Consider the following 128,101-nt stretch of genomic DNA (forward strand, 5'->3'; position numbering starts at 1 on the left):
AACGCGTTAATAATGTGTTGAAATTTGTTTTAACGCCACTAGTTTTGTTAATGCATTAACGCAATAGATATTTCAGAGGTTGTAGCGGGCTCGGATCCATATAGAGACCAATATCATGCATATAGACCTGGTAGTTGTGGAGATATTCTTGATTTATTTTGGGTATGTCTGTCTAGGAGAACCACACCTTCCAGCATCCTATGGCTTAAGAGGTTAACAAAAGAAAACTTCTTGTAATATCGTTAAACGGACATTTGATTGATTTCTATGGTAAAACTCTGGTGACAGCAAAATTTTGGATCTGATGTCTTTGTTGGGGAAGAAGTAATAGAAACACAAAGGTTTGATTAGTTTTGTGCGAATATCTCGCATGTAAATTTGAACTTTGTGTGGGAAAACTGTAACAGTAGGGCTGTCAAAGTTAACACTATAATAACGTGTCAACGCAAATTTAATTTTAACGCCACAAATTTCTTTAACGCATTAATGCAACCTGTGATTTTTAGGCTGTAGCGGCTCAGTTTTAAAGCTAGAGTGAAGATACTGGTATCATATGAAACTAGAAAATATAAGGAATTTATTGGTACTGTATCTGTATGTCTATTTATAGCTCTGATTCTCCAATATGCTGATGACATCCGCCTAATTTTGGCAGAAAAAAAATACCTAAACCGAAAGAATCCATCGGTACCAACCATGTCATACTAGCTTGTCATGAAGGAGGTTAAATAACGCTCCAAACTTATGCAAAATTTTGGCGAGGAAAAACTGTCATGGCCATTTTCAAAGGCGTCCTTTGGCCTCTGATAGATAAAGATAAAAAAAAGTGTGATTAATTTGTGATTTTTCACGATTAAATATTTTAACTGATTGACAGCCCTATTTTAACAAAAAAATCTATGATGAATAACAGTCTGCTCAGTGTCCTCCTCTCCCCCACAACTTTAAAAGTGTCTGGTTTGCAGCCAGTTACGGAGCGGAGCCACCATTATTGTTATTAATAACACCTGTGCTTTCCCTGCTATGACAAGTCAAAATGTCTGCTGGTAAGTGGCATGCTGGGACAGGTGACCCTGAACAGGATGAATGGATTGAAGAACAAATAAGTTAATGTTCAACACTGTTTCAAAATCATTGTTTACTTATCTGTAAGGCAGGCGGACTTCTGGGTTTTCCTACTTGTACACACAAACCACAAACATGACCCAACACTCCAGCTACACACACGATCAATAAGATTAATCAATACGAGGTGCAGACTGTGAGTGTGTTTGTGCGTCCACACCATCGAGACAAAGCAGTGACTGACTGATGATATTGTTAGTTTATTTGTTTATTCAGAGGAGACAATGCAACATGTACTATAAAATATGAATAACAGTGAATAATGGTCTACTTTTTAATGAACCAGGTGACAACAGTACTTTCTTAGTTACAGCATTACATAATATTTTATTAACTTTACATTAATAAATCTACACACAACTGAAAATGTTTTTTTTTGCTTTGTACAGCAACAAATGTATAAAACATTTTTAAAAAGTTAGAATTGTCAATCAGTACACAGCTGTAGCCAATGTGAAATATGAATGTAATCCTTCTGGAGTTGGTTGTTTGAGTATTATTGGGAGTTGAACCTCGTCACAGCAGGCCACCCTGTATGAAATCTGATCCACTCAAAGTAATGAGCGACCTGAAAGAGAGAACGAGCGATTAATCGCATGATTGTCCATAGTTAATCACAATTAAGCGCAAACTAATCACACATTTTTCATCTGTTCAAAATGTACCTTAAAGGGAGATTTGTCAAGTGTTTAATACTCTTATCATCATGGGAGTGGGCTAATATGCTTGTTTTATGTAAATGTATGTATATATTTATTATTGTAAATCAATTAACAACACAGATCAATGACTAATATTGTCCAGAAACCCTCACAGGTACTGCATTTAGCATAAAACAATATGCTCCAATCATAACATGGCAAACTGCACATGACGTGGACAAATATACAAATATATGTATGTAGTTATTATTGAAATGACAAATATTGTACAGAAACCCTCACATCCTCACATTAACACTCCCTTTTTTGTTTATTTTTTTCTGTCAAAATTGGGGTAATGTCTTCAGCGTATTGGCGAATCAGAGATATAAATAGACACACAGATACAGTGTGAAGTACATATATTGCTAGTATATATAACTAGTAGGACATGGTTGGTACCGATGGATTCATCAGGTTTTTCTAGTTTCATATGATACCAGTATCTTCACTCTAGCTTTAAAACTGAGCCCGCTACAACCTAAAAATCACAAGTTGTGTTAATGCGTTTTAGTTGCGTTAAAACAAATTTGCGTTAACGCGTTATTATCGCAGTAACTTTGACAGCACTAAGATCCAGGCATCAAAATAGTCTCTTCAGAGGACACCAGTAGTCAGAGTCATATCATCATATTATAAATGTCACCAGCATTTCAACCGCAGCAGAAACAAGTAACTTGATAGTAAATATTTTACCTGCGTATAAACTCCTGGAGATCTCGGCCGGCCACATCCCCGCCCCCAGCTGACGATGCCCCACAGGTAAGAAACACCCAGTTCATCCTCACACACCAGAGGACCTCCATTATCCCCCTCACAGGCGTCCACTCTCCCGTTCAGATCACCTGCACACACACAAACAAACCTCAAACGGACTCATTTCATTAACACAATAAACACCCAAAATATGAGCACACCTACCTGCACAGATCATGCCGGGTTTAATGCTGTCATTATGGAATCTCTGACAGTCTTCAATGAGGGACACGCTGGCCCACTGTAGGACCCGGGACAGTCTACCACCTACAGAGAAGTTAGTCATCAGTATCAGGACCACTGTTCAATATAATGTATATGTTTTCACAGCATTAACAACAGAGACAACAAACATTTATCATGACAACATGGACGAAGTGAAAAATGATTAGAAAAAGGAAAACACTTTTTCACTTGTTCTTAAGTCGTAAATACAGGAGATAAAACAATTTAGATCAGACTTAGAAAAAGAAACACCAGAATTTTTTCTCAAGGCTTCCGTATAACACACAAAATGCACAGATGCCACAGATGATGTTAGTCCCCATAGAAGACATTTCATTGACCTCACTGTATAAAATGACCTGTGGTGACATCTAGGATAATCACAGCCTCATGAAACTTTACAGCCACAAACTTGAGACCTAGAGCATTCAGAGGATGGATGGATCAAACTAGAGACCTAGAGCATTCAGAGGATGGATGGATCAAACTAGAGACCTAGAGCATTCAGAGGATGGATGGCTTTCCTAGCTAAATTGACAATAAGGGGGTTTCTGAGCAGTTTACACAACATAAGTGCTCGCCATCCAATCACCGAAAAATGCAATTCTTGCAGAAATCTATAAAAGATTTTGATACCAAATCACAGCATGGGTTTTTCTCTGGTGTTCCTCAAGGTCTTGGTGTCTTAATGTGGTATTTTGGAGGATTATTGATCATTTTTATCAATTCTCCAATGGTAAAACAAATGGTTAAATTTAGCACCAAATCTGTGTAACAAATGGTATTAACCCAAAAACTTATGAGACATAATAGAGCATGGGGATGGCCATCATATATATCCATGTAATGTTCTAAGCCCTAATATATTTTCAGAATTTATTTTAATTAATTGTTTATTATTACATGTTTATCTCTGATTTAGGTTCCCATCTTTCAGATGATGTACACCACTTCTACGTGACATCTACTGTTGACCTGCTATCTGCCCCTAAAGACCCCCTGTACCCCCCCTAAAAAGACTAAAACGGCTCTATTGAGGGTCTCAGAGGGTTAATCTGGCAAATAAAATAAAAATGGTCGCTGCCATGATGCCTTTCCAGAGTTGTAAAATCCTGTCAGTAGCTGAGTACTGTATAATAAACCGTTGTGACGTCTGTTAAACCTTCAGACTCATTGATCTGTTACTCAAACTGGCCCTCCTGGATCGTATTTAATGTGTCATGGTATCTTAAACAAAAGGCACCACCAGCGCAGCCCTTTGTATTTCTTAATGCTGGGCAGTTTTCTGGGATAAAACATACTGTACATTAGCAAAAAGCTGCCTGAGAGATTTCATGTTCTTGAATGTGCCATATTATGAGCTCCATGTATAATCTTGACCACCTTACAGGTCAGATTTTGGCTAAAAATGAAAAAATGTCAACAACAGTTGCTGTTGTTATACCTGCATCCTGCCCCCATCCAGAGATGGTGCAGGTGTGGTTGGGATGGAAGAGCCTGGTGGTCCAGGGAACGCAGACAGGACTGATGGTCGGGCTGTCCTCAAAACATTTGTCGTTGAACGGAAGCTTCTCCAGCTGCACCAGAGCGATGTCATTCTTATGGGTGTTGGGGTTGTACCTTTATTTTTGTATAAAAGAATGCTTATTACCAGTGTGATTGCATTGTGTACATGGCTACAGATTATTGCTCTCATCTTTACCTGAAGCAATGCTTTGCAATATTTAGATTTTGAGCAGTATTTTATCCATTACTTTAAAAGGAACACTGCATCATATTTCTCTTTATGCTGACGATATTTGACTTTACTTATCTGATGTCTCCTCTCCGTCTTGTACTTTAGAGTTGGGCTCTTTTGCCATTTACTGTATAATAACTGGTAGAAATATGTATCCTCATACTTCATAGCTTGACAACCGCCCTCACTTCCACCAAATATTGATCCAAGTAAAATTAACCGAAACAAGTATTCTGCTCTGAATCAGCTTCCTTTTTTTCAATGCTTTCCAACAATACTTGCTAGCCAGTGTTAACTAACGTGTTCAGAAAATTATCCTGCCTCCACTTAACGCTCCGCCCACTATATACCTCATCATGGTTACTAACACCCTGGTGTGCCATATAGCCTAAGACGTATATGTTAATCTAATAAATGGTCATGAAAACGTGTATGCATACTTAGGGTGGATGTGGACATCGTGAACAGGAACAATATCTGTAGAGGCCTGATGCATGACCTTCTTCCAGAGAGATAACTTCACAAACAATTTAGCGAGGTTAGGCCTGCAGGAGAGAGGGAGAGAAACATTTAAGAAACAAATCAAGATAAACTTTTGAGTTCCCCATATAGAAAATTAGACGGATAATTACTTTTGGTTGGTGTCTCTCTCTTGACCAGAAACTCCGTCTTCGGTGATCGAGAGAGAAGGTTTTGTCCTGCAAGAGAGAGAGAACTACTTGTGAGAGGAAATAAGTTGTATTTGTTCATTCAAAACTTATAGTCTTTTTTTAATTAAACTAGATTTTACTAGGATATGTCATCCAGAATTAAAGCCACATGTCTTCTTGACCTCTTCTGTCATATTTCTTATTTTTTATCCGGATTTTATGAAGGTTTATCTGTGCAAATAGATAAACATAAACATAGTACTGCCACCGTTGTTATCCAAATTCAAGCACAGAATAATACTCTAACCAAATAAGGGCTGCAACTAACAATCATTTTATTTGTCGATTAATCTGACGATTGTGTTCAAAACCTAAAGATATTCAGATTGCATTAATATAAAAACAGAGAAAAACACCAAATCCTCACACACACATTATAATAATTCCTGTTTTTTAATTTTCTGTTGATCAACAAATTGAATAACCTAACTGTGCAATACTGTCATTTATACTGTACATTTATATTCTTATTTATGCCATTCTGGCATTTATATTTAACACACTTCATAGATCTCACTTCTCAGTATTTTGTATTTACTTATATGCACTATGGTTATTTGTTATACATTGCACGTCTTAACCCTACTACCCCACTAGAGCACTGCGCTCACAGAATGCAGGGTTACTTGAGGTTCCTAGAGTCTCCAAAAGTAGAATGGGAGCAAGAGCCTTCAGCTATCAAGCTCCTCTTCTCTGGAACCAGCTCCCAGTTTCAGTCCGGGAGGCAGACACCATCTCTACATTTAAGAGTAGGCTAAAGCCTTTCCTCTTTGATAACGCTTATACTTAAGCTGCTATAGGCATAGACTGCCGGGGGACTTCCTATGACACACTGTCATAAGGAACTTCCTATGACACACTGAGCTCCCCTCTCCTTCTGTATATACTCATGTCCCATGTCCATGTTGTTACTAACTTCATTCCTTCCCGGGAGTCCTTGTGCCTCCTTGTCTCGCAGCTAACCGTGGAGCGGGGTCACACCTGGAGCGAGGTCATACCCGGAGCGGGATCACACCGGGAGCGAGGTTATACCTGGAGCATGGGTACACTTGGAGTCGGGTTTCACCTGGATCTTGATGGTCTCCGGTATTGTGGCTGCATCTGCTGCCGCGTCGGTGCCTGCTTGACACCAACTGCTACCATCCCTAATTAACTACGTCTGTACGAGGGACTACCAATGCTAACGAGGGATTTCCAACACCTAGTGACAATGTGGCAGCCTGGAGAATAACACTTCTCAATCACTGCCAAAGACATCAAGAGCTCCCAGCAAGCATGCTGATGCTGCAGGAACCAACGCACGGGCATCAATTGCAGGGACGTCCCACACCAATACACATGGACGTACTGAGGAGAGATGCTGGACAGTGCTGGCTTTCCGATAGTTGTATTATCACTCTTTCCATCCACCACTATTGGTTTTGTGTTATCAGTCCTACTTGTATTAGCTATTACAGCTGCTAGACTGCTATTGTGGCTGCTTCTCTATCTCTCTCTCTCTCTCTCTCTCTCTATCTATCTATCCCCCCAGCCGGTCTCGGCAGATGGCCGCCCGCCCTGCGCCCGGTTCTGCTCCAGGTTTCTTCCCAGTAATCGGGGAGTTTTTCCTGGCCACAGTGCACTTGGTGGATCCTGTTGGGTCTCTAAACTATGGTGTACGGTCATAGACCTGCTCTATATATAAAGCGTCTTGAGATAACTGCAAATAAATGCAAATATTTGTACATGTTTCATATTTCTTATATTCTCATTTTCTTATTTTAATTTTAGAACTTATATTTATTTACATATATTGTGTTTATATTGTAGCATTGTGTGCATAATTTACATTTTACTCCTTTATTTCTATTTTCTTACATTTCTTCATGCTTGTAGGAGAGCAACTGTAACGCCCTGGGGATCAAAAATGTTTTTCTGATTCTGTTTATATTGCCTGACTCTACGACTACAACTTTTTCTCCCGTCATGTGCACCATTACAATAAGTACTAGTAGTACTTCATGCGTCCTACCCGAGGCAGTGAGCAGCAGTGATTACCCAGCAGTCTCCGATATAAGCTCCTCCACATTGAATCCTTCTGTTCATCTGTAGAGCGACCTGCCACTGGATCTGAGTCTGCACACAGACAAGAAATGTACAGTTTATTGGTCAGTAGATAACAGCTGCACCACACTCTCTGCTGGTCTAGTCATTAGTGGTTTATGTGTTAATAAAGATAATGGAATCACATTATTGTGTAACTGACCGGTTGTGTTGGCTGTCCTCCTACCACTCTCTTGAAGCGGCCTCCTCCTCCTCGCTCCTCTTGGTCCACGCTGCTTGTTTGAGGAATCCCACAGTTCAACTTGGACTCCAGATGCACTCTGTTGGCCCTAGTTTCTACACAAATCACAAGTGTTAATGCATTAAAGAAATTAGTGGCGTTAAAATGAATTTGTGTTAACACGTTATTATCGTGTTAAATTTGACAGCCCTAATTATAACAAGTCAGTTTTACTATAATGTCATCCACAATAACAAATACATTAATTAACACTCCTCTACTCATACATTATAGTGTGTTGAAATCCATTCATTAACTATTTAAATACTTATTATAAATGTTAAATAAGGGGGTGTACTCTAACTACTGCTACTGATTACTAACACTAAACATACTATTATTTAAGCTACATACCGTTTTTTGGAGAGATGTACTCTGAAAAACAACAACAGAAAATATGTATGATCATCTTCATCGTCACTAAAGCAACATCAAGTCATTACAGTGAGTGGGTTACCGTGGTTACCTGTGTTCGTGAGAAGAGGAAGTGGCTCTGTGAGGAATAGAATAATATATTTATAAGGGAATACCTCACAAAATGCTGCTCTATTCAGGTCTGTGAAATGAAAAGAATTGACTGGTGAGATGTGACTGTGGTCCGTACTAGTGTGTTTCTTTGATTCGTCCTCGCCATCCAGACAGTCGATCTGTCCGTCACCAACTGCTTCTTTATGCAAACAAACACCTGTGCTGCAGCGGAAAGCTCCGTTTCTGCATTCTGGCAGAAACACAATAAATCACATTGTACAAGATGACATAGAAGTTAATAAGTACATTTACTACTATTAACTACTGTACTGAGGACTTACTCTCGCAGCACATCTCGTCACTGCGGTCGCCGCAGTCGTCGACTCCGTCACACGTCTGACTGAGAGACACACACTTCCTGTTCACACACCTGAATTCACACTCCTCACCTGAAACACACACACACGTCACACGTCTAATCAAATTAAATAGAGCACAATAGAGTTTGCGGTTACTGACCTGATGGCTGGACGCAGGTTGCCGTAGCGACATCCCTGTTGTCAATGACGGTCTTGTCGTAGATCACACATTCTGCCAGTGAGTTCTCGTAACCCTGGCAACGGACGCTCACACATTTGACCGGCAACTGCTGGTCGTCATGGTAGCTCGTCAGGGAAACGTATGACACGGTACCGGAGAACGCGGCACCACTGGACACACACATACACACACACGTCTTTATTAAAATTTTGGACATCTGTCGACCAATCAAAGGTTGCGGTGTTAAAGCTTATGGTTTCCACTTACTTCCTATATGCATACTGTGTATGTGCATTATGAAATGTTAAATATATCTTCTCTCACAGTGGGTGTCCGTCCTCCTTGCAGGCCACGTTAGCAGCAGCCATGTCCCACAGCTCCGGACACACCAGTAACTCCTCGCCACCTCCTTCAGTGCTCCCAGTGCCGGGAACAAAGAGCCTGACCACTTCTGTGCCTTGCTCTATTGAACCTCTGAACTTTGGTTGATCGGCTGAAGTGAGAGAAAGATGGAGGTCAATATACCAGTGAATCACCATTAGATGAAGATCAAGAAAACACCATAAATTAAGAAAACAATTCAAGTTTGAGCACAAACCTCTGCAGGTTTCCCCAAAATGGGACATGAAGGGTCTCTTGGTCTGACAGGAAACAGCCATTGCCTTCAAACAAATAGGAAAACTTGAAACCGTGAGTTATTTTTCAGTGTTAAAAGCTAAGTCTCTTCATTCATACATATTTATGTTCAAAAACATTCAGTATGACTTGGTGGTCGATGGTTTTCTGTATTTTACCATGTTCTGAAATCACCGCTTAGCTTTTGTCTCACGTAGGGCAGTCAATCGATTAAAATATTCAATTAATCGCGTGATTGTCCAAGAAAGATTTGTCAAGTATTTAATACTATTATTATTATGTTATTTAGCATCCCTCTCAACAAGCTAGTATACAGGTTATTGAGACAGTTAGTGAGGGCATCCTCATATTACCACTCCCTTTTTTGTTAATTTTTTCTGCTAAAATTAGGGGTATGTCATCAGCATATTTGCGAATCAGAGCTATAAATAGACACACAGATACATACTGCTAGTATATATTGCTAGTATCAAATGTCCGTTTCACGACATTATGAGAAGTTTTCTTTTGTTAACCTTTTAAGCCCTATAGGGTGCTGGAAGGTGTGGTTCTCCTAGACAGACATACACAAAATAAATCAAGAATAATAGGATAGATAAGACCTCAGAGAATTCATCCCCAGTGTCAGTAACATTGTGACTGTTACTATGCCTGAGTAAACTGTGAGGAACCAAAGGAAAAATCTTTACATTTTTATCCTCGCCTATAATGTTGTCTAGATTAGACAGTGGATAACACCATTATAGCTATTATGCCATGCATAGAGATGACACTGAATTCATTCAGCAACTCCTTGACTACAACTGAGCCAAAGCAGATATAAATAACACAAAGCACATAGATTCTACAAAGGTTTTAGTCAGGATAGGACCAGGAGGACTCTCTATTTGGCACACTTGGATACCCAACGTGTGCCAAATAGGGTTTTCTACCTCTTGAAAGGGAATCTGGCTCTAAAATACTACTGATATCCACTACAGGAGGTGATGTGCACACAATGGAGCCTTTGGCCATGACGTTTACCCTGTGCATCATCACATTCTACCATTGTGCATCATCACATTCTACCATTGTGCACAGTATAACATCAATAAAAACTGTATAATTTTGACTCCAAATGGAGTAGTTTTATTATAATAATGAAATATGATCAAGTAGATAATAACAAATAAGATCAATAACAATGTAAATAAGATAACTCCCCCTCCCCTGTGCTTCCAGCTCTCTCCTGGCTGATTGCTGCTGAGCTGATTCACCTGTTACAAGCTGCACACCTGGAACTCATCTACTCATCAGCGCTGCAGTATATCAACCTTGGTTCTTCACTCAAGCTTCATTTAGATCATTGTTTCATCTCTAGTAGTAGATACCTGTGGTCAGGACAGGTGAGATTTCCTAGTGTAACTTAATCTTGCCGTGTGTATGTGCCTTGTCTTTCACCTTTTTCTCCTGTGCTGAGGATCACCTGCCTCACACCTACATCACCTGCCTGCTCACCAACAACCCTCCTTACCCTTTCAAAAAAGAAGTATACTTGAAGTTTAATTTATGAAGTAAACTTAAGGATACCTCGACTCTGGCTGGCGGTGTTAGTGCCTCGCTCAGTGGCCAAACATGTTGTTACCTGGCAATACGACAGGAGCTGCCTGTTGGCACGGCTACAGACCGGGGCCACGCCCTCGCTGGGACACAGATAGGCCGGTTTGCAGGTGCATCGTCCGTCTATGCAATACTGCCACGGACTGCAAAACACCAGGTCACATGACTCACGAGTAAAGCTAAGAAAAAAAGAAATAGAGATCGAATTAACATGATATCTGATAAATAGAAGAACAAGCAAACAATCCAGCCAATCAGAGAGCAGAGCACTTACTTCCTTTCAAGACACTCGATCGGTCCCAGAAACTCGTCAGTGTTTGGGGTGGAGCTTTGTGTCGAGAGCTGCAAGGAGGTGGTTGAATACAATTAAACGGTACGACAACAAGGGAGAGCTACATTAAATTAATAAATATATAAACAAAGTTCAGTAAACGTTTTAGAAAGCTGACATCTGCTGGTGGACGCTGGTAGGAGTTTAGTTTTTAAATCCTTTAAACTCAGTAATTTATTTATGAATTGCATGTAAGTTCATTCTTGAACAGCGTGTTGGACGACCCCTTATTATCACATTATCGCAGTAAGTAATCAATAAATAATACTGTTAAATCATCTAAATGGTGTGTAAAAAGAAGAGTCCCTTAACCTCCAATCCAGCCTCACGGCGAAGAGTGTAATAGATATTAAAACACAGTAAAATAAGGCTTTAATGCCTGTAGAGTTTAATGACAGAGTTAACTCACCATGAGGTAGTGAGAGATGAGAAACAACAGCAGGAGAGGAGAAAGTCCAGCCGATGTCATCCTGACAAACACAAACATGGTTTCCTCTGAAGTTCTGCTTTATACAGAAATGTTTTATATCCAACCGCCCGGACGAAATGTCTTCTGAGAGACAAGATAGTGAAAAGTTTGTCCTGAAGCAACAGACAGCTATTGTCTTTATAGAGCGGTGTTTAGACTGACACACGGTGATGTCACCAATCAATCATTTGCTTGTCTTGTCAATATTGACACACACAGTGTCCGGACATATTAATCTGTCAATACATTTGAATTAATTTGACCTAGAACCATCTACGAATAAATAAATAAATTTAAAATAAATGCAAAAATAAATAAATAGTTAAACATTCCTAAAATGAATACATAAATAAATAAAAGGAAAGATTTAATTGGAAAGTAAATAAATAGGGGAATTAATACAAATAAATAAAGAGGCAGAAATATCAATTCATGTCACATTTTATCAATTAATAAATGCCTACATTAATATTTAATATTATCTTTAGTAAATTTAATGGCATATTAATTCATTTATTGAGTGATTTATTTATTTTTGGTTTTGACAGCTTCCATCCTCCAAATAAAAATGGTCCACAATAATGTAAATAATGTTTTTATTTTTTTATTTTGGCAGCTTCCGTGCTCCTTATCAAAAATGGTCCGCAATAATGTAAAATATAGAACATTTTTGTACAAAGAGCTTAAACATGCAAATCTACTGGGAATCCAAACACCCGATTCCAGAAAGCTAAAATAAAAGTAACACATTTCATCACACTGTTGAGCAACGACAGAATTCCCAAAATAATGAAATAAGGACATTGTAGAACACGTTCCTGATCGATTGATGAGTCAGAGTCGTACGTCTCTTTGCACCGGAAGCATTAGTCGTGCACATTTTGTTTGACAGGACAAATTTATTCATACATAACATCTTATCAATAAGAAGAACCTAATGGAGGAAGGAAGAAGCTATATTATGTCTGAGTGTATAAAGGCAACTAGCAAAAATAATTATGGCTTTCAAAATGTATTGCAGACATTTAACACGTAAAGTAATTTTGGACAATATATTTACTCATAAATTATATTGCAGGTATATTATACATTAACTAATAAATAATGCACACAACAAATAACCTTTTTGTCCACCAACGTCAGTGATTCCTGAAATCTACGGGGCTATTTTATTATGTTAGACGTTGAGTCGATGTTTGCAGTTGCACATAAAATACATTAGGATGTTGTTCTGCATTTATCAAAACGGTAACCACTTCTTTTGTGCTCATTAAAATAAAAATGCAAAGCTGGCCAGATAGTACAGGTAAAAATGTCAGTAATCAACTGGGAAAGTTTCATGATGATATCTATTAGTAATTTCTTTTTCACCCCATTCACCACCAGTGTCTTCAAAATGTATGACATTTTTAAAGTTTTTTTCTCAGAAATCTCCACTTCAGCAGCACTTACATCCACCAAACTTTCCAGTTTCAGTTCTCTTTATATTCTGAAGATTTTTACAGAGGGGTTTGTTCATATATTATTCATAGCCTGATTTATACAACATTTTATTCCTAAAAACATGGTGAAACTTGATTTTTGTTATGGCTGTCAGCAGTATTTTCGGAAATTTCTGGAAATGTATGCAAATTAGCACATATATAATAAGATAATGCATCATTTGCATATTCAAACATAACATTTCAGAAACTTTGTAATACAAAAAATAATTGTGTTAATCTAAGTAATCAACTGGGGAAGTTTCATGGTGATATCTATTAGTGTTTTTTTTTTTTTAATAAAGGTTAAAGACTGACACACATTAATGTAGAAACAGCGGTAATTAAAGAAAAAAGACCATATCACTGACAATGAACAATTATTCTTCTGTTTTCATTTTATTGCATCGCGTGGATCATCATCTATAACCGTAAATATTTGGTCATATCGCTTCCTGCCGTGAAGCACATACAGCAATGTCCTTATATTAGAAAAAAAAGATAATATATAATGAATAACATGCAATGCAAATCCTATAGAAAACCCTAATTACAGTCTGAGACACACAGAGGCACTGACATGAACAACCGAACCAAAGATTTCTATAAAGAAAGGTTGTGACAATGAAATGTGGCGAACCGTTTTTAAAAGGACCAAAAACATAATTTTAATTCTTTATAGTGACATTACCAAAAAAACTTTAACCTGGGTCGGTGACGTCTGGTTGAAAGACAAATCCCAGAAGGTCATTTAACAAAATGTACAGACTTGTGGATTATCTGGATCAAGAAAGATTCCATCCACTGCACGGTAAAAAAGTTTCTTAAATTACGACTCTACGACTTAATCCAAGTTAAATTACGATTTTACGACTTAATCCAAGTTAAATTACGACTTTACGTCTTAATCCAAGTTAAATTACGACTCTACGTCTTAATCCAAGTTAAATTATAACTCTGTGTCTTAATCCAAGTTAAATTCTGACTCTTAGTCTTAATCCAAGTTAAATTACGACTCTATGTTGTAATCCAAGTTAAATTACAAAACTGCGTCTTAATCCAATTTAAATTACGACTCTACGTTTTAATCCAAACAAAGATGATAGCCAGAAATGGAAAAATCTCGACGTTGCCTGATTTATGTGAATGAAAGCATATATTCCTTTATTTCGTACACAATAACGTGTTTACATGACTTTATGGTGTTGATTGATTGTTAAGATTTCCAGCTGCCATCTTTGTTTGGATACGGAAACAGGTAAATAATGTCTTTTATCGCGCAGTGAGCAGAAGTTTTCGAGGATTCTGGAAATACCATCAAAACTGTGTTACGTATTATCAAAAGAAAGATCGGCAAAGATTTGTCCTTCAGAAAAACAGATGGTTGTAACGATAATTCATGAGTATACACTATATGTTGAGTGATAATACTAACATGTTAGAATATTCTATGCTGGTAGGCACAATATATTAGCCTATTATGATAACAGGCAACATGCTAATACTGTAGCATAAGCTAGGAGTGTGATGCTAAAACACCACACTTTGATAAATCAATTACGCAATAGCAAACTGATAACATTAACAATTGGTGCATTAACTATAATATTCACTGAGTTAAATTTTGTTCTTCCGGAGAAATCCTTGTTTGAAAACCTTGTTAGCCACTGGCAGTTATCGAGCATTAGCAGTTGATCCTCCGGTAGCGGGCAGTCACTATATTTATTGCCACAACTCTTTTAGATAGACGACTCAAACGTGAAGAAAATCACACCCAAATAGGCACAAAATACACAACAAAAGACAGCAAGACACACGTATAATTTGGTCTTTTTGGTAGATACATTCATTACAGGGAGAAGGTTAATTATTACAACTCATTTAGTCCAGTTGGACTCCGGGTTTCACTCCGATGTCAATTATGTACTGATTTATCTGATGTATTGAATCTAATATTGGAGGAAAGCTGCCCCAAATCCACCTGGTAGAAAACCAGCGTACCCTTTGAGTTTGATATATCATAAATATTCATTGTGTTAATATATAGTATACGTAATAGTAAATAGTATCAAACTACTTGAAGCCAAATGAGAACAGGACGTGAATAAAAAGTTTATGCTCTCATGTCTCTTTGTTTTTATTTACGGTGGTGATTGATCATAGATTGTGCTTTTTATAAAATGTATATATAAATAGATACTAAACTAACTTCATGTATGTCGTTGATCTATATAATTTACGGTATATAATAGAATACAACTTAATATAATAAAGGTAAAAACAGGCCATCTCTCCCAAACGTCTGAAACAGTCGGGACGCTAGTCTGGTTCAGTAAACGTGGAGCGAGTGTCGTTTTTTGTGTTTTCTCACAGGCAGAGAAATAAATATCTTTTAGCCAATAAATAATGACATTTGTTTGGCCAAGTGATGTTTAACTGAAGCTCTTTGCGTGAAGTAGAAGCAGATCAGAAAAAGAAGTGGATGCTTCTATGCCATGTTAATTTTTTTTGTCCACAACCTGAAGGCCAGAAAACCAAAAGTATGAGCAAAAAAAGATTAAAGGCCACGAAAGCCTTTAAAGTAGTTTAATATAGATGAATCTATTAATTTCAGTGGATTTACTCGTGGAGACGAACTGAATCAGCACTAATTTTTCATCTATAAATAGTTAATTTATAGTTAATTAAACTTAGTAAATAGTTATTTTACTGTTAACAAATGATGAGATATAGGATGTATTAATAATGTTTACTAATTATTAGTAATGTTATATGTTATTTGAACAGCTTATTATTGTAACATTCTTTGTTAACAGTAAAATACCTATTAACTAAGTTTAATTAACTATCAATTTACCATTTATAAATGATGGTTATTATAAAGTTCACACACATACACTAAAGGCTGGACAGAGATAATTACTGCACTAAATAATAAAATAATAAAAGAAGTGCAACTACAGTTAAAACACGCCGACTGACAGCACAAAGTTATTTTATATTGCTGCTAAATGTGTGTGTTTACAGCCGTCGTGTGTTTCTCTGTTTAGTGTGCGTATTGCCCAGTAGCTTGGAATGAGTGTGTGTGTGTGTGTGTGTGTGTGTGTTTAAGCCACGGTTGGTGAGAAGGCTGTGATTGCGTGTGCACGTTTGTGAGCTTCGTGCACATGTGGCATGACGTATTATTATTAGGAAATGAAAAAAAGGCAAGAAAATATGAAGCATAAATACTGAATATTCCAACACATACACCGCTCCCTGCTGCTCACATGAATGCACTTTATCAGTTTAACCTGAAATACCTCAGTATTTATGATTCCATCCCCAAAAATATAGAAAATAAAAAGCAGTTTAAGGCCATGATCTGTTTGGTTGTAGGAGACGTCAGTTTGATTTTAGGGCCCGTTCAGACAGAAGATGTGAAGCAAACTGCAAGAGGTGAAAAGAGATCAATGAAAACATCTGTTGGGAATACATCAGACCGTCAGCACGTCATGGCTCCAAGCTATAGACCAGACCAGCATGACTTTATGGCTCCAAGCTATAGACCAGACCAGCATGACTTTATGGCTCCTAGCTATAGACCAGACCAGCATGGCGTCATGGCTCCAAGCTATAGACCAGCCCAGCATGGCGTCATGGCTCCAAGCTATAGACCAGCCCAGCATGGCGTCATGGCTCCAAGCTATAGACCAGACCAGCATGGTGTCATGGCTCCAAGCTATACCCAGACCAGCAGCGTCGCCAAAGAGTGTAGAAGCGAAGCGACGAAACTCTGATGTTTTTTTGACAATGGTTGCCGCCATTTTGGACTGAAACACTTATTATATCTAAAATATTTTATTATTCAACACAGGCCAATTCGGTAGAATATGACAATAGAATAGAAATTATTTTGTTTTACTTTTGTACGGCACTTTTTAGGCAGTCTGGTAGTCGCTTTCAGTCCAAAATGGCGGAATCGTAGATCTGCTGCTGGACGCTGATGTTGCAATGGAACGAACTTTCACTTCTTTAAATATACGTTCTTTGGCATGGCGTCATCTCCGAGGCTGCAATCCCATTTTGGGGGAAAGAAACTCGCCTTCACAGGAGAGCAAATGATGAAAAGCTGTTGTGAAGCGGGTTTACCGAGACTTTCACACTTAAGATATCGCCAACACTCAGGTTCAGGCAAGGTCGCTAAATAATTATTAGACGTGTGAATAAAACAAACGTTTGTATAACAAGAGATGAATGAATATAAACTTGTCAAAATAACAATCCAAACATACGTCAGATTGTATTGAAGTCTATGGGATCTTCTGTTTTCTGTCCCCCTGAAGGGGGCGTGGCCTTGACTTTTTGCGATGTGCCGGTCTGATGTATACTGACTAGTTTTCCCAGATCTCTCGTCACGTATTGGCGTCCCCTTGTGGTTTGAAAGCTAAACCCTTTCGTACCTTGTGCTTATATATAACAAGTTGTTTCCTGTTCAAAGCGTCTGAGTGAACGAGAGTGAAACTCCGATAAAGGAGCCATCGTTAACTATTCGTAAGCTGATTAAACCTGACATTTGGCATTGAACCGTGGCGCTGCATCTACCGATAAACTCCCAGTATTAGCTTACACAACGCTGATGGGAAGCCCGAGCCTGTTTAAATAATCTCATCTGTCAACAAAATTTAAAAAAAATAAATAAGGAAACATAACATACAATATGAGGTTGCAAGCAATGAAGAATAAGAGAGTCCTGATGGATATCGAACCCCCGACACGCTCCTTCGTTAAGGGGGAAATCCCTGGATTTGTGATTCCTACGCTGTTGTTTCCAGCTGCAGTCCGAGTTGTTTTCCAGTATTATGGGGTGCCAACGGGTGATCCTTTGAGGCTGTTGAGGGCCGCGTGGATCCTGAAGTGCAGTCTGGACTCCATTGAGTAGTCCTTGTAGTTCGTCCTGATGAAGAACACAACCAATCTCAACTAAATAAATAAATAAATAAATAGAAATGTTTGTACTAGCTTCTTTTCCCTCAAACATCTGAACGAGGTTCCTTTAGGCAGGAACTCACCTGGTGTACAGTACAGAGATGTATAAAGTATATGAAAGTGTATAGGGGTGAATAATGGTACATGGAGATGTATGAAGGTATAATACAGAGGTGTATAAAGAAGGGCTCTCAAAGTTAACGCGATAATAACGCATTCACGTGACGTTCGATTCTTAATTAACCTCTTAAAAATCTGACGAGCCGCCGATCTTTCAGAGGTTGTAGTGGGCTCTGTTTGAAAGCTAGAGTGAAGATACTGGTATCATATTAAACTAGAAAACCTATTGAATCCATCGGTACCAACCATGTAATACTAGCTATATATACAAGCAGTATATGTACTTCATACTGTATCTGTGTGTCTATTTATATCTCTGATTCGCCAATATGCTGATGACATCCGCCTATTTTTGGCAGAAAAGAATAAACAAATAAAGGAGTGTTAATGTGAGGATGTGAGGGTTTCTGGACAATATTTGTCATTTCAATAATAACTACATACATATATTTGTATACTTGTCCACTCCCATGTTGATAAGAGTATTACATACTTGACAGATCTCCCTTTAAGGTACATTTTGAACAGATACATATTGTGTGACTCATTTGCGATTAATCGTGATTAACTATGGACAATCATGCAATTAATCTTGATTAACTATTTTAATCGATTGACAGCCCTAATAGAGATGTATGAAGGTATACTATATATGCGTATAAAGGTAATTTAAGGTATAGAGAGGTATACAAAGAAGGTATATGAAAGTAAACAGGTGTATAAGTTATATTAAAGTGTATAGAGGCGTGTGAAGGCATGTGTATGTAAACAGGTGTATGGAGCTATATAGACATATATTAGGTATATTATGAGGTACAGTTTAGCAGTAACGAGAACTTACTTGGCGTTTTCAATGTACGTGGTGGCCTTGGTGAAGTCTCCCTGTTGTTTATACAGCAGACCCAACTCATAGAGAGTGAAGGGAACCAAGTAGTGATCATATCTGATACGACTCTCACTGAAAGTACACAAATACACAGAGTTCATCTCATCTCTCACCTTTCAGGAGGTAGACAGCGACAGTCTGCATGTGTGTGTTTGTGTGTGTGTGTGTGTGTGTGTGTACCTGGATAGGACCTGCGTGAAGCACAGCTCGGCCTGCAATAACCTGCCCAGGTGCTTCAGACAGAGTCCCTTCAACATCTGGACCAGGCAGCTGTCATCTGGATGAAACTCTGACGGGTCTGAACGGGACACACAAGTTATGTTGTTTGGTTGGATGTCAGCAACACAGCGCGGTAAAAGACAAGGCTGATCTCCACTGTTAAAGATAAGATATTTAACTACAGAGACTTCTTTAATATGCTGTCCATTAATCTCTAAATTTAACTTATTAAGAAAAGCAAACTGGCAGCTTTCTTACTGTTGAGTGTAAAGGCCTTTACACAGCCAGAGTGTGATGAATAAACAACATCAAAACCATTCAAACAGCAGCGATGTGGATTTACGGAAAAATGGAAATTTAAGGAAAAATGCCAACATTTGTTCTGATTGACTTGAAATTTGGTACGGATATACTTTGACCAAGTATCTAACAGTACAACTTTGAAATGTTTAGACCACATGAAAAATCACACTTTTATTAATAGTCAAATTCAGGATCTTTGAGAAATTAGGAAAAAACCACTAACATTGTGTTTATTAAATGTTTTCCATAGGAAGTATATTTTTTTAAACCGTATATGTGTGCATATCTTTGATATTAAACTTGTTATGAGTTCATAGAGACCAAATACTTGATTGTGCTCCTTGTAGTTTCTGAGATACAGACATTTTCTTATCATACTATATTTAGACGTTGGGCATATGACACTACTGTTTTTCCTAAAATATAATGGAGTCTATTGCAAAAACAGTCATATATCTATATAGATATAGATATATATATATATATATAGATAGATATTCAAATTCACTTTTTAGTTCACTTTTCACGGTTTGACCAATTTTGAAAATTTATCAAATTTGTGCTGAGGCAAGCTCAGAGAGCACTTCCACCAAAGGAAATTCAAAAATTCAGTTGCGGGCACAAATGGGTTAATCGCACAAGTGTGTAAAGGATTTAAGACATCAGTTTTCAAACCATGCTGCTATAATTGTCAATTGACAACATAAATAACACTAACAGATAAATATATAACAGCATTGTCTGCATAAAGAAAAAACTGCTGCATGACACGATTCTGGTCATTTCTATACAGTATAAACAGAAGAAAAGTGGGCCAAGTACAGAACCCTGAGGAACCCCTAGTTCTCTCTCTAAGAATAGTATTAAGTCTCGTTTCCAACGCGGGAACTTTCCCCCGGAACTACGAACCTAATGAGGAACTCATTGAGTTTCGACCGCAAGGACCAGGGTCTAAATTAAGTTCTGGGGACATTTTATGGGGCCTCTTTACCCCCCAAAAAGAAAAACCACGTCATGTTGCTTTTTCATACATCAGCGGACTAATTTGCCTAAAAACGCAGACAACAGAAGGCTGAAGTAACCTTTTAGTTCCTGGAAAAGTAGCTCCAGGTGGAAACCCGGCTTTAGTAGTAAAACGTGGCCGTGGTATTATTTTGGACCTACTGGGATCGTTGCGAAGCTGCTCCTCGGCTGTCTCTATGGTAACCAGCAGGGCCTCGGTACTGTCGGCTCTCTTCCCGACGATGGTGAAACCGTTCCAAACGTACATCATCTCCTACAGAGAGATAAAACGTCACTTTAAACTATTAAACTACAGCGAATCAAAGCTTTCTGAGTTCCTTCTCCACATCCTAGACTTTAATACTCTAGTATAACTGTAGTATACCAGAGCGGGGATGACCAGGCGGATGGGGTTAGCAGCTTTGTAGCGTCTCGACTTCCTCACTGCAAACTTCTCCGTCGGGATCGACTTCCCTGCCAGCCGCTGTTTCAGCCCCTCCACCTGCCTGCACACACAAATACACAAATAAATACACTTTGTGTTGTACTTGTATACTTGAACTCACACTGTACTGTGAAACAACGGATCGGGAACATTTCCTAACTTCCCAAAAAATGTCTTCCCATTCATTTTTACGTGTATTTCCCTCAGAGATTTGATGATACCGTGGTTGCATTATTCATGTTTTAATGAGGCAGACTGACTTAAAGAGCTCCATGATGTCCTCCCCCGTCTTCTGCACCTCCTCCTCTGACATCATACTGAGGATGGCCGCCTTCTGGTACACATAGATAGCCTGGAGAGGGTAAAAAGCCATCAGTACCAACCATGTCATACTAGCTTATCGTGAAGAAGGTTAAATAACGCTCCAAACTTAAGCAAAATTGTGGCGAGGAAAAACTAGCATGGCCATTTTCAATAATATTTAATATCGTTTACAATAATAAATATATACATACATTAACATAAAGCAGCATATTTGTCCACTCCCATGTCGATAAGAGTATTAAATACTTGACTAATCTCCCTTTAAGGTACATTTTGATAAAAAAAAATGTGCGAATATAAGTTAACTTTTCTATAAATAAGCATAATTTTCTTTGTTTTCAGATATTTATGCTCAAACGAGGAACACCTGGAGGTTAGGGTTAAATAAATGTTGACTATCGATGTGTTCTTCTGCATATGAAATGATACCGTGTGTGTGTTCACCTTGGACCAGCGGCTCTCCTTGCACAGCAGGTCAGCGTAGCGGTACGCCTGCTGCCACTCCTGCTGGTAGGAGTGAGTCCACATCAGCTCCCAGTAACACAGGTGGTGGATCTGCTTCCACTCCTGCTGGCTGCTGATACACTCCTCGTACCGCGCCCGGGCCTGAGACACACAGCACACGTTTTATACATCAGCACTGAGATTATAGTAATCTACACATAATATAGGAGATATATAAGGCATGTTAGGAAGATGAAGGTTCTCATGTCTTTAAAGGGCTGTTTGAGGGTTCAGACTTGGTTTTAAGGTTAATGTTTAATTAGGTTTAGAAGTGAAAATGTTTCAGACCTTCTCGAAGTTTCCTCTCAGCGTGGAGATGCGAGCAGAGTAGAAGAGAATAATGGATCCCTGAAAGAAACAGGATGTAGTTTTATTGCGTTGTACTTCATCTTTTATTTTCTAACTAGGAGTATTTTTTACAACACGTTCTCACTCCCAACGCCGCTTGGTCAGCGCCCCTCGGCATCAGGAGAACGACGCACGGCGTACCCCTCTAGCGTTACTTTGGGACGGACCGGGAATGACGTGTCAATATACGCTGTCCTTTCAAAATAAACTTCACAGGAAGTTAGGTTCAGGCAACACAAAAAGTCACGTGACAAAATAAGTTAACGTTACTTTTAGTTTCACACGGGACACTTTTCTACAATTTCTACATTAAATGTTTCCACATTTCGGTGAACTATTTTCGTGAAATAAGAGAAGAAAGTTTCCAAACGAGCCTCCATGTTGGTTCTGGTTTGAAAGCTGGGAGCAGCAGCCCACGATGGAAAGAGTTCGTCCAATCAGGTGTCTAGTGGCAACACATCGAGTGTCTAACGCTGGGAAGAGAGGCGATAAAACACGCCCCTGTGGACACGTACCATCACGCTATTAATACTACGTCACTGCTCCGACCGTCAAATAAAGCCATAGTTGAAAGCCCGGTTCATCACATACTGTCCCTAAAGGGCGCCTCCGTGCGTCGGTCTGCGATGCCGAGGGATGCTGACCAAACGGTGGTATTTGACGAGTTGGGAGTGAGAACGGGTTATTTTTTTTACAGTTGTAATTAAAACATAGACTGAATCGAGTGTAGTTGAGCGTGTGGTCGGCGTACTTTGGGGTATTTTTGCTGGTACGGCTCCAGCAGAGCTTCAGCCTCCACCAGGTTCCCCTCTCCGGTTCCTGATCAAACACAACATCCACATGTCAACAAACTACCTAAAGACCAGCGGTTTACACTTAATCCTTCACACAGTTGTACCTGTGCTCCAGACGCAGCTGTGAAGCCGAGCTACTGTGGTGCACTTAAAGCGTGCCGTATCTATGGAAACATGAAACGTTGTATTTGTGTGTTCCTACCAAGTATCAGTGAAACGTATGTGTTGTAGAAGAGGAGAGTCAGAGCGCAGAGGATCGACCGCAGACTCTGACTGGAGGCGCCCTCTCTCAGCTGAGACAGACCGAACCCCTGCAGACAGACAGACAGGATTATTATTATTAACTGTTAGATTATCTTATTTTACAAAACAAGAGATTTTCACAGCAACCATTCCATTATAAGCGGTTGTACTGACCCTGTTTCCTGAGAATCCAATGAACTCCAACAACCTCAAAATCCTCTGAGGGAGGAGAGACAACATCTGAAAGAGACAGGCAGAAAATACTATGAAACCATGAAAGTAACTATTAAATAGGCCTGTCAAAGTTAACGCTGTAATAATGTGGGGTTTTTAGGTTGTAGCGGCTCAGTTGTAAAGCTGAAGATACCGGTATCATATGAAACTAAAAACCTGATGAATCCATTGGTACCAACCATCTCATACTAGCTATATATACTAGTACTTTTTTCTTTTAAAAGTCCGAAAAATGTTTTAAAAAAAGTCCGAAAATTATCCAAAAAAGTGTCTTAAAAAAAGTCCTAAAAATGTCTGAAAAAATGTCAGAAAAATATTTTTTTAAAAAGTCAGAAAAATTTTCAAAAAAGTCAGAAAATTTTCCAAAAAGTCTCTGAAAAGAAATTCTGAAAAAGTCAGAATAATAAAAAAAAAAAAAAAAATCCGACAAATTTGAAAAAATTGTCTGTTTAGAATCTCTGATTCTCCAATATGCTGATGACATACCGCTAATTTTGGCAGAAAATATAAACAAAGAAGGGAGTGTTAATGTGAGGATGTCCTCACAAACTGACTCAATAACCTGTATTTTTTACACATCTGGAGGTCAGTTTAGTCAACTCTGATGTGACTGAACATTTACTGCAGTTAAGCTCCTCCCGTCTGGGACTACAGGTGGAACAAAACAAACCGACAGCTTATTAAAACCCACCAGGTTGAAGGATCCGATGCCCAGCTTGACTCCGCCCTCAAACTGTTTGAACGCATCAGACTGGCCGGCCAGGTCCTGAGTGACATTCAGCCCATTCTGACAATCCCTGTTGGACACAACCAGGATCTTATTCACAGTAAAACACAAGCTCCAATTAAAACACAGTGTCACAGCCTCCTTTGAGTCAAGTAAACGATGATGTTTTACAGTCGCCGGTGGTCTGAAACAGTCACTCACTTGTAGATTTGGTAGCTTGTTCGTATCTTGATGCCTCCTTTGATAAAACTGATCATGTTCTCATCCTGGAAGAGAGGCAGACAGACAAAGAGGATTAAATTACATTTTATTCAATTAGTTAACAGCCTCATCAGCCTCATCATTAGTCTAGTTATCTTGTTTCTCTGGCTCTATTGTTGTTTTGTTGTTGCACTTTCTTAACTGCTGATTACACGTAATGTAATACTGCAGCTCCATTTATCTGGCTGAGTATGGGCCTTTAGGGGGTTTATTTTAAATAGTTTTACAAATATACTACATGTTTAATAACCTGACAGAAAACAAGTCAAACTTTCTGCTGTGAAAAACGCTCTTTTGATTCAGAACATCTGCATTTAAATAATAAATAAATAAATAAAAATGAAAGACAGCTTAAGGTAAATAATAATTTAAATAATAATAAATAAATTATAATATATATATATAAATAAATAAATAAAAATGAATGACAGGTAATTTAAGGTAAATAAAAATTGAAATAAATAAATTAATAAACAAATAAATATTGGAGACAGGTAATTTAAGGTAAATAATAATTTTAATAATAATAATAATAAATAAACAAATAAACAATTAAATAAATAGACTGCAGTCCTTACCTGGACAAACGTCAGCGTGGCTTTCTGCAGCAGACACTCAGCGTAGCAGATCTCTGCATGCATCTCCTCTGAAAACACACAAACACAGTCAGTGACATCCTGCACACCTCAGCTGTCAATCAAACTGTGTGTGGGGTGGGGGGCGGGACATGTGCTGACGTACCTTCCTGCAGGTTGGACTGTTTGCTGATCAGACTGGACAGAGACCCGACCACCGAGTTCTTCTTCCTGAACCTGCAGAAACACACAAAACACATTCCCGTTATCTGGTCACGTATCTATTAAAGTAATAATAAAATACCCACAGTTATTATCTGCAATGTTGTTCAACACAGACAGCGACAATCTTCCAACAGCAGCTTCAGTTTGGAGGCAGATAAAAATGTATGATTTTAATTTATGATGCTATTGAAAAATTATAATTTAAATAATAATAAATAAATAAATGAATACAAATTAAAGACAGGTAATTTAAGGTAAATACTAATTTGAATAATAATAAATAAATAATAATATAAATGAACAAATAAATAAAAATTAAACACAGCTTAAGGTAAATAATAATTTCAATAAATAAATCATAATAATGCTATACAAAAATAATAATTTAAATAATAAATAAATAAAAATGAAAGACAACTTAAGGTAAATAATAATTTCAATAACAATAATAAATAATAATATAAATAAATAAATAAATAATAAATGAACAAAAAAAATATTAAAGACATGTCATTTAAGATTAATAATAATTTGAATAATAATAAAACAATTAAAAATAAATAATAAAAAAATATTAAAGACAGGTAAAGGTGAATAATAATTTAAATAATAAATGATTAAATAAAGGTATATAATAATTTAGACATTTCTGTGTGATTTGCCTTCTGTCTGTCTCACCTCTGGCAGGTCTGTAACGCCTCCTTGATGGTCGTCATGGCAGCCTGAATGTCTCTGTGTTCGAAGGTCATCGTCGCCTGCATCACCAGGATGCTGCTGTAACCCAACGCGTGGTACATGCTGTCCTTCCACCTACACACACACGCACACGCACACGCACACGCACACACACACACACACACACAAGGGCGACAACAATCCCTTAAATTGTGCTCTTACATTATACACTAATACACCACAGTGTGTATTGCATGATGCTCGTTGCCGTGGTTACCATGGTTTGAGGAGGTCCAGGGCTTCAGAGAACTTGTCGTTGAGGACCAGATTGAGAGCACACTGAGTCTCCTGGATGGCTGTCTGCAGGTCCATGTGACTCGCCCTGCACACGCACACGCACACGCACACGCACACGCACACGCACACACAGAGTGAGGATACATCCACCAGTCAGTACAGGAAGTGAGTAAAAGTGAAAGCAACAGAAAGAAACAGGAAGCTGACAGGAAACGACTCAGACACCTCAGACTGGTGTGTGTGTGTGTGTGTGTGTGTGTGTGTGTGTGCGTGTGTGTGTGTGTGTGTGTACTCACGCAGGTATTCGGTCGTAAGCATCTTCGAAGCAGTCCTGAGAACCACAGAAACAGTCTGGTTAGAGGGTTGTTCCAGACTATATTAACCCTCTGAGACCCACAACAGAGCTGTTTTAGTCTTGTAATGTTGTCTAGATCAGACAGTGGATAACACCATTATAGCAATGATGCCGTGCACAGAGACGCCACTGAATTCATTCAGCAACTCCTCGACTACAACTGTGCCAACGCAGATATAAATAACACAAAGCACATAGATTCTATAAAGGTTTTAGTCAGGATAGGACCAGGAGGACTCTCCATCTGGACCACTGGGATACCCAAAGTGTGCCAAATGGGGTTTTCTACCTCTTGAAGGGGAATCTGGCTCTAAAATACTCCTGATATCCACTACAGGAGGCTATGGGCACACAATGGAGCCTTTGGCCATGACGGTTACCCTGAGCATCATCACATTCTACCATTGTGCATCATCACATTCTACCATTGTGTACAGAATAACAACTATTAAAAACAACTAAAGTGTATAATTTTAATTTACAGTCGGTGTTGTGGTGAACACCTCCTCGTGGCCGTTAGAGGAACTGCAGCTGCAGACAGATGTGGAGGCTGCTGATTGGTTCAGACTGATTTATATCTGATTTTGAAGGTGTTCAGCTGGAGGTCACACTGTGGCCGTTCACAGAGTTTCAGCTTCATGTGCATCATATTTCATAACCAGACACTCACAGTCCTCAGAAGAGACTATAACCCAACGCAGTTTCTATTTATGCATCGACATGAGAGCTTGAAAGTAACAGCATTGATTTCACACACGTACACACACATGTATACACACACACACACACACACACACACACACACACACACACACACACACACAGAGTCTCTGGAGCCTCAGTAGCAGCTAATAATAGCATCCCAGTGGCTGCTTACATAAGAGCGTGCAGCTGCAGTCACATTCAGAGGAGCTGTTCCAGCAGGCAGCAGCTATCGACCCGCTGTGGTCACATCCACAGAGACGACCAGGCCTCCTCCACACTGTGACCCACTTTAACTCCCTGTCCACAGAGACGACCAGGCTTCCTCCACACTGTGACCCACTTTAACTCTTAACTGTCCACCGAGGCAAACATGTGTATTCTAAACAGGATGATTTATTCCTGTATGATGTGGAGGTGAAGGTTGCCATGTTCAGACCGTGTCCACCAGGCTCCTGTTGGTCAGCGCCCTCCACAACAACACATATCAGCTATTTCTGATCCGACGCCCACCCCCCCCGATAAGATACGATAAGATACGGTACGATACAATAAGATAAGATAAGTTACAATAAGATACGAAACGATACGATACGATGCTATGAGATACAACACGATAAGATAAGATGCAAAAAGATACAACACGATAAGATAAGATACGATGCGAAAAGATAAGATACGCTAAGATAAGATAAGATAAGATAAGATGCAAAAAGATAAGATAAAATACGATGCAAAAAGATAAGATACGATACGATAAGATACAATAAGATAAGGTACGATAAGATACGAAATGATACGATGCTATGCGATACGATAAGATAAGATGCAAAAAGATACAACACGATAAGATAAGATACGATGTGAAAAGATAAGATACGCTAAGATAAGATAAGATAAGATGCAAAAAGATAAGATAAGATAAGGTGCAAAAAGATAAGTTACGATAAGATATGATGCAAAAAGATAAGATACGATAAGATAAGATGCGATGTGAAAAGATAAGATACGATGTGATACGACAAGATAAAATAAGATACAATACAATAAGATAAGATAAGATACGAAAAGATAAGATACGATACGATGCGATAAGACAATATAAGATAAGATAAGATAAGATAGATAATCCTTTATTAGTCCCACAGAGGGGACAGTTCAAACAACAAGAGGCATCAGTAAAAAAGAGTCACATCTAAACTACTGATTATCCGAAGAAGTGAGACTCAGAGTGACGCTGCGACTCACCAGATCAATAACTCTCAGAGATATGACCCAATCATTAGTGTTTAAGGAGTTCTGTTCTTTAAGAACAAGACAAAAACTGATGTAGAAAGAAAAGATGGAAAAACAAATGTGTGTGTGTGAATCCAAACAGATGCTCGCCGCTCTCACACTCGTCCTCTCTCTTCACACTGTTAACTCTCTCTCTCTCTCTCTTCTCCTGTACAAACAGATGCTCTCTCTGACATCGCCTCACACTCTCACTGGTTTTGTCGGTTTGAAACATTCACAGCTTTCTACAGAAGTAAACGTCATGAGCTCCCGCTATGTGTGTGTGTGTGTGTGTGTGTGTGTGTGTGTGTTATTATAGATAAATGCTGTTCAACCAGTCCAGCACATTAACTCACAACACAATAGACTGTTAGAAGTGGCACGACGGGTGAAGATTTGCAGCATCGACGAGTTTCACAAGATGTTTTTAATAAATTATAATAAGTAAAAATCTACCAAACGAGTGGTGGAGGAAGTACTAAAGTAAAAGTATGTAAGTATTATCGTTAAAATGTACGATACGAAACCATAACATAAGATAACATACAATATGATAAGATAAGATTCAATAACATAAGATATGATACAATAAGATACAATAAGATACAATATGATACAATACCATACAATACAATATGATATGATACAATACAATAAGATACGATACGATACGATACAATAACTTACAATACGATACGATACGATAACATAAGATACGATATGATACAATAACATACAATACGATATGATACAAAACGATACGATACAATAAGATACGACACAATACGATACAATAACATACGATACAATACGATACAATAACATAAGATACGATACAATAACATAAGAAACGATATGATACCATAAGATAGGATACGATACAATACAATAAGATACAATAGGATACAATAAGATATAAGATACGATAATCCTTTATTAGTCCCACAGAGGGGACATTTGCAGGATTACAGCAGCAAAGGGGGACAAAGCAAACAACAAGAGGCAAAAAACAAAACAAGATCTAATAAATAAGCAAGTAAACAATAAAAAACAAGATATAAAAAAATAGACTGAATGAAAAAAGTATTGAAGAAAGGACTTTATGTTTCATTTTCACATGTCTCTTCTGACTGTGAATTTAAAGTGAAATATTGTTGTGACCTGAGTTTATGACGGACTTTCTGGTGTTTTCTGGTGTTTTTCAGTGGATATAACAGGAGATGTGGAGAAAGCTACACCGCTGTATGACATTACACACAAGTAGAGGTCAACGTCAGAGAAGCTTCTCTTGTGACAGCAGCAGCTTTCTAATCAATTAGTCAAGACCTACACACTGTGTCCTATTACAGACACACTTCAACATAAACAAACCAACCAACAACTCTCAGGGAGGATCGGAAACTCCCGGAGAACCCCCAGAACGCCCTCACTGTCCTGTAAAACCCCCTTAGGGACGACAAATGCCCCTCAGGAGTAGGGCTGGGTATCGGTTCTCCACACCTTTAAGGTACCAAGTAGTATCGAACCTTCTCCGGTCAAACAATACCTGCAACCAACCCAACCAACCCTTTTTGTGCCTGTTGACTGTTTCGCTTGCAGCCAATCACAACGAGCGTTCTTCGATTTATTGTGACGTGTGATTGGCCCACTACCACAGCTGCAACAACCCACACAGCCCGGACTGCCCGCACACGGCTGCTAACATGTTAGATGTCTGAGACGGCGGCGGACGCCTGGAAAACTTTGAGTGAACTTCAAGATCCTTTAGAACCCCCTCCATAACCCGTCAAACCTTCAACAAGGTTCCACGAAAAACTCTTCAGAAGGGACCAGTGAAACCTTCTCCAAGACAAGACCCACAACACTTCCTGGTACCCACAGAAGGACCTCTAGAACACTTTCAGTTCTCACAAACACACATTTAAGACCCTTAGAACCCATTCTGGGACTTCCAACCTCCAGATGAATCTGCAGAACCACCAAATGGATTGTAAAACCCCCTCATAACAACCCAGAAACCCCTCAACGACCAATAAAACCTTTAAGGGACCCGTGGAACCCACTCTATAACATATTGAACCTCCACAGGAATCTACAGAACCCCTTCACTGACCTGTTGAACCTCCTCAAAAACCTCAAAGATTCCTAGAACACTCCAAACAAAACCTGGAAAGCCCTCAATAACTATTTTAATATATTTCAGTGATCTTATCAGGACTTCCAAGACCATAAGAAGCTGCACTACAGCCCCTAAAAGCTTTCTCAAGCACCATTTCAACACCCGTCACACAATCTGGAACCTTCTCAAAGATCACCAGAACCTTCTCAAAGATCACTAGAATCTTCTCAAAGATCACCAGAACATTCTCAAAGATCACCAGAACCTTCTCAAAGATCACTAGAACCTTCTCAAAGATCACTAGAACCTTCTTAAAGATCACCAGAACCCCCTCAAAGATCACTAGAACCCCCTCAAAGATCACTAGAACCTTCTCAAAGATCACTAGAACCTTCTCAAAGATCACTAGAACCTCCTCATAGATCACCAGAACCTTCTCAAAGATCACCAGAACCTTCTTCCTGGTCTGAGCACGTGTTCCCCAGAACCGTATCAATGACCTGTGAAACCTCCTAAAGAATCCCTGGAGCTCCCTCAACCCTCAAGAGAACCTCAACCTTTAACCGGTCCAGTGGAACTACGTTCTTCTGTGTCACTCTTTACTTGATGCCAGGGGGGTGTGGCCTTGACCTTTGACCCCGTCAGGGGAAATAGGAAGCGACGGGAGTCTTGCTGGTGAGAGGACAGACAGAGGTCTCCTTGTGTGTTCTTAATAATCACATTCTGCTAAATCAGCCGGTCACACAGCGGTCGGCATTCATCACCTGAGAGGCCGTATGTACGTATGATATGATTCTACTCATTAGCTGCTTGTGAGTTAAATAACGCAGCATTGTCCGATTCAAACTTTGCTTTCTCAGCACATCTCCAAATGGAAGTTAAAACATGACATTTACCCACAACCAGAGGCTCAGAGGTTTACACATCATGACCTTGGGATTAAAATGAGTTATGATGTGTCTCTTAATCTGTATGTTGCTGTTACGTACTTGTTGCTTCTGCAAAATTTCTACAACAAAAAGGTTGTTTTGATTTAACACAATTACATTTTGAAACTAAATGTCTAAAAATGATCCTAAAAACAGAAAAGCTTCAGGCTGTCAGAGCACTAAAACTAAGCTATTCCTCATTTCTTAAGAGTGGAAACTCATGAAGCAATCCCAAAGAATCTTTAAGAGCACTTTCACTGAGCCAACATTCAGTCCGTTTTAATGGCACTCTGGTGCGGTTCCTTTGGGCGCTTGTGAACGCAGTAATCGTACCAAAACAACCGGACCAAGACCGCCGGTCCGCCGGTATCGGTTTCCAAGCGAACCAAAACGCTGTTCTGCCCTGATTGATGTTTGATTGACATCTGGGCTGAAAAGAACATACAGATTATTATAAATAAAGTCCACAAACATAGTGACGTTCATAAAGTCACTGGAGATGAACTGGAGGAAGACGGGATCTGTGCACACAGGAGATCAAAGTCTGCCATTCCCTGCAGAGAAGTGGCAGCTCTCGGGACGAAAAAGATAAATTCTCTCCTTCGTATCCTGCACGCCCCCTCAGCTTTATTTGGTCCGCTTTAATTTGTGCACGATGAAACGAACCAACAGCATCATTTTCACTCTGATTCATTCGAGCCAAATGGACTATGAGAGCTGGTGAAAGCACTCTAAGAACCTGGATCCGGGAGCATGCCCAGAAACCCACTGAACTAAATGAAACTACTTAGAACGCTGAAATGTCCTCAGAAAACTCTGGATCCTTCCTAGAGAACCCGGATACTTCCTGAAACCAGCTCAACCATCGTCCAATATCGGTAGCTGTGAGCTGTAATCTGTATTTACACAACGACTCAGTAGTTAAATACTGAATAATGAATCCTCATAGTTAAGATGGTGAGCGGATAGATATTAATCATCATGGTGTTATTTACATTCCACTCATACCTGGAGGTTTTCAGGTCCTTGATTGACAGGACAAAAGAAAAGAGGTCAAACACTGTTGCCCACTGTGGACAGCTGACTGTGTCTCAACAGGAAGGGCTGGCCAGACGTGGTGAAACGTGTTTGTGTTATGTATTGTTGCGTTGCTGAGCAGTGAGGTCGGACGATAACCTTCCACTGTGTTTAAGTCTTTTATAAACACGGCTCGTCACACATTCCTCACAGCTCAACCCAAGTCAGCTGAATTCCTCCGTAATGGGATGAGTTAGTCTGGAGGCTGACAGAGGAGCGCCTGTGAGCTCACATCAGGAGATGAGGCTGGTGAGGTATGATGCGGGACGGCCTCGACACCCGGACCCAGACCACATCATCCACCTGGATGTTGGCAGGGGAGAAAGATACCAAGAAACACCCCCCACTCGTTATTCAGACCTTTCCTAAAGAGGTCATCTGGAACCCTGTCATGTCATCGCTTCATGCACTGGTTGAAACCCCCAGCAGGTTCTTAAAACCCCTTTAGCCCCCCAAAACAGATCCAAAGATCTCTCAGACCTCTAGAAAACATACTGATCCATTGAATCCGCTGAAGCACCTCTAGAACCCATTTACAATCTCTATAAAGACATCTGAAACATCACGGAGCTCTACAACTCTACTGTTTAGATCATCTCCATAATCTGTGGTACACACTCAGAGACACCTAAAGTCTATGAAAAGGTTTGTGGAACCTCCTGAAGACCTAGAACACCGTATTATAGTAGTAGAAAGCCCAAAGACACCAACAAAGGATCTCTGAAACCTCTTGGTTGCAAAAAAACAAGATGGTGACGACTAAAACATAAAAAATATAAAACTATATTTAAAGGCTGTGGACAGATCCACCTCCATAGAGGTCTGTGGATCTCCTTCAAGTGCCCCTGGATCCCTTTTAAAGATCAACTGAACCCAATGACCCATCTCTAGAACCCCTTTAAGATCCTCTTCTCTAGAACCCCTTTAAGATCCTCTTCTCCAGAACCCCTTTAAGATCCTCTTCTCTAGAACCCCTTTAAGATCCTCTTCTCCAGAACCCCTTTAAGATCCTCTTCTCCAGAACCCCTTTAAGATCCTCTTCTCTAGAACCCCTTTAAGATCCTCTTCTCCAGAACCCCTTTAAGATCCTCTTCTCTAGAACCCCTTTAAGATCCTCTTCTCTAGAACCCTTTTAAGATCCTCTTCTCTAGAACCCCTTTAAGATCCTCTTCTCTAGAACCCCTTTAAGATCCTCTTCTCCAGAACCCCTTTAAGATCCTCTTCTCCAGAACCCCTTTAAGATCCTCTTCTCCAGAACCCCTTTAAGATCCTCTTCTCCAGAACCCCTTTAAGATCCTCTTCTCTAGAACCCCTTTAAGATCCTCTTCTCCAGAACCCCTTTAAGATCCTCTTCTCCAGAACCCCTTTAAGATCCTCTTCTCCAGAACCCCTTTAAGATCCTCTTCTCCAGAACCACTTTAGGATCAGAACAACTACGCTGAGGTTTGAGCCTCATGTTCTGATCCAGCTTCCTGTTGGTTGTTCAGGAGGCTGCAGCTTGTTGTTGAAATCAGATCAGTCATTTACATAAAAACCCACAGAGAGAGAGAGACAGCTGATAGGATCACCTCACACTGCAGATACACGACAACAACAACCAGCTGCACCAGAACCAGAACCAGAACCAGAACCACCTACAGTCCAATAGCTCCCTGCACCAGAACCAGAACCAGAACCAGACCCACCTTACCTTACAGGTGTGAGTACTTGTTCTTATTGTCATTAGCAGTTTTATTGTTGTTGATTTATTTTATTTATTTATTGTAGTTTGCATGTTTTTATTTTTGTGTCCAATTTGTTGACTTATTTGTTTCTATTATTTTCATTAGCAGTTTTATTGTTGTTGATTTATTTATTTATTTGTTTATGTTTTAGTTGTATTTTGCTTGTTTTTATTTTTGTTCAATTTCTGACTAATTTGTTGTAATTATTGTCATTAGCAGTTTTATTGTTGTTAATTCATTGTTTCTGTTTTAAATAAATACACTGTACATGTATTATACACTGTGTGTCAGTACTGAAATACTCTGTAAATGAAACATGTGATGTCTGTAATAAACTGTAGGTGAGATCATCCAGCTCCGTGTACGTAGAATAAACAGGTTGTATAATATCATTAAAGTTGTTGATGTATAAATGCAGTACGTCCAGTGGAATATGAATAGAAGTCTCAACGTGACACAGCGGAGACACTAACTAGTAGAAGTAGGATTATATAACGATGCTCACTATAAACTTTTAAGGAAATATATATATATACTGTAATAGTCACAGATGAGCGTAGAAAGACTGTAGTACTATGGTGGTATCATAAAGTACTGTGGACAGTAGATATAAAACAACTTCGGTCAACACGGGAACACAAACACAGGAGCGTCGCCATGGAAACGCTATCACAGAATCACCACTACAGGCTGATAACATCCAGATAGACACGCTATATACTCTATATACAAATACACACTATAATACTACAGAGAATACATTAGACTATACTACTATATGTAGTTTAGGAATATTAGTATTTCAATATAGGAGTATTATAGGAGTATATATATACAGATATAAACCCTATAGGAGGTAATGATGACTATAGGAGTATTATAGGAGTATATATATACAGATATATAACCTATAGGAGGTAATGATGACTATAGGAGTATATGTATACAGATATATACCCTATAGGAGGTAATGATGACTATAGGAGTATTATAGGAGTATATATATACAGATATATAACCTATAGGAGGTAATGATGACTATAGGAGTATATGTATACAGATATATAACCTATAGGAGGTAATGATGACTATAGGAGTATATGTATACAGATATGTACCCTATAGGAGGTAATGATGACTATAGGAGTATATGTATACAGATATATAACCTATAGGAGGTAATGATGACTATAGGAGTATATGTATACAGATATGTACCCTATAGGAGGTAATGATGACTATAGGAGTATATGTATACAGATATGTACCCTATAGGAGGTAATGATGACTATAGGAGTATATGTATACAGATATATAACCTATAGGAGGTAATGATGACTATAGGAGTATTATAGGAGTATATGTAAATATGTAGAGAGATATATATACATATATATATTCTCCTATAGGAGGCAATAAGGCAGTAATGAGTCCCACCTCGTCCTCTCCGGTCGCTCCGTTGCCTACGTGGGCCATGTCGGTCTGTCGGTCTGTCTGTCCGGTGGGTGTCCTCCTTCAGGTCCGCAGCTGCTCACAGCAGTAGATCCATTCTGTGTGTCACACACCTTCCTCCTCCTCCTCCTCCTCTTCCTCCTGCTGCAACAGATGTGTCCTCGGTTCCTCTTCCTGGATCCTCCCGGTTATCTCCCGGTTATCCTCCGGTCATGTCCCGGTGCGTCCTCTGCTCTCTGTCTGTCAGTCGGTCGGTAGTTGTGGCTTCTGGACGCAGATCCTCGGTTCACCTCCTCTCTCTCTCTCTATGAAAACACACCTCCTTCTCTTTCTCCTCCTCTGCTTCCTGTTCTCCGCCCCTCCAGACATATTTATTTAAATAAATAAATAAATACATACATGACTCAATAAATAAATAAATAAATAAATACATACATGACTCGATAAATTAATAAATAAATAAATAAATACATACATGACTCGATAAATAAATAAATACATACATGACTCGATAAATTAAATAAATAAATACATACATGACTCAATAAATAAATAAATAAATAAATACATACATGAGTCGATAAATAAATAAATAAATACATACATGACTCGATAAATAAAAAAAATAAATACATACATGACTCAATAAATAAATAAATACATACATGACTCGATAAATAAAAAAAATAAATACATACATGACTCAATAAATAAATAAATACATACATGACTCGATAAAGAAATAAATAAATAAATACATGCATGAGTCGATAAATAAATAAATAAATAAATAAATAACTAATACATACATGACTCGATAAATAACTAAATACATACATGACTCGATAAATAAATAAATACATACATGACTCGATAAATAAAAAAAATAAATACATACATGAGTCGATAAATAATTAAATAAATAAATAAATACATACATGACTCGATAAATAAATGAATAAATAAATAAATACATACATGAGTCGATAAATATTAAATAAATAAATAAATACATACATGAGTCGATAAATATTAAATAAATAAATAAATACATACATGACTCGATAAATAAATGAATAACTAAATAAATACATACATGACTCGATAAATAATTAAATAAAAAAATAAATACATACATGAGTCGATAAATAAATGAATAAATAAATAAATACATACATGAGTCGATAAATAAATAAATAAATAAATACATACATGACTCGATAAATAAATGAATAAATAAATAAATACATACATGACTCGATAAATAAATAAATAAATAAATAAATACATACATACATGACTCGATAAATAAATAAATAAATGACTCGATAAATAAATGAATGACTTGATAAATAAATAACTCGATGGATAAATACATCAATAAGTGACTCAATAAATAAATAAATGACTCAATAAATAAGTACATGACTCGATAAATAAATAAATAAATATGTCATTAAATGTAGAAAAAATAGATTATAAAATAAATAATAACAATAAATAATATTAAAAATAAATGTAGCCATTAATTCATTGCTGAAATGTGACATACATTTCTGTATTAATTTGCTTCTTTATTTATTTATCTTTGTATCAATTCCCTTTTTTATTTATTTACACTTCTGTTTAATTTTCCCTTTTATTTCCAATTTTATTTATTTTTTTATTTTGCATTTGTTTAATAAAATAAATGCAAGAAGAAAGACAGAAAGAAAGAAAGAAAGAAAATATAAATGCAAAAAATAAATAAATAAATACAAAATAAATTAAAAAATCAATGTATTTAAAAATGCCTTTATTTTTGCATTTAAGTTTTGTTCATTTATTTTTTTTGCATTTATTTTCTATTTGAAACATAAATTCAAATGTATTTATTTATTTATCTATTCATCTATTTATTTATTTATGTATCTATTTATTTATTTATCTATTCATCTATTTATTTATTTATTAATCTATTTATCTATCTATCTATCTATCTATCTATGTATCTATCTATCTATCTATCTATCTATCTATCTATCTATCTATCCATCCATCCATCCATCCATCCATCCATCCATCCATCCATCCATCCATCCATCCATCCATCCATCTATCTATCTATTCATCTATTTATATATTTATTCATTCATTCATTTATTTATTTATTTATTTATTTATTTATTTATTCATTTGTACATTTATTTATTTATTTATTTTATTTATCTATCTGTGATTGTTAATAAGGGTGTGCTGTGGTGGAGGTGCAGTAGAGGGCGGTATGGTCTGTTGCCCCTGGTAACGCTGCGGTTATTCAGCGTAGAAGAAGAAAGTACGAAAACATTTTCTGTTTTAATTTGCCTCTTTATTTATTTATCTTTGTATTAATTGCCCTATTCATTTACTCTTCTGTTTAATGTTCCCTTTTATTTATTTTGTATTATTTTTTTGTATTTTGTATATATTTATTTATTTATCTATTTATTTATTTATTTATTTATTTATTCATTCATTCATTCATTCCTTTATTTATTTATTCATCTATTAATTAATTAATTAATTGATCTTTGTATTAATTGCCTTATTCATCTACTCGTCTGTTTTATGTATTTATTTATTTATTCATCTATTTATCTATTTTTTTATTTGTTTTCATTATTTTTTTTAAGTTATTTATTTATGAATTTGTTAATGTATTTATATATGTATTTACTGATGATTGTTATTAAGGCTGTGCTGCGGTGGAGCTGCAGTAGAGGGCGGTATTGTTGCCTGGTAACGCTGGTAACTCTGCCTCTTTATTCAGCGTAGAAGAAGAAGAACACAACCAGCATGGCGGAGCCCGCAGAGCACGTTGTTGACATCTCGTCCTCAGAGACACAACATCCAGAACCTCCAGAACCGGACCAACCAGGACCTTCAGAGACACCCAGAGACCCAGAGACACCAGACTCAGAGCCGGAGGACCAGGAGGAGGACCAGGAGGAGGAACCAGAGGAGCCGAAGCTCAGAGACACCCCGGAGGACATCCGCCTGGAGGCCACCGCCATGACGGTGTCCCTCCACCCGAGCAGGGACATCCTGGTGTGCGGGGACATGGACGGGGACGTGTACGCGTACTCGTACTCGTGCTTGGAGGGGGGGAACCGGGAGCTGTGGTCCTCGGGACACCACCTGAAGTCCTGCCGCCAGGTGCGCTTCTCAGAGGACGGACTGAAGCTCTACAGCGTCTCCAAGGACAAGTCTGTCCACCTGCTGGACGCAGAGCGGGGACAGCTGGTGACCCGGATCCGAGGGGCGCACGAGGCGCCCATCAACAGTCTGCTGCTGGTGGACCAGGACATCCTGGCGACCGGGGACGACGGGGGGACACTCAAGGTCTGGACAGGAAGTCTCATTCTGTCAAGATGGTCTTTTAGTGGTCCAGTGTCAGATTTGATGGGCTAAACTGGTTCCATAATGCTATAAAATGTCCTCTAATGGTCTTTATTGGTCCAGTCTTATATTTGATAGGCTAAACTTATTCCATAATGCTATAAAATGTCCTCTAATGGTCTTTAATGGTCCAGTCTTATATTTGATAGGCTAAACTTATTCCATAATGCTGTAAAATGTCCTCTAATGGTCTTTATTGGTTCAGTCTTATATTTGATAGGCTAAACTTATTCCATAATGCTGTAAAATGTCCTCTAATGGTCTTTATTGGTTCAGTCTTATATTTGATAGGCTAAACTGGTTCCATAATGCTATAAAATGTCCTCTAATGGTCCAGTTTTATATTTGATAGGCTAAACTGGTTCCATTATGCTATGAAATGTCCCTAAATGGTCTTTTATTGGTCCAGTCTTATATTTGATAGGCTAAACTTATTCCATAATGCTATAAAATGTCCTCTAATGGTCTTTAATGGTCCAGTCTTATATTTGATAGGCTAAACTTATTCCATAATGCTGTAAAATGTCCTCTAATGGTCTTTATTGGTCCAGTCTTATATTTGATAGGCTAAACTTATTCCATAATGCTGTAAAATGTCCTCTAATGGTCTTTATTGGTCCAGTCTTATATTTGATAGGCTAAACTGGTTCCATAATGCTATAAAATGTCCTCTAATGGTCCAGTTTTATATTTGATAGGCTAAACTGGTTCCATTATGCTATGAAATGTCCCCAAATGGTCTTTTATTGGTCCAGTCTTATATTTGATAGGCTAAACTATTTCCATAATGCTATAAAATGTCCTCTAATGGTCTTTATTGGTCCAGTCTTATATTTGATAGGCTAAACTTATTCCATAATGCTATAAAATGTCCTCTAATGGTCTTTTAATGGTCCAGTTTCATATTTGAATGGCTAAACTGGTTCCATAATGCTATAAAATGGCCCAAATGATCTTTTGATGGTCCAGTTTAATATTTTGATGATCCAACCTTGTGTCTTTGTACTATTAGATGGTCTGTTATGGTCCAGTTTATGGTCTGGGGTGGTCTCTCGATGGTCTAAGCTGGTCTTTGAATAGTCTAAGAGGATCTTTTGATGGTTTTAATGGTCTAAATGGTCCCTGCTGGTCTGTTGATGGTTGAGTCGTTTATGGTCATGGTTCACATTGACTTGCAGTGATGGCCCCAATGGTCCGACCCCAAGCTGTAACTTTATGTTGTTTTTCTGAAGGTGTGGGACATGAGGAAGGGGACGGCCATCATGGATATGAAACAGCACGAGGATTACATCAGTGACATCGCCGTGGACCAGGCCAAGAGGATCCTCCTCACTGCCAGGTCATTCTAACATCACAATCATGGCGGATCATTGACACAGAATGAAAATGAACCTGCAGACGGAGCCGTTAAATGTTTTTAGTACAGCGGGCGTCTTTCAAACCCTGCATGTCGGAGCATCCTGTTCCAAATGCTCCGCTCTAACCGGAGCTCTGATTTGATCTCATACAGCGGTGACGGCACCATGGGCGTCTTCAACATCAAGAGGCGGCGGTTCGAGCTGCTGTCGGAGGTCCAGAGTGGCGATCTGACCTCGGTGGCGCTGATGAAGCGCGGCAAGAAGGTGGTCTGCGGCTCCAGCGAGGGGACCATCTACATCTTCAACTGGAACGGCTTCGGAGCCACCAGCGACCGCTTCGCCCTCAAGGCCGAGTCGGTGGAGTGCATCGCCCCCATCACCGACAACATCATGTGCACCGCCTCCATGGACGGGTACATACGGTGAGTTGGGTTACCATGGCGATACTCTACGCTGGTTTCTTGATGCTCTAAAATGGTCTTCTGGTGTTCTAACCTGGTCTTCAAATGGTCCAAGCTGATGTTCCTAATAGTAAGTAGTTCTGAAAAAAAGTAAAGTTCTGTCTGTCTTCCATCAGAGCCGTCAACCTGCTCCCCAACCGGGTCATCGGCTGCATCGGGCAGCACGTCGGCGAGCCCATCGAAGAGCTCGCCAAGTCCTGGGACTCCCGCTTCCTGGTCAGCAGCGCCCACGACCAGCTCATCAAGTTCTGGGACATCTCCGGTCTACCCAGCGCGACTGTCAATGAGTACCGCAAGAGGAAGAAGAAAGACGGGCGGATGAAGTCTCTCACCAAGAAAGCCCACGGAGACAACGACTTCTTCGCAGGACTTGTAGAGGAAACGGAAAAGAAGGAGGAGGAAGAGGAGGAGGAAGAAGAAGAGGAGGATGACAGCGACAGTGGTAGCGATTAAAAAGCAGCTGTCCCTGGTTTCATGTTTGAAATGTGTTGTTACTGTGCTACAGCTCAGCCAGAGTGCCTCACAGAGTTTGGAGTATGTTCACTACGTGGAGGACATTAACAGGAACTGAACCTCTGATCTCGTTTTAAAGACGACTAAGACCAAGACACAAACCTCCATCACTCACTCTGAGTTTACAAAGAGACGCGACACAAGTATGAGGTGGGATGAAGAGTGAACGTCCCAGAAGATTAAACACTTTCCTTCAGAAATATTCATTCAGTGGACAACCTCCGGGTCGTAAAGTGAAGCCGACGCTGAAGAGCCTTAAACCTGCATTCTGTCTAGCAGCCAGCAGGGGGCGACTCCTCTGGTTCTATAGAAGTCTGATAGAAAATGAGCCTCCTTCTCTCTTGATTTATTACCTCAGTAAACATTGTAAACATGAGTTTATGGTTTCTAGATAGACCATAAAGCAGGGGATGGGTGACGTCACGGTGACTACGTCCACTTCTTATATACAGTCTATGCTTAAAACAGACGAACTCTAAGCTTTCAGAGCACTAGAAGCTATGCTTCATTTCCTAAAGGATCTTAGTGGAAACTCATTAAGGAACCCCAAAGAGCCTCCATCAATCTCTTTATGAAAACCCCCAACTCGCTGGATCCTGGAACGCGCCCTATAAATGGATGAACCTATATAGAAAAATTTGGATAACGACAAGAAAACCAACAAAAGAAAAAACTAAAACTAAAATCTACTTAAAACCACGATGGAGACGGCCGAAACCAAGATGGCGATGGGCGAAACCAAGATGGTGACGGGCGAAACCAAGATGGCGATGGGCGAAACCAAGATGGTGACGGTCGAAACCAAGATGGCGACGGCCAAAATGCCAAACTCGAGGCTTCAAAACAGCCGTCCGCAAACCAGTGGGGGACATCATGGTGACTTCATTCACTTCTTCACTTCGTAATAATAACTATGTAGTGGTATGGCAGACCAAATGTGTCCATAACCTTAAACTGTAAAGTACCAAAAGCTGTTATAAATATCTGGTCTGACTTGTAATCTTATTGATTCTTTGATCAGGTAGTTTCTGATTTATATCAACGTTTAGTTTTTTATTTAAGCAAAGTTTTTGTTCGGCTGCTGAAAACATTCAAGAACTTTTTTGGTAAATGGGGAAAAAAAAACTTTTCAAATCAATAAAAGTCTGGTATTGTATTTAAAATAATCAATAACCTGCCCCAGGCGTCTGCTGGGTACATTTGTGGAAAAACATATTTGTATTAACATTAAAATGTTTTTTTCTTAATATGTGCATCTTGTTTGAATTTATTCAACACATCATAGTTCTTAAAATGTAAAAAGGGAGTTTAAAGAAACCATGCCAGTGTTGTTTTTTTGCCTATTTAGTACAATTAACATGGTCTTTTAATTGTAAGATGTTTTATGTTTTTGTCTTGATATTTAACTTTTTGCCAGTTGTATACTCTGGTCCTGAAGACACATTTAATTCTGTATTTTTATTAACTCACAAGACATTAACTTAAAACCAGCTAATATCAAGTTAGTAAGGAAATGTATACAGTATATCAATAAACGTATTACTACTCCTTGAAGTACATTTGGCAGTAACATATGTATTATTTTTTTTGTGTACAAAATTAGTGGTATTTTACAGAGGTGGAGGAAGTATTCAGATATTTTATGTAGCAATAGCCCAGTGTAAAAATACTCTTACAAGTAAAAGTCATGCTTTCAGACTCTTCCTGAAGTAAAAGTACAGAAGTATCAGCATCAAAGTATACTTAAAGTACTAAAAGTAAAAGTACTCATATTCAGAATGATATATATATATATTATTGTTTACATCTTTTTAATGTTGATGGGCTAATTTTAGTTACTTTCTACTGCTTGGTAACCAAACATATAATATTATATATCATCATTATTTATTTGTTGATTTAATATTTTGCATTAAAATAAACAACAAAGGAATTATATATATATATATGTAAATATATGTAAATATAAATATATATATATAAAATATATATAAAAATATAAAACTTAAAAATGAATAAAAACATAAAGGAATATATATATAAATTTCTTTGTTTTTATTCATTTTTAAGTTTTATATTTTTATTTTTTTATGTTTTTCAATTTCTTGAGCATTTAATTACACTCCTGACCAGCTGGTGGCGGTAGTGCGCCATAACGTAGTTTACCAACCGCCATAAAACTCCAACGAAGAAGAAGAAACTATTATTTATTTATTTATTTAAATTGTGTAACAGACTCTTGTTATTTATTTGTTTATGTGTTGGTTTTGTTTTTTGTTTTTATTCATTATTTCCTTTCCTTACAAACTAATGGTACAGTCGGCTCTTCGTGTTGGTACAGTCCAACCACAGGCGGGAAAGCGCTGAGCGTCACGTGACACGAGCTGCTCGGTCAACATGGCGACCAGAAGAGGAAGCCTAGCATAGCTCAGTTCAGCTTAGCTCAGTAACAGAATCCTCCTGTCGACCCGAGGCGCTCAGCTCCGCGTCCAGACCTCCGCCTCTCCGTCTCCGGTGAGTACCCGCGCTGCTGTCTCCGGTAAGCTCCCGGTTACACAGAGAACACCGAGCTGAGCTAGCTGAGGTTAGCTGAGGTGCTAGCATGCCTGTATTAGTAAACAGTGAGAGGAGCTAATGCTGCTAATGCTGCTGCTGCTGCTGAGTCTGAGTCTGCTGCTGCTGCTGCAGCTGAGTCTGCTGCTGCTGAGTCTGAGTCTGCTGCTGCTGCTGCAGCTGAGTCTGCTGCTGCTGAGTCTGAGTCTGTTGCTGCTGAGTCTGAGTCTGCTGCTGCTGAGTCTGCTGCTGCTGCTGAGTCTGCTGCTGCTGCTGCTGAGTCTGAGTCTGTTGCTGCTGAGTCTGAGTCTGCTGCTGCTGAGTCTGAGTCTGCTGAGTCTGAGTCTGCTGCTGAGTCTGTTGCTGCTGAGTCTGAGTCTGCTGCTGCTGCTGAGTCTGCTGCTGAGTCTGCTGCTGCTGCTGAGTCTGCTGCTGCTGCTGCTGCTGAGTCTGCTGCTGCTGCTGCTGAGTCTGCTGCTGCTGCTGCTGAGTCTGCTGCTGAGTCTGAGTCTGCTGCTGAGTCTGAGTCTGTTGCTGCTGAGTCTGAGTCTGTTGCTGCTGAGTCTGAGTCTGTTGCTGCTGAGTCTGAGTCTGCTGCTGCTGCTGAGTCTGCTGCTGAGTCTGCTGCTGCTGAGTCCAAAGCACATACTTTTCCTTTTTACTTCTAGTGCATACTGCAGCTGTGTAGTGTTGCATGCAGTATGCATAACATTGCACCTTTAGTGCGTACTGTGCGTTCCAATACTCATACTACCACACTGTTTATTATGCCAGAGTAAGGTTTAGTATGTCCCAATGCAGTATGCCAGAGCTACCAGGATGTCCTACGCTGCACAGGGTCACATTTTGCAGTATGCAAGCCAGCATGCTTTTCTGTCTACTCTGACCCACCGTGCTCTGTGCAGGGGACACATGAGCAAGTCAAAGTTCAAGGTGCAATGTTATGAGGAAGTAGTATGCGTACTGCGTGCAACAGTAGTATGCACTTTGTAAGGGCGGCTGCAGTACGTACTAGAAGTAAAATGAAAAAGTATGCGATTTGGAACTTAGCCTCAGTGACAGTTCTCTCTTCACTAACATCACAAACAGCTCAGAGGAGGTTTTAACGACCTGCTTTCACCTTTAAGACACCAGTTGTTTATCTGAGATCACTTTACTGTGAGCTCACAGTGGTGGAAGGTAGTTGGTTAACTAACTTTAGCTAACCAAGTGCATTATTCAGGTACAAGTCGAGGTATTTTCTGCTGCTTCTACTCCACTAAGCTTTACCTCAGAGGTTAATATTGTACTTTTTATTCCACTACATTTATCTGACGGTGTATAACTACTGTATATTAACATTACTGCAGTATGTTATCAGTATTAATGCCATATAACTATAGTATAATCAACATTACTGTATTACAACTACAGTATATATCAACAGTATTACATATAACTACAGTATTTTAACACTACTGCTGTATATCAACAGTGTTACTGCAATTTATTAACACTACTGCTGTATATTATTAGTATTACTGCAATATATTAACAATATTACTGCCATATAACTACAGAATAGGGCTGGGCAATATGACAATATATATACCGTCAAAACCATATAGAAATCAATTTCAAAATAAAATAAATCCGGGTACACATGGGTGAATCCGGTCCATGAATGAAACTAACATGAATGAAACTGAACGAGGTCTGTGTTGTGTTTCAGGTTGTTTCTCTGTGGTGGAGCTCCGAGGCAGCAGGATGCCGGGGAAAACCCCCGACCCGCTCAAACAGGGAGACCTGGTGTTCGCCAAGATGAAGGGCTTCCCCCACTGGCCTGCCAGGGTGAGCACACACACACACACACACACACACACACACACACACACACACACACACACACACACTATAAACTGTAAAGTGTGTGTTTCCGTGCTGTGACAGTTAATGAAATACTTCTATGTGTGTGTTCAGGTCTGTAAGTCGGACAGCGGATACAAGAAGCGAGTCCCGGTCTACTTCTTCGGGACCCATCAGATGTACGTACGTCGGTTCACGTCGTCACCGTCGACGCTGTTGTTTGAACTGTGATGTAATTTTCGTTCCTCCTTCTTCTCCTCCCTCAGCGGCTACATCCCTCCGGAGAACGTCGTTCCTTACGTCGGTAACAAGATGAAGTACGGCAGCGGCGTCCGCATCAAAGGCTTCGACGAGGGCATGTGGGAGATCCAGAACACGCCTGGAGTCGGGAGTAAACTCAAAGTCGGTGACATCATCTCTCTTCAGCCACTAATCCACAGCGTGTCTCACAACAACACGAAGCCAACAGACACATGTTGAACATGCTGCTGCTAAATGCTTATCTGGCATTGTGTACATTGTTTTTAAGCATCTTCTTTATAACCTTTATTGTCTATATATTGTTTATTTACACTCTACATGTTGCTCTCTTTCCCACTTTGCATTGCTGTGGAGGTTAGAAGGAAGTTAGCGCTTTTATTGTTGTAGTCTGAGTAACGTGACGTCATATCCGTTCCAATGTTTTGGTTCTAATAGATCTTCTCTGTTCTGTTGTGTCCTCAGGTACCAGCACAGATCAACACACAGCCAACTTCTGCTGCAAAAGCTACACCTACAAAAGCTACACCTGTTAAAGCTACACCTGTTAAAGCTACACCTGTTAAAGCTACACCTGTTAAAGCTACACCTGCTAAACCGACTTCTGCAGATAAACCAACCACTGACAAACTCAGAAGTACCCCCACACGATCCGCTGCCAGTAAATCTGCCCCCGCGAAGCCCGACACCACACCAGATGCTCCGAGCAGAGCTCCAAGTAAAACGGAAACTGCCGCCGCTGCTGTGGCTAAAACTCCGACGAGAGCTTCGTTAAGATCTGCTGCAGAGAAAACGACCGACTCCAAACCGACTTCTTCACAGGCTTCGACTTCAGATGAGACTCCTGCCAGCACACGAAGCAGAAGGGCGGCTGCACGAGGGAGTCGTGAAAACAACGCTTCGTCAGAGAAGGAGGTAAGAGAGGGTTCGGTAATTCAGCACCTGTGAGGGTTTCGTGACAATATCTGTTTTTCTTTATGTTGTTAATGGATTTACAATAATAAATATATACATACATTTGAGCAAATTTTTGTTTTTGTTCTCGTCAGGTCGATGCCGAGCAGCAGAAGAAGAGGACCTCTGTCAGTCCCGCTGTGACTGCTCCAGGTAACTAACTCACACACCTGCTGCTAATAATCCATTATCTTCAGTATAGATTCTATAAAAGTGCACCAGTCGAGGTTTGAGTCGGTAAAACTGTCTGGTGTATTTCTTCTCAAACAGTCAAGAAACTGAAGACCACAGAACCAAAGTCTGCTCCGACACAAGTGTCCAAGAACGAGAGAGTCCGGAAAGACGAGGAGGAGACGGAGGAAGAAAAGAAGTCATCAGACAGCCATGGAGTCGAGAGAAAGAGGGATGAAGAGAAGAAGACAAACCAGGACGGCGGTGAGGGACAGAAAGAAGTGACGATGAAAGAGAAGACGACACCAGAGAGCCAAGGAACAAAAAGAAAGGAGGAGGAAGAAGAGGGGGAGAAACAGAAGCAGGATGGAGGTGTGGAGGGAAAGAAAGAAGCAACGACGAAAGAGACAACGGAAGTAAAGAAGTCATCAGAGAGCCAAGGAGTCAAGAGGAAGAGAGACGAGAAGGATGAAGAGATGCAGGAGAAAACGAGTCAGGATGACGGAAAGAAAGAAGTGAAGACAGCAGAGGGCCGAGGGATGAAGACGAGGAGAGCAGAGAATGATGGACAGAAGAAACAAGATGCTGGGGAAGGAGAGAAAGAGGAGAAGACGAGGAGAGAAACAAGGTCGGAGAGCGAAGGAGGAAGAAGAACGAGAGAAAAGGAGGAGCAGCTGAAAGCAAAGAAGGATGTTGCAGAAGTGACGGCGAAAGGAGAGGAAAGCCGAGGAGCAAAGTGGGAAGAGAAGGAGCAGCAGAAAGAAGAGATGAAGAAGAAGGGGACGGAGGAGGAGAGGACGAGTAGAGAAACGAGGTCTGAGAGCGACGGAAGGAGAAGAACGAAAGAGAAGGAGGAGGAGCTGAAAACGAAGAAGGATGTTCCAGAAGTGAGCCGAGGAGCAAAGAGGAGGAGGGAAGAGAAGGAGGTGACGGAGGAGGAGAAAACTGGAGAGAGCGAAGGGACGAAGACGAGGAGAGCAGAGAAAGAGGATCAGAAGAAGAAAAGAAAAGATGCTGCAGAGGAAGAAGAGATGGAGAAAGAGAAGGATGCAAAAGCAACAGAGAGGAAGGAGGAAGAGAAGAAAACAAAACAAGACGGCAGCGAAGGAAAGAGACAGGAGAAGACGAGGAGAGAAACGAGGTCTGAGAGCGAAGGAAGAAAACGAACGACAGAAAAGGAGGAGCAGCTGAAAACGAAGAGGGATGTTGCGAAAGGAGAGGAGGGAAAAGGAGGAAAGAGGGAAGAGAAGGAGGTGCAGAAAGAAGAGATGAAGAAGAAGGTGACGGAGGAGGAGAGGACGAGGAGAGACACGAGGTCGGAGAGCGAAGGAAGAAGAAGAACGAGAGAAAAGGAGGAGCAGCCGAAAACGAAGAGGGATGTTAGAGAACTGAGCCGAGGAACAAAGAGGAGGAGGGAGGAGAAGGAGGAACAGAGGAAGACAAAGGATGCTGGAGAGGAAGGAAAGAAAGAAGGGACGAGGAAAGAGAAGATGACGGAGGATAGGAAAGCAACAGAGAGAGAGAAGGAAGGCAGTTCTGTGGACAAGGAGGTAAAGCTTTGTTTCTACAGGTTTCTCTTCTTTCCTCACCCCTTCTTCTTCTTCTTCTTCTTCTTCTTTTTCTTTTTTTTCTGAACAAAATTACTCAAACTGACAATATCAGTCATTGTTTTGTGTTGTTAATTGATTTAAAATAATAAATATATATATACATTTCCATAAAGCAGCATGTTTGCCCTCTCCCATGTTGATAAAAGTGTTAAATACTTGACTAATCTCCCTTTAAGGTTCATTTAGAACAGATAAAATGTGAGATTAATCACGATTAACTACAGATAATCAGGAGATTAATTGCAATTAAATATTTTAATTGATTGACAGCCTTAATAATAATAATAATAATAATAATAATAATAATAATACACATTAACACTGATTGTAAGTTTCAGGATTATTCTTTTTTTAAACATATTGATTTGTTTTGTGTGCAGCGACAGTGGCGTCTGGCTGCCAAGAGGGAGAGTATGTTGAAGTCTCTGAGAGGGCTGCTGAAGGGCGGGAGAGGAGCGAAGAGGAGGGAGACGATGAAGAGCTCACAGTAAGAAACACAAACACATGTTTGGATTAAGTAAAGAGTTAAAGGAAGTTGTCACATGTTCTTTTTTAACACTTAAACCAGGAAAACCAAGAACCTGGAGGTTAAAAAGACGAGAACACAGAGGACGACGACGACGACGACGACGACTGAGATGAAGAGCGTGAAAGAATCAACCGTCGCCGAGGTGGTCGGCAGGAAGTCTGACGTCAAAGCCGTCGTCGGTAAGATCGTCAGCAGGAGAGACGCAGAGGTCAGACAGACAGGAAGTGACGAGGGGAAGACGTCCGTCCAAAAGACAACAGCGGAGAAGAAGAGGGATGAGCAGAGGACAAAGACGGAGCCGGACAAGAAGACGGACAGGAGTAAAACTACGGATGACCTGAAGACGAAGGAGAAGGAGAGCGGGCAGAAGAAGGAAGACAAGACGAAGAGTGACGGAAAGAAAGATGAGGACGTGAAGGAGAAGAAAGATGAAGAGAAGAAGGAGGAGAGGAAAATCATCGGAAAGATTGTGAAAGCAACGTCTGGACAGGGAACGAAGGTTCAGGTAAAGACGATCATGGGAGGGACGATGGCGACGACAGTGGCGACGAAGATGGCAACGACGGTGGCGGCAGCGGAGGAGGAAAAGAAGACGAAAGAGGAGAAGACGAGCAGAGAAGAAAAGGTGGAAGATAAGAAACAGAGTTCAGGAAAGGTGAAGGAGAAGAGAGGGAGCGCTGAAGAGAAGAAATGTGAAAATCGAAAGGTGGAAAAAAGTGCAGAGGTGGACAGGAAGTCCGACCGAACGAGGGCAGCGACGGACGACAAAAAGGACAAGAACGCAGCGGAGGTGGAGAAGGACAAAAAGGACAAGAACGCAGCGGAGGTGGAAAAGGACAAGAACGCAGCAGAGGTGGAGAAGGACAAAAAGGACAAGAACGCAGCGGAGGTGGAGAAGGACAAAAAGGAACGTGAGACGGCGCTGAGGCAAAACGAAGAGGAGCAAAAAGCGACGACGAAATCACAAGACAAGAAGAAGGAAACTGAGGTTGAAAAAATGTCGACGAGAGAGCAGAAGAAGAGGGAGGAGGAAACGAGCGCCAAAACCGCCGCAGAGCAGACGAAGAAAAGTAGCGGCGAGTCGGAGCGGGAGCGCACCGAAGAGCCGCAGAAGAAGAAAGGCGAGAAAACGACAACAGCGGAGTCGAGAAGCGGAGGAGGAGGAGACGTGAAGAAGACGAGCGGTGCAACGGAGGGCGGTTCGTCGGCAGGAGGAACGGCGGGGCAGAAGAAGAGTTTGACCATGACGCTGACGGACTCCACGCTGCACCGGATCCACGGAGACATCAGGATTTCTCTGAAGACGGACAACCCTGTAAGACACATTCACACAGACATATAGACATATATACGTAGACGCTGCTGCATTGGTCGCTTGAGCTGTCCTCTAACGTCTCTAATGTCTTTCAGGACATCAGTAAGTGTCTGATGGCGTTGGATCAGCTCAGCATGGTTTATGTGACGTCTAAACACGTCCAGAGACACAGCGAGCTCGTCTCCACTCTCAGAAAGGTGCAACTATAACAGAAATACTCTGCTGACGTTTGTTGATTGATCGGGTCGCTGAACTAGAATGTGTTTCGTGTCGTTTCTGAGCGTAGCTGCGCTGCTACAGAGCCAACAAGGCCATCATGGACAAGGCGTCCATGTTGTACAGCCGCTTCAAAAACGCCTTCCTGGTGGGGGAGGGCGAGGAGGTGGTGAGCGCCGCCTTCCTGCGCTCGCTGCTGGAGGAGAAGGAGAGGGAGGAGGCTCAGCGGGTGGAGAGGCAGAGGATGGAGGAGACGCTGCAGGAGGTGGAGGAGAGGAGGAGAAGTGACGGAGGAGGGGAGGAAGACGAGACGAAAACAGAAGGTAAAGAGATTAACGTGAACGTTGTTAGAAAAACTCTAAATCAGAGCGGCGCAAACGGGTACTTCAGCATTGAGAGCGTCCTCGTTTCCTCACTGACGTCCTGACGTTGAATCAGAAATGACTGTCTGGTAGAAACAACAACGTCTCTAGATGATGTCATGTTGAGTGTTGATGGAGCAGCTGCATAGCCTGAAACTGATCCATCCAGACTCCATTCAGAAAACAAGCATTCTTAACGTTGTCTGCTTGTCGTCATGGTAACAGACCTGACAAAGCATGAAATCAGACTTTTTATAAATCAACATCATTATGTAGTTTATTCGGCATCATTTTGATCTGTTTACAACGACGTCGCTGACGTATTTATGCCTTGATGACGTTACGTTTATGGAGCAGCTACATTGTCAACATATATTAATAAATACAAAAAATGAATGCAAAAATAAATTTAATTAATTAATTAAACAAATAAATAAACAAATAAATAAATAAATAAATTCAAAATGAATGCAAAAATAAAACATAACATAGCCTGACACTGATGGAGCCAGACAGAAAACAAGCATTTTAAAGTTTGTCTGCTCGTCGTCATGGTAACAGCCCAGACTAAGCATGAATTAAGACTTTTTGCTGATCGGCATTATTATGTTGTTATTTCAGCTTCATTTTTATCCTTTTTTTAATATTAAATCACATCTCAATCTGTTTATTGTTGGTTCATACCGCAGTAAAGACGTGAGGCTGCTAGATACAGTCAGTGTGATGTCACTGTATGTGAATACAGCTCGCCGCCGGGTGATGTCATGAACCCAGACACGACGGCATTTGGTTTTCTGTGTCTTAAATCTCATACCTCCAGTCAGACTGTTATTGTTTACCCCCCCCCTCACAGCTGTTCCTGAAGCAGCCCGGACTGAACCAACTCTAATCTGAGGGGTGTCACCCCCACCCACCTGGACAATGAGAACTTCCACAACCACATTTACCTCAACACACGCACGCACGCACGCCCGCATGCCCGCACACACACACACACACACACACACACACACACACACACACACACACACACACACACACACACACACACACACACACCTGTGTTGTTATTTATTTCCTGTTGTGAATAAAGGGTGTTGATATCTGAGTAGGAGTTCACCGTGTTAGAGCAGTTAATAGTGATTCATCTTTCTTCCACTAATTGGATTAACCTGAGCATTAACCCCGACATTACCCGTTCTAACCATAACCTGGACTATCTCTTTGTCTTTTGGGTGAACTGTACCTTTAAGAAGTAACCTTTAACCTACCTCTGCTAACCGCTAACTGCTAACTGACGGTGTCAACTCGTACTCTTTATATTAACTCACCCTACGCTTTCATTTGAAAGGTGCTCTGTGTTCTTCCATCACTAACTCATCTGCCAGTAACCGTAGAGACAGGACGGGGAGTGGGGGCTGATGGGTAATGTAGTTTTATTTGCTTGTGGTGTCAGATAAAGGAGATTCACAGCAGCTTTAAACCCTGAGTTAAAGTATTAAACGGCTGAAGGGCAGCGCTAAACGTACAAAGACCTGTTTTTATACGACTCTATACAGCAGCGACGTTTGATTCTGTATTTGTATTGTGATGTACTGAGATGTTTTCTATTCTTTCTTTGATGTTTTTACTCGTGTGCAGTTGTTTTTCTAGATGGCCGTCACTCTGTTGTGTAAATATATCAGTTTTTCTTACGGAAATTTTACAGTTTCACGAACGTGACAGTCTGGTTATTATTTCACTGAATAAAGAGAGTTTGAACAAGCAGGAACTGTTTACAGCGAGTTATACAGTTAATAACAATAACAATGTGTTCTTGTTCCGTTTATGATCATGCAAATCAGCAAATAATAAAAGATTCACAAATCATTTTCTTTTATTTGTCTTTCAATGGATTTTAATAAAACTTAGATTCTTTGCAGCTCAAAATATTTAGAAAACTGAGAGAAACTCCTTTTTAAAAGAAAAATAGTTTTATGAGAAAGTGACAATTTTAAAAGAAAAATAACTATTTTGAGATGCAGTCATGACTTTACAAGAAAAAGGTTTATTCTGTTCTACTTTTTGTAAAATTTCAACTTTATTCTAAAACAGATCATGAATTTCTCATTAAATTACAACTTCATTGCAAAATATTACTTTTTCTCATAAAGTTGCAACTTTATTCTCAAAATATTTCTTTTATTTATTTATTATTATTTTATTGTTTATTCATTGTAAAATTAGAACTTTACTCTCAAAATCTTTATCGTAAAAAAAAAATTATCCAATTTAATCCCCAAATATTACTTATCAGGATTTTACTTGTAAACTTGTTTTCCTTGAAAATTCTGACATTCCTCAAAATATTAAGACTTTTCTCATAAGCTTACCTCAAAACATATAACTTGCTCTTGTGAAACTACTAATTGCATTTGGGTAAATAATATTTTACCATCAGAATATAATTGTTTATAAACTACGCAAACTTTTTGTCTCGTGGAGAAATTCCAAAAGTGCCAATGAAATGTGAGGAAATACATTTATATTATTAATATATTATTAAGTTAAATAAATATATACACGTTATCATTTTTTTAAATAATGTATTTTGATTATTTTACTTCTTAACTTTTAATTGTTTGCTTTTATCAGCATTTGTATATCAGTCCACGTTCTCAGTTGTATTTTAATGATTCAATATAATGTTTTAATGAATTTGTTAATTTTTGCATTTATTTAAAAAATAAATAAATAAATAATAAAATAAATAAACAAATGAATGAATAAATGGATAAATGAATGAATTAAAGGAATGAATGACGTAACGAAATGGGCGGTAACCATTGGCCGGTTGTTCAGCCAATCAGGAGTGAATGCGGATATGACAGAAGGACGCTGAAGATGGCGTCAGATTCAAACGGACCCTGGATCCATGTCTCTGTAAGTGTTTATAAAGTTCACTAGGAGCCGTTTTCACCTGTTCTTGTTCATGTTGTAGAGTAAGCAGGTGGTGTAGACCGATTTAAAGTTGGTTTGGACCAAATAAAGCTATAAATGCTGAATATTAACCGTGAAACGGCTCTTTGTTTGGGTTGTGTATCTATGGGAACAGAACTCCATTCACCAAATGTAGAATTTAATATTTGCTTGTTGGCTGACAACGTTATAGACATGTTATACAAATACTAAAAACACTCAGAGACTTGTTACGACCTTCTTTTAAAATCGGCTCATAATAGATCCACCAAGCTGCACTTTAAATGTGTTAAATCTCAACTCTTAGTTGTTGTTGACGGCAATGAAACACCGCAACGCCCGCACCGTTATAACGTGTAAAGGTGAAATTAAGAGGAAATCAGACATTCTGAGTGTTTTTTATAGAAGCCGAATTGTAAAGTTGATCAGATTAAGTCGTGAACCGCTTTAATACTGGTTGTAAATCGTATTTAACTCCGGTGACGTCATGGTGAGTGTGAACTAGATGGATTACAGTGCGTCTGCTGGCAAGGCAACATCAGCAGCCAAGCAACCGACCCAGTGGAGGTGATGGAGAGAGGAGGAGGAGGAGAGGAGGAGAGAGAGGAGGAGAGAGAGGAGGATGGAGAAGCTGTAAAAGCTGTAAAGAGTGTAAAACAGGCAGACATGATCTTAACCATGAGATCAGATCAGATATTGCTTTATTAGTCCCTCAGTGGGGAGATGTGCAGTGTACAGCAGCAAAGAGGATATATAGTACAGAAAACAAGATGCATCAGCTAACAGTAAAACAGACCTAAACAAAGTGTAACAAAATATGAACCATTTAAATAGAAGGAAGTATAAAAATAGGAGCAGTATATACAGTATTGACAATAAACAGACTATTAACACAATTGCACAAGTGGAAAATGATATTGCACAGTGAGAATGAATGAATGAATGAATGAATGCACCAGCACCGCTCCCAGTAGACCACTTACACACCAAAAACTGACAATAACCTGATATTTTCAGGTGGAATTTCATTTCATTCTCACTGTGCAATATCATTTTCCACCTGTGCAATTTTGTTAATAGTCTGTTTATTGTCACTCCAAATAAAGAGAATAGAGATACTGAATATATGTCATAGTAATAATGTGCATGTGAAATCCATCCTCAGGGTTATTGAAGTCATCCCGGCAGCGGAGCGATGCAGACAGAAGCAGCGGAGCGGAGGAGAAGGCATGGCCGGAGCAGGAGCCGACCCAGAGCCGCCGTCAGCTCTGCCAGGAGCTCCGAGGAGGAGGTAGCAAGGTACACAGTTACTTTACCAAAAAACATTATATATACATATCTATATATATTACTACAAGTATTACATTGCTACTCCTGCAACAGAAACATAATGTATGTTTGCATGCAATCCGAGGGATTATATGGATGCACCCAATGTGAAATTGCTAATATCTGCTGATACTGATCTGTTTTAGAAACAAGTCTAGTTTCTGACGAGTCCATCCTCAAGATACAAACACAAAATACATCCTCTCAACGTGCTGTATGTATATATGTTCTGTTTCAGGCTGAACGTTATCATCACCGCCATGCAGCAGAAAGAGAAGCAGGCAGGAGAGGAGGAAGAGGAGCGAGAGGAGGGACGAGGGAAGGAGAGAAGGAGGGAGAGGGAGGTGAGGAGCGGGAGGACGGCGTCAGAAGGAGGCGAAGGAGGCGAAGGAGGCGAGCGGTCGGAGAGGCTGAGGTGGAGAGTCCATCAGCTGGAGAAAGAGAAACTGGAGCTGACGTCCAGCCACAACCAGGAGGTGAGAAACAAGGAAGTGCTTTATATCAGTGGCTAGTTTAATCTGCAGCAATGCATCATGGTCTATGAGGTCATCACCTGTCCTCTGAGAACCACGGGTCTCTAAGAAGTCAGAGAAACAGCTTTGTGGCGTGTTCTGATCTGAGAGGCTTTTTAAAGAGTTTATTCAGCTTCAGAAGGACGAAGAGGAGGATTTACTCTTCATCCTTCAGTTCATCATGAATATTCAACACATCTGGAGACACACCTGGATTCACCTGGACAGGAAGGGGATGAAATACGTCATTGTTGACTGTATTCTCTGACTTATGGGGTGATATCTTGTGATATCTATCAGTTAAATGTCTCCGTCCTCTCAGCTGTGCCGGCTGCAGGCGGCGCTGACCCGGCTCCGGTCCACGGTGGAGCGAGGAGAAGCTCAGCGGGTGGAGCTCCAGTACCAGCTGACCGCGAGCCAGAGAGACGCCGACCGAGCCGCCGAGCTCAGCCGGGACAACGAGCAGACTCTCACAGGTACGTGACTCAAACGCACCCTCACAGAGCGGCGCTGCTTTAACAGGAAGAGCAGCTGTAGTAGATGTGTGTGTGTGTGTGTTGGTTGTGTGTCAGAGCGAGCAGCAGAACTCCAGCAGACGGTCCACGAGCTGCAGAAGGTTCTGGACATCACCCGGCACGCCAGGGAGGAGGACCAGCATGCTTTGCAGCAGGACGTGAAGGAGCGCGACAGACTGATTCACAACCTGAGCTCAGAGAGCCAGCGGCTGCACCGACGGCTGCAGGTCACTCTCACTCTGAACATCAGCTGTTAGTGTTCTTCATCATATATCATGTACCTAAACGTCTGCTCCTCCTCCAGGATCAGGAGGAGGCTCTGGAAGAGGCGCAGAGGAGGATGGAGGAGGTGCAGAAGGAGAGAGAGAAGGAGGCCGAGGTGAACAGACGACAAGCCGACGAGCTGAAATACCTGGCGGAGAGAGAGGAGAGGAGCAGGAAGGAGAAAGAGGTGAGGAGAGGAGGAGGAGGGAGAAGGAGGTGAGGAGAGAGAAGGAGGTGAAGAGAGAAGGAGGTGAGGAGAGGAGGAGTGAGGAGGAGTGAGGAGGAGTAACAGCTGTGTCTCTCTCTCCAGGTGTGTGATCAGAAGAGGAGATCTCTGGAGGAGAACTTGGAGTCGGAGCGAGCCGCTCACCTGGAGTCAAAGTTCAACTCTGAGATCATCCAGGTGAATATTAATACAATATCACTCCTCTTCTCTCCTCCTCTTCACTCCTCCTCCTCTTCACTCCTCCTCCTCTTCACTTCTCTTCACTTCTCCTCTTCCTCACTCATCCTCTTCACTCCTCCTCACTCCTCCTCTTCACTCCTCTTCACTTCTTCTCTTCACTCCTCCTCCTCTTCACTCCTCCTCTTCACTCCTCCTCCTCACTCCTCCTCCTCTTCACTCCTCCTCTTCACTCCTCTTCACTTCTTCTCTTCACTCCTCCTCCTCTTCACTCCTCCTCTTCACTCCTCCTCTTCACTCCTCCTCCTCACTCCTCTTCACTTCTTCTCTTCACTCCTCCTCCTCTTCACTCCTCCTCTTCACTCCTCCTCCTCACTCCTCCTCCTCTTCACTCCTCCTCCTCACTCCTCTTCACTTCTTCTCTTCACTCCTCCTCCTCTTCACTCCTCCTCTTCACTCCTCCTCCTCACTCCTCCTCCTCACTCCTCCTCCTCTTCACTCCTCCTCCTCTTCACTCCTCCTCTTCACTCCTCCTCCTCACTCCTCCTCTTCACTCCTCCTCCTCACTCCTCCTCCTCTTCACTCCTCCTCTTCACTCCTCTTCACTTCTCCTCTTCACTCCTCCTCCTCTTCACTCCTCCTCTTCACTCCTCTTCACTCCTCTTCACTTCTCCTCTTCACTCCTCCTCCTCTTCACTCCTCCTCTTCACTCCTCTTCACTCCTCCTCTTCACTCCTCTTCACTCCTCTTCACTCCTCCTCCTCAGCTGCGTGGTCGGGACCTGGAGGCGGCGCTGGCGGCGGAGCTGTCCGTCCAGCAGGAGGCGCTGCGTGACCTGGAGCTGCTGAGGTCTCAGTTCAGAGAGGTGGAGAGAGTCTCCAGCCTGGAGAGAGAGAGGAGCAGCGGCACCGAGCGCGCTCTGCAGCGGTGAGACCGACCCAACAGAACCTTTAAACAGAATCTAGTATCTGATGGAATAAACACAATAAACACAATAAACACAGTCAGACAAGAGAAAACACCAGAACACAAGAACACGAGAACACGAGAACTGCAAAAGACAAGAATCATAAATATAAAAGAGAAATGTAAAATAATAAATCTGTAACGTGAAGAATAATAACTCAACTCTGACATCACAACAATAATAGATTAGACTTCAGTGATTTATTTATTTATTAACATATGTCTCTCTCTCTCTCTCTCTCTCTCTGTCTCTCTCTCTCTGTCTCTCTCTCTCTCTCTCTCTCTCTGTCTCTCTCTCTCTGTCTCTCTCTCTCTCTCTCTCTCTCTTATATATGACGTATAATATGTCAATAGAATTAACTTAATAAAATCGAATATGTTGCTTCAATTAATTAACATTTTCAATGAACTAATTTGTTTTTTATTTTAGTTTAATAATAAAATAATAGTTACAGTAACGTTCTAGGTTGTGTCACAATTTTTCAATATTTAATTGATTTAAATTATTTATTTAATAGAGTAGAAATATTTTTAATAGTACATTTTTTATTATATGTATTTATATATTTTATATATGTTTAGTGTCTCTGGGAGGAAGTTGTTTTAGTTTATGTATGAATATATTCATTTATACGTGTGTGTGTGTGTTCAGGCTGCAGACGGAGTACGAGCAGTGCAAGTCTGACCTGAGCGTTGCCGTGGAGACGGAGAGGACGATGACCTCTGACCTCACAGAGAGGCTGGAGGAGGAGAAGAGACGGCACGCCGACACACACACACTGCTGGAGCAGGTAACAAACACACACACGCACACACGCACACACCTTCACAACCGTCAGTGTGAATGTTAGGAACATGTTTAATTTCTTCTTCTGTGGTTAGGAGGCTCAGAGACGGCGTGATACAGAGGGATGTATGAAGGTCATCAGAGAAACACTCCAACAGCACGCCACCACAGGTAAACACACACACACACACACAGGTAAACACTCCACACACACACACACACACACACACACACACACATACACACACAGGTAAACACTCCACACACACACACAGACACACACACACACATACACAGGTAAACACTCCACACACACACACACACACACACACAGAAACACACAAACACAAACACACAGGTAAACGCTCCACACACACACCTGCTGTACACTAATGATTCCAGAGGGTAACTCTGTGTGTGTGTGTGTGTGTGTGTGTGTGTGTGTGTGTGTGCAGGCACTGGTCCTCCAACAAAGGATGATGGGAAGCGGAGTCCCTCTGCTGACGTCCTGCAGCTGCTGAAGACGACACTTGGCGCCGCCGAGTCGGCCCGCCGGCGTCTGGAAACGACTGACGGACAGGTCAGAGATCTGCTGTTTGCGTCGGAGCGGCTGCACGAGCAGAACCAGAGTCTGAGACGGCTGACCTCAGATCAGAGCCGGCAGACGGAGGTAACACGTCTGATCTCAGACCAGACCTCCCAGACCAGACCTCCCAGACCAGACCTCATCGGGAAGTTAGAGGTTTTAACTCTAAGACTCTTTTACGTGTCCTCTCTCCAGGAGTCACTGCAGGCGGCGGTCAAACTGGAGGAGGAGGTCAGTCGCCTTCGCCAGGAGAGCTTTGATTGGTCGTCTCAGAGCCGAGGTCTGCAGGCCGAGCTGGAGAAAGAGAGGGAGGAGAGGGAGAAAGAGTGGGAGGAGAGGGAGAAAGAGACGGAGGAGAGGGAGAAGGAGACGGAGGAGAGGACGGCAGAGGTCCAGAAGCTAACAGACCACTATGAGACAGAGTCAAAGGTGATTATATACACTTATTTAACTCTCTTTGTGTCTCTCTGTGTGTCTTCGTGTCCCCCACGTCGTCCCCGGGTGTTGTTGGACTACAGAGTAGCGTAACGTCGTTATGTCGGGAACATTTAATTAAACTGCTGTATGATGCTGAGTAAATCCTATGAAAGGACACCATCACACTGGGTCTCTCTGTGTGTGTCTCAGGCCCGTCTGTCCTTCGTCTACTGCGTCTACCAGCGCCTGCTGGCCGGCTGCGTCCTCCTCCATCAGCCCCAGAGCATCCTGGGTGATTTCACCTGGAACGAGCTGTGTGAGGTCATCAACGAACAGGTCGACCAGCTGACCTCTGACCTCCGCAAGGCCAACGACCAGGTGAAGAGTGAACTCACAACAAGTTGATCCTTTACACTCGTACTTCAACAGAGAACTCTTTAAAAGAGCTTCAAAGCTCACCTGTCCTGATCACCTCCCCCCCCCCCACTCTCTCTCTGTAGATCGCCCACCTGCAGGGTGTGTGTGAGAAGAAGAGTGTGTGTGTGCGTGAGCTGCAGCGCAGTCAGGAGAGCGTGTTGTCTCGTCTGGAGGAGAGCGTGAGGAGGAGGGAGGAGGCGTGGAGCAGCCAGCACACACACACTGTGGCACAGCTGCACAACGAGCTGCAGGTAACACATACACACACACACACACACACACACACAGCCGTCCCTCAGGTGTTTCTCTCCTTCTCTAAAAGTGATCTGCAGTGAGTCGTCTCTCCCTGCAGCGACAGAGACGCTCAGAGCTGAGTCAGCACAGCGATCTGATGGTGAAGATGAAGGAGGAAGTTTCCAGTCGACTGTCCCTCGTGAAGTGATGAGATACTAAAATCATCACTTCACGTCCAACTTCTCTGTCCCCAAGAGGACAGACCGTCTTCACAGCAACTGTTGTACACAAGTAGAGCAGAAGAGCTGGAAGAAAAGATAAACATAGGAACGATGAAAGAGATGAAAACACTGACTGGGATTGTTTCTTATAGCTGCAGAACTTCACGTTCCTTCAGTATCACAGTAATCCAGTGAGAGTTGTCTGAACATCCATGAGTACTCTGCAGACGGGAGCTGATCAGAGATAATCCGGCACACTTCAAATGCTGGTTCTGTTTTATTTCCAGCTCTTTTAAATCGCCATAAATGGTCCCAATCGGTCTCATTCTACCAGCTGAGGATCCATATTTTAGTGGTTTGTCTTCATCATCGTCTTCCTCTCTTTCTCTCAGGTATGTCGCTCTCAGTGCGACTCTCTCCGTGACCACGCCTCCTCTCTGGAGCTCCACGTCTCCTCGCTGACCTCCGACCTCTCCCGGCTCCGGGGCCTCCTCTCTCGCGGCCGCGGGGAGTCGGCCTCCTTCCTGTCGGCGTGCGCCCTGCTGGCCGGGACACTGAGACACACCCAGCGCCGCCTGCAGACGCTCTCCGAGCAGAAGGCGCTCCTGTCCAGACGGCTGGCGGAGAGGGAGGAGCTGGAGGAGGAGGTGAGGAGGCTGGTCGGAGCGCTGGGAGGTGAGGAAGATGGTGGTGAAGAAGAGGAGGGGAGGAGGAGGAGGGCAGTGAGGAGGTGGAGGAGGAGTGTGTGTGTGGTGTTGGCGGTGAGGAGGTGGTGTTCTCTGAGCAAACAGACAACGGTGTTGTTTCGGCTGGAGAGAGGCGGCGGCGGCGTTCTGGCTGTGTGCGTCTGTGGAGACGCGGCGGCAACGAAGGATCCAGATGCAGCGAGCTCAGGTCGGTGGTCACTTCCTCCTCAACAGGAAACAGTATTATTATTATTATTCCAGGTGAACGGTAGAAAATAGAAGAATGATTTGAGTTTGTGTTTTAGATGATGAAGATGATGAGGATGAAGATGATGAAGATGATGACGATGGAGGGGTGTGTGCTCGCTGGCTTCGCTCTAAAAGTCTCTCCTCCATCATCCTGTCCTCCACGGCCGACCTGCAGGGGGCGCTAGCACACACCGGTAACCGTATATGATATATAATGCCCTGTTCTCTGTCAGTAACCATGGTGACCTCATCACGACGTCATCCCTAAAACAGTCTCCCTCTGACTCTCTAGGCTCCGCCCCTCCAGACGTGACGTCAGCAGCTCGTTCTGCTTTGTCCCGCCTCCTGGATCACCTCCTCGACCAATCGGACGCGGCGTCCAGTGTGGGCGAGGACGTGCTGAGTGGCCGGCTGCGGCTCGGCCTGAGCAGGCTGACGCCGCCGCAGCCCAACATGAAGGTCACTCACCAACACACACACACACACACACACACACACATGATCACATGCTTCAGTCAGTGTATCTTCTCCAGCTGACCTTTGACCTCCCCTCAGGCCCTGGTGTCCAGCCTCCACCAGCACTTCCTGCTCTTCAGCCAACGGCTGCACTCGGCCGAGGTGGAGAGGCGGAGCCTGAGGCTGGAGGTGGCCAATCTGAAGAGAGGACGGCGGCAGGAGAGAGAGGTGAGGCTCAACACACACACCTGTAGTGTGTGTCTGATGAACACACACACCTGACTCTGCGTGTGTGTGTGTGTGTGTGTGTGTGTGTGTGTGTGTGTGTAGGTCCCAACGCAGCGCTTCCACAGTGTGTGTGTGGAGCTCCGTCAGGCGCTGAGCAGAGAACAGGAAACCCAGACGCTCATCCAGGAACAGACCAACCAGCTGCACACGCTGCAGCTCCGAGGCAACGCGCACGCCGCCGAGCAGACGGACACGCAGCGCACGCTGAGCCACGCCACACAGGTACATCACGCACGCGTCATTTTACAGGTCAGGTGTTTGAATCTCGTCCGCCACGGAGCCACAGAGTTGAGGTAACCTGCTGCCCTCCGCCTACATGATGAAGCATAATTCATTCATTCATTCATTTTACTACATCACCTCTCTCTAGTCTCTGTCGGAGGCTCGGCAGGACGTGAGCCGGAAGGAGCGCTCGCTGAAGATTCTGGGTAAGCACCTGTCGGGGGTGCAGAGGGAGAGGAAGCAGCTGGAGGAGAGGCTGCGGCGAGTCGAGGACGAGCTGAGGGACGCCGCCAGGTAACGCACACCTTTCCTACCTTCCTCGCTCTCGTGTCGGCGTGTTCCAGCAGGCGTTTATTCTCTCTCTCGTTGTTTCTGTCGTAGACGTAAAGAATGTCTGATCAGCAACATGAAGGCTGCAGAGAGCAGCTACAAGGAGGTCAGAGAGAGTCTCGTCCAATCACGTGGCTCCCTGTCAGCTCAGCCCCGCCCCCTGCCGTTACCCAGGGAACACCTGGAGCTGAGTGGAGCAGAGAGCATCATGGGAGCTCCTGAGGTGGCAGCGTGCCAGGTAACGGGAGACTTTTCTTCTGAAGCACAGAATCATCATCCCTCCATCATCCCTCCATCCGTTCATTCTCTCTCTCTCTCTCTCTCTCTCTCTCTCTCTCTCTCTCTCTCTCTCTCTCTCTCTCTCTGCAGAGTCTCCTCTCCTCCGTCTCTCAGCTCTATCACACCTGCAGCTCCAGGATCGACTGGCTGGAGCAGGAAGTCTCCGCCCACCGCGGTCATGTGATCGCGCTGCGCAGCGAGCTGCAGGACGCCTGTCTCCGTGACAACCTGGCCTACGTCCCGGTGAGACGTTTTCACTTTAATATGACTTTTCTGGTTTTAGAGTTCCTACGAGGAGCTTTGGTTCAGAGTCCATTCAGAAAACATCTGGTTTTACTGCAGCTGGGTCTGACAGGCTGCGCCCCCCCCCCTCAGTCCTGTTCTGGTTCTAATAATAATACAAATAATAATAATAATAATATTAATAATACAAAATAAAAATATTTATAACAATAATGATAATAACAAATATTACCATAATAACAAAATAATAAAAACAACAATAATATGTATATGTATAACAATAAAAATAACAATAATAATAATAAAAATATTATTATAACAAAAATAATAAAAAATATCAATAATGATGTATATAATTGTAACAACAAAATAAAAATAATAAAATAACTAATAATAATATTAACAATAATGATAATAATAATGATAATCTAATAATTTCATGTTGTTTACGTTTCAGGTGGCGAAGTTTCCTGAAATTTTTCCATTCGCCGACGTGGAGACCCCTCAACCCGTTCCCCTCTCTGATTTGTCGAAGGAGCCGCCGGTCAGGCTAAGCACCGCCCCCTCCCAGACAAACCCCGCCCCCTCCCAGAAAAACCCCGCCCCCTCCCAGAAAACCCCCGCCCCCTCGCCGCCGCCCCTCTCCGGACCTGTCAGGGGCCCCAGAACGAAGGAGAGGAGAGCCACGAGGAAGAACAGAGACAGAGGAGGGAGGAGGTAGAACGTTTGGGAATACCAGTCCTGGAAAAGCCTTGAACGTAGTCCTGGAAGGTCCTGGAAGGTCCTGGAAGGTCCTGGAAAGATGTGAAGTTTACCGTCCACACAATCAGAACGGACTCAGCTGTGTGTGTGTGTGTGTGTGTGTGTGTGTGTGTGTGTGTGTGTAATGTGTGTAATGTGAATAAAAGATGTTGAAACGAACTGAAGCGGGAAAAGTTTTCAACCAGAAGAAGAAAAAATACGACAAACATTTTATTTTATTTCAGTGCTGCTGAATCAGCACCACGACTCTGACACACACACACACACACACACACACACACACACACACACACACTCTCACCCTTAGGCTCTCAGAGTGTGTGTGTGTGGAGACGTCTTTTACAAAGAGACTTAATCTGCTGTCACACACACACACACACACACACACACACACAGCGTTGTGCTGATTCAGCCAAACAGAATTCTTCTATCTCTGGAGGTGTTTGTCGTTCTATCACTCCCCCTCCTCCTCCTCCTCCTCCTCTTCATCCTCCTCTTCCTCCTCCTGCGTCTTTTCTTAACGCCACACTCACACTAACAAAGATGAATCTAAAACCCGGGTTTTACATGTATATATATTTTGGTGGGGGTGTGTGAGGAGCTTTAAGACGACAGCGTGAAAGGGGACGTCTCGTCGTCCTGTCCCAGTCGGTGTTAACTGGTGTGACTGGTGGACAGTGGGAGCCATTAAAGCTCTTCATTTGTTGACTCTCCTGTCACTGGTTTTCAATGGAACGGCTAGCTTAGCTTAGCATCGCCGACAGGACGGCTGACTCCGGCGTTTCCATTGAGTCTCAGAAGTGACGGGTTTTATTCATCGGGAAGCCGGTCGGCGGCGTGGCGGTTCAGAGTTTGTCCCGCTCTCAGACGACAGATTAAGACTAATTCCTGGAGAGCTTCAGATTGTTTAATATCCTGCTGGAAAGTGACAAATGTGAAGCCGGCCGGCGAGTGATGAGGATAAAACACATAATCCCAAAACAAAGAGAGGCTTCCGGCGGCGAGCGACACGACGGGATCACACACTTCCACCGCCGCCGCGCTGCGTTTCAAATGACCAGCAGCAGCAACAGGAAGTCAAATCACACTGATCATCAGCGACCAGAACGCACCTCCAGCTCCTCACCTACCGTACACCTGTCTACCACACATATAAACTCACCGGCCACTTTATTAGGTACACCTGTCTACCACACATATAAACTCACCGGCCACTTTATTAGGTACACCTGTCTACCACACATACTGTATATATACTACTGTATGTTATAAACTACTGTATGTTATATACTACTGTATGTTATATACTACTGTATGTTATATACTACTGTATGTTATATACTACTGTATGTTATAAACTACTGTATGTTATAAACTACTGTATGTTATAAACTACTGTATGTTATATACTACTGTATGTTATATACTACTGTATGTTATAAACTACTGTATGTTATAAACTACTGTATGTTATATACTACTGTATGTTATAAACTACTGTATGTTATAAACTACTGTATGTTATAAACTACTGTATGTTATATACTACTGTATGTTATAAACTACTGTATGTTATATACTACTGTATGTTATATACTACCGTATGTTATAAACTACTGTATGTTATATACTACTGTATGTTATATACTACCGTATGTTATAAACTACTGTATGTTATATACTACTGTATGTTATAAACTACTGTATGTTATACTACTGTATGTTATAAACTACTGTATGTTATATACTACTGTATGTTATAAACTACTGTATGTTATATACTACTGTATGTTATATACTACTGTATGTTATAAACTACTGTATGTTATATACTACTGTATGTTATAAACTACTGTATGTTATAAACTACTGTATGTTATATACTACTGTATGTTATATACTACTGTATGTTATATACTACTGTATGTTATAAACTACTGTATGTTATAAACGTTATATCTGCACTTTCTACCATTTAATGTCTTCTTTTCTTTTTATATGTATTTAATGAGTGTTGATGGAGGGACATATTTTGTAATTGTTGTGCAGAATAAATAACTAAACTATGAAAGATGAAGGCGATCAAACCTACTGATAGAATAAAACCTTTTTAGCAGTCGCCATCTGGTCGTCTTTGTCTTGGTTTTTGGTCGTCTCCATCTTGTTTTTTTTTGGTGTCTTCAGATGTGGTCGTGTTTACCGTGTTTACCGTGTTCACGAGAAGCGTCCATATGAACGCCCCTCTCTCGTGATATTCACGACCTCTTGAGCGTCTCATTCTGGAGCGAAACGCTGGACTTTGACAGATAATCCCGTGTTATCCCGTCGTCACTTAGTCACGTCTCCGCTGACTGTAATCCTCTGCTCGCTCCTAAAGTCCTAACAGGATTATAAATGTGAAAGGAGCGTCCTTTCATTGAATATCAGAGCTGTGCAGAGTGGTGGACGCACAGGCCTGTGAGGATGACGATGATGATGAGGATGATGATGAGAGGAAAAGTTGTTTTCCAAGTTGAAGCTCATTAGAAAAAGAATACAAATAAAAAGACGTCCAAAGAAAACAAAAGTACAAAAAGACTTGGTAACTGAATGTCAGCGTCCTGTTTCTTGTTGTCCCGTATGAATATTCAGCCACGTTTTCATCTGTAAACTTCTTCATGTGGGCGCGTCCTCCCTGCCTGCTGTCCTAGTTGTACCTGCGACAACAACAACACACACACTTAAACACACACACACACACACACACTTAAACACACACAGTGACGGCAGCCGAGCCAAGTTGGCGTCTGTACAAAGAGAACCCCCCCCACAACACAGCAGTAATGACACAGATCTGAAGGGGGCGGATCCACACATGGACTCAGAGGGGTGGGAACAGGGACTGGAGGTTGGTGGGGGGGGGGAGGACGGTGAACACACACACTCTGACAGAGAAACCAGACGTGAGGACACACACACACTAAATGTCCTGTTAAATACGTAATATTCACCACACACACGGAGACTTTAGTGTCATGTAAAATTCACCTCCTGAAGACGACGTTTGAGGCGACAAATGACAGAAAAGTGACCGAGAGGGAAAAGATGTCAGCGAGTTGTTGAAGCACCGAGCTGCTGCTGCTCGTTATGGAAATCATGAAGGCGGCTCAGGGTTATCACAACCTGCTTTATTCACATAACCAAACCACGTCTGACTCCGGTTTGAGGTACAAAATAAACATAAACCTCTCCTCACGGTACGAAGTGGGAAAGAGTTAAAATAGAATAAAATAAAGATTATTAATAAGGTGCAAATACCAAATGTACAAAAACCATCTTGGTCGTTGGTCGTCTCCATCTCGTTTTTTGGTCGTCTCCCTCTTGGTTTTTATTTGTTTACACAAAGGTAAAAGTTGATATCACATAGACAACAACAGATGTGATGGAGAGGTGCAAAAAAAACGTCAGAGGAGCTTGATCAAAAGAGAATAAAATATAAAATGATTTAATGATTAATGTAACAAGTTATTTTATATAGATGCAGTAGGTGGTTATGTAAAGTATGTGCATGTATAAATGGGTATATACTGTATATACAGTATATAGAGTATATGCAGTATGCTTAGAGTTGTTTTTTGTTTGCAATAAGTCAAGTTTTTGAGGGATGTTTTTCTCCAGCAGAGTTTTGCTTTGTCCCGATTCAGTTTGTGTTTATTCCATAAAGAGGATCTCCCAGAGGAGCTGAGGACTGGAGAGCATCTCATCTAGTGACCCCCTATTTACCAGGGTTGTACTTCTTCATCGGACCGTGACCTGGAGTGCACACCGGGGCGGTTTGGGGGGTCGGTACCTCCAAGACTGAGGCCGATGTTGGAGTATCTTTGGGTCTGGTTTGGCATCAGAGGATGGATGTCTTTGAGAACATCGACGGTGTGGGAGTCTCCTCGTTGTGTTTCTGGTGTGAAACTAACGGCGTGACCTGGTTCAGAGAGTTTATACGGGACCAGGACGCGGCGAGGAGGTGGTACCGCCGCTGCGTTTCAAACAAGACCCCTCTGAGAGGTTCTGGTTGGGAAGTGTGTCAGCGAACGGCGGTGATCACACGCACCGACGGAGCGCTATCGTCTGATATTCTAATTAGTACGACATCAAAACAGGAAAGAGGTCCACCGGCTCCCAGCAGACAGCAGCCTGTCCAACAGCCCTACCTTCACTGTGTGTGTGTGTGTGTGTGTGTGTGTGTGTGTGTGTGTGCACGCCTCACATCGACAACATCAGAAACTTTTCAGGTCATTTCTGCTCCGGGGAGGAAAACGGTGAAGTCGTCCTTTCTTGCAGATTTCTGTCTCTTTGTTCTTTCTGACGGCAGGTTTTTCTTCTTCTTCAGGTTTTCCTCGTTGCTCAAAGACACTTCAACAGGAATATAGTGGGAGTCAAACCTGCGACAGCACGACCGCAGCAAACCTTCCTTTACTTTTGTCTGTCTTTAACCCTTCCTACTGAGCAGTGAACTACTGTGAAGACACTCAGGGTTCAATGTCTCACTCAAAGACACTTGGACATGCAGACTCGTGTCCCCACGATGTCGGTTTACCTTCAAATCATACAGATAACTGACCATCATTTAGGACTACATTAATATTGTGTTTTTTAATGATAATTTATTGTGTTTGTGTAGATTTTAAATGTAATTTTACATGAAATGTGAGGTCATATTTTACCGATTTTTTTATCTTTTGGGGTTTTCGGCCGTCTCCATTTAACCTCCTTCAGCTAGTATCACATGGTTGGTACCGATGGATTCATCAGATGTTGTAGTTGCAGATGACCCCAGTATCTTCACTCCATCTTTAAAACTGAGCTGCTAAAACCTAAAAATCACAAGTTAATGAGTTAAAGAAATTTGTGGCGTTGAAACCAACGTGTTATCGTGTTAACTTTGACAGCCCTAATAATCAGCGAAATGTACTTAAAGTTTTAAAAGTGAAAATTCTCATTATGAAGAAACAAGAAAAGAATAAGATTACACTAGAATTATGAAATATTTAATTTTAGAAAATACTTGAAAGAAGTTCATTGGCGTTAAAAACAAACTGGGATATTCTTACAGCAAATTTAATCATTTCAAAAACAACAAAATATGACACAAAGGACTCTGTATGTGTTGGACATTATCATTCCTTTAACCTTGTGTGTGTGTGTGTGTGTGTGTGTGTGTGTGTGTGTTTAACAGTGTGAGTGTGGCGGCGGGCCAGGTGCCCTACTGTCACCCTGATTCAATCTGACCCTCGGGGGGGAGGAACCTTCCTCACAGAGGGGAGCTGTTTCCCAGGGGACACGGAGGCTGATGGACACACAGAGGACAGGTACTTTTACCTGCAGCCGAGTATTTCCACACTGTGGTACTTTTACTCAAGTACTTCTTCCAGCTCTGATACTTTCCCTCCTCTTCCTCTTCTGCCTCTACCTGTGACCTCTGACCTCTGACCCCCTTATTATCATCATCATCATCATCATCATCATCCTGATTATCTGCTGAACAGAGAGGAGGAAGAGGAGGTGAAGATGGAGCATCTATCCGTCGTCCAATCACAGGAGTGGAGCGCCGTCAGAGGGAGGAGTCGACGGATGGAGAGAATAAATGAGTGAATATCTGAGAGGGAGAGTTTAATAGTGAAGAGATGGAGAGAAAGAAAGAAAGAAGATGAAACACCACTGAAGACACAGAATAAATAGAAGAAGAGAAACGAGAAGATAAAGAAGAGAGGAATATAAAGAGAAGAGAAGAGAGGTGGAGGAACGAGTGAAGGAGATTTGTGGTGAATTAAACGACAGGTCAGAATGGTTTTATATCAATAATACTAATTATATATCAATAGAATAGTTATTGTTGTTAATATTCATAATGTAAATTCTGTTTGAGAATGTGTACAAACATTTTATTATTTTAATATTCAAGCACAACGTTCAGCTTTTTAATGTAAATGACATTTAGATTTAATATATTTTCATTTCACTCATCAGCTACAAGCAAGGCAAATTATGAGATGCTCATATCTATTAACAAAAATCAATATTTCATCTGCTATTTGTTATTATTTGTTATTTCATTGTTTTAATTTTGCTTATTTATTTATTTATTTATATCTGTTTTGAAAAGTATATATAAATAAATGTATAATAATAATAATTCATAATTCATATTTTTTTTTAAAATTTTTAATTAAAATCTAAACAAGCAGAACAAAATAGCTTTATAATAAATATGATATAAAATATGCAAATAAATATAAGATTATAAAATGTATTAAAGATATTTTGAAGAATTAATAAATAGTTTCTTTGAGATATGGAATTTACTTTAAATGAACAAAATAATTAAAAATAATAAGTTAAATATTATTATTATTATTTCATCAAAGAAAATGAAAGATAAAAACGAATTGATTTTTATAATCTGGATTGGAAATATGATTTTTTTTTAAATGATTAAATTCTATTAAAACTCTTTATTAAAATCTAAACAAGCAGAACAAAATAGTTATTTAAGAAATATAATATAAAATATGTAAATTAATAGAAGAACATAAAAATATATTTTAAATAACTAATTGTTTCTTTGAGAAGGTGAGTTTATTCTAAATAAACTAAAAATTTAAAAATAATAATAAAGTAAAATCTTTTATCGCTTCATTATTTTATCTGTATACAAACAAGCATTCTAACTAATAAAATATAAAAACAATAAATACAAATATTACTGAATTTTAATAAGAGCTCAGTGACACATTAATGTAAAACTAATAAATAGATATTTATAATTATAGTCTAAATAATGTATGACAGTATTAGTAAATTATTACCTTTGTCTTTTATTCATAAGTGAAAAAAGTTTAATCACAAAGATTGAACCGTCCAATCAGAAGGAGGGTCAGTTCTATTCGACCAATCAGGAGGCTGAGCTGATGTCTGTGTTCTGACTGCAGGAGCGAGACATGAGGACGAGTCCCGACGCTGAGGAGGTACATTCAAATAAAACATTCATAACATTAATAACATGTATTCATTTATTTATTTATTTAATATATGTGTGAAATATATTAAATATATTAGATATCTAATAACTATGATAGATATTAACATATAAATAATATGAATGTTGTCTCCCGTCTCCAGCGGTCCGTCCGCTGCACGGCATCCGGCTGCAGCTGTGTGTGTTTCAAACCAGGAAGTGTCCAACTCAGGTCATGTGACCGCTGTGGACACGGCTGGGTCCCACACGGTGAGACACACACACACACACACACACACACACACACACACACACACGTGAGGACATTTATTTAGGTTTATGTCCCACAGTCTTAGATGTCCATTCAGATTTGATCTCAACAAAACAACCAACATCTTGAGACTTTTAAAATGTTAAAGCGTTCCAGTTTCTCTTCTGACTCTCTGAGCTTCATAAAGAAACTTCAGTCTGACAACGACACGATGTTGGACACACACACACACACACACACACACACACACACTGCAGATGTGTTCAGTCGCCACGGTGACATGAAGTCAGGTGTCGCTGTCATCACATCACCGGGAGCATCTGGAGAGAACATCTGCACTCTAACACACCTAGATAATGTTTTTCAGGCGGTAAACGCACATCTGTTGTATGTTTTTTATTATTTTATATTTCATATATTTGAATGTGTTTTATTTTTTTATCTTATCACAATATGATGTGAATATTTACTTTCCATATTCTGGTGTCGTATGAAGGAGGAGATGACAGTTGTGACTCTTCGTCGTCCTCTTCCTCTCCAGCCCTGGCGAAGCTCCAGTTCCAGGCCCAGCCTCCCTCCAGCTGCGGCCCAGTGGAGGTGGCCCTCCCTGGGCTGGTGTTCGACCTGAGCTCCCTGGTCCTCTACGGAGCTCAGGCCGTTCCTGTTCGTCTAAAGATCCTGCTGGACCGTCTGTACAGCATCCTCAGCCCAGAACAGGTACCTGTTAGCTACACAGCAGCGGATGGAAAGCTATACACTATGTGGTTGTGTTAGTGAAGTAATAGATTACATTTGATGTGTAACAGATTACTTTTTGTCTTCTTCAGGTCGGCCACATTCTGCACACACTGGGCTGGAGTTTGGGGGATTATGTTCGAGGCTACATGCTGCAGGTAAACACACCTTCATAATGTCAAATCAATATCTAGCGTCTGATGATGAAAGTGAACTTTACTTTGAACCTTTTCCCAACAAAATAACGCGTAAAGTTTACGAGAATAAAGTCAGAAGTTTACGAGAAAACAAGTGGTAATATTGGTGTAGGGTTAGCACCGTTGGAAGTGGATCATGTTGCATTAAATCGACCAGATGAGCAACAACTTGTCCAAACTAACTGCTTTTAAGCAGATCTCATCAAACATGTGTAACTCCATCCTGATGATGCTTCTGCAAGAATTCCAGTAAATCTGTCCTTAAGTTTGTGTCCTGTTTGACTCAGAGGACTTCTGTCTCAAACACCCGGCGTCTCAAACTGAGCATGAAATCAGGATTTACACGTTTTCACTCCTCTGTTTGAATCTTTCATGTGTTCACATCAGAGTTTATTTCTCTCCAGCATCCCAGTGGGAAGGTGTTGGACCGCTGGCTGACGGCGACGCCTGAAGAAGAGCTGCTCATCCTCAAACAGTTCCTTCGCTTTGGCGAGACGCGCCCCATCGTGGAGCTGATGACGCTCCAGTGCCTCGGCCGCCTCTCTGATCCAGAGCTGATCTCCGCCCCGAAGGGCTTCCGGTCGAACGCGTCGGGGAACGGGGGAACTCCGGGAGTGTTCAGGAACACGAGAGGAGAGTCACGTTTCGTGGCCAGCGTCTGTCGGATTAAGAGAAACAGTCCGGCTGACGGCGGCGACGCTGTCCACCATTTTGAAAACATTCCAGGTGGAGCGTCTTTACTTCTGCCTTTCCACTTCCCGAGCTCCGCCGTGCACGGTCTGGTTCCTCCCACCAAGGTGAGCACTCCTACCACCTCCCTGGTTCCACCACTAGAAACAATAGAGAGAGTTTCTTAGTGTGACGTCCTCTTCCTCCCCCTCTTCCTCCTCTTCCTCCTCCTCCTCCTCCTCCTCCTCCTCCTCCTTGTTTTTCTGTTACCAGGAGCTGGTTCCTCCCAGTAAGCTAACCCAGTGTCTACGGAGGCTCAGTGGGACCAAACTGGGAGAGAATCACCATCAGGAAGGAGGAAGAAGAGAACAAGAGAACGATCCGGGTTTAAAAATCAAAGCCGACCCAGACCAGCCGAACCCGGCCCGGTCTGTATGGCATCAGGACCTCCGGTTCCACGGCGACCAGGAGCTTGAGCTTCACAGGAGCACCTCCTCACTCTCTCCTTCCTTAAACTCCTCATTTATCCCCTCTTCTTCCTCTTCACTCCATCCCTCCATCTCCTCCCCTCCACCGAAGACTTCCCAGAGGCTGCAGAGCTCCTCTTCCTACTCTCTCAACCCTCTCCCATCCTTCTCCTCCTCCTTCCTCTGTCCTCTTCCTACCCCCTCCTTCTCGTCCTCCCTCCTCCGTCCTCTCCCATCCTCGTCTTCCTCCCTCCTCCGTCCTCTCCCGTCTTCCCTCTGCTCCCTCACTTCTCTTTCACCCGCGGGAGGTCGGAAGGGGAGGGTCTGCTGCGGCGTTTGTGGGAAAAGCTTCTATGACAAAGGTAAGAACCTTGTGGTGTCTCCAAGTCTGCTACACCGGTGTTCCACAGGGTTCGATTCAAGGTCCTCTACTTATTTTGTGTCTTGGTGTTCCACAGGGTTCGATTCAAGGTCCTCTACTTATTTTGTGTCTTGGTGTTCCACAGGGTTCGATTCAAGGTCCTCTACTTATTTTGTGTCTTGGTGTTCCACAGGGTTCGATTCAAGGTCCTCTACTTATTTTGGATCTTGGGGTTTTAAATGGTACATCTCAGCTCCTTTACTGGTCTTCAGATGTAAACAAAAGAATTTTTACTTCTTATGAGAAACGAGCCCACAATACTGTGTAGAAGCGGATCTCCTGTGTGGTCGTCATGGTGCATGTTTGGTCTGGATTTGCCCGTCCTGCTGGTTTCCAGTCCAGAAACAGAACAGCTGCCGTGTGAAGTCGATCCGTTTTAACCAGAGCTGTGTTTTCCCTTCGTGTCTGTGCAGGAACGCTGAAGATCCACTACAACGCCGTCCACTTGAAGATCAAACATCGCTGCACGGTGGCGGGCTGCACCATGGTCTTCAGCTCGCTGCGCAGCCGAAACCGCCACAGCGCCAACCCCAACCCGCGGCTACATACGGGCGCCACCCACAGAAACGCGAGCGTAGACTCTGACGCAATGATACACAAAGACAACAACGCTCACGAAGACGTGCACACACGTATGTGCGAGGAAAAAGACGTCAGCGACACACTTTGGGAAGAGGACGATGATGCACACATGCTAGTGCACGAACACGCTCTGAGAAACGGGTTAAACGCTCATACGAACCGCCAACATGGTTGCCGGGACGACACGCCACCTCCATCTAACTCCCCTCCTCCTCCTCCTCCTCCTCCTCTTCCTCCTCTTCCTCCTCTACCCCGAACTCGCCAAGACACCAACCAGATCTTCACCTTGAGTGACGGATCTGACCTGCACACCCAGCAGGCTCCTCCTCCTCTTCCTCCTCTTCCTCCTCCCCTCCTCCCCGCTCGCGGTGCTTCCTCGCTGGGCTCCCCTCAATCTCTCGTCCCCCTGGTCCTTCCTGCGCCGGAGGAAACCGAACGCCATCGACGCCTGCTCACCCTTCACGCCAACCGCCCTGCGCCGGCTCCCCTCCCCGACCCCGACCCCGTCACCACGGCGAGCTGCACCAGCCGGCCCGTGTCACGTGACTATGACGTCACGGAGGGGAAACGAGAAGAGGACCGTACGAGCCGGTGGGAGTCAGGTCACCCCGCGCCGAAGAAGAAGCCCAGGAAGTCGAGCATGCCGGTGAAAATAGAAAGAGAGACGGTGGAGGGGGGGAGAGATGAGGAAGAGGAGGAGGAGTGTTGAAGGATGACAAACATAAGGTGAAGGGTCAACATTTGTCTAAACCAGGAGTCAGCAACCTGCAGCTCTTCAGCTCCTCTCCAGCGGCTCCCTGGGGATTTATAAATATGGAAATGAATAACTGTTCTTTGTTTACGGTTTCATTTGTATTGATCATTGTTGTAGGTCTATGGTACGACGGTACGACGGAGTATTAGGACCACATTGAGGAAAAATAATACATCTGAGATTACGAGAAATAAAATCATAATATTATGAGAATAAAGTCATAGCTTTACGAGAAAAAAAGAAAACATGTAAAATTACTACTTTATAATATTACGACTATATATATATATATATATATATATATATATATATATATACACCTATATATTTGTCAGGAAGTTGTTTTGAAACACTGCATGTTCAACAAAGCTTAAAGAAGAGGAATGTCTCAGAAAACATGGACTGATAGGACATCTTATTTATGATTTCAGCAACTGTAATAAATAAAATGCTTTTGGTTTGTTCTGTTTCTCTCTGCCATGATAAATGTGTATATATCTATATCTATATATTTATATATAGATATATACTGTATATCTAACAGCATGCTCTCCCTGTGTTCGTTGTCTGTTATTGAAATAAAAACTTCATACATTTAGCTGATGATGCTTCTGTACTTTGCGCTTTTACTCAATAAAGGTTTATTTGTTTTTATTTATCTTTTCCTTTCCTGATATTATTTTTATACTGTAAGATATTTTTTATTGAGTGATTTCTGGTAATTTTGGGGATTTTAATAAGTTGCGAAGGACTTTTATTTCAACAATTACAAAGAGCTTATATATATATATATATATATAAGCTCTTTGTATATATATATCTATATATATATATATATAATAAAATAAGATCATATCTTAACAAATTTAATTCTATATATATATATATATATATATATATATATATATATTTATTTATTTATTTAATCTCTATTAAAGAAGAGGAACGTGAAGAGGAGCAGCTGGTTTCTACTCGGACGACATATAAGGTGGCACCCAAACCGGAAGCGGGTGCAGCTAGTAAACAAAGCCAGCAGGCCGTGAGTAGATGATGTCTCCATCACTCAGCTAACATCATGTCTACCGGAGAGAAAGGAGAGAAAGGAGATCTCCTCAGAGGCTTCATCGCTCAGAGACTCTCCGCAGCCTCTCAGGAGATCCTCGCGGTCGTTGACAGGATCGTATCCGGCTTCGAGGAGGAGGCGTCGGGCTTCAGAGAGCTCATCGCCCGGCAGAGCAGAGAGCTGGAGCGGCTGCAGGCTCAGCTCTCAGGTCGGCTCCGGACTCCGTTAACATATCTACACATTTAACATTCACCCTGCTGTCAACTACTCTGCGCTCATGAAGTTACACATATTATCACGTGTCTTTATTTAAGAGGACTTATTCTTTAATTCGGCATTAGTTTAATTGAGCAAAGAGCATCTATTTAAGCTTTTATTTGTTTTTATTAATATTTTCCTTTCCTTACAGTTTATTTACTGTATAATTTATATTATATTTTTATACTGTAAGATATTTTTTATTGAGTGATTTCTGGGAATTTGGGGATTTTAATGATCTGAGAAGGACTTTTATTTCAACAATTACAAAGAGATTATATATATATAATAAGATCATGTCTTAGCCTTTAAAACACATACACACACACACACACATATATCTATATATACATATATAGATATATAGATATATCTATATATGTGTATATATGTGTATATAGATATATATATATACACATATATATGTTTAATATGAATATATATACGAATAATATTAATATTAAATGTATCAAACTTTTTTTTATGAGTAGAAGTTAGTTTCAGTGAGCTAGAATAAACACATTTTTAAAATAAAGTCCCTATAATCACACACATTTAAAAAAACCCCCAAAAAACAAAACTATAATCACACAAATTATTAAAAAAACAACAACCCTATAATCACACTTTTTATTTCTTTAAATAAAACCCTATAGTCACACACATAAAAAAAGAAAAGCCCTATAATCAATCCTTTAAAAAAAAAGAAAAAAAAAAAAGTCTATAATCACACTTAAAAAAAACAAAACAACCTATAATCTCACACATTTAAAAAAAAAAAAAATAATAAAGCCCCTATAATCACACATTTAAAAAACCCCAACTATAATCACACTTTAAAAAAAAAAAACTATAATCACATACACTTTTTTTAAATAACCCCCCCACCCCCCTATAATAACACACATTTATAAAATAAAACCCTATAATCACACATTTATAAAAAAGAAACAACCTATAATCTCACATTTTTTCAGAAATGTGAAGTGGAAATAATTGATTTTTGTCTTTTGTCCAGGTGTCAAGGGCAGCAGGAGCCTCGGCCATGTTGAGGAAGAGGATGAAGATGAGGAGCATCCAGAGAACCTGGAAGACTCGACTGATCAAACTCCATCAAGGTTCCTCCATAAACAACCAGAGTTCTCACTTCAGTTTTTATTAGGAGTCAACATTTTAAATAAAATGAATTAACCTCCAGTCGATCTTCCTCTTTCAGGTCTTTTCCCCCCCGATGTTACTATAAGAGGAGGAAGTCTGGCAGACCTCAGATCAGTAAAACACAGAACCATGTAGACCTCAGGATCCGGATCCTGGAGGACTCTCAGACCGCCGTGCTCTCAAACAGCGGTGAGTTTAAAACTGTTTCTCAAGGACGTCTGGCAGTAAAAACTAAAACCTGAGAGATCGTCGTGTTTTATCGTCGTCTCTCCTCCGATCAGTTCTGAAGAAATGTCCGATGCTGAAGCTGAAGTGTCCCCGAGACCTGCGGGAGGACGACTTCCTGGACTTGCTCAGGTCCACCTTCCCCCAGCTGTCCGGGGACGACAAACCTTTCGACGTGTTGACGTCGGACAAGAGACGGAGACTCCAGCTGCTGAGAGTGAAGACGCTGACGGCGGAGGAGATCCACAGAAACATCAGCTGCTCCGGATGGAAGTCGACTGTCTACATCAGACTGAAGGTGACCTCTCTCTCTCTCTTCACGTTCAGGTTTCTAACAGTAGACGTCACTTTTATTGAAATTAAATGAGTTTTATTTTTCTAGACACAAAGGGAACGTCAGCTCAGAGAAGAAGAGGTTCATCCTCTCCAGATAAAAGACTCTGAGGACTCTGAGTCCACCGCTGCCCTGCAGACGTGTGACGGAACCAGACCTGAGACGAGGTAAGTCACAGGAAATGTCACTAAAAGGTGAAACATACACGAAGTGGCTAAAAGTATGTGGACACTTTATATAATAACTCTCTATAAGAACCCTTAAAGAATGAGAACAGGTTGGTTAACGTCCCACCTCTGATGAAAGAACAGGTTCTTCAACCTTTTCAACTGTCTCCCACCAGGACGGTAACTGTTCAGATATTCACGCTGAACTGCCACGGTACAGGTTCACGGTCCGGATACACGGTATGTAGATTGATTTCTGGACCAAAGTTCACAAGCGTGAGTTCCGCCCGCAAACCTTTACGCTTCGTCCACACTGGGAACGTCAGGAGCGCCTGGCGGCTGCGTGGCGTGGCGTGATTGAGGCGTCGGGTGTTCACACCAGCTGCGTTTCTGCTGCTGCTGTCAGCTCTTTCTTTCTACATAGTGTTTGTCTTTCATAATGTCCATTTCATTTCATTATAAATGTAATTTATATTTATTTTAGACAGAGAAAGGTTAAGAACCGTGTGGTAATTTGTAAATAATAGTAATAATCCACCATTAAAACCCCGTACTATATTCATTCATGGAGCTCTCCAAGTCACTGCATGTTCTACAACACTGTCCTGCACATATTTCAGAATAAAAGCCTCGTGTTAACAAATGAAGGAATTCTGTCAACAGAAAAAAAATGCTTGAGGGCTTTTATTTTTAAATGAAAGCAGGAAGTATTGATTTAAAAATAAGTCTTTACTTTTTTTAATCTCCGTGACATATTCTACAGATAGAGACATTGAAACTGTAGTAATGTTGCTGGTATGACGTCAATATACAGTCAATAGAATCTATGAAATCATGGCACTTTCTATCAGTAAATGTGTACTTCATACTGTATCCGTGTCTCTATTTATATCTCTGATTCTCCAATATGCTGATGACATACCCCTAATTTTGTCATGAAGGAGGTTAAATAACGCTCCAAACTTACGCTAAATTTTGACAAGGAAAAACTGTCACGACCATTTTCAAAGGGGTCCCTTGACCTCTAACCTCCAGATATATGAATGTAAACAGGTTCTATGATTACCCACGAGTCTCCCCTTTACAGACATGCCCACTTTATGATAATCACATGCAGTTTGGGGCAAGTCATAGTCAAGTCAGCACACTGACACACTGACAGCTGTTGTTGCCTGTTGGGCTGCAGTTTGCCATGTTATGATTGGAGCATATTGTTTTATGCTAAATGCAGTACCTGTGAGGGTTTCTGGACAATACTTGTCATTGTTTTGTGTTGTTCATTGATTTACAATAATAAATATATACATACATTTGCATAAAGCAGCATATTTGTCCACTCCCATGTTGATAAGAGGACTAAATACTTGACAAATCTCCCTTTAAGGTTCATTTAGAACAGATAAAAAATGTGATGAATCACGATTAACTATTTGAATCGATTGACAGCCTTATTAACTACACAATACGTAAACTAATCGGACCCCAAATGTGATGCTAACATTAGCTGTTGTAGCGAGCCCCGTTCCATGACCAACATATAACAAAAGCAAGTGCATATCAGCTTCATCATCATCTTCATCGTATCCCAGCTGCTGAGCGATCTCATGCCAGATGTTGTCCTTAATTTGGTTGTTGACCAAAAGAATTAGTCCGACTGCCTGTTACACTGCCCATCGTTCTGAAAATACACACTCTCCGTGCAACAAACAAATGGCTAATTATTATTCAGAATGACGGCGATTAGTTGGAACAAAGGATTTCATTGATCCAATCTATATATCCTATAATCCACTGAAGTCAATGTCTGTCTTTCCCCCCTGCACAAATGTCCCGCAGGGCTGTGCAAGCCTTCAGAAGAACCTACAAAATCAGTTTTTATAAATTTCTGTCCAAATTTTCGGTCGAAAATTCGTGCCGTAGGCCCTTAGCAACATTCAGCACAAGAAGCTGAGTGGAGTGTGAGTCAGGAACACTGGTGTGCGGCGGAGCTGGAAGATTCACCTGCAGGTTCCTGGTCAGCTACAACAGCAACAGAGAGAGAGTTGTGTTTTAAGACCCAGACACACCAAGCCGACATCAAAGAACTAGCGGCGATGAAGGCCGACTGTTGCGTCGCGTCTCATTTGTCTTAGACAACAAGTTACACTTGAACGCACCGCAAAGACTACAGCCGACGGCCAGTTAGCACGTATGTTCTGCGCCTGCGTGAGCGTAAATAACTCTCCACGCCAGCAGGCGGCGGCGGACGCTACAAAGTGAAAGAGTGTCAGCTCAGAGCAGCAAGAGTCAGATTTCACACACAAGACGAGAGAGAGTTGACAGACGAGACGATGGAGGATGATTTGGTGTCGAAGCGAAAACCTAAAGCACCTATTTGGCAATATTTCACATTTAAACCCAACGCTATAAGGGTACCTTAACGGCGCCGGGTGGAAACCTGCAGCCTCGCAGTGAAAGCTGGACCTGAGAAGCCAGACATACAGCATCCAACGGTAAAGATCAAACTCAGCGCTCAACAGATTTGGAGTGTCATCTTTTCTTGTTAAATGTTCGGTGTAATCTGTACCACCGGCGTTATCACGAGTTTATTAACCGGTGGGAAGATTTTGCCCACAATCACATCCCGACATCCCACTGTTTGACGATCACTTGTGTGTCGTCCAGGTCATGAACTCCCTCAGGAACAGTTGTTGCGCTGACGTTTCTGAGTATGACCCGCTCTACAGCAGTGGGGATATTCTCGGCTTTTATGCACCACCAAAAGAGACTGATTAGAAAAGATGTTCACATACTTTAGGCCGTAAAGTGTTGTATAACTTACCGCCAACATATAATCAGACAGACTTTAAACACCTGACTTCTGTGTCCATCAGCTCAGCATCACAACAACTCGACATGGAAACGGAGGAGGCTGACGATGAGGATCGGGGGATATCGGAACCGGCTGAGAGTAAAGGCGACGGTAACGATGAAAAGGAAGAAGAAAGAGAAGAAGCGCATGACAGCGATGACGATTGGAAACCAGACAAGAGCGACGAGGAGCTGAAAGAAAGTGACTCTGAACTGCAGTCTGAGACGATGACAAAGAAGGAGAAAGCCAGACGTTCTGGTGTCAGGACCGCCAAGTCAAAGACTGAGAATGATGTCCTCTCCTGCAGAGTCTGCGGAGCTCTGCACAGATCAGATGTCGAGCTCGTCAAACACGCCTGCGGTCACGTGGACGATCCGGGAAGTCTTTGCGGAGTGTGCGGAGAGCTTTCAGAGTCCGCGGAGGCGTTGAGGGATCATCTTCAGAGTCGCCACAAAACTGACGACTGTCACATCTGCGGAGAGTCTTTCCTCAGCGTCCTCAGCCTCGACGAGCACGTGGCCGCCCACTCGGGGGAGAGACCGTACAAATGCGATGTTTGCCGTGACGCATTTGCATTGAAGGCGTCCCTGGAGAACCACCAGAAACTCCATCAGGCCGGTAAACTGAACAAATGTTACACTTGCCACAAAGTGTTCGCACTGAAGGAGCAGCTAAAAGCTCACCGCAAGACTCACACCAGCAAAAAGACGCACCTCTGCGGCGTGTGCGGCAAATCCCTCAGCGACTACAGATCTTTATCCCGCCACAAGATGACCCACTCCGGGGAAAGACCTCACAGCTGTCAGATTTGCGGGAGGCGTTTCAAACTTCCGGGGACGCTGAGGCAGCACGAGAAGATTCACACGGACCGAGAGAGATCGTACCTCTGCGATGTCTGCTGCAAAATGTTCCTGACGAGCAAGCAGCTGCAGATCCACATGAGGACGCACACCAACGAGAAGCCGTACCACTGCGGCGAATGCGGTAAAGGATTCACCACCAAGGGACCGTTGACGATTCACATGCGGGTCCACACCGGAGAGACACCGTACTGCTGCCCGGACTGTGGCTGGTCCTTCAAACGCAAGATCAATCTGGATAACCACGTGACTGTCCATTCGGGCCTCAAACCGTTTGTTTGTGGGATTTGTGGGAAAGCTTGCGCTCGCAAAACCTACTTGACGGTCCACATGAGGACCCACAACGGAGAGAGACCATACAAGTGTACCATCTGTGACAAAGCCTTCACTCAGAGCCACTGTCTGAAAACACACATGAAGAGCCACCTGGTGGCCGAAGCTGCGACGTGACACTGACAACGGACCAAACTCGTATTTTAATTTTCTCCTGTGAGACTGTGAATTATTGTTTTCTTAAGTTATTGTTTTTGTACACTGAGAAGTTCACGGCATGTCGCGCTGTGCGGGATGGCTCAAATAAAATCGGTCTGTATAATCTCAGAACTGTAGTGTTGTGATATACGCAAGTAGTAAAAGAAGAGGGTAACACTTTATAATAACTCATTTATTTTTCATTATTTATTTGTATTATTATTCATTATCTAATTATTAGTAATGCTATAATTTGTTGTTTTAACAGTTTATTATTTCACACATTATAACAGTATAAAAGTATTTGTTAATGATTAAGATATTATTTGAAAACCTTAAAAAAATTGTTTATAAACCATCTATAAACATTATTTGGATCACTATTATAAAGTTGCCACTGATAATTATAATTTGTTAAATGGTTAATACATACTTTGTAAAGCATCTATAAACAATATTTAGATAGTTAATAGTTTGTAAATGGTTAATAATTGGTTTCTGGTCTATCTATGTAATGTTTATAGATGTTTTACAAATGATTTCTTTAAGGTTTACAAATCATTTGGTAATTATTAACAAATACTTAATATAGTATATCAAATGTTATATTATGTGCAACAATAAACTGATAATTAATACTTATTAGCTATGATACAATATAGAATTTATAAATTAATTATAGCATTATCAATAATTAGTAAACATCAATTATCATTTCATTATTTAACAGTGAAATAACTTAACTATCAGTTTACCATTTATAAATGATGGTTATTATAAAGTGTTACCAAAGAGAGACTAAGAATCTACAGCCACGCTAGCAGCTCTGTGAGACTGTACGTAACCACCGTGGTGCTTTGAGTTAAATGCTATCAACATGCTCACAATGATGACGTAAAATAAAATGCTGATGTTAATGTTAACAATGTTCACTGTCTTTATTTAGTATGTTAGCATGCTAACATTTGCTGAAATTAAACTCAAAATACACAAAGGTTTTTAGTCATAAACCAAAATATTGCATAAAGTCTACACGTATTGTCTGTTGGGTCGCCCCACAATAACAGAAACAGTTCACTCTGGATCAAAAAACAGATTTGATATCGTCGTAGAATCCTACTTAACAGACCACTAATCTTTCGGTTAAATGGTGTCTGTTGACAAACCGTTGTGGATGATGGTCCTGAATCCAGCCTGCTTGCATTTAGTAATGGTGTACCACAGGGATCTATTCTTGGTCCTTTGCTATTTACATAATAAATAACGTTATTATTCCAAACCAGTGCTGCAACATCCGTTTTAATGCAGATGACACAATTCTATATATCTGTGATCGTACTCCAAACTAGGTTTTTAGTCATATTCAGTCTGATTTCCTTCTTAAAAGATTGTTATGTTTTTGATAGTTTAGAATTAGCCGTTTATATCTACATATGGAGTGGGTCCTCTTCATGAAGCCGGCCACCAGAACGGACAAACCAAACACTGAAACATTTGATATCATCGTAGAATCCTATGAACAAACTACTTAATAGTGCTGCGTCCGATTTTATGCAGATGACACAATTCTATATATCTGTGATCGTACTCCAAACAAGCCTTTAGTCATATTCAGTCTGATTTCCTTCTTAAAGGAACAGTGTGTAACATTAAGGGGGATCTATTGGCAGAAATGGAATAGTATATTAATAAGTACTGACCAAATGTATCTTAAGACATATCTGTGATTAAGATGTGACGAACAGGAGAGCACAGGATTGCTTTGGGGATTTTGCAATTCATATTTAATGGTACTTTTTCACGGTAAATTACAACAGGCAAATTTATTTATCACATCATTGTGTCACTAGGGGTTCAGATCACAGGTACAGCAGCACCGCTATTTGAATATCATAACAATCATCAGTTTGTCATCTGTGCTGCGTGATCTGTAGAGAGATTGTACAACGGAAATACAATCAGAGTAAATTAATGTGACATTTATTCTTTTGTTTAAATACAGTAATGTTATACATGATTATATCACAATATCATTAAACCACATTATTTATTATGTTAATAATATTAAATACATTATACTATAACTTCACTGATTAGTGCACACATAAGTTCATCTTAAACATCTTAAACATTTCCAAAACATTAATATATATTTTCCATACAAAATGTAAATAAAAGTCCAAGAAAAACTATCTTCAAAAGCTTTAATTTACATCTGTGCCAACGATGTGTCAGTCGTTAACTACGGTTCATTTAATCAGTCCATTAAGATGAACATTTGACAGGATTCAAATGACTCCTAAACAAACAGGTGTGTATTCAAATCAAATCCTGTCATTTAGACAACACACTTGTCTCTCTGTCGGTGTGTGTGCATGGCTGTGTTTTAATCACACTTCACCCGTGACTCCAGTTTTGGACCATATTTCCTGCCAGATTTTGAACATAAAGTGCAAATATTTTGTTGTCCAGGACAATCTGAGATGACATCGCGCCGAAAATCAATGCAGAGAGGGACAAGTTCACTTTCCAGATCTTTAACATTATTAAACATACACTTTTAGCTTGAATTTGTCATTCAGTCTTATCACATATGTCTCATTAGTTGGTCTATTATTGTTTCCTTTATACATAAATAACAATATTCTTCCAAATCAGTTCTGCAACATACATTTTTATGCAGATGACACAATTTTTTATGTCGATGGTTTCACACCAAATTAATACGTGGTATTCTCTTACCGTATAAAATAAAATACATTATACTATAACTTCACTTATTAGTACACACAAGTTCATAATCTTAAACATGTTAAACTTTCCTAAACACTAATATTAATTTCCAAAACATGAACAAAAATCTATGAAAAACAGTCAACAGTGCTTAAAATCAATGCAGGGTTACTATTTCATTTTGCAGAGCTTTAACATCATTAAACATACACTTTTACTTTGAATTTGTCATATAATGGTATCTCATATGTCTCATTAGTTCAGGCTTTACCATGCAGCGTAGCTCTAGAGATGTAATCTTGAATATATCTCAGCAACTTTAAGATAGATTGCCTTGAAATTTTGTACAGATATTCGGTCCCGTCATTAAGTCAACATTTTAATTTGTCTAGTACTTTGATTCGTAAACCAATACCTGCAAGACTAATCACATTCCCATCAGCCTCAGCTGTACTTATTGGTTTGTTTTTAGTGCGTAGCAGCAAATATTAGCATGCTAACACGCTAAATGGTGCTATTATTGATGGTGTTGAATTAACACCACTTGCCATCAGTAACGGGGTGCCACAGTAGTCTCTTATTGGTCTTTTACTATTTTCTTTATACATAAATAACATTATTCTTCCAAATCTGTGCTGCAACATACATTGTTATGCAGATGACCCAATTTTATATGTCCATGGTTCCACACCAAATTAGTACGTGGTATTCTCTTACCGTATAAAATAAAATACATTATACTATAACTTCACTTATTAGTACACACAAGTTCATAATCTTAAACATGTAAAACTTTCCTAAACACCAATATTAATTTCCAAAACATGAAAAAAAAAAAAGTGAAAAACAGTCATCAACAGCTGAATATACATTGGAGATGCAGAAAGTGACTATTTCATTTTCCATCTTTAACATCATTAAACATACACTTTTAGCTTGACTTTGAAATTCAGTCATATCACATATGTCTCATTAGTTCAGGCTTTACCATGCGGCGGGGCTCTAGAGATGAAATCTTTTATATATCTCAGCAACTTTCAGATGGATTGCGTTGAAATTTTGTACAGATATTCATGGTCCTGTCATCAAGTCAATATTTTAATTTGTCCAATACTTTGATTCGTAAACCAATACCTGCAAGACTAATCACATTCCCATCAGCCTCAGTGTTTTTTTTTTTAATGCTTAGCAGCAAATATTGGCATGCTAACATGCTAAATGTTGCAGGTATTGAAGGTGCTGAATTAAGACCTTTTACCATCAGTAATGGGGTGCCACAGGGGTCTATACTTGGTCAATTACTATTTCAATAAAACAGAAATTACATTATTCTTCCAAATCTGTGCTGCAACATAATTTTTTACGCAGATGACACCATTTTATATTTCTATGGTTCCACTCCAAACCAGTATGTGGTATTCTCTACATCTACCTGCTTCTTACCATCCTGTTAGTAACACTTTAAATGGTACCCATATGACTCTTGCTGACTCACAGAAACACCTGACAGAAATATTTAAACTTGGTTTTAATTTGAGAATTTACGGTATGATGCTCTCAAATGTAATCTTACCCTCATCCTGATTCAGTGTTTTGTTTACAGCATTGTAATTTTCCTGCCCGGTGTAGAAACAGCAGAGGTAACACCAAACTGCTGGGCAGTGAGAACCACAAAGCGGACATCAACATGACACATGCTTCACTAATCACAGATGAATTGTACATCACAGTAGAAAACAGATTCCCCCCAAACTGTAACAGTAGCACTGCCATTATAGCCATGATGGTGTAGAAAGCCCTCTGCTTTGATTGGTCAACCTGCTCACGGTTCCCACCCACTTCCCCCGGCCCTGGACGCTTGAGAGCGCAGAGAACTGAAATGCTGCAAAAAGAGACAGTAATTAAAAGGAAAACGATAACACAATAATAAAAGATCAAGTTGAACTCAGAGCTGGATATATAAATTTCAGCTATCCATCCCAAGCTCAGTAACCAAACACATCCAATGCTGATGTTCCTGATCCTGACGCCGCCTGCCTGCCTCAGACCCAGGTAGGTGACGGGGTGAACAACAGCCAGGTAGCGCTCCACACAGGTCAGGAGTTGAAACAGAGCCAGTCCGAAGGAGGTGACGGACAAGACGCCGGACCCCACCAACATCATCTCTGGGAGACTGATGTAGCTGCCACAAAAGAAGAAGATGAACCCCAAGAATTCAATCAGCTGCATGGCGATGGAGTGATAGGTGAAGATGTCAGTGTGACTTGTAGCCGTGGAACCGGGGCGCTGTTTCCTCCACCGTTGGTAACCCAGGTAGAGGACGAGGATGGAGAGAGGGAAGAGGACGATGCAGGTGATGGAGAGAGCAGAGAAGACGTAGATCCTCATTCTGGAACTGAAGCATTTGCTGATGGAAGAAGAGGATGAGGAGTTGGAGAAGAAGTGAGGAGGAAGAGGGGGATCAACAAAGGAAGAGGAGTTGACTGACATGTTTGTATACATGGAGGCCTGAAGAGGAGAACAAAAGGGGGAGATGAAGAGAGACAGAATGTTAAAATCAAACGGAGACAGAGGAAATAATCTCTGTCATAAAAAGGAGTCTCACTTATCATTTCTTTCGATCGTATCGTTAATTCTTGTTTAGTCTTTTGTTTGGTCCAGACTAAAATATATCTCTGAATAACTTTGGTGATCTACTGCCATCATCCGGTCAACATTTTAATTTATCTGGTACTTTGGTTTATAAACAAACACCTGCAAAACTGATGACTTTCCCATCAACCTCAGCTGTACTTTTTTAGTGCAAATCAGCAAAAATTAGCATGCTAACACGCTAAATGGCGCTGGTATTTATGGTGCTGAATTTATCCACCTTACCATCATTAACAGGATGCCACAGGGGTCTATTCTTGTTCATTTACTATTCATATTGACACATTATTCTTCCGAATCAGTTCTGCAACATACGTTTTTATACAGATGACACTATTCTATATGTTCATGTTCCTCTGGTGGTATTCTTTACATCACAGGTTATTCAAATCAAATTAAAAAATGTCAAGTTATTACAATGTCTAAATATCCTATAGCCTAACGCTTATATGGACATCACAGTGAATTGTAACATAAACAAATTTCCCCTGTGTCAGTTTGTCATCAGTGCTGCATGAATAAATAGAGATCTGTGTACAGCCAAACCTCCGGTTACATCATGCAGCGTCGCTCTAGAGATGAAATCTAAGCCAGTCAGTCCACCACTAAACTGGTCCAGACTAAAATATATCTCAGCAACTTGTCATGAAATTTTGTATCAAAAGAGTAGATTAAATTTCATCAAAAAATATCAAAACAATTTGAATTGTGGAGTAAAGAGATTCAAGACGAGATGGTTTCCTCTCAGAGTCTCTGATGTAAGCTCAGAAACAAATCTGGTCATTCACACTATCCACTTTTAAGTCTGCTGTGATTTAACTGATTTACATGAAATAATTTCTAACAAGTTTTCAACTGTTTATTATTATTATTCTACAATTAAGTCATGGTGGATTTTAAAAAGGATCCAAAAATTACATTTTAGAAAATCCTTTTAAGAACTCACAAGTTCAGTTAAATGAATGATTTCTCAAGTTATACCAATTTAGAAATTAAAATATAAAGAACTATAAAACATAACATGAATTTTATTGTGAAAGAACCTAAAACACAAATGTATAATGACTTTGCAAAATACAAGTTATCACAATATTAAGTCATAAAACTCATCCTGGAAATAACGTTAGTAAAGATAATCAATTTCTTAACATCAATAAGACTTTTAGATTAATTCAATTTATTTTATTAAAGATCACCCACCTCAGCAGTTTCTTTCTGATCATCCTTCTCCTGTGTCTCCAAACTCTCTGACTGCTCTTCACTGGAATCTGATCCAAATATATCTTATTACGTATCTGTGATTAAGGTGTGTGAAGAACAGGTGAGAGCAGGACTGCGGGGTTTTTTTGCAATTCATATTTAATGATACTTTTTACGGTAAATTACAACAGGCAAATGTATTTTTCACATCATGGTGTCATTGGGAGGTCAGATCACAGGTACAGCCGCACCACTATTTAAATATCAAACCAATCATCATCAGTGTGCCATCTGTGCTGCGTGATTTGTAGAGAGATTGTACACTGGAAACAATCAAACACACAAAGTTATATTTATTCTTTTGTTTAAATACAGTGATGTTACACATGATTATAACACAATGTCAATATGATACTTTATAGTTTAATATAGTACACATTATTCCAGTAGCGGGCCGTGTAGACCTTCAGTGCTATCCTCTTGCAATTAAACCACCTTTGAATAACCTCACCATGACACTAGGGCTATATGCTATTGTCATTCGACGAAACTATTTATTCACAGTGATCGTAACCTTTATTGAGTGGAATAAAGTGAGAAAAGACAGATGTAAATGATTTCCAATTTTCACAACATGTTTTTACCTAACGAAATATTACGCTTCAATCCATATATGTTGGCGTTTAGCCTTTCAAAAACAACATTTTCACTGCACACTACTTAGCTCCAGCCTCTCGTATCACTTCTGGTTGCAAAAAAACAAGATAATGACGGCCAAAATGCGAACTCGATGCTTCAAAACTGTAGTTTACAAACCAATATGTGACATCACAATGACTACGTCCACTTTTTTTATACATTCTATAATTATACTACAACTTTACTGATTAATGCGCAAATAGGTTCATAATTTTCATATAAAAACTTCTGAAACACTAAAATGAATTTAAAAAATGTAAATAAAAGTCATCAACAGCTGAATTTACATTGTGCCATCAATGTAGCAGTCGTTAACTATGGTTCATAAAAGAGTAAATATAAATGTTTAGTTTGACTTTGATATTTAATGGTATCACATACGACTCATTAGTTCAGGCTTTATCATGCGGAGTAGCTCTAGAGATTTAATCTTTGCCGGTTGGTCTACTACTTTGGTCTGGACTGAAATATCTCAACACCTTTTAGATGGATGCCATGAAATTATGTATGACCGTTGTCCCCAGAGGATTTTAATTTATCCAGTACTTTGATTCATCAACAAATACCTGCAGAACTAATGACAATCCCGTCAATCTCAGCTGTGCTTTTTGTTAAGTGCAAATCAGCAAATATTATGCTAACATGCTAAATGGTGCTGGTATAGATGGTGTTGAATTAACACCTCTTCCCATCAGTAATGGGGTGCCACAGGGGTCTATCCTTGGTCAATTCATATTTACATAAATCGTAAATGACATTATTCTTCCAAATCTGTGCTGCAACATACATATTTATGCAGATGACAACATTTTATATGTCAGTGGTTCCACTCCAAACCAGTACGTGGTATTCTCTACATCTACCTGTGTCTAACCATCCTGTTGTTAAAACTTTAAATGGTACCCATATGACTCTTGATGACTCAGATAAAACCTGACAGAAATATTTAAACTTGGCTTTAATTTGAGAATTTACGGTATGATGCTCTCTCATGTAATCTTACCCTCATCCTGATTCAGTGTTTTGTTTACAGCATTGTAATTTTTCTGCCCGGTGTAGAAAAAGCAGAGGTAACACCAAACTGCTGGGCATTGAGAACCATAATGCAGACATTGTCATGAAACACGTGTCACTAATCACAGATGAATTGTACATTACAGTAGAAAACAGATTCCCCCCAAACTGTAACAGTAGCACTGCCATTATAGCCATGATGGTGTAGAAAGCCCTCTGCCTTGATTGGTCAACCCGCTCCCGGTTCCCACCCACTTCCCCCGGCCCTGGACGCTTGAGAGCGCAGAGAACTGAAATGCTGCAAAAAGAGACGGCAATTAAAAGGAAAATGATAACGCAATAATAAAAGATCAAGCCGAACTCAGGGCTGGATAGATAAGATACAGCCATCCATCCAAAGCTCAGTAACCAAACACATCCAATGCTGATGTTCCTGATCCTGACACCGCCCGCCTGCCTCAGACCCAGGTAGGTGACGGGGTAAACAACAGCCAGGTAGCGCTCCACACAGGTCAGGAGTTGAAACAGAGCCAGTCCAAAGGAGGTGACAGACAAGACGCCGGACCCCACCAACATTATCTCTGGGAGCTCTTCACTGGAATCTGATCCAAATATATCTTATTACGTATCTGTGATTAAGGTGTGTGAAGAACAGGTGAGAGCAGGACTACGGGTTTTTTTGCAATTCATATTTAATGATACTTTTTTACGGTAAATTACAACAGGCAAATTAATTTTTCACAACATTGTGTTACTGGGAGGTCAGATCACAGGTACAGCAGCACCGCTATTTGAATATCATACCAATCATCATCAGTTTGTCATCTGTGCTGCGGGATTTGTAGAGAGATTGTACAACTCAAACACAGAGTAATTTATTATAACATTTATTCTTTTGTTTAAATACAGTGATGTTATACATGATTATAACACAATGTCAATATGCTACATTATAGTTTAATATAGTACACATTATACCAGTAGCAGGCCGTGTAGGCCTTCAGTGCTATCCTCCTGCAATTAAACCACCTTTGAATAACCTCACCATGACACTAGGGCTATACGCTATTGTCATTCGACGTAACTACCTCTTATTCACAGTGATCGTAACCTTTATCGAGTGGAATAAATTGATTTATTCTCACTCCCACTGCTACCGCGATGATCAGTCCTCTAATGTAAAAACGTCAAACCATATATGTTGGCGTATAGCCTTTCAAAAACAGCATTTTCACTGCACACTTCTTAGCTCCAGCCTCTTGTGTCACTTCTGGTTGCAAAAAAACAAGATGGTGCTGGCCAACGTACGGAACTCGATACTTCAAAACCGTAGTCCGCAAACCAATGTGTGACATCAAGGCGACTACGTCCACTTCTTTTATACAGTCTATAATTATACTACAACTTTACTGATTAATGCACACATAATTTTATAATCTTCATCTAAAACTTCCTTCAACACTTAAATAAATTTCCAAAATGTAAATAAAAGTCATCAACAGCTGAATTTACATTGTGCCAACAATGTAGCAGTCGTTAACTATGGTTTGTAAATGTATAGATATAAATCTTTAGCTTGACTTTGATATTTAATGTTATCACATACGACTCATTAGTTCAGGCTTTATCATGCGGTGTAGCTCTAGAGATTTAATCTTTGCCGGTCGGTCTACTACTTTAGTCTGGACTGAAATATCTCAACAGCTTTTAGATGGATTGCCATGAAATTATGTTTAACCGTTGTCCCCAGAGGATTTTAATTTATCCAGTACTTTGATTCATCAACAAATACCTGCAGGACTAATGACAATCCCATCAACCTCAGCTGTACTTTTTGTTAAGTGCAAATCAGCAAATATTATGCTAACATGCTAAATGGTGCTGGTATAGATGGTGTTGAATTAACACCTCTTTCCATCAGTAATGGGGTGCCACAGGGACCTATCCTTGGTAAATTTATATATACATAAATCGTAAATGACATTATTCTTCCAAATCTGTGCTGCAACATACATTTTTATGCAGATGACACCATTTTATATGTCAGTGGTTCCACTCCAAACCAGTACGTGGTATTCTCTACATCTACCTGTGTCTAACCATCCTGTTGTTAAAACTTTAAATGGTACCCATATGACTCTTGCTGACTCAGATAAACACCTAACAGAAATATTTAAACTTGGCTTTAATTTGAGAATTTACGGTATGATGCTCTCACATGTAATCTTACCCTCATCCTGATTCAGTGTTTTGTTTACAGCATTGTAATTTCCCTGCCCGGTGTAGAAACAGCAGAGGTAACACCAAACTGATGGGCAGATCGAACCACAAAGAAGACATCATCATGAAACACGTGTCACCAATCACAGATGAATTGTACATCACAATAGAAAATATATTCCCCACAAACCGTAACATTAGCACTCCCATTATAGCCATGATGGTGTAGAAAGCCCTCTGCTTTGATTGGTCAACCCGCTCCCGTTTCCCACCCACTTCCCCCGGCCCTGGACGCTTGAGAGCGCAGAGAACTGAAATGCTGCCAAAAGAGATGGCAATTAAAAAGAAAACCATACTGCAATAAAAAAAGATCAAGTTTAACTCAGAGCTGGCTAGATGAGTTACAGCCATCCATACAAAGCACAGTAACCAAACACATCCAATGCTGATGTTCCTGATCCTGACGCCGCCCGCATGCCTCAGACCCAGGTAGGTGACGGGGTGAACAACAGCCAGGTAGCGCTCCACACAGGTCAGGAGTTGAAACAGAGACAGTCCGAGGACGATGACGGACCAGATCCTGATCCCCACGAACATCATCCCTGGGATATTGATGTAGCCACCACAAAAGAAGATGATGAACCCCAAGAATTTAATCAGCTGCATGGCGATGGAGTGATAGGTGAAGATGTCAGAGTGACTTGTAGCCGTGGAACCGGGGCGCTGTTTCCTCCACCGTTGGTAACCCAGGTAGAGGATGAGAATGGAGAGAGGGAGGAGGAGGATGCAGGTGATGGAGAGAGCAGAGAAGACGTAGATGCTCATTCTGGAACTGAAGCATTTGCTGATGGGAGAAGAGGATGAGGAGTTGGAGAAGAAGTGAGGAGGAAGAGGGGGATCATCAAAGGAAGAGGAGTTGACTGACATGTTTGTATACATGGAGGCCTGAAGAGGAAACAAAAGGGGGAGATGAAGAGAGACAGAATGTTAAAATCAAACGGAGGATGAGGAAATAATCTCTGTCTTAAAATAGGGTCTCAGTTATCATTTCATTCGTTCGTATCTTTACTTTTTGTTTAGTCTTTTGTTTGGTCCAGACTAAAATATATCTCTGAATAACTTTGGGGATCTACTGCCATCATCCGGTCAACATTTTAATTTGTCTGGTACTTTGGTTTATAAACAAACACCTGCAAAACTGATGACTATCCCATCAACCTCAGTTGTACTTTTTTTAGTGCGAATCAGCAGAAATTAGCATGCTAACATGCTAAATGGCGCTGTTTTTTATGGTGCTGAATTTATACCCCTTACCATCAGTAACAGGGTGCCACAGGGGTTTATTCTTGTTCATTTACTATTTATATTGCACATATTATTCTTCCGAATCAGTTCTGCAACATACGTTTTTATGCAGATGGCACTATTTTATATGTTCATGTTCCTCTCGTGGTATTCTTTACATCACGGGTTATTCAAATAAAATTCAAAGAGGTCAAGTTATTAAAATGTCTAAATATCCTATGGCTTAACGCTTATATGGACATCACAGTGAATTGTAATATGAACTAATTTTCCCTGCGTCAGTTTGTCATCAGTGCTGCATGTATAAAGAGAGATCTACAGCCAAACCTCTGGTTACATCATGCAGCGTCGCTCTAGAGATGAAATCTAAGCTAGTCAATCCACCACTAAACTGGTCCAGACTAAAATATATCTCAGCAACTTTTGGATATCATGAAATTTTGTATCAAAAGAGGAGATTAAATTTCATCAAAAAATATCAAAAACAATTTGGACTGTGGAGTAAAGAGATTCAAGATGAGATGGTTTCCTCTCAGAGTCTCTGATGTAAGCTCAGAAACAAATCTGGTCATTCACACTTTCCACTCTTATGACTGCTGTGATTTAACTGATTTACATGAAATAATTTCTAACAAGTCTTCAGTTAACCAAAATTATTTCATGGTAGATTTTAAAAAGGATCCAAAAAATTACATTTTAGAAAATTCTTTTAAGAACTCACAAGTTCAGTTAGATTAATGATTTCTCAATTTAGAAATTAAAATAAAAAGAAATATAAAACATAACATGAATTTTAATGTGAAAGAACCTAAAACACAAATGTATAATGACTTTGCAAAATACAAGTTATCACAATATTAAGTCATAAAACTCATCCTGGAAATAACATTAGTAAAGAGAATCAATTTCTAAAACATTAACATGACTTTTGGATTAATTCAATTTATTTTATTTAAGATCACCCACCTGAGCAGAGTTTCTTTCTGATCGTCCTTCTCCTGCGTCTCCAAACTCTCTGACTGCTCTTCACTGGAATCTGATCCAAATATATCTTATTACGTATCTGTGATTAAGGTGTGTGAAGAACAGGTGAGAGCAGGACTGCGGGTTTTTTTTGCAATTCATATTTAATGATACTTTTTTACGGTAAATTACAACAGGCAAATTCATTTTTCACATCATTGTGTTACTGGGAGATCAGATCACAGGTACAGCCGCACCGCTATTTGAATATCATACCAATCATCATCAGTTTGCCATCTGTGCTGCATGATCTGTAGAGAGATTGTACACTGGAAACAATCAAACACACAAAGTTATATTTATTTTTTTGTTTAAATACAGTGATGTTATACATGATTATATCACAATGTAATTATACTCCATTATAGTTTAATATAGTACACATTATACCAGTAGCGGGCCATGTAGGCCTTCAGTGCTATCCTCTTGCAATTAAACCACCTTTCAATAACCTCACCATGACACTAGGGCTATATGCTATTGTCTTTCGACGTAACTACCCCTTATTCATAGTGATCGTAACCTTTATCGAGTGGAATAAAGTGAGAAAAGTCATATGTAATGATTTCCAAATTAAAAACGAGGGAAAAGAGGATGAGGAGTTGGAGAAGAAGTGAGGAGGAAGAAGGGGATCAGCAAAGGAAGAGGAGTTGACTGACATGTTTGTATACATGGAGGCCTGAAGAGGAGAACAAAAGGGGGAGATGAAGAGAGACAGAAGGTTAAAATCAAATGGAGATGGAGAATATCCAGTGCTTCAAGTGGGCTGGTACTTCTTTATTTTACTCCTTGGCGTACCATGACTTTTTCTTGCGAACCGGCTCTTATGCCGCCGGTACTCTTTTCTGCCCTCTCCGTATCAGCTTCCCCGTGCAACACATAATCATACACCGCACCTCATAATACGTATGAACATGAAAACTATGTGTGGAGCATCTGGACGAGCCGACGGACGGCACGGGGGAGGGGGTGGGGGGCGGTGAGAACGACGCTGCTGTAATTCATCAATACGTCCTTCCACGATCCCTTTTGTAAAATGATTAGTGAAATATTCGTCTTCTTTTAGTTGTGAACAAATATAATTAATGGAACATCATTTAAAAGTTTCCAGAATTTCCAGAATTAAATGTTCAGACGAAGGCTGTGATTTGTGTAAATAATAAAATAAATATTCCCCTATAGTAAGTTTTGTCTTTAAGCTTTTTTGGAGTTATCTATAGTAAAAAATAATGGTCCAAAATTATGTAAAATTGCATAGTTTTAAGTCAAATATTCTTGGGGTTGGACCCCTAAACCCAATATCTCCTAGTATAAACACTGTATGTATAGTATCTTTTAGTCACAATTCATAATGTGTCTTGTTATCCTGCTGCATAACATGTAGGAGCATCCTGACTGGGACACTGCTCCTAAAACATAAATAAATAGCTCACACACCTCAGCTCTGCATGCATACTTGCCTGTCTGTCGATTCCCAGGCATCCTAAAATATATATTAGAGAGATACTATAGAGTGCTACAGGAATGAGGTTTAAAACACGTAAATGAGTGAGCATTTTAGCCATCATCCGGTCAAAATTGTAATATGTCCAGTACTTTGGTTTATAAACCAATACCTGCAAAACTAATCACGTTCCCATCAACCTCAGCTGTACTTTTTGTTTAGTGTGAATCAGCAAATATTAGCATGCTAACATGCTAAATGGTGCTGGTATTGATGGTGCTGAATTACCATGAGTAACTGGGTGTTGCAGGGGTCTGTTCCTTTTCATTTAATATTTACATTATAAATAAGTAACATTATTCTTCCAAATCAGTTCTTCAACATACATTTTTATGCAGATGACACCTTTTTGTATTTCCATGGTTCCACTCCAAACTAGTATGTGGTATTCTCTACGTCACGGTTATGCCATTAACTGGCTGGCTGCTGTTGATTCCTAGGCATCCTATAATATATTATAGAGGGATACTATAAAGTGCTACAGGAATGAGTCCTAAAACCCAGAAATGAGTTAGCATTTTAGCACTTCCTGTTCCTTCGTCTGGAAGTCAACAGGTTTTTAGTTAGATGTCTGAAATAAGATCTGTGGTTAACACAAGCTGAAGGAGATTAAAATATGTCAGTAAATATCCCACGAGCTTTAAGTGTCTAAATAAGACTACTAAACGTCATCACGCCGACTCGTGCGGATACTCGCGCTCATGTGACTGTGGTGTAGTAATGTTAGCTTTTTACTTCTGGTGACTGCATTCACGCTTCAAAAATCATAAAAGTGGTGCTCATTTGTGGAGATTATCTTGCTGAAAAAAAACTTGCAAGTATCATAAATGTTTGTTTGCCATAGAGCTTATTTTCTGCAATAATCCAAAATCCAATGGAACAATCCCATTGGCTTTTAGTGGAGGGAACCAGGGAGATGCTAACTTCCTGTTAGCCTACAAAAATACGTCATCCCTGGAGCACTCTATAGGCTACAAATAACGCAGGAAATCCCTTTAAGTATTAACACTATGGATAAATATACAAACACACCACCAAGTATAATAATATATCATAAAATAACAACTGATTATGATGACACCGTATAATATGTTTAAATAAATAATTAATAAATAAATAAGAGTAAGCGATTGCTGATACCAGACGATACAAATGCCAACATGTGAATAGTGAGAGTACTGGCATTTATTTTTTTCCACTTCAAGCACTGTATAATAACCTTGTTCGGAAAAGGTTTTGAGATTTCAAAAACAATTTGGATTTTGGAGCTAAGAGATTCAAGACAAGATAGTTTCCTCTCCGAATCTCTGACGTAAGTTCAGAAACAAATCTGTTCAATGACCCTATCCACTTTTTATGTCTACTACAATTTGACTGATTTACAAGTTTAAAATTCACTTAAATTAATGATTTCTCAAATAATACCAATTCAGAAATTAAAACGTGACGAAATATAAAAAAGATTTAACATGCATATTAATGTATAAGAAGAACATAAAAGCACAAATGCATAATGACTTTGCAAAGCACAAGTTATCAACAATATTAATTCATAATACTAATCCTGGAAATAATGTTAATCAATTTCTAAAAAATCAACATGACAAGTCTGTCTCTTGCTGCTTTGCAGTCGTAACAGTAATGTGGATTTCACTTGAAAATTACATTTTGTGTCAAAAGAATGTAAAAAAAAGTAAATGAATAGACATTGTTAAAGTAATTAAATTTATTGTAATTAAAAAACACCCACCGAATCGGTTTCTTTCTGATCGTCGTCCTCCTCGTCATCAAACTCTGACTGTTCACCGGAATCTGATCCAAATATAGCGTAATACTTTCTGTGTGTGTTCTTTATGTTTAGGTCTGTATGTGAAAAGCAGGTCTGTGAGTTTTTTTTTGCATGTTACCAACCTATTCATAGTTAATGATACTTTTTACGGTAAATTACAGAAGGCAAATTTATTGTTCACATTTTTTGTCACAGACAGGTCAGAGCAGAGAGTCGGCAACACCACTGTTTGAATATTATGTTAATTTTCCCTGCGTCAATGTGTCATCTGTGCTGCAAAACGGTCTACTCTTGTTCATATACTATTTACATTACAAATAAGTAACATTATTCCTCCAAATCAGTTCTGCAACATACATTTTTATGCAGATGACACTAATTAATATGTCCATGGTTCCACTCCAAACTAGTATGTGGTATTCTCTACATCACGGTTATTCAATTAAAATTCAAGGTTGTTAAAATTTCCACCTCATAATGTCTAAACTGCATCCTATAGCCTAACGTTTATATGGACATCACATTATAATTGTAAGATACATTTATGCACAAGGACAAGATGCAAGCACTGTGTTTAGTTTATTTACAACACCTGTCCACAGGAGGCTTTTTAAAAAAGTTAAAATAGAAAAAGAAAAGAAAATACATACACAATTGCATACACAAAAATATATTCACAAATACATAAACAAGATACAAATTACAGATGTGTCTACAGGGTATTAGGTGTAGGAACAATGTTGGATTTCTTTTAGCCATACCTCTATTAAAAACATTAAAATTGCCAAACGTTACTTCTAACTCTTTAAAATAAAATCAACAACGTACATTTCCATATCATTTCAACAATATTGTTAATTCCCTAAGTAGGATACTTTTAACATACAGACACATGTGAACTTGTATGTTAATTATTTACTCGTCAGACATTGTGTTCATGTTAGCCATTTTTTGCCCTCACTAGTTACTTGTGGGCTTATTTTCAGTTGATACAGAAGCTGCAGTAGCTAAAGCACTTCATTTCACGTTTCAAGTTAACTGATAACATACAGCTACGTCGATCTGATCTGATCCACACTCGTTGCTATTTTTAAGGACATGTTTCTGCCAAAAAAATATATCTCAATATATAAGATAAATTATAAATAAATATACAAATGTATGAATATATCTGATACAGTCAATCTTGGTCTAATGGCATATTATGTCTTTCTGTTAACTTCATCTAATCCTTAACACCGGATGAAAATCTTGTTTTTGCTGACATCAAGTGGTTTTCACCTTTGCTCTGTGTGATGTCCATTAAGATGAACATTTAACATGGTTGAAATTGCTAATATTACTGCTGCTACTAAACCTAATATTACTGCTGCTACTAATACTAATGTTATTGTTGCTACTAACAATAATATTACTGCTGCTACTAACACTGGTGCTACTATTAATCCTGATATTATTGCTGCCACTAACAATAATATTGCTGCTACTAACAATAATATTATTGCTGCTACCAACAATAATATTGCTGCTACTAACAATAATATTATTGTTGCTACTAACAATAATATTGCTGCTACTAACAATAATATTATTGCTGCTACTAACAATAATATTACTGCTGCTACTAATCCTGCTATTACTGATCACTGCTGCTACTAACAATTATGTCACTCTTATTACGACTGCTTCTACTAAAACTACCACTGCTACTTAGACTAATACTCCACTGAAGCAAACATGAAGTACACCCCTGCATCCACCTGGAATTACCAAAGATACCACCCAGTACCGGCTGGAATACCATAGTAACCACCGAGCAACACCTGAGTCAGCAAGTGTGCATAATTGTTTTTTTTTGGTGAGTGAGTTCTTCCTGTACACACATTGTACTTGCATGTTTATAATTATTAATCCTTACTACCATTTTTTGTCAAATTGTTATGGATATTTTGAGTCAAACTGCTGGAAATTTGAATTTAAGCTGAACTCAACAGAGATCTGGTGAGGCCGATCAATGTTTTGTGTGCAGCCTGGTGTAACCTGTTCTAATTTAGATAGAGTCACTCGTCTAATCCAATCTCACCAATTAGTCATTACTCTGTTGTACTCTGTACTGCAGTTTTCTTGCCCTGTGCAGAAATAGCAACGGTAAAACCACCGAGCTGGGCAGAGTGAACCAAATTGAAGTAATCATCGCCACACACCCGTCACTGTGATCCAACAATGGGGACATGTTTAGAGCAACGCACACAATGACCCCTCCGAACCACAACCACAGCACTCCTGTTATGGCCACGACTGTGTGGAAAGCCCTCTGCTTTGATTGGTCAACTCGCTCCTCATCCCCGCCCACTTCCCCCGGCCCTGGACGAATCAGAACACGGAGGACGGAAAGACTGCAGAAAGACACGGCAATTAAAGAGACGACCAATAAGCAGAAAAATGGGATGATGGGAAATTCAGGCTCATACAAAAGTGTTGCACCAATCCATCCGAAGCACAGCAGCCAAACACACAAAACACCGATGTTTCTGATCCGGAGCCCTCTCGACCGGCTCAGTCCCAGGTAGGTGACGGGGTGAACAACCGCCAGGTAACGCGCCACACAGGTCAGGATGTGAAACAATATCTCTCCAGGAAAAGCTATGTTACAAACATTGAAACCTACTTTGGCCATCGTTGTGAGATCAGTGTAAATGCCACAACAGAAGAAGATGACGAAGACGAGAGTGCTCAGCTCCAAGGCGGCCACGTGGTAGGTGAAGAAGTCAGAGTGGCTTATTGTCGTGGTGGAGCGCTGACGCCGCCATTGTTGGTGACCCAGGTAGAAGATGAGGACGAAGAGAGGGACGAGGATGAGGATTTTGGTGATAAAAAAAGTAGAGTATATGAGAATAGGAACTCTGGAGTCAAAGCAGATGTAGAATAGAGGATGGAGGGAGGAGTTGACTGACATATCTGTTTGGATGAGAGACAGAAAAAGACAAAAAGAACTGAGTTCAAGTCAATCCATCCAGTAGATAAAAACTTTAAAGGCCCAGACACAGCAACCCGACATCAGAGAACTTGCGGTGACAAAGGCTGCCCATTGAGTCGCCTCACGTCTCCAAAAAGTTGCACTCAAACACACAACAAAGATGACAGCCAGCGGCCAGTTAGCATGTACGTTCTGAGTCTGCATGAAGATTTATGTGCTCAAGGATGAAAATCAGCATCCTTGCTAACTCCTGCATGTTTACATCCTGTATTTTATACTAATGTTCACGAACATGCTCTGTATACGTTTTTAGAAGTTCTTGTTTCCCTCCGATTGATTTGAAATAACTTTGGTTATCCTGATTCATCACAAGGATCTAAGAATCAAACGAATAATTGGATCAGTTGTTGATCTGTTGCTCAACAGCTCATGATCACCAATGCAGCCAAAGAACATATTACATTATTCATTAATTTAGAAAGAATGTCCGAAAAAATGTCCGAAAAATGTCCGAACAAAGTTTTAAAAAAAGTAAAAACAACTGTCTAAAAAATTGTCAGAAAAAAAGAGTTTTGGTCTGGAAAGAAAATAGATAAAATGTCAGGAAAACAAGCTAGAACAAATGTCAGAAAAATGTCTGAATACATGTCGGGAAAAAAAGTTAAAAAAATTTTAAAAAAATGTCCGGAAAAATATCTGACAAAAAGTTTTTAAAAAAATTGTCTGGAAAAAAAAGTTTTCAAAAGTGTCTTACCAAAAAATTAAAAAAAAATGTCCGAACAAAGTTTTAAAAAAGTCAAAACAGCTGTCTGAATGTAGGAAAAAGAGTTTTGAAAAATGTCTGGAAAAAAAGTATGTATAAGTTTTTAGAAAAAATTCTAAAAGTCTATGAACTTGAAATTGACGCAAGTTTTGATGAAGGTCTTTCTTGAATTTATAGCACACAAAATAACATTTAAGATTTATTGCATAACTTAAACTCTTTCTACTGAGTTGTAGTAATTCAAAGGTTTATGTTGGTGATAAAACAGTATTCTGTGTGGTGACCTCAAAAGCCTAATACAGACGTAGGCAAAATTGTTGGTACCCTTCCGTTAAAGAAAGAAAAACCCACAATAGTCACTGAAATAACTTGAAACTGACAAAAGTAATAATAAATAAAAATTCACTGAAAATGAACTAATGAAAATCAGCTGTTGTTTTTGAATTATGGTTCAACAGAATCATTTAAAAAAACAAACTAATGAAACTGGCCTGGACAAAAATGATGGTAGCCCTAGAAAAGATGTAAAATAATGTGACCATAGGGACATGTTAAACTAAGGTGTGTCCTGTAAATAGCATCACAGGTGTCTTCAAACTTGTAATCAGTCAGTCTGCCTATTTAAAGGGTGAAAAGTAGTCACTGTGCTGTTTGGTGTCATGGTGTGTACCACACTGAACATGGACCACAGAAAGCTAAGGAGAGAGTTGTCTCAGGAGATCAGAAAGAACATTATAGACCTTCATGTTAAAGGTAAAGGCTATAAGACCATCTCCAAGCAGCTTGATGTTCCTGTGACTACAGCTGTACATATTATTCAGAAGTTTAAGGTCCATGGGACTGTAGCCAACCTCCCTGGACGTGGCCGCAAGAGGAAAATTGATGACAAATTGAAGAGACGGATAATACGAATGGTAACCAAAGAGCCCAGAACAACTTCCAAAGAGATTAGAGGTGAACTCCAAGGTCAAGGTACATCAGTGTCAGATCGCACCATCCGTCGCTGTTTGAGCCAAAGTAGACTTAATGGAAGACGACCGAGGAGGACGCAAATCATAAAAAAGCGAGACTGGAATTTTCCAAAATGCATATTGACAAGCCACAAAGCTTCTGGGAGAATGTCCTTTGGACAGATGAGACAAAACTGGAGCTTTTTGGCAAGTCACATCAGCTCTATGTTCACAGACGCAAAAATGAAGCATACAAAGAAAAGAACACTGTACCTAATGTGAAACATGGAGGAGGCTCGGTTATGTTATGGGGCTGCTTTGCTGCATCTGGCACAGGGTGTCTTGAATCTGTGCAGGGTACAATGAAATCTCAAGACTATCAAGGCATTCTGGAGCGAAATGTGCTGCCCAGTGTCAGAAAGCTTGGTCTCAGTTGCAGGTCATTGGTCCTCAAACAGGACAATGACCCAAAGCACACAGCTAAAAACACCCAAGAATGGCTAAGAACTAAATATTGGACTATTCTGCAGTGGCCTTCTATGAGCCCTGATCTAAATCCTATTGAACGTCTGTGGAAGGAGCTGAAACATGCAGTCTGGAGAAGGCACCCTTCAAACCTGAGACAGCTGGAGCAGTTTGCTCACGAGGAGTGGGCCAAAATACCTGTGGACAGGTGCAGAAGTCTCATTGAGAGTTACAGAAATCACTTGATTGCAGTGATTGCCTCAAAAGGTTGTGCAACAAAATATTAAGTTAAGGGTACCATCATTTTTGTCTAGGCCAGTTTCATTAGTTTGTTTTTTAAAATGATTCTGTTGAACCACAATTCAAAAACAATAGCTGATTTTCATTAGTTCATTTTCAGTGAATTTTTATTTATTATTACTTTTGTCAGTTTCAAGTTATTTCAGTGACCATTGTGGGTTTTTCTTTCTTTAACGGAAGGGTACCAACAATTTTGCCTACGTGTGTATATGAACAATCTTCTGTTAAAAAAAAATAGCAATTTATAAAAATTCATATTTCATAATAATGAGGCAACAACAACAATGGAGTTATTAAAGCTCGCCCACCTGGTCGGTAGTGTCTTTCTTCCCTCTCCTTTGTCTCCAAACTGGCCGACTGCTGTATCTGGTATATCTGTATATTGACGTTGTTGACTGAGTGTTGAGCTCACATGTCAGAGTGACAGACAGCAGCAGGATTGTGGGTATTTTTGCATGTTGCAAAACAAATAAAGGATTTCATGACTCCATAAGGTAAATCACAGCAGGCAAATTGTCTTTTCACCTTATTCTTCTGCAGAGTTCGTCTGCTAAACAGCACAGTAGAGTTTCAGTAGAGTTAAGTATTTCCCAGGAATTCTTGCCAAAAGCTCCTCCACCTATCTCTAAACGCCCAGACACACCAAACCGGCATTAGAGAACTAGCGGTGACGAAGGCCGCCGGTTGAGTTGCCTTTCCTCACTTCCGTTTCTCTTCTCGTGCACTGATTCGTTTAAGCTGAACCACCAATCAGAGGGATCTCTCTCACCGCCAATTCAACATGCTGAATCAGCCCTAAAAGACTACAGCTGACGGTGAGGGACACACCGAAAAAACTAGGCCAACGGACGCTCACCAACGGCACCAAACTGTCGACAACCGACCGTCGGCTTGGTGTGTCAGGGTCTTAAGGATGAGTCCAGCCACCCTACGAAGGAAACTCATTTCAGCCGCTTGTATCCACGATCTCATTGTTTCGGTCAATACCCAGAGCTCATGACCAGAGGTGAGGGTTGGAACGTAGATGGACCGGTAAATCGAGAGCTTTGACATCCGTTTCAGCTCGGTTCGGAACAGTTCATCTCCCGCTCCATTTTACCCTCACTCGTGGACAACACCCCGAGATACTTGGACTTCCTTGCTTGGGGCAAAGACTCACTCCCCACCCGGAGGGAGCAATCCACCGGTTTCCGGCAGAGAACCATCATGGCCTCAGACTCGGAGGTACTGACACTCATCCTGACCGCTTCACTCGCTGCGCATTGAGATCCAGTCCATGAAAACCATCAACAAGATCGGCAACAAGGGAAAACCCTGGCGGAGGCCAACATCCACCGGAAACGTGTTTGACTTTGTGCTGAGTATACGGACACACCTCTCTCTTTTTATTTATATAAGGACCGGATGGCTCGTAACAATGACCCCAGTACCCCACATTCCCACAGGACTCCTCGGGGGGACACGGTCGTAAGCCTTCTCCACAAAACACATGTAGTGTATGGGCAAACTCCCATGACCCCTCCAACAACCCTACAACGTTTTATTATTATTTTATCAAACCACTTTAACTTGTAGCCTTTTAGTTCTGGTTTGGTCTCCACCAACCCCTGAGGAAAATATGGCTCCACTTTCTTTCCCTGCAGTGCGGGGTGACCCATGTTCGGAGTCCACCCGCTGCAGAGTGCTTGGAAAACCTTCTAGATCAACACCAGTGGTGTTGTTCTGCAGCTCACCCTGTCAGAATTTGCCTAATTTGATTTACAGTCCAGAGTTGTCATGAATTTGTTTTGAAACATGCAAAACACCCGCTGCTTCCATCTGTCACTCTGACATATGAACACCATTAATTACCCTCACCCAGATAAGCATTATGATATTAGGACCTGGAACCAGCGAACAGCAGTCAGTGAGTTTGAAGACGCAGGAGAAGGACGATCACAAACAAACACTACTGACGAGGTCGGTGTTCATTAATAACTTAATGATTTTCTGTTTTTAGCCACACCGGTACATTACCTTCCCTGGAGCCGGAGCCGGTTTACCACTTTGGTCCGGACTGAAATAATTTGACAACTGTTGTATGGATTGCAATGAAATTGTGTGCTAACATCCAGAGGATAAATCCTACCTATGACTTTGGTGATCCTATGACTTTCCCTGAAATGTCTCAACAACCATTGGAAGTTCTTGTTTCCCTCCGATTGATTTGAAATAACTTTGGTTATCCTGATTCATCACAAGGATCTAAGAATCAAACGAATAATTGGATCAGTTGTTGATCTGTCGCTCAATAGCTTATGATCACCAATGCAGCCAAAGAACATATATTACATTATTCATTAATTTAGGAAGAATGTCCGAAGAAAATTCCGAAAAATGTCCGAACAAAGTTTTAAAAAAGTAAAAACAACTGTCTAAAAAATTGTCAGAAAAAAGAGTTTTGGTCTGGAATTTTTTTTTAAAAAAAGTAAAAAAAGTAAAAAAAAAAAAAATCCTAAAAATGTCTGAAAAAAAGTTTTTTTTAAAAATTGTCTGAAAAAAAGTTTTTTTTAAAAATTGTCTGAAAAAAAGTTTTTAAAAAAAAGTAAAAAAAAGAAAAAATGTCTCAGAAATGTCTGAAAAAATGTCAGGAAAATGTCCGAACAAAGTTTTAAAAAATAAAAACAACTGTCTAGATAAAATGTCAGGAAAACAAGCTAAAACAAATGTCAGAAAAATGTCTGAAAAAAGTTTTAAAAAAAAATTTAAGAAATATCAGAAAAAATGTCAGAAAAAAAAAAAAAAAGTCACAACTGTCTGAAAAATGTAGGAAAAAGAGTTTTGAAAAATGTCTGGAAAAAAAGTATAAAAGAAAAATCCAAAAAATGTTTGAAAAAAGTTTGAAAAAGTAATAAAACAACTGTCTGAAAAATGTCAGGAAAACAAGCTAAAACAAATATCAGAAAAAATGTCAGAAAAAAAAGGGAAAAAAATGTCAGAAAAATGTCCAAACAAAGTTTAAAAAAAAGTAAAAACAACTGTCTGAAAAATGTAGGAAAAAGAGTTTTGAAAAATGTCTGGAAAAAAAGTATAAAAGAAAAATCCAAAAAATGTTTGAAAAAAGTTTTTAAAAAAGTAAAAAAATATCGGAATAAATGTCAGAAAAAAAAGTAAAAGAAAAAAAAATGTCCGGAAAAATATCTGACAAAAAGTTTTTAAAAAAAGTTGTCTGAAAAAAAATATATATATATCAGAAAAAATGTCGAAAAAAAAAAAAAAATGTCAGAAAAATGTCCGAACAAAGTTTAAAAAAGTAAAAACAACTGTCTGAAAAATGTCGGAAAAAGAGTTTTTAAAAATGTCTGGAAAATGTTTGAAAAATTTTTTTTTCAAAAATTGTCTGAAATTCTTTTTTTTTAAAAGTAAAAAAAGAGAAATGTCTGGAAAAAAATGTGAAAAAAAGTAATAAATGTCCTTAAAATACCCGAAAAGCAAGTATATCCCCTGAATACAGGCTTACAGCATACATGCCCATGGGTGTATTACAAGATAATAAGAGTGATGAATTACAGCCAATATATCCATTATTACAGCTAGCAGGAAGCTGGCAGAACCCGATATCACAACTTTTAGGACATAATGAGTTAAATAAGGGCTATTTAATTGTTTCTACTGGGAAGTTGATTAACCTAAAAAATACTATCCTCTGATTTACAGACATCTCTTTATACATCCATGGCCACAGACTCATTGGTGTTTACAGTCCAAAATGGCGGCAGCGCTACCGCAGCGGCTTTAAAAAAGCACCAGAGTTTCGCCTCTTTGGTTCTCGACTCTTTGATGCAGCTGCCGAAGGAGGCGTTGTGTCACTGGTTTTGTTTGATGGCAACTTTTCAGAGGTTGTTTTACAGCACAGTTCTTCTTCTCCTCCTCAGGCCTCCATCTACATACCGTAGATATGTCCGTCAACTCCTCTTCCCCCTCCAACTCCTCCCTTCATTCAGTACTCCAATGCTACGACTCCACAGCTACTGTTTTAATCGACACTGCCTTACACATCACCAGAGCCTCTCTGCTCCTCCCTCTCTCCGTCCTCGTCCTGTATCTGGGTTACCAACGATGGCGCCAGCAGCGCTCCTTCGCTACGACGAGCCACGCCGACATCGTCACCTACCACATGGCGGCCATGGAGCTGATCTGGAGCTTGGGGTCGGTCTTCTTCTTTTGCAGCTTTTCCACTGACCTCCGAGAGTTGGTGACGGCGAGGTACTGGCTTTTTACCGTCTATTACACTGGAGAGAACTTCTTACACGTCCTCACCTGTGTGGAGCGATACCTGGCTGTCGTTCACCCCATCACCTACCTGCGGTTAAGGAAGACTCTGGGAGTCCGGATCAGAAACATCAGCATCGGTTGTGTTTGGGTGCTGAGCGTTGTGTGGAGCAGTGTGATAAATCTGTACGATCCCACCGTAACCAACCCCTCACTTTTCTGCAAGTTGGGCTTCTCTTTAGTCGTCGTGTCTTTCTGCAGCCTCTCTGTTCTCCGTGTTCTGATTCGTCCAGGGCCCGGGGAAGTGGGCGGGGACAGGAAGCGGGTCGACCAATCAAAGCAGAGGGCTTTCCACACCATCGTGGCGATAACGGGAGTGATGTGGTTGTGGTTCGTAGGGGTCATTGTTTACACCGGTCTGGAAGACTCGCAGCTGCTGAGTCCCAGTGTCGTATGCGTGGTGAAGGCTTTGATAATGTGGTTTAATCTGCCCTTCAGTCTGGTGTTACCGCTGCTATACCTACACAGGGCAGGAAAACCACCGTGTTGTTATAAAAGTGGGTAAAGATGAGCATCGGATTGGTATATTCAACTAAATCAGATTACAGTTGATCGTAGTGTTAGAGCATATTATATCATCGGATCATATATTAATCCCAGCTGTGATGTGATTATTGTAGTTTGTGTTTATGTTTATATTTTATAAACTATATGTACTGGAATTTTAATTCCTGTTTAAGTTTTGATTGAGTTTTGGTGTTGGAAAGTGTAGTTATGGGCAGCTACTTGGCTGTTGCTAGGGTGGTTGCTATGATAGATGATGGGGCGTTCAAGATGTTAAACAGTAGGTTGCTACCATAGATTCTAACTTACTGATATTTCAGAGCCGTGGTCGGGGCCATAGATTCAAACTTACTGATGTATCAGAGCCGTGGTCGGGGCCATAGATTCAAACTTACTGATATTTCAGAGCCGTGGTCGGGGCCATAGATTCTAACTTACTGATATTTCAGAGCCGTGGTCGGGGCCAGAGATTCTAACTTACTGATATATCAGAGCCGTGGTCGGGGCCATAGATTCTAACTTACTGATATTTCAGAGCCGTGGTCGGGGCCATAGATTCTAACTTACTGATATTTCAGAGCCGTGGTCGGGGCCATAGATTCTAACTCATTCGTGGATTTTTGTGTCTGTTTGGAAATGTATTTTAGTGTTTAAAAAAGCCTTATATTGTCAGGCTTATCTGTGTGATAATCAAGATATAATGATGTAACTGTTTTCAAATGAAGTAATAAAGGTGACAGTGAGTACTCTCAGTTGTAAATGTGTGTGTTTTGGTTGTGTAATCTCTACAGACGATGATAATTATATACCGATGCAGACATAGGCGCTGATTCATGTTTTTGCACGTGGATGTCACAAAGGTGATAATTGTCACCAAATCACTTTTATTGCGCTGGCTTTAGTAATTATTAACGAAATGCGACAAATAATATGTATTATATTATTTTGGGTTGTCTGCCTCTTGATTAAACACACAGCAAGAATCCACCCTGATTGTATGCTCTCTTCTCCCTGCAGAGCAATAATGGGGAAAAAAATACATTTGCCTATTTCAATGTACTGGAAAAAATAGCATCAGTTTTGCAAAATGCAAAGAACCCCACAGTCTTGATCTCACCTGTTTCTCTACACACAGACACCTTCGAGATATACACAATCTTAACATGCATATTTTAAAACATATGAGGACCAGATAGCAGTGAAGCGCAGTCAGAGAGTTTGGAGACGAAGGAGAAGGACGATCAGAGACTGCTGAGGTGAGTGTTGTTTAAAAATATTACATTTTCTTAATGTAAAATCCACTGAAAGTAAAAATAACATGCTTAATAATTAAGACTTTTTTCTTTTACTTAAACAAATTCACATCGCACATGTACAGTATGTTTTATGCAATATATATATTAGAATATCTTAGGCTGTATAAATAATACGTGCAAATATCAGTGAACATATTTACAGAAATAATAAGTCTGGCAGTTCAACTCTGAAAGACTTACTGAGGTAGTAATGGAAGCTTGTTAATAGTCACACGGAAGAATGAAGGTTAGTTGAAATATAAACTTAGTTAGATATAGCAGTAGTACATTGTTATTATTATTCTGTGTACAACAATCAAGGGGTTATTTATTTACGTGATTATTTTTTATTAGGGATACATCTTTAAATTGATATCTTATACTTTAAAAGTCATCGCACACTTGTGCTACCACAGAGCTTCATAGCTGCTTTAAAAAAAAGTTGTTTCCGTCTCTCTACCATAAATGAATTAGTGTGGTTATGAAATGTGGAGTAATGTCTCGTCTCGGGCTGTCAAAGTTAACATGATAATAACGCGTTAATGCAAATCCGTTTTAACGCCACTAATTTCTTTAACACATTAACGCAATTGATCTATTGCAGGGTGCTCAGTTTTAAAGCTAGAGTGAAGGTACTGGTATCGTATTAAACTAGAAAACCTAAAGAATCCATCGGTACCAACCATGTCATAAATTTGGCGAGGAAAAATTTCCATGGCCATTTTCATAGGGTCCCTTGACTTCTGACCTCCAGATGTGTGAATGAACAACTTGGTTTCACGGGAAAGATGTAAATACCACGATATCACACAGACATTCCGCGTGTCATGAATACGCATTTTAGCCTTTTCGTGTGTCATTTGTACGCCAAGCAGACGTCCATAGAAAACCACTTAGTTAGGGTGAGGGAAAACTTCATGGTTGGGCTTGAATTAAGTAAGTAAACTAAATAAAAGTCGTACGGAGACAACATGACACAACTACAGAAAACACCTCACAAACGTCACTAATGTAACTTACAAAACAAAACAACGGCCTTGAGCACGAGTCTCCTGGTTAAAGGTCTGGTGTTTGTTCTCCCTTTAATCCCCCTTTAAGGTACATTTTGAACGGATAGAAAATATGTGATTAAATATTTTAATTGATTGACAGCCCTTTTCTCCCTGGTCTTCTTCCTAATCATCCTCCTCTTTTCTTCTCTATGTCTCTTCCTCTTTTTCAGACCTCCATATTCATAAATATGTCAGTCAGCTCTCTGTTTGCTGATTATTCTCTTGATACTCCTCACCTCTCCTCCAACTCCTCCCTCCCTATCCTGAAATGCTACAAATCCAGATTGAGCATCGTAATCTTCACAGCCTTCTCCGTCACCAACATCCTCATCCTCCTCCCTCTCTCCACCTTCATCCTCTACCTGGGCTACAGGCAGTGGAAGCAGCAGCACTCCGTCTCCACAGCAACGAGCAGCCATTGTGACCTCTTCACCTTCCACCTGTTAGCGATGGAGATGATCACAGTCTCGGGGTCTTTCTTCTTCTGCGTCGGTGCACACGCTGATCTCCCAGAGATGATGAAGTACAGCTTAGAGATCTTCTCCACCACCTGGTGTGTCAGAATACAGTTTCATACCCTGACCTGTGTGGAGCACTACCTGGCGGTCGTTCACCCCGTCACCTATCTGGCTCTGAAGAACAAGAGGGGGGTCCGGATCAGAAACATCAGCATCGGGTGTGTTTGGATGTTGTGCGTTGTACGGATGAGTTTAGTGGCTCTAACCGACGACATGGTTGCCAAGACTCTGTATTTCGGCTCTGTGGCTTTTTCCTTAATGGTGGTCTGCTTTTGCAGCCTCTCTGTTGTCTGTGCTCTGAGGCGCCCGGGGCCGGGGGAGGTGGGCGGGGAACGGGTTGACCAAATGAAGCGGAGGGCTTTCCACACCATCGTGACCATAACGGGAGTGCTGTTCCTGTGCTTAGGAGGGATGCTGGTTTGCAACGCTCTCGAGGTCTCACCATTGCTGAGCAAAAGTGTCGGGTGTGCAGTGATGACGTCAGCGGTCTGGTTCTCGCTGCCCAGCAGTTTGGTGTTGCCACTGCTGTTTCTAAACCGGAAAGGAAAACTACCTGGTTCTAAACACTGAGTCATTGAATCTATAGAATGCAGCCACATGTTTAGTTACTAGAATGTTTGAGGTGGTTGCTATGACGTTTACAGCCGTTGCTATGGTGTTGCACAGCAGTTCTAGAATGTTTGAGGTGGTTGCTATGACGTTTACAGCCGTTGCTAGGGTGTTACACAGTAGTTCTAGAATGTTTGAGGTGATGCTATGATGTTCACAGTGGTTGCTAGGGTGTTGCACAGTAGTTCTAGAATGTTGCCAGATGTTACTAGAATGTTAAAAGTGGTTTCTAGGGTGTTCATCGTGGTAACTAGTGTCTTGTCAGGTCTTCCACAGTATGTGGTTGCTGAGATGTTACTATGATGGTTTTACATTCCACATTTTACATTTTTAAATTGAATTTTTGCTGTGCTTAATGGTTATAAAGCCAATTTATAAAACCAATAAGCATACATTGGGGTTCATAGGTATATTTACCTGTATTATAATGTATAACTTCTATTCTCTCCATGAAAACACTGTCAGATCATGTGACCTGTTATGTTACATTTCTTTCAATAAATAATCAGGATTATAAAACTGTACAAACTGTTGTTGTTTATTGATAAACACCATATCGCTACACTCTGAGATATATTAAACATACACTCCCAGTCATTGTTCATCATCTTTCTGTTTGATTAATTGTGAATTTCACATCTTATATTTATTCTCATTACAGTTTGCTTTTTGGAGTTTGACTTGTTTGTGTGTGCTAACTAACTAACATGATCAGGTAAGTGAAGACATCTCGGACATTATCAGTCCCCATGACGGCCCAGGCTTTAAATAACTCTCTCAAGCTAATCCTAGTTTGCCTGTGACAGTTTCATGTATGGGTCTGGACAGAGATGGGAACAAATGCAAAGCAGAAGTAATGTTGTGTTTCTAGAAGGTTGCTGCAGCCAGGGGCCATGCAAATGATGGAATACATCATCTCTGATTTAATGTGTGAGTTCATGAACAAACAAACATATAAACTAAACTCATAAACAAAACAGACTCAGACATTAGTAAACAGAATGAACTAAAAGTATAAAAGAAACATGCATTAGCAGTAAAAATTAAAAAATAATAATAATTAAAATGAGCAAAACCGTTAAATAATAATAACTAGAATGGCACTCGGAGAGCGCAGACCTCCGCCAACGCCTGACTCACGGCTCAAGGCCGGCATTACCGTGAGGTGGTCGGCTTATTATTAACAAACTAATTTGAATACTGTTTCTCCTGCTGCTCTACAGACGGCCGCATGTCCACAGGTGTCCTGTCAGAGCACATTCTGATGACCGATAATGAGGGTTCTTTGCATGTTCCGATCATTCCTTTAGTTTTGGTCAGTTTCCTCATTCTGCAGGGAAATTCTCTTTCCATCCGCCAGCTCATCGTCTCTGGAACCAGCAAGTGATAATAAAGACAAAGATATAGGAGGATAATATTCTTTCGGAAACTCAGGTGTGAGGATGTGGCGAATGAAAAGGCCATTAGATCACCCAGTGTCTTTATTTATCTATTTATTTAAATTAATTGTTGAACAATATATCAGCATAATTGTGCATACTGTATATGATGCCTTTGTCAGGTCACAGTCTTAGTCTATAGGAACTCACAGGAATCAAACAAAAACACACAAAAGTATATATCACTAAAAGTAAATATAAACATACAACAACCCAAACATAAATATGCAATAACCCAAATATAAACATACAACAACCCAAATATAAACATACAACTACCCAAATATAAACATAAAACAATCCAAATATAAACATACAACAACCCAAATATAAACATACAACCTAAATATAAACAAACAACAACCCAAATATAAACATACAACTACCCAAATATAAACATAAAACAATCCAAATATAAACATACAACAACCCAAATATAAACATACAACCTAAATTTAAATAAATAACAACCCAAATATAAACATACAACAACCTAAATTTAAATATATAACAACCCAAATATAAACATACAACAACCTAAATTTAAATATATAACAACCCAAATATAAACATACAACTACCCAAATATAAACATGCAACAACCCAAATATAAACATACAACAACCCAAATATGAACATACAACAACCCAAATATAAACATACAACCTAAATATAAACATACAACAACCTAACAATAAATATACAGTAACCTAAATATAAATATACAGTAACCTAAATATAAATATACAGTTACCTAAATGTACCTGTACTAGGTAGCTTACAGACAAAGTGAATACCATTAACACCATTACCATTATATCTCACTGAAATGTTACTTGTTAGGTGATTATGTCTTATATTAAGGGTTATGAGATATTTTGACTCGTAATTAGACAAATATACTTTGTAAGATTTTACGTTTTTACACTTGACTTCTTATCCTGATTCAGTTTTGTGGCGACAACATGCCAGTTTTCCCGTCTTGTGCAGAAACAGCAGAGGCAGAACCAGACTGCTGGGCACAGTCAAACAGATTCCTGAATCCAGCAACACACACAAATCCTCTCTAGTAATCGACTGCAAGTTGGACAAACCAAAACAGAGCACAAGCCCGACAAACCTCAACAGCAGAGCTCCCATTATGGCCACGATGATGTGGAAAGCTCTCTGCTTCGATTGGTCGACCCGCTCCTTGTCCCGACCCCCTCCCCCTGGTCCTGGATGGGTCAGAACACGGAGAACAGAAAAACAGCAGAAAGATATAACAACTACCGAGACGACCAACAAGCAGATTAATGGGGTGGTGGGAAAACCAGGCAATTGCAGTTTTGTTATCCCCATCCATCCAAAGCACAGCAGCCAAGCACACAAAATGCTGATGTTTCTGATCCGGACCCCTTCCGTCTCTCGCAGGCGTATGTAGGTGACGGGGTGAACAACCGCCAGGTAGCGCTCCACACAGGTGAGGAGGTGAAACACAGTCTGTCCAGGGAAAATAACGCCGTATAAATACATCCCCAAATGTAACAGCATATCACTGAGGGTGAAAAAGCCCAAACAATAGACGAATGATCCGAGAACACAAAAAACCTCCACTGTGACCATGTGGTAGGTGAAGAGGTCAGAGTGGCTTGTTTTCTGCTGACGCCTCCATCGTTGGAAACCCATGTAGAGGATGAGGATGTAGAGAGGGACGAGGAAGAGGAGGTTGGCGAAGGTGTACGTGATGTAGATGGCAGTGCTGCCCGTGTATTTCAGGCATGCCATGTATAATAAAGGGGCAAAGGTGGCATTGAGGGAGGATGAAGAGTTGACGGACATGGCCTGTGGAAGAGAGAAGAGTAAGGAGGCAAAATATGGAACAACATGCAACTGGTGGTGGCCGTGCATCCAACAGTGATGCTCAGAAGTTACTGGGCCTCATGTTGGAACCACTCATGAGAACAGATAATTAATCCACGTACGAGCGATTCACGGGGAATTTGAAGCATTCACCAGTTTTCTCGTACTGAAGCTGCGTTCACACCAAGAGCGAAGCGAATTTTAGATACCAACAACTTCTCTTTCCTCCATTTCCTCCATCAACCGTGGAAGAAATAACCACTGTTGCTGCTTTGTACATGTTGGTGAAGTCCCAGATATGTCAGGAAACCAAACGCCGTCGTGTCTGGGTTCATAACGTCACCCGGCGGCGAGCTGTATTCACATACAGTGTTATTGCTCCGACTGTATCTAGCAGTCACACATCGCTACGTAGTCGTATGAACCTAAAAATAAACAGATTGTGCTGTGATTTAAAATCAATAAACGGATCAAAATGATGACGAAACAACTACATAATGATGCTGATTAGTAAAAAGTGTGAATTCATGCTTTTTCAGGTCTGTTACCATGACGACAAACAGACAACTTTTAAAACGCTTGTTTTAAATTTGCGTCCCTTTGGCGCGAATTTGCATCTATTCGCCTCTTTGCATTTACTTTGTCTGTAAACACGTGATCACCAGATGACGTTTTGGTGAATACAACTTGGAACAGATATTACGGATAAAAGTACTAAAATATTTTTTTGATGAGGCCCATTATTTAGTCACAAAGTCACAATGAAGAAATACCCTCCAAAAGTTTTACTGTTATAAAAATAACTATTGAATATTAAACTCTCAGCCTCTGAAGACTACAATAAATTCATTAATTACAAATTTTCACAGACCAAAGTCTGAAAACATCGATTAAACCTCACCATCAGTTAACGTCATTAGCATTAGTTGGTCACCTTTAGATCATAAAAAGGAGCATTTATTCATAGAAATAGGCTTCACATTGACTATCAGATATTTATTTAGACTACTAGAAATAAATATAGATGCACATTAAAAGAGACAAACCTTTTCCGTTGTCTGTTTTCTCCAACTTGATGAAGCTGTGTCCGTTTCCTGTTTCTCCGCAGACTGCCATACGTTGCTGTCCTGTCAGAACATGTATAGCTGAGAGGTGTGTCTGGAACATGTGGAAAATATACAGAACTGGGAGGTCTTCGCATTTTCGCAAAAGCAACAATGAACACCTGGTTAAATCTGATCTTCTGCCCTCATGTAGGAATGTGTAGAACAACAACATAATGGCCAGAGCCATATGTTGTAAGAGCAGCGTAGGGTCATTTGGCGAATAGCAGAGCCAGAGCGTAAAGTGTGTTTGGGAAGTGAGTGGTGAAGCGGGGGCGAATGTGTGTGATGGTGTGAGCGAACAGGTGAGCTAGTGGAGCAATGTAGGGAGGAGTGGATGGGTGGGTCGAAAAACACCAGACTTTCACCAGGAGACACTATTGGTGCCCCGTGTGAAGCAAGAAGTCAACGTTGATTTATTTGTCACGTAACTTCCGTACTTAAGTTACAGCACTTACAGAGTTATTTTAAGCCAAACCGAGATCTTTTCCTAAACCTAACTAAGTAGTTTTGTTGCCTAAACCTAACCAAAGCACAAAAATATGTCATCTAGAACACGCCAGTTTTCCGGCTCTGTGCAGGAACAGCAGAGGTAGAATGAGGCTGCTCGGCAGACATAGCCAGAACGAAAACATTACCCCCACACATCCACTTCTTCCAATTCCTGTCTGCAGGTTGAACATGAAATTGCTAACCAGTAACCCACAGAACCTCAACATCAGTGTTCCCATTATGGCCATGATGGTGTGGAAGGCCCTCTGCTTTGATTGGTCAACTCTGTCCCCGCCCACCTTCCCCAGGCCGAGGCGAATCAGAACGCGGAGAGCAGAAATGCTGCAGAAAGAGACAACGATTAAGCTGAGGGATAACGTGACAGAAATGAGAACGATGGGGAAGTAAGGGAAGTAAAGGACTGTTAGACCTGTCACTCCAACGCACAGCAGCCAAACACAACCAACGCCGATGTTCCTGACCTTCACCCCGCCGGCCTTCCTCAAGCTCAGGTAGGTGATGGGGTGAGCGACGGCCAGGTAACGCTCCATGCAGGTCAGGCAGTGAAAGAAAGTCTGTCCGGGGTAGGTGATGATAATCAAAAAATACCCAACCGACATCATTTCCAAACTACACGTGAAGATGGCGACGCAGTAGAAGACCGTTCCCAACACGCCCATCACCTCTAAAGTGACCATGTGGTAGGTGATGACATCCGAGTGGCTCGTTGTTCCCACGGTAACCGAGCCCCGGCGCCTCCACCGTCGGAACCCCATCCAGAGGATGAGGATGTAGAGCGGGAGGAGGAGGAGGAGGTTGGTGAAGGTGAAGGAGATGAAGATGGAGGAGCTAACGTTGCTCTCAGCGCAGTGAAAGATGTTGGGATAGATTAAGGAGTTTGAGGAGCAGCGGTGAGATCGCAGGGAGGCGTTGGAGGAAGAGTTGACCGACATGTTTGATGGATGAAAGCCTGAAGAGGAGATATCAAGACCTCAGAATCATGCAATTAAAAAATCAATTCTACAACAGTGGCCTGAGGGCGGTTGGTTTTAGTGCCGACGTCACAATGACGTCACGGTGTTAGCTGGACGCTAAACAAAGGAAAGACTGGAGGCTAACGCTAGCAGTGGGATAAAGTTACACATCTAAAATGTCGTTGTTGACAAATCTCCCTTTAAAGTATGTTTTGAACAGAGAAAAAATCTGCGATTAATTTTCAATTAATCGCAATTAACTATGGACAATTATGTGATTAATCGCCCTTAAATATTTTAATCAATTGACAGCTCTAAAATCTATCTAATAGGGCTGTCAATATCAATTTAAAGACTGTTAATCCTTGGAACTAATCTTGTATATTGATGTGCATACACCAGAAAAGAAAAACGGATATATAATACTCTCAGAAAAAATTATTTGATATGTAAAAACCTGCTAATATCTGCACAGTGAACACAACTTGTCTGACTTTAAGTTTAGTTTTTCTTTTCTCCGTTAAGCTAAACATGAAATTGAAATATAGTTGACCTAATTCATCGTAGTCGTTTTTCTGTATTCTGTAAATCCAAATGTTCCATCGCCTTAATCTAAATGTTATTAATCCATTTTAAAGAAAGTAAAACAGACCCACCTGGTGCGCAGTATTTATTTCAGGTATCTATTAATGTCCAGCAGTAAGTTGTCTGGTGTGAACGGGTGTCCTGGTGATGATGACCGACTGTCGGTGTTTGTGTTGGTTTTGTCTTGGTGGGAGGGAAATAGGCAGCTTGTTTGCATGATGCCAAACCACTGAAGTTATTAATATCTTTATTCATTTAAATTTTCCAAGAGCCGGTGTTGTTCCAGCAGAATGTTCTGATTATAATATCACTTAATATCAATGTGTTTTAGCTTCTGTAGATTACATATCAAGATGTTGAGACTAAACAGATCAAATGACTGTCTACGGGGTCTTGAGGTTGTGAGGTTAACTGTTGGTGGGTGACTTCCCCCTCCTCAGCAGGTACACGAGGGGCTGGACGAAGCTGCCGAACACAGAGAAGGAGAGAGAAGCAGGAAACAGCTGACACAGGTAAACGTGCCGGGACAGCCGACCTCTCAGTGGCACCGCCAGCACCACCGGCAGGTAGTTCAACACCATCATCACCTGCAAACACACTGAACTTGAAGACCGGAGGTCTGTGTTGACAGAGATATGAATAATTCCCAAGAATATATACTGTATAATAGTTGTTCATTTACCTGTATGACCAGAACTGTGACAAAGGCCTTTTTCTTGGCTGGATCAACGTCCTGTTTGCTGCCATCACCTGGACCGGGCTGACGCAGAACCTGAATGAATTCATACTATGTAAGTATATGTAGTTTTCAAGTGTTTATATTTATATATTAGGGCTCATAGTTAATAGTAATTAATTGCACATTTTTTTATCTGTTCAAAATGTACAATGACCAAAATTTAGCACAACTTCATAGCGTTATTTAGCGATATTCCCGAGTATTAGGGGTATGTCATCAGCATATTGGCGAATCGGAGATATAAATAGACACACAGATACAGTATGAAGTACACATATTGCTTATACATATAGCTAGTATGACATAGTTGGTACCAATGGATTCTTTAGGTTTTCTAGTTTCATATGATACCAGTATCTTCACTCTAGCTTTAAAACGGAGCCCGCTACAACCGCTGAAGACAAAATAGCGGCCGGGCCGTCGGTGAGTTAAGGGGTTGGGCGATAATCATATTTTTTATCAATTGTTCAGTCTATTAAAAAAAGGCCATTCCAGTTTTTATGTTGAGATAAGCAACGGAATATGAAAATATGTATGAATGTCTGATGTTGATTGACATCCTGAATTTTAACACTTCTAAACTTTTAAAAGGTCTCGAGTGTTGGTGAAGTTCAACGTGTGAAACAGCAGCTTTCACGCAGCAGTGATGTGGTTTCTCCGGACTGACCTGCAGGATGTGGACGCAGCAGAAACCCTGCAGCAGCAACAGCAGCAGGAAGAGGATCGGGAAGGCGAAGACAAACTTCAAGATGTTACAAACGCAGAAGAAGAAAGTCAAAGTCCAAACCAGAGGGAGGGCAAAGAGACGAGTCCGCACGGAGCTGCGTCTGAGAGACACATGGGAGGAGAGATTAGTGGAGGAGCCCTCGTACAGTCAGTGAACGAGTGTTTATTGTATGTCAGACCTCAGGTAGGTGACAGGATGAACTACTCCCAGGTACCGCTCCACACACACACACGCCTGAAACAGAGGTCGTCCTGCGGAGGGAAACACAGTCAAGTCAATATTATTCCTTCTAGTCCTTTCCCTCTGAAAATAAACAAATCAGGACCAACTCCTCAACCAAAAGGCCTATATGCATATATCTGGTCTCTTTTGAATGGTAAGAATACGTATGACCCGCTTCGACCCGGTACTGGGTCCATCGGGCTTTGGAGGTTTTAACGACTGTTGGAAAAACTCAAACTCTACAGAGGAAGCGTTTACCTGCGCTGAGCAGACCATAGAAGAAGAGGTTGAACGTATTCAGAGAGGTACTTTTGATGAAGTAGTAGTTGAGCGGTCGCAGGAACGAGAGCAAGATGTAGACACACTCCAGTAACGCCAGGTTCAGAGTAAACACCTACAAAACAACAGACAAAAAACATTGTATATCATTATTGTTTACATCTTATCATTGCTGTTGATGTTCGGAAACTAAACTTTAGGGCGTTTTAAGGCGAACAAGATATCTTTAAGAACTAATAATGTCCTCCGGAGCTCTGTAGTGTTATAAAACTAAAGTTGTTAATACTCATAGTGTACTGCAGCCCAGTCGCACAGCAGTTCATGAAATAGTCACGAAATTTAATGTATTAATTCAAGTACAAGACATGAAATGCACTTTTTTTTTCGTGATGGTCACCACGAAATCATTTTGTATAAAATCCACGTAATTGCAAACCAGGAAATATAAAGAGCGGCAAACGCCACATACGGAGGAGGTCGGGGTGGAAGGGTGGGTCGAAAAACTCAGGACTTTCACCAGGAGGCCACTATTGGTGCCCCGTGTGAGGCCAGAAGTCAACGTTGATTTCTTTTTTTCATGTAACATCCGTACGTAAGTTACAGCACTTCTGGAGTTATTTTAACCCAAACCACAATCTTTTCCTAAACCTAACTAAGTAGTTTTATTTTGAAAAGACAAATTGACATGTGCGTCATGTGTTGCTGAACATTCATTGCAAAAAAGCATGAAAACTCCGTTGTTGAAAGTCGTGCTGAGCGTCTCGAAAAAAAGGAAAATAAATGTCTATGTACACGAATCAAATAGATTAAATTTTGTGACTATTTCACGAACTGAAGCTGCTCTTTAAAGGAATTAATTGCTATTATTGTATAAGAAATATACATAGAAATTTGAGCTGCCAATCTGAACGTTAGCTGGTAACAGTGTTTACCTCCGAGGCTTTGATGGACTGAGAGCTGTGGCCGATCAACCAGACTGTCCAGGCGTTCACTGGTAGGCCGAACTAGAGGTAAAAGTTCAAAAGTTAGCACGCCACTTTTAATGGTAAATTAATAGTTAATTAAACTTAGTTAATAATTATTTTACTGTTTACAAACAATGAAATGATAATTAATAATGTTTACTAATTATTAGTAATGCTATAATTTATGTTATTTTAACAGTTTATTGTTGCACACATTGTAACATTTGATATACTATATTTATATAAATTATATATATATGTATATATATATAAGAGATTATTAAAACACAACAAAACAACAATAAATATTACATAGCTAGATATTTCTATACCTTGTTAAATGGTTAATAAATACTTTGTAAAGCATCTATAAACATTATTTAGATAATTAATACTTTGTTAATGGTTAATAATTGGTTTCTGGTCCATCTATCTATGCAATGTTTATAGATGTTTTACAAATAATTTCTTAAAGGTTTACAAATCATTTGGTAATCACTAACAAATACTTAATATAGTATATAAAATGTTATAATGTGGCGCCTGGGTTAGCTCAGTTGGTAGAGCGGGCGTCCATGTATCAAGGCTTGGTCCTGACCGCGGTGGCCAGGGTTCGAATCCGGCCTGTGGCCCTTTCCTCATCCACTCTCTCTCTCCCCCCTTTCAAGACTCTATCCACTGTCCTCAATAAAAAAAATGGAAAAATGCCCCCAAAAAAATAACTTATAAAAAAAAAAAAAAAAATTATAATGTGTACAACAATAAACTGTTAATAGTTTACTAATGTAATCAGAATGTAATTGTTATCGTCTCTTATCTGCTATGATACAATATATCATTTCTAAACTAATTATTTCATATTACACAAACTAATAATTAGTATCATCTAACAAAAGAAGAATGAACTCGAACAACGCACCACGAGGTTGATGGCCTCCACGGCGAAGAAGAGCCGGATTCCGTGAGTAGATGAGGGGCACGGGTTCCACTGGGTCTCCTCAGAGGAGTTCTGAGAGGAGGACGAGTTCATCCTCACCGGACAAACAAGAGACTGAAGACAAACAGAAGACACCTCGTTGTCTCCTCTTCTTCTGCAAAGGTTTAATGCAGTGGTTCCCAACCCAGAGATCACAGTGGTCTGCTCTGAGGTTGTCAACACTAGATTTGCTTATGTATAACTAAAATCATAATAATAACACGGTGGATCATTTCTACAAAAGTCTTTTTTACAGAATGCAGAAATAAATCAGGGGTGAAATACAAAGGGGAAAAGCTTGCAGAAATAAATATATAAATGCATTATTACATAAATAAATACATACATTTAAAAATAACTGTAAAATATATATATATATTTTAATGGCTAGTTAGGTTTAGGAAACAAAAAGTTAAAAGTTAGGATCAGGGTAAGGAAGCAAGGCAGGACATAAAAACTAAATAGACGAGATGTAAACTTGCAGAAAAATACTTGTCGAATATTTTTTTAATAACTCGCTTTTATTTGAAGACTTATTTTATTTAATAAATGAGATTTAAATATTTAAAAGCTGCGACTCACCTGTGTCTTCAGGTAGATCAGTGGACAGATTCCTCCGATGCAAACCAGCGTGTCATAAACAGTACTAGTACACACTCACAGATACTATTACAGAGTATTCAAAACCCTCCATTAGGCTGCAGGACGGCTGCTTTGCATCAGAGGACCGGCCACCTGCATCACTGACTGACTGATCTCCTCTCTGTTCTCATTGATGACCAACAACAACCGCAGAGCTTCACCTCAACTGATGACATCTATTAACCATAAACACATGTATTATGTTATATAAAGTTATATAAATTATGACTTTATTTATTGCCCAGATATTTAATTATCTGTTCATAAACGGAAAGGTGGAACTAAGTACATTTACTCAAGTACATATCTGAGGTACTTGTAATTTACTTTGAGCAATATCTTTTCATGCCACTTTCTACTTTGGTATTATAGATAATTTTATTAATAATACTTAGTAGTAATGCCATAATTTATGTTATTTTATCATTAGGTTGTGTAATATGAAATAATTAGTTTATAAATTCTTTGTTGTATCGTAGCTGATGAGAGACGATAACAATTACATCCTGGTTACTTTAGTAACAGGATTTATTAACACTTCATGGTTGCACACATTATAACATTTTATTAGTTTTTTTTACTGTAACAGAGTATTTCTGCAGTGTGGTGTTTGTACTGTTACTGTAACAGAGTATTTAAGGTGGTATTAGTGTTTTTACTGTAACAGAGTATTTCTGCAGTGTGGTGTTTGTACTGTTACTGTAACAGAGTATTTAAGGTGGTATTAGTGTTTTTACTGTAACAGAGTATTTCTGCAGTGTGGTGTTTGTACTGTTACTGTAACAGAGTATTTAAGGTGGTATTAGTGTTTTTACTGTAACAGAGTACTTCTGGTGGTATTAGTGTTTTTACTGTAACAGAGTATTTAAGGTGGTATTAGTGTTTTTACTGTAACAGAGTATTTAAGGTGGTATTAGTGTTTTTACTGTAACAGAGTATTTAAGGTGGTATTAGTGTTTTTACTGTAACAGAGTATTTAAGGTGGTATTAGTGTTTTTACTGTAACAGAGTATTTAAGGTGGTATTAGTGTTTTTACTGTAACAGAGTACTTAAGGTGGTATTAGTGTTTTTACTGTAACAGAGTATTTAAGGTGGTATTAGTGTTTTTACTGTAACAGAGTACTTAAGGTGGTATTAGTGTTTTTACTGTAACAGAGTATTTAAGGTGGTATTAGTGTTTTTACTGTAACAGAGTATTTAAGGTGGTATTAGTGTTTTTACTGTAACAGAGTATTTAAGGTGGTATTAGTGTTTTTACTGTAACAGAGTATTTAAGGTGGTATTAGTGTTTTTACTGTAACAGAGTACTTAAGGTGGTATTAGTGTTTTTACTGTAACAGAGTATTTAAGGTGGTATTAGTGTTTTTACTGTAACAGAGTATTTAAGGTGGTATTAGTGTTTTTACTGTAACAGAGTATTTAAGGTGGTATTAGTGTTTTTACTGTAACAGAGTATTTAAGGTGGTATTAGTGTTTTTACTGTAACAGAGTATTTAAGGTGGTATTAGTGTTTTTACTGTAACAGAGTATTTAAGGTGGTATTAGTGTTTTTACTGTAACAGAGTATTTAAGGTGGTATTAGTGTTTTTACTGTAACAGAGTATTTAAGGTGGTATTAGTGTTTTTACTGTAACAGAGTATTTAAGGTGGTATTAGTGTTTTTACTGTAACAGAGTATTTAAGGTGGTATTAGTGTTTTTACTGTAACAGAGTATTTAAGGTGGTATTAGTGTTTTTACTGTAACAGAGTATTTAAGGTGGTATTAGTGTTTTTACTGTAACAGAGTACTTAAGGTGGTATTAGTGTTTTTACTGTAACAGAGTATTTAAGGTGGTATTAGTGTTTTTACTGTAACAGAGTATTTAAGGTGGTATTAGTGTTTTTACTGTAACAGAGTATTTAAGGTGGTATTAGTGTTTTTACTGTAACAGAGTATTTAAGGTGGTATTAGTGTTTTTACTGTAACAGAGTATTTAAGGTGGTATTAGTGTTTTTACTGTAACAGAGTATTTAAGGTGGTATTAGTGTTTTTACTGTAACAGAGTATTTAAGGTGGTATTAGTGTTTTTACTGTAACAGAGTATTTAAGGTGGTATTAGTGTTTTTACTGTAACAGAGTATTTAAGGTGGTATTAGTGTTTTTACTGTAACAGAGTACTTAAGGTGGTATTAGTGTTTTTACTAGAGGACAGTAAAGGATGTGAGACCCCGGATGGACGGAAGCGTTCAGTGACGTATTTCCTGTCGGACTGTTTTTATGGATGGACCAGAGCGCACCTTGAACTCTTGCATTAGATTCACCCTCCTCTCTTCTCCTCTTCTCCTCTCTTCTCCTCTCCTCCTCTCCTCTCCTCCTCTCCTCTCCTCTCTGTTCTCCTCCTCTCTGTTCTGTTCTGTTCGTTTGCAGTAATAGATACTTGTATTAAAGATGTATTTACTGCGCCAGTGCGTCAGTTCGCGTTTTAACTTCAGGTTGTTACACGTTAGCTCATCAAGTTCATCACATGACGACAGAACCAGAACCAGAACCAGAACCAGCTTCAGGTGCTACTCCAGTTCTGCTGGGACGGAACCGGTCCGGATCGGCTGTGCCTCCGGGTTCTGGGGGGACACAGCCACCTCAGGTAAACACAGAGACAGAGACAGACAACCTGGTAGCTTTGTGATGCTAACCACTCTCTGACCTCTGACCCAGTTCACTCTCTGACCTCTGACCCAGTTCAGTCTCTGACCTCTGACCCAGTTCAGTCTCTGACCTCTGACCCAGTTCAGTCTCTGACCTCTGACCCAGTTCACTCTCTGACCTCTGACCCAGTTCAGTCTCTGACCTCTGACCCAGTTCAGTCTCTGACCTCTGACCCAGTTCACTCTCTGACCTCTGACCCAGTTCAGTCTCTGACCTTTGACCCAGTTCAGTCTCTGACCTTTGACCCAGTTCACTCTCTGACCTCTGACCCAGTTCAGTCTCTGACCTTTGACCCAGTTCAGTCTCTGACCTTTGACCCAGTTCAGTCTCTGACCTTTGACCCAGTTCAGTCTCTGACCTCTGACCCAGTTCACTCTCTGACCTTTGACCCAGTTCAGTCTCTGACCTTTGACCCAGTTCACTCTCTGACCTTTGACCCAGTTCAGTCTCTGACCTTTGACCCAGTTCAGTCTCTGACCTTTGACCCAGTTCAGTCTCTGTTAGCTGAAGTCTGTTTCTCTGTTAATAGAGGTATGAACTCTTCAGGATAAGAGCCTTGTTTCAGGACAGCATGGTTTCTACTCCAGCAGCAACATTTTACTGGACTGATCTTGTTACTGAGATTGACTTATTATTATTATTATTATTATTATTATATATATCTATATATAATCTTGTTCGTTATATTGACTTATTATTTATATATATATATATATATATATATATATATAATATAATATAAAAGTCTCCCGTGTGACGGGAGCCGAGGACGTTAAAATGTTTTCTACATGTGAATGATTTAGCATCACCACCAGTCAGTAATAATAATAATAAGTGTTGTGTGTGGTCAGTGCCTCAGCTGGTGTACGGGGGGAAGCTGGACTTCCTGGTGTTTGACTACCTCAGTGAGATCACCATGTCTCTGCTCACCGCCGCCAAGACCAAGATGCCTGTGAGTCCCACACCTTTACCCTCGTCATTACACCTTTACCCTCCTTATTACACCTTTACCCTCGTCATTACACCTTTACCCTCCTTATTACACCTTTACCCTCGTCATTACACCTTTACCCTCCTTATTACACCTTTATCCTCCTTATTACACCTTTATCCTCCTTATTACACCTTTACCCTCCTTATTACATCTTTACCCTCCTTATTACACCTTTACCCTCCTTATTACACCTTTACCCTCCTTATTACATCTTTACCCTCCTTATTACACCTTTATCCTCCTTATTACACCTTTATCCTCCTTATTACACCTTTACCCTCCTTATTACACCTTTATCCTCCTTATTACACCTTTACCCTCCTTATTACACCTTTACCCTCCTTATTACATCTTTACCCTCCTTATTACACCTTTATCCTCCTTATTACACCTTTATCCTCCTTATTACACCTTTACCCTCCTTATTACACCTTTATCCTCCTTATTACACCTTTACCCTCCTTATTACACCTTTACCCTCGTCATTACACCTTTACCCTCCTTAT

The 128,101-nt window shown here is 40.3% G+C and overlaps 9 protein-coding genes and 1 long non-coding RNA gene across 14 annotated transcripts in view; 6 read left to right on the forward strand and 4 right to left on the reverse strand.

Annotated features, from left to right (window-relative positions):
* Positions 1–1,309: 1,309 nt before the first annotated feature.
* On the reverse strand, positions 1,310–11,744 carry LOC119481756 (complement factor I-like). Its single transcript, XM_037758945.1, has 18 exons — positions 11,562–11,744; positions 11,096–11,163; positions 10,847–11,000; positions 9,185–9,248; positions 8,911–9,079; positions 8,566–8,756; positions 8,388–8,495; positions 8,183–8,296; positions 8,045–8,071; positions 7,933–7,953; positions 7,501–7,634; positions 7,267–7,370; positions 5,178–5,243; positions 4,986–5,090; positions 4,252–4,427; positions 2,748–2,849; positions 2,523–2,671; positions 1,310–1,693 (listed from the first exon to the last, which is right to left on the reverse strand). The coding sequence occupies exons 1-18, from the start codon at positions 11,637–11,639 to the stop codon at positions 1,622–1,624; spliced, it is 1,902 nt and encodes a 633-aa protein (XP_037614873.1). The 5' UTR covers positions 11,640–11,744; the 3' UTR covers positions 1,310–1,621.
* Positions 11,745–17,110: 5,366 nt separating this feature from the next.
* LOC119481758 (tetratricopeptide repeat protein 39B) lies at positions 17,111–36,221 on the reverse strand. Its single transcript, XM_037758951.1, has 19 exons — positions 35,871–36,221; positions 26,549–26,583; positions 26,233–26,337; positions 25,959–26,090; positions 25,222–25,292; positions 25,059–25,126; positions 24,421–24,485; positions 24,184–24,289; positions 23,433–23,498; positions 23,218–23,326; positions 22,973–23,040; positions 22,162–22,221; positions 21,814–21,975; positions 21,306–21,397; positions 20,986–21,106; positions 20,763–20,874; positions 19,257–19,374; positions 19,032–19,148; positions 17,111–18,038 (listed from the first exon to the last, which is right to left on the reverse strand). Exons 1-19 carry the CDS (start codon positions 35,907–35,909, stop codon positions 17,942–17,944), a joined length of 1,743 nt encoding a protein of 580 aa, XP_037614879.1. The 5' UTR covers positions 35,910–36,221; the 3' UTR covers positions 17,111–17,941.
* LOC119481806 lies at positions 34,622–35,855 on the reverse strand. The gene is made up of 2 exons (XR_005205273.1): positions 35,773–35,855; positions 34,622–35,721 (listed from the first exon to the last, which is right to left on the reverse strand). It is a non-coding gene; the product is annotated as an uncharacterized LOC119481806 (long non-coding RNA).
* Positions 36,222–38,635: 2,414 nt separating the features above from the next.
* Positions 38,636–42,884, forward strand: wdr55 (WD repeat domain 55). The gene is made up of 4 exons (XM_037758977.1): positions 38,636–39,245; positions 40,535–40,641; positions 40,813–41,082; positions 41,238–42,884. Exons 1-4 carry the CDS (start codon positions 38,700–38,702, stop codon positions 41,572–41,574), a joined length of 1,260 nt encoding a protein of 419 aa, XP_037614905.1. The 5' UTR covers positions 38,636–38,699; the 3' UTR covers positions 41,575–42,884.
* A 943-nt stretch (positions 42,885–43,827) lies between these two features.
* On the forward strand, positions 43,828–53,316 carry LOC119481735 (axoneme-associated protein mst101(2)-like). Of its 3 annotated transcripts, none has more exons than XM_037758897.1 (13): positions 43,828–44,173; positions 45,899–46,017; positions 46,147–46,211; positions 46,299–46,434; positions 46,756–47,205; positions 47,340–47,397; positions 47,515–48,965; positions 49,406–49,512; positions 49,594–50,344; positions 50,414–50,869; positions 50,965–51,066; positions 51,156–51,408; positions 52,301–53,316. In XM_037758897.1, the coding sequence occupies exons 2-13, from the start codon at positions 45,934–45,936 to the stop codon at positions 52,339–52,341; spliced, it is 3,954 nt and encodes a 1,317-aa protein (XP_037614825.1). In that variant the 5' UTR covers positions 43,828–44,173; positions 45,899–45,933; the 3' UTR covers positions 52,342–53,316. The 3 variants fall into 3 exon arrangements, with proteins under 3 accessions (XP_037614825.1, XP_037614827.1, XP_037614826.1); XM_037758899.1 differs by having other exon boundaries at positions 43,828–44,148; positions 50,444–50,869; XM_037758898.1 differs by having other exon boundaries at positions 43,828–44,148; positions 49,412–49,512.
* A 927-nt stretch (positions 53,317–54,243) lies between these two features.
* On the forward strand, positions 54,244–64,768 carry LOC119481738 (coiled-coil domain-containing protein 171-like). Of its 2 annotated transcripts, XM_037758904.1 has the most exons (24): positions 54,244–54,369; positions 55,571–55,704; positions 55,973–56,210; positions 56,569–56,722; positions 56,819–56,988; positions 57,066–57,212; positions 57,336–57,428; positions 58,195–58,355; positions 59,047–59,185; positions 59,277–59,352; positions 59,637–59,851; positions 59,963–60,196; positions 60,395–60,562; positions 60,685–60,852; positions 61,449–61,950; positions 62,048–62,185; positions 62,284–62,450; positions 62,547–62,675; positions 62,778–62,957; positions 63,106–63,251; positions 63,339–63,525; positions 63,657–63,809; positions 64,267–64,385; positions 64,428–64,768. In XM_037758904.1, exons 2-24 carry the CDS (start codon positions 55,601–55,603, stop codon positions 64,528–64,530), a joined length of 3,891 nt encoding a protein of 1,296 aa, XP_037614832.1. In that variant the 5' UTR covers positions 54,244–54,369; positions 55,571–55,600; the 3' UTR covers positions 64,531–64,768. The 2 variants fall into 2 exon arrangements, with proteins under 2 accessions (XP_037614832.1, XP_037614831.1); XM_037758903.1 differs by having other exon boundaries at positions 64,267–64,768.
* Positions 64,769–71,545: 6,777 nt separating this feature from the next.
* Positions 71,546–75,741, forward strand: LOC119482090 (zinc finger protein basonuclin-2-like). Its single transcript, XM_037759492.1, has 7 exons — positions 71,546–71,572; positions 71,727–71,832; positions 72,375–72,550; positions 72,661–72,726; positions 73,170–73,562; positions 73,708–74,263; positions 74,736–75,741. The coding sequence occupies exons 1-7, from the start codon at positions 71,546–71,548 to the stop codon at positions 75,611–75,613; spliced, it is 2,202 nt and encodes a 733-aa protein (XP_037615420.1). The 3' UTR covers positions 75,614–75,741.
* An 882-nt stretch (positions 75,742–76,623) lies between these two features.
* Positions 76,624–83,177, forward strand: LOC119481751 (zinc finger protein 436-like). Its single transcript, XM_037758937.1, has 6 exons — positions 76,624–76,929; positions 77,998–78,097; positions 78,196–78,326; positions 78,419–78,660; positions 78,745–78,863; positions 81,737–83,177. The coding sequence occupies exons 1-6, from the start codon at positions 76,734–76,736 to the stop codon at positions 83,022–83,024; spliced, it is 2,076 nt and encodes a 691-aa protein (XP_037614865.1). The 5' UTR covers positions 76,624–76,733; the 3' UTR covers positions 83,025–83,177.
* Positions 83,178–119,572: 36,395 nt separating this feature from the next.
* Positions 119,573–123,341, reverse strand: LOC119481786 (P2Y purinoceptor 1-like). Its single transcript, XM_037759011.1, has 7 exons — positions 123,215–123,341; positions 122,263–122,334; positions 121,310–121,445; positions 121,008–121,080; positions 120,770–120,929; positions 120,046–120,135; positions 119,573–119,950 (listed from the first exon to the last, which is right to left on the reverse strand). The coding sequence occupies exons 1-7, from the start codon at positions 123,323–123,325 to the stop codon at positions 119,771–119,773; spliced, it is 822 nt and encodes a 273-aa protein (XP_037614939.1). The 5' UTR covers positions 123,326–123,341; the 3' UTR covers positions 119,573–119,770.
* Positions 123,342–126,144: 2,803 nt separating this feature from the next.
* lratb.1 (lecithin retinol acyltransferase b, tandem duplicate 1) overlaps positions 126,145–128,101 on the forward strand; it is a 26,080-nt gene continuing 24,123 nt past the window's right edge. Inside the window, exons 1-2 of one of the 2 annotated variants that reach the window (XM_037758944.1) lie at positions 126,145–126,539; positions 127,453–127,553. In XM_037758944.1, the coding sequence (XP_037614872.1) occupies positions 126,344–126,539; positions 127,453–127,553 (297 nt within the window). In that variant the 5' untranslated portion in view covers positions 126,145–126,343. The remainder of the gene's footprint in view (positions 126,540–127,452; positions 127,554–128,101) is intronic. The other variant, XM_037758943.1, reaches the window with a different exon arrangement.

This window comes from Sebastes umbrosus, chromosome 22 (assembly GCF_015220745.1).
Source record: "Sebastes umbrosus isolate fSebUmb1 chromosome 22, fSebUmb1.pri, whole genome shotgun sequence".
Classification (NCBI taxonomy): domain Eukaryota; kingdom Metazoa; phylum Chordata; class Actinopteri; order Perciformes; family Sebastidae; genus Sebastes; species Sebastes umbrosus.

What these genes read in the sequence shown, in the direction of transcription:
- LOC119481751 (XM_037758937.1), top strand. Translation starts at nt 76,734, where the DNA reads ATGTCTACCGGAGAGAAAGGAGAGAAAGGAGATCTCCTCAGAGGCTTC. An exon ending in GCTGCAGGCTCAGCTCTCAG is followed by an intron (nt 76,930 to 77,997) that starts GTCGGCTCCGGA and finishes TCTTTTGTCCAG; the next exon opens with GTGTCAAGGGCAGCAGGAGC. An exon ending in CGCCGTGCTCTCAAACAGCG is followed by an intron (nt 78,327 to 78,418) that starts GTGAGTTTAAAA and finishes TCCTCCGATCAG; the next exon opens with TTCTGAAGAAATGTCCGATG.
- LOC119481738 (XM_037758903.1), top strand. Translation starts at nt 55,601, where the DNA reads ATGCAGACAGAAGCAGCGGAGCGGAGGAGAAGGCATGGCCGGAGCAGG. An exon ending in ATCAGAGCCGGCAGACGGAG is followed by an intron (nt 59,852 to 59,962) that starts GTAACACGTCTG and finishes TCCTCTCTCCAG; the next exon opens with GAGTCACTGCAGGCGGCGGT. An exon ending in GAGCTGAGGGACGCCGCCAG is followed by an intron (nt 63,252 to 63,338) that starts GTAACGCACACC and finishes TTTCTGTCGTAG; the next exon opens with ACGTAAAGAATGTCTGATCA.
- LOC119481786 (XM_037759011.1), bottom strand. Translation starts at nt 123,325, where the DNA reads ATGAACTCGTCCTCCTCTCAGAACTCCTCTGAGGAGACCCAGTGGAAC. An exon ending in TGGAGGCCATCAACCTCGTG is followed by an intron (nt 122,335 to 123,214) that starts GTGCGTTGTTCG and finishes TTTTACCTCTAG; the next exon opens with TTCGGCCTACCAGTGAACGC. An exon ending in AGTCCATCAAAGCCTCGGAG is followed by an intron (nt 121,446 to 122,262) that starts GTAAACACTGTT and finishes GTTGTTTTGTAG; the next exon opens with GTGTTTACTCTGAACCTGGC.
- wdr55 (XM_037758977.1), top strand. Translation starts at nt 38,700, where the DNA reads ATGGCGGAGCCCGCAGAGCACGTTGTTGACATCTCGTCCTCAGAGACA. An exon ending in ACGACGGGGGGACACTCAAG is followed by an intron (nt 39,246 to 40,534) that starts GTCTGGACAGGA and finishes GTTTTTCTGAAG; the next exon opens with GTGTGGGACATGAGGAAGGG. An exon ending in AGGATCCTCCTCACTGCCAG is followed by an intron (nt 40,642 to 40,812) that starts GTCATTCTAACA and finishes GATCTCATACAG; the next exon opens with CGGTGACGGCACCATGGGCG.
- LOC119481756 (XM_037758945.1), bottom strand. Translation starts at nt 11,639, where the DNA reads ATGTTTGTGTTTGTCAGGATGACATCGGCTGGACTTTCTCCTCTCCTG. An exon ending in AGCTCCTGTCGTATTGCCAG is followed by an intron (nt 9,249 to 10,846) that starts GTAACAACATGT and finishes ATTTGTTTGAAG; the next exon opens with GCAATGGCTGTTTCCTGTCA. An exon ending in AACCTGCGTCCAGCCATCAG is followed by an intron (nt 8,496 to 8,565) that starts GTCAGTAACCGC and finishes TGTGTGTTTCAG; the next exon opens with GTGAGGAGTGTGAATTCAGG.
- LOC119482090 (XM_037759492.1), top strand. Translation starts at nt 71,546, where the DNA reads ATGAGGACGAGTCCCGACGCTGAGGAG. An exon ending in GCATCCTCAGCCCAGAACAG is followed by an intron (nt 72,551 to 72,660) that starts GTACCTGTTAGC and finishes TGTCTTCTTCAG; the next exon opens with GTCGGCCACATTCTGCACAC. An exon ending in GAAAAGCTTCTATGACAAAG is followed by an intron (nt 74,264 to 74,735) that starts GTAAGAACCTTG and finishes GTGTCTGTGCAG; the next exon opens with GAACGCTGAAGATCCACTAC.
- LOC119481735 (XM_037758897.1), top strand. Translation starts at nt 45,934, where the DNA reads ATGCCGGGGAAAACCCCCGACCCGCTCAAACAGGGAGACCTGGTGTTC. An exon ending in TCCCGCTGTGACTGCTCCAG is followed by an intron (nt 47,398 to 47,514) that starts GTAACTAACTCA and finishes CTTCTCAAACAG; the next exon opens with TCAAGAAACTGAAGACCACA. An exon ending in AGACGAGACGAAAACAGAAG is followed by an intron (nt 51,409 to 52,300) that starts GTAAAGAGATTA and finishes CCCCCCTCACAG; the next exon opens with CTGTTCCTGAAGCAGCCCGG.
- LOC119481758 (XM_037758951.1), bottom strand. Translation starts at nt 35,909, where the DNA reads ATGGCCCACGTAGGCAACGGAGCGACCGGAGAGGACGAG. An exon ending in ACCAGCAAAAATACCCCAAA is followed by an intron (nt 22,222 to 22,972) that starts GTACGCCGACCA and finishes TGTTTCTTTCAG; the next exon opens with GGATCCATTATTCTCTTCTA. An exon ending in ACGTACATTGAAAACGCCAA is followed by an intron (nt 18,039 to 19,031) that starts GTAAGTTCTCGT and finishes GTTCTTCATCAG; the next exon opens with GACGAACTACAAGGACTACT.